Consider the following 144179-nt stretch of genomic DNA (forward strand, 5'->3'; position numbering starts at 1 on the left):
CATGTAGAGTATCTTGTCTAGTAATACATTGGATGAGGGTAGTCTACTCCTTGGAGAAACCATTGATATCTACACACACCATTTCTACTTCTTATGGTGTCTCACCTATGGCATACAACTCATTCAAGATGTCGCGAATCCTGATAAGATATGGAGTAACTCTTCCCTTATGTGTCTTGGTGGTTCTCAGCTTCTCCTTCATGAACAACTTCCAATTCTCAAAAGGATTTTGATATAGTGATGCAAGTCCATCGCACATTTCTTTGGTTGTACTCTTGGCCTCTAAGTGTGAGACTATATGATCCTGAACTCCATCAAGGATCAACCTCTTCATCTTGGCCATTTCCTTTATGTAATTCTCTAGATGATGTGGGTATGTAGGTATGGATCTAGCTCTCTCTGTGTAATCCTTCATACCATGCTCGTCTAGCAAAAAGGACATCTTGGCCTTCTAAATAACGTAGTTGGAAGCACCATCCAATCTATCCTAATCACAGATTCCTACTGAGGCCATCTCTACAAATTCACAACTGGGATATAAATAGGAATCTCCTCCTCTCCTCCTTGGATACCTACTCTACAATTCGCACTCCCTTCTGGAATGTGCGGTCCTGCTAACTGGTTTTTCCTCTGCCACTAAAAATTTTAGATTCCCTCCAATGACTTGGATCTGGAAACCCTCTGAGAAAATCCCTCAGTGTGTGCAAATTCTCTTCCACCCAACACTAATCTTCTACTACAATCATTTCTGCAAATTAACTATGCCCAAATCAATACACTGCTCTATGAAAAATATTGAGCTACTCACCTTCGTTTGCTAGAATCACTTCCCAGACAAATTGACCCTTCCCACACTTTGCAACTGGAAATTCGACCCTCTATCCAACAATTTGAACTACCTAGATATGCACTATGTAGCCCCTAAATAAATCGTGTTGATGCTCCCTCTAACTTGTGAATTTCTCCCTCATTGTCTTTGAGCCTCTGATTTGTCAAACTTTCTTTGATACCATGTGAAAAAATTAATCTATTGCAGCAACTAAAAATTATTCTTCTAACTGATTAATTACTAAGTATTTTATTTTATACGAAAAATAACGAATAAAATCACAATTGCAATTTTCACCATAAAAATGTTGCGGAAAATAAACAGGAAAATGAGAAATAATATGAAAACACAATAAAATTTGACAAGCTTATTTTTGGAAATTTCCCCCGGAAAAACCTAATGCGAGAAAACTGGTGCAACAACTAATGGTTTTATTATTATGCAACAGAAAAATTTTGAGTACAACTGGATTCCCAAAACTAGGAATCCTCTACACAATAAACTAGCCATAAAATTAGTAAGATAAATCTTGCCTCACCCGACATTGATCCAGCTCCAAATGCTGGCACAAACTCAATTACTCGAACCCCTACATAAGCCTTTTGTGCAGATGTTGTGCAGGCTCTCACAGACATTGCCTGGAAGTTTCTCTTACCAAGACGACCTGCCTAGCTCAACATCTGATAATGACTCGCTAGCCCCTCTGGAAATTCTCATGCCCTCCAATAATTGAATCGACCCTCACTTCAGCTAAATCAAACTATGCCTCTGAAGTTACCTGTGCAGTCTATGTGCAACCTCACTGAGGAAAATTAGCCCTCCTCCACTTGACTCTTTGGAATTGGAAAAATTCTTATGGACTCACTGTCTATGCATCCCCTCTCTGGCTCGAACTTCTCTCTGCTAAATCACTGCAGCTAGGAAACTCGATCTTTGCCAATGAACTCAACCCTCAAGTGTGTTCTTCTCCAACCTCATTGACCTCCTATTATAATCTCCATTTGGATTACCAACGGCCACGATTAAGTCCTTATCAATGGTTGATATCATCTCTAAGTCGATCCATGTGAGTTTCTAGAGAATTCTCACCTTTCTCAATTAATTCCCATTAATTAATCGATTTCCCTAAGTTATACTTAGGCGTTTTTTAATTATTGATCAATTAGTTTAATTGAGTTGTCTCTAGGTGGAATTTCTAGAAATGATTTTTGGGTTATGGAGATCTCATGTTTTTTAGCCTCCCCACAAAGTTTGAAACTATAATTCCATCTGATACCACAAAAACTAACATAGTTTTTCATGCATGATTGTCTTCTCCATTGCTAGATCATTCACCATTATTGTGATCTTTCTTTTGTTGATCCCCCAATGTGTTATTGGCTAATTTCCCCATCAGCTCCATCGTCACCTTCTTTCCCTTGTCCAAATTATCATTTAGGATGCAAACAAAAGTATTATATTCTTGGTTCTCCTTATCTCCCATGTCTGCCTTACCCTTCTCAAACGATTCTTCTTCTTATTTTGCTTCAAGAGTTTCTTCTTCCTTTGAAATCAGAGTGGGTTCTTTGACCTTGTAGTGTCTCTTATAGGTGATTCATGTATTGATTGTCTTCATAACTCATTAACTATTGTTATAAACTGGCCCTCAAACCACATGAATGTCTAAGACCATACTCTGGCATCATTGTAAGATACCCCCCTAGGAATATCTTGAAAATCCCAATAAAAATTTTTAGTTTTGCTGAGTTTTTCACTGAGGTATTTTTTCAAACACTTTATATACATATGATTGTAGGTGCACTTTTTGTAATTTATCTCAAACAATAAAATGTAATACCAAATAGATGCGTAAAAGATAATATAAACAACAATATCTAACTTGTATTAAATTCAAAATGGGTACATACCATTGATAGATAATTACACCATCACTATGACAGAGAAATACAGAAGAAAATGGAAGTACCTTTCATCAAACACTTAGGTTGTAGGTGTTTAATACATAGAGAATGCCCAGTGTTGGGACTCAAAAATGTCATATTTTCATCCACCTTTTTCTTCACTATTCCTTACATTTCATCATCCCATTAACCTTTTATCATATCATTTTCATAAATACATTTGGGTTTCACCTTCTTATTTTCCATTTTATTCATTTTTGTATTACAAGTGAATTTATGATTAAATATTAGAAAATATACATATTTATATATATATATATCTCAAGAATATGTGAGTTTTGTGATGTGTAGGAAATGTGAAGAATTAATATCTCCTCCACCATATTAAGGAGATAATTATGCAAGCCTTTTCCTAAGGAGAAAATCATGGAGGATTTGGTTGGCATATCTTATCCAATTCCTAAGGAGAAAATCATGGAGGATTTGGTTGGCATATCTTATCCAATTCCTAAGGAGAAGATCATGGAGGATTTGGTTGGCATATCTTATCCAAGATATGTGAGAGATTTATGGAGGATTCAAAGGGATCATATTTTGCAATAATGAGAAAGTAGTTAAAAATGCTTGAGAGATTTGTGGGATCATATCTTGTAATAATGGGAAATTAGTTGAGAGTGCTTGAGAGAATATTGGATATGTAATTATGAGAAGGTTATCTTCCTCATGTATGTAAGAGGGTGCTCTCTCTTCATTTAAAAAAATGAAGAATGAATAATGGAAAGGAATTCTTAGTTTTTCATTTTTATGCTTTCATGATTTGTAACTTGATTCTTGTAATATAATATGACATAGTTTTATTGTTGTGAGCTCACATATGTCGTTTGTCATTCAATTCTTCACATGTTGTATTGCTTTTCCTTTATGCAATTTCTTGCTTTCATAGTTAATGTTTCAATGCCTTCTTCGATTAATTTGATTCCAGTAATCTAGATTAAATTAGTTCCACTTCAGTCCTGCATATATAGTGCATGTGCCTCATAAGTCTACGAACCTCGGATTGATAAATTAAATAGTTGGGCAAGTACTACAACAGAATTAAACGGTAATATTTTCACCCAACATTTTGGCGCCGTTGCCGGGGAGGCACAATGGATTGAAGTTTAGTTTGATTTTTCATGCAAGTGTGTTTAGACATGTTCCTAACTCCGAGGTGTTAAGGCGGTAAGACGTGGGGAATAGCCTACGCATCGCATTCGAGATACCGTAATGGGATTGACCTCTTATGGATCATGGCATGTAGGGTGTGTTTACATTTATGCAAGTGTGAATTTTGATTTCTCCAAGTGTGTTTGATTTTCGCAACTGTGAAGAGTGTTTGATGAGTTCATGGTTCATGGTTGTAGTTGAAGAATTTGATTACTCAATTACTGAGCAGTCCTTGTAAGAGGGTTTAATTGAGTATTGAATTCAAGATTATTTCTGTGGTCCTTTTGTTTTTAATTCAATTTTTTTTTAGTGTGCTGATTTTTTTTGTTTTTAGAATCTCTTTCAACATGATTTAACAATGAGTTTCAGCTTGGAACTACTCACTCAAATCCTAGCAGAAGTCGCGATCTCTTCTTCCTTGGAAGAGGAGATCTTGACAAGAATTAAAGTTTCAACTACTCCCCAAGAAATAAACGAAGATTCAACATCTGAAGAATCCTGTGTATCTGATGGCGAACAATCATTCAAACAGGAGATCGAGGAAGAAGAATAGCAGATCGGAGAAGAAGAACAAGAGTTACAACATGATCTGAGTGAGAGAAATTGTGCTTATCAAAGCTTTATCGAACAATGGTTCCAGGTAAGTACTAGATTAGATTCATCTTTTTATTTTTTAGTTGATTTGCAGTTACAGCAACTAGACTCATCCACTCTCGAATATTTTCATTTTTCATTTGAAAAATTGCTACTAGATATATTGTTGTTACTGCTACGTGAATGGCTTCATTGGAAGTTTAATTACATGTAACTAATTTGTAAATTCTAATTAGTATAGAGTAGCTAGGCTTTCATTTTCAGCGTTTGCTTTCATTTTCAGTTTTGCTTTTACCTAGAATAAGTATGCTCTCCTCCGCGCTTAGTGAGATCGCGAGGATCAAAAAATAGGGATGATTTAGACTAATTTCAAGAATAAATAAATGTTTTGCAATATGCTTGATCAAAAACATCTTTCAATATGAAAATCATTGTGTCCATTTGTTAAAAAAATAAAACAAAATAAAACACTGTGAGGGGCATCAAGCCCACTGCTTTGAATCCCCGTGACCACTATGCCGAGAACCTAACCGGGGCCACTCACAGTTCAACGTTGGAAAACACCCCTCGAGCCATCAGACTGGCTACTTTGCGCATACAAGCATTGCAGCTGGCATTCCCAGCCTCTCACTCAGCCAACTCGTGGGCCGATCGATCCTCTTCGCACCAAGCCCAACTCAACTCTGTCTCCACTGTGCACAAAACCGTGGCCCGATTCACTATATCTAGTTCACTTAAAAATCCGTAGACATCAATCCCTTTGAAACCCCCGCGGTCAAATCATGGGAGGTATCTCTTGTCGTAAAAAAAAGAAAAAAAAAAAAAAAAATTCCACTCTCAGTACAGCAGCTCGCACAATCTGACCCGACCCACAGCAAAATGTTTCCCTCCGTGGATTCATCATCGATCCAGCCTCTCCAAAGTCTTCTTACATTAGCGATGCCATCTCTTGTCTCCGTCTATTCATTTATCACTGAGCCGTAGCGTAGCGATGCCATAAATCTGCAATTCTCTTGTCTTCGTCTATTCATTTATCGTTGAGCCGTAGCATAGTGATGCATCACCATGGAAGAATATTCTTGTCCAGGTGGGAATGAAATCGATGGTGGTTTGACTCCAAAAAAATAATTGTACTCCTGATACGAATTGGCACTGTTACAGCATAGACAGTTCCAAGATCTGGGTCGGTTGAAACATTTAACTGTACTTTATCCTCCGAGTCAATCTCCACAAAATCTGAGAGTGCAACCACAATATTGTTGACGATTTTTCGTTTTGCATCATCAGTTACAGCACATCTGTCAGAAAAGAGGATCATTTTCAGTCTCTTCTTTGCTATCTCCGCATTTGAAGTTCTCTTGAGTTTTCTAGGAAACAATATGTTCCATGCCCAATTTATTCATTCAAAAAAAAAACTCATATTTACAGCTTTACAGATAAAGTCATCAATGTCCTGTGTTATAGAAACGCTGGAGAGACCATCATCCCCAACTCCATAACATTGATAAGACTTTCCTAGGTGATATCTTCCTGATGACAAATGTCATTGCATGGGTGCTTGCAGTGGAAGCATGGAGTGACAGTCACGAACAAATGAAGTGCTATATTTGCATCCATCCACCTTAGAGAATAAAGCAGGATTTCGGGGAAGCAATGCAGAAGGTTGAATATCCAGCCTGCTGGATGTCGTTGTGGGTGGAAAGGCCATCATTTTCACTGAAATTGGAGAGTGTAATCCCGCAGAAATATATCACCAAGCGATGGTATGTTATGTTATGGGATTTAAACCCTGTACACGTCATTGCTGCTGTATATTGTAACTATTAAGCGGACCATGCCGTTTCTTACTTGTTAAATTGATTGAGGAATTAGGGTTGGCGAGTAATGAGAATCCGAGCTTGAATTCATCTTATCCTGATGAGAGTGTTAAGGGGATTAAATCGTGGGTTAGTAGTCGACACTTCTTGTCTCACTCTGTCATTTGTATATGTTTACGTCATTTTCAAAAAAAAAAATTGCCCTCATTCATTCATAAACTAACTACTTGTTCCCTAAGAAATACAAAAGCCTTTTCAAATTTTTTCAATCAATTTTCCTGCAAACCACTAAAAACATTTTGAAAAAGTATTGCACAATCAATGAGTACATTGCATGGGGACATGCAATATTTCTAGTTGGGGGGAAATAAAAGTATGTTGGATTTTTTGTGAATTTGTGGGCAAAAGTTAGGATGCATATACTAACAAGTGAAATGAGAGTAGGACAACGAGAAGCTTATGCAGAAAGCTCAACATTACGATGTGACACCTTTTTCATCCACAATTAGAGTTATTTCGGAAAATAATTAAAAAATGGACATTTCATAAACTCTTAAAAATGAGCTAATTTGTTTTTGAGTCACTTCATACAGGAATGATCGATGGAGATGGCACACAAAGGTGACAATTTTTATGCAGGAATGGTGCTAAGAGTTGAAGACAATATAATGCAAAAGTGATTTTTCTAAATCACAATGAAACATGCATCTTTGGATGCTTGAAGGAACTAATTCTTCACTGCACATATCATGACATTTTCCACTACACAAAAATCCTTTTGCATCATGACTATTCACCTTTTTCCTTCCAAACGCCTAGACCATCCTTATGTTGTAGCCCATCTTCCATTTCCTTATCTTTCACGACTTCATGCACACCTATTTTTCTGAATCGCATACATCCCTTTATCATTTTCAGTTTATTTTTTCCTTCTAGTTTGCCTTCTGAATAAAACTCATTCCCTTTCCATGATTACATTGCCTTGATTTCCTAGCCATGCTGATCCACACTGCTTGTCCATGAGTTCTTTCCATTTATAGTCCTACCAAATCTTTTTGTCCAAACTCGCGTTGACTGATGTGGGATTCTTTAAGGCCCACCTTTCAACAAGTCTTGCCCCATCGACATCAGCACCTTATCTGGGAAATAGACTAGAGTTCCTTTTGAGTACCTAGAGGCTTGCATGCCTTAATGGCAAGTTCTCTCGCTGGCGATCATGGGAATACATCAATGTCCCTTGATCTTCAGATCTTACAAGTGGCTCGACCTCGACACATCCATTCGCACTTCGCAAGATGTACTCCGATACCTTGGCACTCATTGACATCAATGGTGAGTTGCCTCGCATTGGTTAACGGCATACATAAATGGCTGGTAATCCAATGATTTCTATTCATGCTCGACATCGACACATTCATTCGCATGTTTAGAATTGTACCATCGAGTTTGTAGCGGGTGAAGACTATACACTTTTTCACGACTCCCTCAGCAGTTACAGCAATATGCATTCTGATCTATGAGAGTACCACAGTTCCACTTTCAGCATTTATCTTTTCCATGATTCAGCATCAACAGTTCAGATTCCTTTATTTCCCAGGATCCAGTAACCACAACATCAGTCACATTTTCCTGATCCAGCAGCAGCAGTAGCTACATTCCTATTGCATCATTCATCATTCTTGGGTAAGTAGAGGTATGTTGTTTTCTAATCTTTAATCATGTAATTCCTTATATGCTAACTTGAATATTTTGGAAAATTCCCTCACCATGCTACATTTCCTTTCATGAGCCATGTCAAGTTGCATGCGGACATGCAACCAATTCAGTTGAGGGGGGGAGAACTATATTCACTACATATTCACTACCATGATTCCATTTTCACTCCATTTTTCTCATTTACCATTCACCAACATTTATTTCCCAATGATACTTTGTTGCACTTTGTTTCATACGCAATATTGGCATGCTTCATTAATATTACAAAAGGGCTTTCTTATGCACATTATGATTTCCAGTGAGTGTTTACATTATTATTGAAGAAAAGAGAACAGACAATGAAATGAATGTTGTTAACACAAGAACCAACATTCTTTGTATTCATGGTTGTCACACGAACCAACCATAAGAAAATGTAAATTGTTACTCATGTCTTTCACATATCCTGGAAACATTCATTATTAAAATACATCATCATGTAAAGCCAAAGTTCAAAATTCCAAATGTTCTTAAAGAGACCCATGCATGGTTGCATGAGGACATGCAACAAGTTCAGTTGGGGAGGATGTTGGGACTCAAAAATGTCATATTTTCATCCACATTTTTCTTCACTATTCCTTACATTTCATCATCCCATTAACCTTTTATCATATCATTTTCATAAATACATTTGGGTTTCACCTTCTTATTTTCCATTTTATTCATTTTTGTACTACAAGTGAATTTATGATTAAATATTAGAAAATATACATATTTTTATATATATCTCAAGAATATGTGAGTTTTGTGATGTGTAGGAAATGTGAAGAATTAATATCTCCTCCACCATATTAAGGAGATAATTATGCAAGCCTTTTCCTAAGGAGAAAATCATGGAGGATTTGGTTGGCATATCTTATCCAATTCCTAAGGAGAAAATCATGGAGGATTTGGTTGGCATATCTTATCCAATTCCTAAGGAGAAGATCATGGAGGATTTGGTTGGCATATCTTATCCAAGATATGTGAGAGATTTATGGAGGATTCAAAGGGATCATGTTTTGTAATAATGAGAAAGTAGTTAAAAATGCTTGAGAGATTTGTGGGATCATATCTCGTAATAATGGGAAATTAGTTGAGAGTGCTTGAGAGAATATTGGATATGTAATTATGAGAAGGTTATCTTCCTCATGTATATAAGAGAGTGCTCTCTCTTCATTTAAAAAAATGAAGAATGAATAATGGAAAGGAATTCTTAGTTTTTCATTTTTATGCTTTCATGATTTGTAACTTGATTCTTGTAATATAATCTGACATAGTTTTATTGTTGTGAGCTCACATATGTTGTTTGTCATTCAATTCTTCACATGTTGTATTGTTTTTCCTTTATGCAATTTCTTGCTTTCATAGTTAATGTTTCAATGCCTTCTTAGATTAATTTGATTCCAGTAATCTAGATTAAATTAGTTCCACTTCAGTCCTGCATATATAGTGCATGTGCCTCGTAAGTCTACGAACCTCGGATTGATAAATTAAATAGTTGGGCAAGTATTACAACAGAATTAAACGGTAATATTTTCACCCAACACCCAGCTTCAAGTCTGATATATAATCTTCCCAACAATAGTCCAACTCAACCTTTGGGTACAAAAACAAGCCACCAAGTATGATAATATTTTGCCCCTGAAAAAATGGCATGCATCCCTCTAATATGATGTGAATAACTCATAAATTGATATTCAAATAGTAGTCAAGACACAAAACCAAAAGAGGGATCTCAACCCCAAATCTAATATTCATAACCTAGCCAATATTTCACCAAATTGAGACAGACGCCTCCAACTATGCTATTAGTGTAGTCACTCACCTAGCAAGGGCATCAAGTGGCCTATCACAGTAAGACACTTTCTGATACAATCCAAAAATACCCCACCTACGATAAAAATGTGTATTCCACCATGCAGACTTGCCGAAAGTGGAAACATTACATTCTGGGGAAGGAGACATTCATCCACACAAATCACTAACTTGTTCAGTTCATACAGACACAAGGGAAGTTGCAAAATAATCACCATCAGAAGTGGTCCACATATATGCAACAATTTCATTTGAACATTAAATACACGAAGGGAAACACCATTCATGTTGCAAATTTCCTTAGGAGGCCCCTAGTTGCATCACTGACCATTGTTCTCAACTATTTAAGCCACGAGACCTCTGGATGGTCACAACTATACAAAAATAATCCAGAGTTCACCACCACATACTAGATGCTAGTGGATGGAAAATAAGTACTAGACTTCCACCTTTAGAACACATCATATGCTACCTGGGCCACCTTTGTGTTCCTTCAAGCGAGCATGCCAAGCTAATTTTGGAGGTGCACTACAGTCAAGTCACAGGACACATTGGTGTTGAGAAAACCATGCCAATATTACAAAAGTATTTTTATTGACCAAATCTCTGATAGGATGTTGGAAAATATATCAGATCTTGCACTACTTGTGCCATCGCCAAGCCAACCTTCAAGAATAAAAGGCATGTACACTCCTATGCCCACTCCTAGCCAACCCTGGGAATCCATCTCGATGGACTATCTGTCTAGCCTCTCTTCCACCAAGCACAGTAATAAATGTGTATTTGTGGTTGTGGTAATATTTTATAAGATGGTTATATTGGCAGCCTACAAGAAGAGTATCACAACAGAGGACATTATTAAACTCTTCTTTGAACAAGTGTGGGTACATTTTGGGATCTCCCATATCATTATATCAGATCAGGATAGCAAGTTCCTCAACACATTCGAGTCAAGCCTCTGGTCATTATTGGATACCAAGCTCAGCAAGTCGACTGCATTCCATCCCCAAACTAATTTCCAGGTAGAGGTTGTCAATAGGAACATTGGGATTGTTCCCTGGAACAATAATTTGGTAACTATTCATTGAGAGAAAAAGTAGTGTAACGATTTTGGTGTTGGACATTGTAGGAATACTTTGATCTTAACAGTTGATTTTGGACTTCCTGGGAAGGAGGTGAATCTTAATACTACTTTAAGGGTGGAGGTGTGAGCCTCTAGATTCCCTTGTTGCTGATGGAGGTATCGCATCCTTTTATTTGCTGGTTAGAGTAAATGTGCATATGTATATGTGTATATTATTGTAAACATTGTATCGAGCTATGTTTATAAATTTTCATGGGAAATATGTTTGTTTTTTGGTTGAAGCAAATGTGTATAGGAATATATGTATATAATTAAAAATACCGCATTGAGTTGGATTTATAAAGCTCCATAATAGGTATGTTGTTTTGTTTCAGCAGTTTGTCATTGTAAATACTGCAACGAGCTATATTATAAATCTCCATAAGAAGTATGGTTTGTTGGTCATAAGCGTCATCGAACACCAATGACGGTGTTCCCCCAAAGGGGAGGGGTTTTCATAAGCCCTTGGTTGATTTTCCATGTAAATCAAATAAGACCAAGGTCATGGGACATGTATTCCAAGTAGAATGGTAAGCAGATATTATAGTCGGCATCACTTGTGGTTTATTAATGGCTATGGAAATTGGAAAAGGAAAAGAGGCAAAAAATGACATTTAATTAAGGAAATAAAGGAAAATAGGAGAAAAGGAAGGTGAAGTGACATAAATTTTCATGCAAGGGAAATTAGAGGAAAAATGAAGAAAAATGGAGATCAATGATAAAAGGCATCAGAGAATCAATTCATAACTTTTGTTAGTTTATTTTTGGCTCTCTCCTTTCATTCTCCCTCTCTCATACATTCTTGCACACTTAGAGCATTCTTGGAGCACTTTGGTATTCACTTGGATTTAGAGAAAGGTAAGCAGGCAAGTAAAGGAAAGCAAGGAGAAGGGCGTATCAGCAACTTTAGCAAGAAGATTTTGCAGGTAACAGGTTGCATGTGTTATTTCCTTGTTGGGATGTGAATTCATGGTACATGAATTTGTTTATTGGGTTAATTTGTTTTCATTGGAATGGATTTTTCCTAGTTTGACAATGGTTTAAGCCTTGTCTTGCCATTTCCTATATATCCATGGTGTGATAGGATTCATTCTTGGTTGAGCTTTGGATTGTTGGAAGGTTTTGGAACCCGACACGTTGGTCTCAGGAAAATCCCAAGGGTTGGGGGTGGATATGGTTTTCTCTGGGAAGCCCTCAACAGGTGGGTGGAGATAGGAAATTCCTCAAGGTATGGTGAAGGAATTCTAAGGCATCCAAGCTTGGTTTGGTTTTTTTACCTTGGGACTAGTTTAGGTGAGATCACAGTAGCTTGAGGGTGGAGGTGGTTTAACCTTTGGATTCCCTGGCTTATTATGTCTTCGTTTATCCCATGAGATCCCACATTCAAGATTGGAATATTGAACGAGGGTGGTTGGTTGAAAGAAAGATTTGGTTCAGCCCAATCTATGATCAGGTGGTACATGAAGTCCCTAACTTGGTTGGATTTTGCATAAGTTAATATGATTTATTCTTCTAATGTAATTAATGAGCACATGTATTGGTTATATTATGGATTTGATGATTGGTTTGAAATGGTTTCTATTATGGTTATAAGCATGGTTCTATGATGTGATCTAGTTATGGGTCTTGTTCATGATTTTATAGTTTATTGAATGGTTGATGAATGCATGGGCTAACAAGTGTTGCTGTCGCTAGATTGAGAGGGAATTGAGCCTTCTTGGTGATTCTCAGATGAAGTTCAAAATTTTATGATCAGAGATGCATTCATAACCTGTACCATTCATGTTTACCATATGTTTGACAAAATGTCTATGTACTAGGCATGTTTTGGTCAATATCTTGCTCAAGTATTGATTGTTTAGCATTATTATCAGCATTGTCATAATTTTGGAAAGTACAAGCAGAGTTGGGTAGTGATCTTGAGGATTTCTTGAAAAAGTGGCATAGATCTCGCGACTGCATGCACAGAACAAGGGATTTTTGGTTATAACCACTGGGAGACAATCTTGTGGGTGCAGTTATAACCTCATAATGGCATGCATGAAGTGTCAAGGGTGCGGTTGTGGAGTTAGGTCAGTGAAAAAGAGCTTCAACTCAAGGATTGATCACCTGGGGCGGTTGTTAGGCTCCCGAGTGATTTGCAGTCCCTGAGGGATGCCAGAAATTTTTTGATTTGTAAGCCCCACTTCCATCACTGGAACTTGGAGGTCGTGTCATGTCATAGTAGCACTCAACTCATGTTTACCCTGGAGAGGTTGAAAAGGCGGGTAAATGTGGGAGTGGATGTTACAAAGAGTTTCTTCTTCCTCTGAAATTGGAGTGGGTTCTTTGACCTTGTAGTGTCTCTTATAGGTGAGTCACGTATGGATGGTATTCATAACTCATTAACTGTTTTTATAAACTGCCCCTCAAACCACACAATTGTCTAAGACCATGTTATGAAACCACTGTAGTATACACTCCTAGGAATTCTTGAAAATTCCACTAACATTTATGAGTTTTGTTGAGTTTGTCACTGAGGTATTTTGTTAAACAATTTGTATATATATGATTGTAGGTGTACTTTTTGTAATTTATTTCAAACAAGAAAACATAGTACCAAATAGATGCCCAAAATATAATATAAACATCAATACCTAACATGTATTAAACTCAAAATGGGTACATACCATTGATAGAATATCGCACCAGCAATATGATAGAGAAATATAGAAGTAAATGTAGCACCTTTCGTCAAACGCTTAGGTTTTAGTTGTTTAATACACACAGAATCCCAGACTTCAAATCTGATATATATAATTTTCCCAATGATAATTCAACTTGACCTCTGGGTATAGAACTCGGCCACCAAGTATGATAATATTGTGCCCCTAAAACAATGGCATGCATCCCCTCTAATATGATGTGAATAAGTCATAAATCAAACAACAGGCAAGGCACAACACCAAAAGAGGGATATCAACCCCAGATTTGATATGCATAACCTAGCCAATATTTCACCAGACACACAACAGGCTAACTAAACCAAAAAGGTAAGGTAGCTCAACCTCCAGAACTAGTTGAACTCGACCCACAAAGATATGGTAACTCAGCCCACAAAGATAAAACAACTTGACCCATAGAGAGGGATAACCTAACTTGGCCATTTTACACTGATAGAACTCAACCAGTTAATAGAGATGAGGCTCTTGGCCTCTTAAATGGTTTAGATTCGGACCCCCAACATAATATTAACTCAACTCCATTTTACTAGTGAAACATGGCCCCAACTTCAGCAAATAATAGTAACTTAGCCCTCCAAATGTAGCTTAGAAACTTGACCTACAAAGAGAATATGGAATATCAAACATGAAGTTATAAAATCACCTGATAACACCTTTAAAACTTACTCTAATACTATTACTACCTTTATCTTCATCAACAATGAATCCCAATGTCAAAATTTGAGTGATTATGCTCCAATATCGGCTAGGATGTATAATTTCAACACTAAAACCAGCAACTAGGATGAAGGTTTCCAAAAACCCTAGACTCTTTCTCAATACCCCTCTAAAATTCTATTGTTCAAGTTAACAAATGCAAGAATGAGGAGAGACGACTCCTTTTCCCTTTTTCTATAACACACTTGACTCTTTTGTTGCCCTTTTACCTTTTAATTTAATAAATTTATTTTCGTGGGTTTTCCCATTTTATAATTTAAAAGTGATTTCTCGTTAACCTAGGATCCATGTCCCCGTTTTCCCCCTTTATATTTTATAAAGTTTTCTCGTAGGTGAATATGTTTCCTTGATTAATTTTCCCATCCTAGCTTACAAAAACTTAATTAAGCTAGCATAATCATCCCCTTTTGTCTCTTAAGCGGATGGGGACATTACAATCCCATACTTATATTCTATGCAACCTTGCAATGCACTTGCTCCTGCGCTTTCTTTGGATCTAAGAGTGATTGATTAGGGATTTTTATTCCTATTCTACCCAATTCTCTGAATTATGATCTTTCAAGTCACTAGTATTAGACTCTTGAGTTTCTTAACACTTCTAACACTCCCAACAAACTTTTTTCTTTGCCTAAATTTTGAAGCATGAGAAATCACCATACTACAAATTTTCTTGAAAATTTTCCATTAGCTAGCTTTCTAAATTAAAAGCTTCAATCAACCTATCTCATAACACTTAGAGCCACCTACAACCTCGAAACATGTGTTCATCATCATCTATATATTCCCCACAAAAGAGGCAAGTTGTGTGCTTTAGTCGGGCCACCTTTAAGGGGGTTTGAGTCGAAGCATAATATGGATGTCTTCTTGATATTTATAGGTGTAAGAAGATATGTAGTGATCCTTTTGTTGATGGTGCTAGACCCACCAACATTCAGGGGATCTCCCCAATATGAAGCCCCAACTAGACCTCACATCGTTTGGAGTAGGAGTCCTGGCAGTGGGTGGTAATGTTATGCCTTAACTGCGAAAACACGAAAAGTGTACAGTAACTTTGGGTGAGAGAAAGTGTGTGACCTTGCGGAAATTTAAGTGTGATGCATGAAGGTTCAAACACACGAAGGGAAAAGGGAGTGATCCACTTGGAATCCTATAATAGTACGCAACTTGAAAGGAACACACGAGTGTAATGACATCACAATCTAAGGTGCGAAATAGTCCACAAGTTAAAGTGATGAATTAATGCAACAACATGCATTCAAAAATATTCATACAAATGCAAACGAAATAGTTCATAAGCATAAGTGTAAGTTAAATAACATATATTGCAAATACAACAAGAATAGTCCTACTATATTCACAACATATGTGTGAAAGTGTGTTGGATCTGATTTTTTTATTATAAGTGAAAGTTCTATTCATACATACACCATTGACAGACCACTAGCCCCAATATTAGAACATTAAAGTCAAGAACACCTGATCCTCCAAAGAATTATACTCGCTCTACGATATGGAGAAGCCAAGGCTCTTCACAATACTCCCAAGCTCCTTCTAATCCTAAGCCTAACCAAAATCTTGGCTCCCAAAAGCCCCTTACATGCATTATGGGGTTTTATTTATAACAAAAGGGGGTGACTCTTCAACTCCCCTTTGTGACCTTTGGACTACCCTCATGACACTTCAACTTCTTTACAAAAGACTCATTACATTACATCATGACTCTTCATATTCCAATATTGACATTTGGAATTTCACTTACAACATAATTACAAATAATATTACATTTTACATGTGTACCCATATAAGACAAAATAGGGTAGAGACAACTTGACAGCCTAACAAGACACAACACTATGATGCTTGAGTTTTGGAGAACTCTAGCTTAGCAACCTCCGCTTGTTTCTTCTCAGTCACATATTGGTGTCAAGCTCGGTACTGTGTGATGATGTCCCCAAACTGCGTGATGTTGTCTGGCTGGAAGCAAATTCTAGCTTCCGTGGCTTCTGGGTACAATGTCTTGGAACTAGTTTCAAGTTCGTTCTGAAGCATGAGCAACATTGTTCTAATTTGGACAGGACCATCATTGTAATTTTCCATGTTCTATTTATTCAACTCCAATTTTTTCTGGTGGCGATCTGTCTCAGCTGCTCCAAGTACTCTTCAATCTCTTGTCAGACTTGGTTCTTGGGTTCAGCTTTGGTGAGTGAACTGACTGATGGGATCTTGTGGGTTTTCACCAAGACATCCAAACTACTGAACAACCATACATATGAGGCCTGAATGCTACCAAAAAATGAGGCGAGTTTCTTATGTTCTGAGTCAACATCTAAACTCTCGCTTTCTCCAACTTTGCCTATGGCTTCATTCTCTTCACTAAGTCAAGCGGTGCCTCTTTGTATCACATTGTCCATTCTTGCACATAGGTGACGTAATATTATATATTCTTGAGAGTTTTAATAAAATCTTTGCTCTATTGTTGTAAGTCATGCAAACGGGCAACTTCTTTATGTACAGTCACAAACCCCTTCTAGATATTCTACATGGTTTCTCCAAATGTTTATACTTCAACAAGTATCGTTGTTCTCATCTCCTCCAAGTAAACCTATGCAGAAACTACACTTTGTGTTGTTGCGCGGAGTTTTTCTACCTCTTTCCTGGCAGCCTGCAAGTTTTGTGCCAATTTCTCATTCTCAGTCGTCAAATACTGAATGTTTGATCTTGTTGCTCCTGCAAAGGCCAAGTTGGCTTCGGCAATGGCATTTGGATGCTTCCTGGTGTCTGCCACTATCACCCTTTCTCTAATGAATGTAGGTGATGCGTGATCATCCAAAAAATAAAAATAATAATAATAATAATAATTAATTAAAAATTAACAATAAAATAAAAATAAATATATATATATATATATATATAATAAAAATAAATAAATCTTGGTGCTTGTACAATCCTTTTTTGAAACTCATCGAATGACAGATTGTACACATCCATTACTGGATCATCATCAAGAGGAACAACATCCCCTTCCTCGCTCGGGGTTGGTTCTACTGCTGGAGGTGGTGGAGACTGAATGGTGACCTATGGTGCGCTTGGCATCAGATCAACATCTTCATTATGCAACTCTTGTTCCATCTCCATGTCTGTTACTTTAATCAAGTGCTCAATCTGTTGAGAAAGCTCCCGATCCTGCATCTGTTCAACTTCCTCCTCAGTTGTTGGCTGGTTCTATTCCTGCTCTTCAACCTATATCAGTGTTGTTTCTTTTCTCATTGTGAATTCCTTTTTCCTTCCTCCTGCTTCCGCTTCTCTTCTTATTCTCTCCTCCTCAATTCTTGTTCTTCCTTTTGTTTCTGTTCTGCCTCCTGCAGGTTTAGTTTTGCTTCCTGCAACCTCTGATTTTCTCTCTTCCTCTGCTCTACTCTCTATATCCTCGGCTTCCTCTTTTCTTTTGCTACTAAAGTTTCTTTCATGATAATAGGATCTACTTTCATCTTGCATCTTTGTTCTCCCTCTAGACTGTCAGCAATCTTCCTCTTCCCCTTGTCCTACATGGGATTGCTGCCTTCTGCTATCATTTCTTTCGAAATTGCTGACGTCTGTGGAGTAGCCTGTGAAGTCCCTACTAAACTAACTGACTCACAGAGTCTAGAGGCATTGTAGAAATTCCTCCATGGATCCTCCTCTGGCTAATGAAATTCCCCACTGATCCACTGAAAGTAAATTCTCGCACAGTGGTCTCTATAAGTACCACAGGGATCATACGAAATAAATTCTAGTGTACCAAATGCAAATTTGACTATCTCTTTTTCCTTAGTATCCACGACTTTCAAGTTCTTTATCTCATATAATCCAATTTGCAAAGGCAGAGTGTGCCATGGAGATTTCTTCTTCCTATGCAAATTCGCTGACAACCCTATGGTGAGATGATATGACACTTTTTGCATGACAATCTTATCGATGGAATACCTTAGTAAAACATGCAGAGACTTCTCTTCGTTGAAAACTCTAAGGAAGGTGCCACCTGGTGAGGCATACGAATTTGTGATGTCTTCTATCGCCTCCATTTCTCCTCGCAACATGTAAGGCAGATCCTCTTTAAAGATAAGCTTGTAAACCAAGATGATGAAGTGGTCAGTTATGTGTTCCATTACCCCTCGATGACTACAATTAGAAAGAAACTTGCAATAGATATGCACAGCAGATTCGCGTGGTGTCCATGTCCAGTTCATGCCAGGGAACTGTTGTTGTGCACAAAGTGTATCCATTAAATATGCATACATATATAACCTTTCTTGCTCACTATCGGGAGGACTTCGAGCCTATGCTACATGAGCCCTCAACTATTGAGCCAAAATATCTGACCAGTTAAACGGATTCCCTTCATTCACAACTTGGTTCAATAAGATTGCCCGCCCTTCAGGAAAGGTCTTTGTGCTCTACTAACCATGGATCCTGCAAGCTAATATAAACAAGAACTAATAGGCCTTCCTGAGGGACTTTGTCTTGTATAAATGGGTGGATGTCTATCGAAACTTTGATGGCTATTTCACCCAACCTTTGACAACGTCCTTTGTGTTCACAAAGTTGTTGGTGGCATAGAAGAATGAGTCCATGAGCTTCACTGGCTCGGGAAAGTGATACATGCGCTGATAATATTTTTCCTGAAAGGTGGCAAGCTTTTGTCCATTGGCACAAAAAAAATATAATAAATTAAATAAATAAATAAATCTTTGTTCTTGTATAATCCTCTTTTGAAATTCATTGAATGACAGATTGTACACATCCATTACTGGATCATCATCAAGAAGAACAACATCTGCTTCCTCGCTCGACGTTGGCTCTGCTGCTGGAGATGGTGGATACTATATGGTAACCTGTGCTACGCTCGACATCAGATCAACATCTTCATTATGCGACTCTTATTCCATCTCCATGTCTGTTACTTTAATCAAGTGCTCAATCTGTTGAGCAAGCTCCCGATCCTGCATCTGTTCACCTTCCTCCTCAGTTGTTGGTTGGTTTTGTTCCTGCTCTTCAACCTATATCGATGTTGTTTCTTCTGTCATTTTGAATTCCCTTTTTCCTTCCTCCTGCTTCTTCTTCTCTTCTTATTCTTTCCTCCTCAACTCTTGTTCTTCCTTTTGTTTCTATTCTGCCTCCTATCGATCCAGTTCTGCTTCCTGCAACCTCTGATTTTCTCTCTTCCTCTACTCTGCTCTCTATATCCTCAGCTTCCTCTTTTCTTCTGCTACTAAAGTTTCTTTCATGATAATAGGATCTACTTTCATCTTGCATCTTTGTTTTCCCTCTGGATTTTCGACAATCTTCCTCTTCCCCTTGTCCTGCATGGGATTGTTGCCTTCTGCTTTTGTTTCTTTCGAAATTGCTGACATCTGTGGAGTAGCCTGTGAAGCCCCTACTAAACTAACCGACTCACAGAGTCTGGAGGCATTGTAGTAGTTCCTCCACAGATCCCCCTCTGGCCAATGAAATGCCCCATTGATCCACTAAAAGTAAATTCTCACACAGTGGTCTCTATAAATACCACGGGGATCATACAAATTAAAGTCTAGTGTACCGAATGTAAATTTCACTATCTCCTTTTCCTTATTATCCACGACTTTCAAGTTCTTTATCTCATATAATCCAATTTGCAAAGGCTGAGTGCGCCATGGAGCTTTGTTCTTCCTGTGCAAAGCTATTGACAACCCTGTGGTGAGATGATATGACACTTTTTGCATGACAATCTTATCGGTGGCATGCCTTGGTAAAACATGCAGATGCTTCTCTTCGTCGAAAACTCTAAGGAAGGTGCCACCTGGTGAGGCATACGAATTTGTGATGTCTTCTATCGCCTCTATTCCTCCTCGCGACATGTAAGGTGGATACTCTTTAAAGATAAGATTGTAAACCAGGATGATGAAGTGGTTAGTTATTTGTTCCATTACCCCTCGATGACTGCAATCATAAAGAAACTTGCAATAGATATGCACGATAGATTCTCGTGGTGTCCATGTCCAGTTCATACCAGGGAACCGTTGTTGTGCACAAATTGCATCCAGTAAATATGTATACATATATAACCTTTCTTACTCACCATCAGGAGGACTCTGAGCCTATGCTACATGGGCCCTCAACTGTCGAGCCAAAAGATCTGACCAGTTAAACGGCTTCCCTTCATTCACAACCTGGTTCAATAAGACTGCCCACCCTTCAAGAAAGGTCTTTGTGCTTTGTTGGCCATGGATCCTGCAAGCTAAGATAACCAAGAACTAATAGGCCTTCCTGAGGGACTTTGCCTTGTATAAATGGGTGGGTGTCTATCGAAACTTTGATGGCTCTTTCACCGAGCCTTTGACAATGTCCCTTGTGTTCACAAATTTGTTGGTGGCATAGAAGAATGAGTCCATGAGCTTCACTGGCTCGAGAACGTGATACATGTGTTGATAATCTTTTGCCTGGAAGGTGGCAAGCTTTTGTCCATTGGCACTCCTCAATGTCATGGTCTTCTCATCAATGTGCAAGACTATCCATCTGATGGATTTTGCACATGGGAAGGTTGGATATCTACATGGAACCTTGTGTAGTCCTGATTTCCAGATACTGAGATACACCTGTCAGTCCTCTAGATCTACCTCAAGGCTCTTTGCTGAAATTGCTTCATTAACTTGCTTCCATGTTAGTGTTTACCCATTTTCTATAAACAACTGAGTCTCTGCATACACTAGCAAGTCTACTGATGTTTTCTCAACTACTTCCCCAATACTTCTTTTAGTGGTCTCTTTTGAAGCAACTATCTTTGGTGTTGTGGTAACAATGACTATTGGAGAGAAGTGCTTCACAAGTGTGGTACATGTGGGACAAAAAGGACACTCATGGCAAGCAAACATTAACTTCAGAAAATCTACCTTCAAAGCATGATTAAGCAGCAAACTAGGCAACTGGAGAGAAGGATTACGCAAATTTTATCAACAATTGCGCAGTCCCAGCAGCCAAGGATGAATCTTGAGGCTTGGGACTATGCAATGCGCAGTCCCATTCTAGGCAAAGATTGGGAGACTCCGCTTTGTGGCCAAGGTGACAAGCTAAGCCCTGGAACCATGCAGTTTGCAGTTGGAGCCAGCCTGTATTGTGCACTGTGCAGTTCCATAGGCCAAGCTTGTGGCTTGAGCCTTAGGATTGCGCAGTGCCCAGCTGGGCAAGGCAAGATCTAACCAGAGCAATTGCAAATATGCCCGGTGGAAGTGTGAAAAACGAGCAGAAGTGAGTAATGATGTGAGTTTGAGTGAAAAACTAAGTAAGTATGAGTAAATCCATGTAGATCAAGTGTAGCAACTAATCAAACATAAGGAAAATCAAGTTTGTGAGGAGTCGCCGCAATGGGGACCATCGGTGCAAAACATGAAAACTGATGCGACACTTGCTAAAGGCAAATGAAAACTTAAAACAACACTTCTATAATTTGAAATGCTAGCAACTATGAATAGAAATAAGTAAAACAACACTCGCACAAGTGAAATGAAAAAAAGCAACAGAAAAAATGGCAAAAGAGGACAAAAGCGAAACTCACCCAGAAAAGAAACAACAAGTGCACCGAAGGTTCCTTGATCTCCTCGGGAATGCTAGAACTCCAGATCAAATGTGTAAATGATCTCTAGAGGAATCGATTAAATAGATTTGAGTGAATTAGGGTTTATGACATGCATGTCTAATATCAAGGAAAAAGCGACACTTGGTGGAATTTTCTAAAAATAGTGAAAGTGACTCCTTCGGGATACTAAAAAATAGATCCCTATTTTTTAGGGATGTTTTTTTGTTTTTTACCTTTTTGTTTTTTTTCTTTTTTCAAGGAAACTTGTCATGCACTCTGTTGGGAAAGACTACATAATTCTAGGGAACTGGACAACTTTTCAGCTTAGTGCACTGCGCAGTTTCTGAGCTTAGTGAGGGATTGTGTTGTTTCTGAGCTTAGTGTTTGGTTTCCTTCCATGACTGTGCAATTTATGAACTCAAGGTTGACTCTCAGTCAGAACTGCGCAATTCCCATCATCAAGGCTACTTTCCCTTAAGGATTCTGCAATTTCTGGAAGCAAGCCCATAACTGTTGTGAAACCAAGTCGGGAGATCAGCTTGTGAGTTAGAAAGTTTAGTTAGGTGTGGAAAAAAGCTAACAAAAGCACAAAATGAAAAAGATAAGTCTCAATCGAAGTATGAATACCTTAATCATTGAAATATTAGCTCCTATGGATAGGAAGGAAGGCTCCAAAATTGAAGCATAGGAAAAAATTTAAAGGGTGGTTGTAGTCGCTACAACACTAGCGACACATTGGTAGAACTCCAGCTCTCTATATGGATCTTGTTTCATGCAAACAATTCTAACTCTTCTAGAAGTATTATTCATTTCATTGATTTTCATGGATTCTTCACTTAACTTGAGTTAAAGATATAGTCCTTACCACTCTCTTCATCATCAGCACACATACCAAGCCAAGTCAAACTGATTTGTTTCGATTGAGGATGAGGAGTATATAAATGCACAAGTAAAAGAAAATTTCAAAGTGTTATTTTTCATATCTAATATTGCCCCACTGCCAGCAGGCCTGGACGGTACTCGAGCAGAGTCACTTCAGGAACACAAACATTTCTCAGCTTCCTGCAAGCCTAGACAATACCCCGACGGAGTTACTTGCTTCACCTCTCTGCACAGGAAGCCTTTCTATTCTTTCACCCTTTTATTTCATTTTTCATTTTTTTCAAAGAACTGTACATAGGCACTTATTTATTTCATGGGAGCAGAAGAGGGATCCCAACTTATTGAGAGCATAAGAGTTTTTCCCTTTAGAGAAGGATGTTTATATACACATCTGACATACTTGTTAAGGTTTTCCTCCCCTCCTTACTCTACTTGACTTAGTTGACAAGGATTAACCAAAAATAGAAGACCAATTAGAGTAGGTGGTACTAGTTAAAAGTGCAAGCATTGTGATTTCACTTGTGACTTTCTCCGAAAGGAACGTATTTTCCATCAGAGTATCATCAACTAAAAGAAATGAAAGATTCACATAAAGAGAGGGAATAAACAGATAACCAAGCATTGATAGCAGTACAACTTCCTCTTGGACTTCACCTTGCTTGTCTAAGAAGCCAAACACAGTCTCATGTAGAAGTTATCATATCACTGAAAAGAAAACAAACAAAAGGAAAAAAGTGGAGCGGAAAGTAACAGAAATAAAATCAAAGAAACAAACAATAAAATCAAACAACTACTCTTACTCATAACCTAACATTGAATATGCCACACTCACGTGAAGTGATACTTCCAATGCAACCATCGGCGCATTGGTTGGCCTATGTACGCAAGGGAATACATGTCAAGAAAGACATACAAACATAACAACAAACAAAAAATATAAGACACTACAAACCAAGACGTTCGAAGTTTGAAAGAACACGCAAAAAAGAAAGAAAGAAACGTGCATGGGATAAATTATGCAGGTGCATGATGGTGTGTAGACAAACTGTGACCTGAAGACATGCAAGCACAAAATTTCGAACTGCGAAAATGGACGAACATAAAGAAAGAAGAAAATTTTTGCTTTGCAACCGTGCTCGCCATGTAAGACTCCTCCAATGACTGAGCAATAGGATTGTGTGACACAAGTGGAGGATGTGAAAATTATAAAACGGATTGATTTTCATTGTGTATGGCAGAGTGATGAGAAGCCTGGAAAGGTTCAACACATTTCAGATTGGAAGTGGAACTGACCTCAACACTACGAGAACCTAACATAACCGTCAGCTCAAGCTGAAGTGCTTCCGCAGCTTGGGGGGGTTCCAATTCACCAGAAGATGGATCATCGAATATCATTGGCTTAGAAAGATTGACAGTGGATAAATAAGAATCGTGATCAAATGAATCAATGAAAAGATCACGACAACCACGATCAAAAGGTTCAAGATTACAAACAGAGGCATCCTCATGATCTAACGAATTGTAAAGAGGGGATGATGGAGAATGAGAAATTTCACCCTCTATATTTCTAGAAATATGAGATGAGAGATTAGGAGGATCAAGAACAAAATATTTGTCCTCTCCGCATTCAGATGAAAAATTGGCATTCCACGTGTTCTGAGAATGATTGAAAGTAGTAACATCAACAGAAACTAAATTTTCACAAGATTCAACAGGAATGACAGAATTGTGGAAAATGTCAGGATAATGTGGAAGAGGTACGGGAGGAAGGAAGTCATCGTTCATTGCAGATTCTTATTCAGATTTAGACTCCCACACATACTCATTGAAAATGAGATCGCAGGTTGGTTGTTCAACACCAACTCCATCCAAAACTTGATGCTCATGAACATCAAAAAAGAGATTCAAAACAAGTGAACAAAACATATCACAATCTGGAGAATCAAAGGGACCAAAGGATGGAGGACGAGGAGATAACACTTCATCACAACCATCGGACTCAGTCCAAACCTGCACTGAAATTCTTAGAATGTGAGGTGGAAAAAGATGGTGGTAAATCAACAAATGAAATCTCAACTTCTCCCACCTCAACCTGCGGAACTTGAGTTGTTTTATGAAAAGGGGACGGAGGGTCACTTAGAACATCAACCTCATCCGTCGTAGATTTAGAAGCTCTAATATCGAGGTACGTTGGGAGAGGATAGAAAATCAAGCTCGTGTGGATTTTCTGAAATGTGAACAAGATATAGGAATATATCTACCAAGAAATACCAATCAACGTCATTTTCTGGAAATTCAAAGCATTAATGAATAAAACAATCGTCAAAATCCTAAACATATTTAACAAGTTCCTTTCACAAATTTAAAATTTTCTTACTCAGAGTTTTACGATCATAGAAATCAAAACCACGACACAACTCTATGAAAAGTTGTTCGAAAGAGTGTATGGAGTCATTAGGCAATGTGTTACACCATTCTCATATGTGCCCTTCAAACATAATAATGAACAACCTGCAACCAACATCCTCACAGTGGATGTTGTGCTTTGTGCAGAAATCAAGAAAATGGGTGGTGTGCTCAAGTAAGTTTGTTTCACCCTCTCCATTGAATTTCAAATTTGACAAGTCATCGATAATTCTCTCCGACACTGTCATAGTTGTGTGTCTAGAAAAACATGTTGAGGTTATGATTTGGGGAGAAGTCATTAAATGAATTCAGAAATTCAAAGCAGACTTCAAGGGCTCCGCTTGTCAATTGGCCCTCCTTCCAACGCCAAAAATGTTAACAGTGTTGGACTCACCAACATTCAGGGTACCTCCCCGATATGAAGTCCCAATTAGACCTCACACCGTTTGGAGTCGGAGTCCCAACAGTGGGTGGTAATGTTATGCCTTGACTGCGAAAACGCGCAGAGTGAAGTACAGTAACGTTGGGTGACAGCAAGTGTGTGACCATATGAAAATTTAAGTGCGATGCATGAAGGTTCCAACATACAAAAGAAAAAGAAGTGTGCCCCTTGGAAGCCTGTAATAATGTGCAGCTTGAAAGGAACACACGAACTTAATTATATCACAAGCTAAGATGCAGAATAGCCCACAAGTTAAAGTGTTGAATTAACACAACAACACACATTCAACAAGATTCATACAAATGAAAACGAAATATTTCATAAGCATAAGTGTAAGTTAAATAACATGCATTGCAAATACAACAAGAATAGTCCTACTATATTACAAGATATGCATGAAAGTGTGTCGGCTCTGATTTTATTATTATAAGTGAAAGTTACATTCATACATACACCATTGACGAACCACTAACCCAATAGTGGAACATTAAATTCAAGAACAAATACTCCTCCAAAGAAGTATATTCGCTCTACGCTATGGAGAAGTCAAGGCTCTTCATGATACTAACAAGCTCCTTCTAAGACTAAGCCTAGCCAAAAGCTTGGCTCCCAAAATCCCCTTACATGTTTATGAGGTGTTATTTATAACAAAAGGGGGTGACTCTTCACCTCCCCTTTGTGACCTTTGGACTACCCTCATGACTCTTCAACTTCTTTACAAAATGACTCATTACATTACATCATGACTCTTCATATTCCAATATTGAGACTTGGAATTTCACTTACAACATAATTACAAATGATGTTACATTTTACACTTGTACCCATATAAGACAAAATAGGGTCGAGACAACTTGACAGCCTAACAAGACACAACACTTTGATGCTTGAGTTTAGGAGAACTCTAGCTCAACAACCTCCACTTGCTACTTTTGGTCACATATTGGTGTCGAGCTAGGTACTAGGTGATGATGTCCCCAAATTGCGTGATGGTGTCTGGCTGGAAGCGGACTCTAGCTTCCAAGGAATTCAGGTACAATGTCTTGGAACCAGTTTCAAGTTCGTTCTAAAACATGAGCAACATTGTTCTAATTTGGACAGGACCACCGATGTAATTTTGCATGTTCTGTCTGTTCAGCTCCAAATCTTCCTTGGTAGTGATATGTCTCAGCTACTCCAAGTACTCTTTAATCTCCTGTTGGACTTGGTTCCTGGGTTTGGCTTTGGTGAGTGAACCGACTGATGGGATCTTGTGTGCTTTCACCAAGACATCCAAACTATTAAACAATCGTACATATGAGGCTTGAATGCTACCAATAAATTAAGCGAGTTGCTTGTTGTTATGAATCAACATTCGAACTCTCGCTTTCTCCAGAACTGCCTGTGGCTTCATTTTCTTCACTAAGTCAAGCGGTGACCCTTTGTGTCGCATTGATGGAAACTTTTATATTCTTGAGAGTTTTAACAAAATATTTGCTCTTTTGTTGTAGGCGATGCAAACAGAAAACTTATTTATGTATGGTCACAAACCCCTCATAGAGATTTTGCATGGTTTCTCCAAGTGTTGATACTTCAGCAAGTATCACTGCTCTCATCTCCTCCAAGTAAACCTATGCGGAAAAGGCACTCTGTGCTACTGCGTGGATTTGTTCTGCCTCTTGCCTAGCAGCCTGCAAGTTCTGTGCCAATTGCTCATTCTCGGCCATCAAATACCAAATGTTTGATCTTGTTGCTCTTGCAAATGCCAAGTTGGCTTCGGCAATGGCATTTGGATGCTTCATAGTGTCCGCCACTATCACCCTTTCTCTAACGAATGCAGGTGATGCGTGATCATCCGGAAAATTCTTTCTTCATGCTTGTGCAATCCTCTTTTAGAACTTGTCGAATGGCAGATTGTACACATCCATTATTGGATCATCATCAAGAGGAACAACATCCCCTTCCTCTCCCTGGGCTTGCTCTGTCGCTGGAGGTGGTGGAGACTGGATCGTGACCCGTGGTGCGCTCAAAATTAGATCAACATCCAACATGCAGCTTTTGTTCCATCTCCATGTCTGTTACTTCAATCAAGTGCTCAATTTGTTGAGAAAGTTTTCGGCCCTGCATTTGTTCACCTTCCTCCTCAGTTGTTGGTTGGTTTTGTTCCTTCTCTTCAACCTGTATTGGCTTTGTTTCTTCTGTCATTGCACCTTGCCTTTGTCCTTCCTCTTGCTTCTGCTTCTCTTCTTGCTCTCTCCTCCCCAACTCATGTTCTTCCTTTAGTTTTTGTTCTGCCTCTTGCAGCTTCAGGTTTGCTTCCTACTACCTCTGCTTTTCTCTCTTCCACCACTCCTCTTTGTATCCTCTGCTTCCTATTTTCTTCTGCTGCTAAAGTTGCTTTAATGATAATAGGATATGCTTGCATCTTGCAAATTTGTTCTCCCTTTGGACAGTCAGCAATCTTCCTCGTTCCCTTGTCCTGCATTGGATTATCGCCTTATGTTGTTGTTTCTTCCAGAATTGATGTCATCTGTGGAGTAACCTGTGAAGTCCCTACTAAACTGACCGACTCATGGAGTCTGGAGGCATTCCAGTGGTTCCTCCATGGATCCTCCTCTAACCAATGAAATGCCCGGCTGATCCACTGAAAGTAAATTCTCGCACAATGGTCTCTACAAATACCACGGGGATCATATGGGTTAAAGTCTCATGTACCGAATGAAAACTTCACTATCTCCTTTCCCTCGGTATCCATAATTTTTAAGTTCTTTATCTCGTATAGTCCAATTTGCAAAGGAAGAGTGGGCCATAGAGCTTTCTTATTCCCATGCAAAGTTGTTGACAACCATGTGGCAAGATGATATGACACTTCTTGCATGACAAGTTTTTCGGTGGCATACCTTGGTAAAACATGCGGAGGCTTCTCTCCGCCGAACACTCTAAGGAAGGTGCCACCTGGTGACGCATACCAATCTGCGATGCCTGTTATCACCTCCATTGCTCCCTGCAACATGCAAGGTGGATCCCCTTCAAAATTAAGCTTGTAAAGTAGGATGATGAAGTGGTTAGTTAGTTGCTTCATTACCCCTCGATGGCTGCAATCCGAAAGCAACTTGAAATACATATGCACATCAAATTCTCGTGGTGTTCACAATAGATTTTCATGGTGTTCATGTCCAGATCATACCAGAGAACTGCTCTTGTGCACAGATTGCATCCAGTAAATATGCAGGCATATAGAACCTTGGTTGCTCACCATCGGTAGGACTCTGAGCCTGTGCTACATGGGCCCTCAACTATCGAGCCAACAAATCTGACCAGTTGAACAGCTTCCCTTTGTTCACTACTTGGTTCAATAAGACTACCCACCCTTCAGGAAATGTCTCCATGCTCTGCTGACCATGGATCCTACAAGCTAAGATAACCAAGAGCTGGTAGGCCTTCTTGAGGGACTTTGTCTTGTATAAATGGGTGGATGTCTGTTGAAACTCTGATGGCTCTTTCACCCAGCCTTTAACAATTCCACTTGTGTTCACATAGTTGTTGGTGGCATAGAAGAATGAGTCCATGAGCTTCACTAGCTCGGGAAAGTGATACATGCGTTGATAATATTCTACCTGAAAGGTGGCAAGCTTTTGTCCGTTGGCACCGCTCAATGTCATGGTCTTCTCATCAATGTGTTAGATTATCCAGCTGATGACATTTGCACATGGGAAGGTTGGATATCTGCATGCAACCTTACGTAGACCTAACTGCCAGATACTGAGATACACCTGTCGGTCATCTAGATCTGCCTCAAAGCTCTTTGCTGAAAGAGCTTCATTAACTTATTGCCATATTAGTGTTGACCCATTTTCTATAAACAACTGAGTGTCTACATACACTGGCAAGTCTATTGATGTTTGCTCAATTGCTTCCCCAATATTGCTTTCAGTGGTCTCTTTTGAAGCAACTCCCTTTGGTGCCATGGTAACAATGACTGCTAGAGAGAAGTGCTTCACAAGTGTGGTACCTATGGGACAAAAAAGACACTCATGGCAAGCAAACATTAGCTTCAGCAAATCTGCCTTCGAAGCATGATTAAGCAGCAAACTGGGCAATTAGAGAGAAGAATTGTGCAATTTTGATCAACAAGGGAGACTGACTGACTGTGGGAATTACACACTGTGCAAGCCTAGTAGTCAAGGATGAAGCTTGAGGCTTGGGACTACGTAATGCGCAGTCCCAGCCTAGGCAAACACTGGGAGAGATTGTGCATTGCGCAGTCCCAGTGGCCAAGGTGACAGGTTGAGCCCTGGAACTGCGCAGTGCGTAGTTGGAGCCAACATGTACAACACACTGTGCAGTTCCATAGGCCAAGCATGTGGCTTGAGCCTTAGGATTGCATAGTGCCCAACTGGGCAAGGCAAGATCTGGCCAAAGCAAGTGTATATTTTCCCGGTGTAAGTGTGAAAAACGTGGAGAAGTGAGTATTGATGTGAGGTTGAGCACAAAACTAACTAAGTATGAGTAAATCCATGTAGATCAAGTGCAACAACTAATCAAACAAAAGGAAAATCAAGTATGTGAGGAGAGTCGCCACAATGGCGACCATCGGTGCAAAGACAAGAAAACCAATGCGAGACTTGTGAAAAACAAATGAAAACTTAAACAACACTTCTACAAGTTAAAACAAGTTGAAACGCCAGCGACTATGAAGAGAAATAAGCAAAATAGCACTCACACAAGTGAAATGACAAAAAGCGGCAAAATACGACAAAAGCGAAACTCACTCAAAAAAGCGATGACAACCACACCGAAGGTTCCTTGATCTCCTCGGGAATGCTAGAGATCCAAGATCGAATGTGAAAATGAGCTCTAGAGGCGTCGATTAAATAGATTTTAGCGAATTAGGGTTTATGACATGCATGCCTAAAATCAAGGAAAAAGCGACACTTGGCAGAAGTTTCTAAAAATAGCGAAAGTGTCTCTTTCGAGATACTAAAAAATAGATCTCTATTTTTTAGGGATGCTTTTTGCTTCTTCTTTTTTTCTTTTTTCAAGGAAACTTGCCATGCACTCTGCCAGGAAAGACCACAATTCTAGGTAACTTGGCAACTTTTTGGCTCAGTTCACTGCACAATTTCTGAGCTTAGTGAGGGATTGCGCAGTTTCTAAGCTTATTGTTGGGTTGCCTTCCATGACTGCGCAATTTCTGAGCTCAAGGCTAACTGTTAGTCAAAACTATGCAATTCTCATCATCAAGGTTGCTTGCCCTCAAGGATTGCGCAGTTTCTAGAGGCAAGCCCACCACTGTTGTGAAACCAAGTCGGGAGATCAACTTGTGAGTTAGAAATATCAGTTAGGTGTGGAAACAAGCCAATACAAGCACAAATGAAAAAGATAACTCTCAATCGTAGCATGAATACCTGAATCAGTATAAGGTTAGCTCTTGTGGATAGGAAGGAAGGCTCCAAAATCGAAGCACAGACGAAATTTTGGAGGGTGGTTGTAGGTGCTACAACACCTTCCACTATAGGCGAAATTTTGGAGGGTGGTTGTAGCTGCTACAACACCTTCCACTATAGTTTTTATTGTGAACATAAAGGGGGTCCATTGTCTAAGCAAGGTTAATGATAGGAGATATGATTGATCAAAGAAAGTATCATTCATATTTCACCTATTTGTATAAATTATGGCAAAACGTGTATCTTAAAAGCCTTACTTTTTCCTTTACTAATTTTTGGTCCATTTTTAAAAAACAGTTGGGAAATTTATATTCTCAAAATATTATTGTTTCATAAGTCACATTGTCATTGCATTGGTGGTAATGTTATATTATCACGTTTTGAAAAGAGGACTTCACCTTATTTATTTAAAGATATGTTTAACCACACCTTGAACAATTAATTAACACACAATGACACATTACACAATTCTTAAGCACAATATTATTTTCCTTTTTGTGTTTCTAGTCTAGGTTAATATAGCAAACAAAAGCAACTCATTGTCCCATTCAAAAATTAAAGAATAAATACAATATATAAGTGTTGCAAATTAATTATGGTTCACTTCCAAGAGAAATGGATGAGATCTAAAAAGCCACAAAATGGAAATTATGTGATAAGATAGTAGGAGCTTAAATAAATTTAGTTAAATTTAATAAAAAAAATGTACATAACATCGCTAAACCAATGCAACCTTACATCATTTAGACATATTTGGCCCTCAAAAATATAAATAACTTTTTAAGAAAAATTAATATTGAAACATTTATTGTTCTTGTGAGCAATTTACCTTAATCTCAATGTGAAATATAGTAAATTTTAACCCCTAAATTTGAGGATATGTACCTCATTTGATGATATATATATAGTAATTCAAGTTCAATTATCTCTAAATGTTTGAAGGGTAACTTAAAATTATTTTTTCATAATTGTAAACTATACCTCTTTGGGCACATGAATATTACTAGTATAGAAGTGCATTTTAACTATAGATAAAATGCAAAACATCATTACCGTGGATATTAACTAACATAGTGTTTCCCCACATTAAGGCACATACAACATTAAGACGCATATTAAAGTTTTATCCTTTGTATACTTTTAACTCGTTGGTGGTAGTGGTCATCAAAACCAAGTTTATTTATCATTCAAATATTGTGCTTATGAATACAAATTTATCCCACCAAAATGTGAAACTTGTGTAATTATGCTGATGCAAGCAATATGTAACCATGCTAATGCTAACCATAAGAGACCTATTTTACTTGCACCGATTACCCAAATTGTTCAAATAATATAGCATCCAATGAGAATATGTTAACTATTTCTAAGAACTTTGGCCATATGACATGAATAACAATGAATATTTTGTCTCAATCAATGCTAATATGATGTGGAACGAGCAATTTGTAATAGAAAAATCCAAAAAGGGTTTGGGATGGTGAGATTGATAAAAGTGGTAATGATATATGTGGTCCAATGGTTGCATGTGGTAGTTTGGTCTTTACAAATTTCAGGTCTATTCCCGATAAAAGTGGTAATGATATATGTGGTCCAATGGTTGTGTGTGGTAGTTTGGTCCCCACAAGTCCCGGGTCCATTCCCGATGAGGACTATGCACTGACTCTTCCTTGATTCCTACAAATAACAAGAAGAGTACATAAGAGTGAAAAAAAATGTATTTGCATGTTTCCAATATCTAAATTTTGATTCAAAGAGACTCAAGGACCAAGAATTATAAACCTTTCAACAAGAACAAAGATGACCTCTTTGACACCCTTGTCCACTTCTTTGTTCTAGCTCAAGTGGTTGGAAATATGCTTTGTTCTCCCCTCCACCCAGGTTCAATTCCTACAAAGGGACATACCGGTCCATTGTGATAAAGCTAGAAGGGTAGGAACCCCCACTATGAAAGATGTCATTGTTAAGTCATAAGTTCCATGTTAGGCACTAGCTTGCACATTGCTAGCACTAGCCTAGGGGTTATCGAGGCAGCGGCCAGCTTCGAACCTAGGTTGTGCCCAGGTAATACCAACGAGTTACAAATTCCACTTTATCTTATTAAAAAAGAGAGAGAAAATAGCTCAAGGGAAACTACCCAAGCACTTTCCCTCATTCAAGGATGGTACCTATGGTAATCCCTAGACTTTTCAGGGCAAAAGGCCAGATCAACAACTTATAAATATAGCATATATACATCATGAACAATCAACTCACTAAGAACAAACATGTTTCAAAGTAAAATTATACCCAGGTGGGGAGGATAACAACTTCTTCACAACAACTCAAGCTACACCCAATTCACCCCCCTTTCACTTATCATTTTGAACCACTAAAAAGGTCACTGCTTCGACGCATTTCCAGTGAATTGGCTTCGATATTGTTAAAACAAATGGGTGTGCATGCAATGAAAAATGATTTGAATATCCAAAGCTAAGAGCTAGCACTAGCTGAAATAATTTTGAAGCTTAATAACAAAACTAAAGCAGAATACGCAGTTGATGGTCTAGGATTAATCAACCCAGCCGGAGGAATTTCTTTAAACAACTTAAGATTAAGAGAAAAAGAGAGACGCAGTTGATAGTCTAGGATTAATCAACCCAGCCGGAGGAATTTCTTTAAACAACTTAAGATTAAGAGAAAAAGAGAGAGAGAGACAGTACGCTACAGAGTAGATTATACGGAATTGGGGCTACAAGAAAAAATTCATAAAATTTATAATAAAAGATTCATTGTTAATAACTGAAAGTAACATATCAAATCATTCCGCATTAGAATATCAATTTTAACATGCGCTGATATATCAACCCAATGTACTACATTTTTCAAAATTTATGGAGAAAAGCCGAAGTCCTTGAAGCTTTCCCCATAATTATCTTGAATACAAGAATGTGCAAGCCCAGTGGAGTTATTGCTCCCTTGGCAATTTACATTGACATACACTGCAATTTGAACTCATCTTCTGATGGGAGAGGGATCGACGATGGTGTAATCACACCATAAATTTAAAAAAACAAATGAAATAAGAAAATAAGATTATCTTTGAGCTGAAACCCACATGGTTAGCACTTGCCTCTTCTCAAATGGGCATTTGCCTTTTATCGTTCATCTTCTGCCTACGAATGACCTACGTCACCAGGACAATATCCTTGCTACACATGCACGTAGTGCAGAGCTCCCAAGCCACGGAAAGAATGTGGGCGGCTGATAAGTGCAAAGTGCAGAGTCACATTTGAACCCTGAGTCCAACTTAAAATAAAAAAATTAAATAAAATCAAATATGAACCCTTCCCAGTTTACCGCAAATTAATAGCATTGCTCTTAATGAGCACAGAGGACCTTTCCCAAGAAGTCCTGCTAACGTGGACCATGAATGACTCAATTTTCTCAAAAACCCTACATGATTTAAGATTTCTTAGTTCGTCTCTTTGATCTTCCTCCATGGGAAACATCTTGCACGATTGCAGGTGGCTCTGTTGTCAAGGCATACATTTTGACTGGAAACAAATCCTGGGGAAAGCCTTTCTGTGCCTGCAAAAGGACATCAAGTCAAACAAAGCGGTACCCCAAGCTCTGGTGGCTTTGCCAAAATTACTTTGCAGTGCAAGAAAAATTATAGGATACAATCACCTTTGTCTGAATGTGAGGTTGCTAGAAATAAATATGAACATTTGTGTACCTTTGTTTTGTATATATATAATCCCGCCTGTTTGAAAAGCTCCCGGAAGTAAGAATCAGATCTAGTGACACTGTGATCTTCTTTATCTAATACAAACCCTGCAGGCATGATCTTCATATCAGATCTCCATAACATCCAAGGTTTTAAAATGTATGGAAAATATGTCTCAAGAGTTCTTGTAAAATACTTACCATCCCTTGCAACATTCTCCTTTAAGAAAAAGAAACCCTCAGGTTTAAGACCTACCTGGAGATGCACCTTACATGTCAGACTTCAAACAAAGTGTCCATACTAAACACTACTACTGGCTAGAGTCTGCCCTCTTCAATAAAGGTACTAAAAATAATCTATATGATATTATTTGAAATGAGATGCCCAATACCTTGGCTCGATTGAAAAATGCAACAAAATCAGCATCTGTAAGATGACCAATACACCATTGAATCCATATAACATCATATCTGCCTTCCTCTGGGGTGAATTCCTAACAGGAAATGTAGCATGTCAGGTTTTCGATACTGTAGCTTCCACACAAGCTTCAAAGGCTTTCAGTTCAATTATTTTCACTTCTGCAATTTAAATGCGAAGAAAAAAAAATGCACAGCTATGTACTGAAATAATAATGTACCTGCAGAGGAATACAGTAAAAATTCACAGCATGATTTGCCACTGATTTGGACTGACTGCCAACCTTCAGCTTTTCACGGGCACTTTCCAGAAAATGTGAAACAGGTTCTAACAGATCCACCTAGAGCACAAAAATGGTATGGGCATTATCATCCCCCAGTTTCAAAATTGTAATATACAATAAAAGGCAAGAAATGTGAGAAAGAGATATGTAAAGACATAAACAAGGTAGGAAGTTGGAAGTAAACTATTTTTCTGTGATTTGCTCTCTTTGCATGAAGCCTACCCAGAGGCTGTAACCAAAGGAGAAACATAACTTCACAATATGGAACATCAAATAAAAAGAAGTATGCAAAAACAACAGTAAGATGTCTCCTTAAAGACAGAGGCCAGCTATAACTTGCAAGTTGCAACAATAATCAAACAGTTCAAACCTAAACTTGAAACAACTTGCAACAATATTCAGTCAATTGAAAATTGAACTTGAAACACAACTTGCAACATTAAACAGGAAGAACAAATGAAATTATACACCCTAATGTTACCATGAACATACAAGCATCAGAGGACCAGGAGAATTGAGGGCAGTGTCGGAACAAGCAAGCAAATGCCCTCATTTGTGTCTTTTGAAGCAAAAGAAAAATAACTTAAATTTGAGGAAAATGTAATTTCAAGATAAATAAAGCATGCAGCAGCAATTTTCATAAGTTCCGGGCTCAGCTAAAAAAGCTCACAACACTGCTGATCAGAATATGTCTAAAAAAAACTCCAAACCCAAATCCCCCAAATCCAAACCGTTTACAGGCCTCTGAAAAAACTTCAATACATATAGAGAACTTAAAAGCCTACCAACGTCCGTTAGACTCACTCAGCAATGACTTTCAAACATCCTATTAAAAAAAACACAAAAAATACAACCCAATTCAAAAACTTCAGGTCAAGCCTAGTGTACATTAAAAATTATAATTAATAACCATGTAAATCCTCCAGTAAATTCAAAGTACAACACTTGTCTGTTTCAATATTTTGCAAATTATAAGGACTAACCATTTTCACAGGATGTGAAGAATGACTTCGTGGGATTTACCGCTTAATGAAAATTACTACAAGCCATAATGCTTACCTCATGAAAATGCTTTAGAAGTAAGTTCTTTGTGACCCTCCCAACGCCAGCTCCACAATCTGTCAAAAAGATTAAACAGAATGTATTTTGAATACCAGAGGAAAGAGATGCCGGGAACACCAAAACAACTTGTTTTGCCCACTTCTATTGTATTTAACATGTCTAGCGGTGAGAATCCATAACTAAATCACATTTAGGGCAACCTTTGAGGAATCAAGAAATAAATCATACCTAAAGCAACCAAATGCCGATTCTGTGTTAAGCGTTCCCCAAGAATGTCAACAAGGAATTCATTGCTGTCTTTCACGTCTCGGCCATTGACATGCCCATAACCACCCAACACGCCATCCACTGATGCCTCTACTTTCTGCAATCCCTCACCATCCACATATGCAAAGATTTTGAACTAGATAAGCGTGTGTCAAGATGTTAAGAACCCTTTTTCCCAAACACATGTATCCTACTATCTACAGTATTTATATAGGGATTCTTCGTTTCTTCTTTTCTTTGAAAAATACGTCTGAGTTTCCATTATTGAAGCAATAATGTATGAAAAATATTTCTACAAACAAAAGCTGTGCGCCCTCAGGAGGTGACGTGAAGGCAACATCAGGGGTGCATCAAAGACTCATCAAAACTGGACCTTCACAAACCTATTGTTAGTGCTACGTATAAAATCAGCCCACAGCCATAAGACTACTAATGCCATAAAATCCAAATCTTAAGGCTCATAAGACTACTAATGCCATAAAATCCAAAACTTAAGGCTCCGGAAGGTGAACTGAAACAATAAATGACCATGAACAAGGAGTAACCAAGGCAATAGATCTGCCAGCTCAAGCACCATCCAGGGATTCTTTCGCTGATAACTGCTGGAAAGTATGAAATTTCCTGCTGTTCAGATAATGAACGAAATGTAATTAACAAAGAACCAAAGAAGCCACATCTCCAAGCCATCTCTTTTCAATGGAATCCAAGAAAAGCTTTGAGAAGAATTATATCCTCTATCTCACATAATAATGTAATAACCCAGACTTGGTCTCTAAATTGTAAAATTGTAAATATATGGTACATATGATACTTGTCTTGGTGAGCCAATTATGTTGCGGCTTAAGTGCCTATAATACGTGCCTATGTGTAAATATGTTTTGAGACCACAGTGTCTGTGTGGTTTTAGGCCAAACAGCCTATGTGCTAATCACTCATATTAATAAAAATAACACCACAGTTGTAGACCAAGGGATGAAAAGGGTATGGGGAGATAGGAATCCGCTGGAGGGAAAAGTGGGCGGTTAGAAGGCTTAGCAAAGGGGGCTAAGCTCAAAAAATATTATTTTATTCCTAGCCCAAGTTATAAACCCATGAAATATATTTCTAAGGGAAGAATATATGATAAACCCAAAAAGGTAGAGGGGGTAATATTAGAATTTAGAACACATTAAAATATAATCCCCTAAACCATATGAATGTTTTATTCTAAAGTTTAAATATTGGGAAAGGAGGGCTGCATGTGTTCCATGTGACAAAGGGCACCATGCATATAAAACCATCATTCTACCATTTAGTGTGACTATTCTGCTTGCTCTGAGGAGAGCTAGAGAATAACCTTGCTATTGTTACCCTGAGGATCCTAGGTGGATCTAGGTGTTGAGTGCACTTTTCCTTGGGTTGCCTTGGAAGGTTTGAGCCATGGAGGGAGAAATGTAGGGATAGGTATTCCTGTGTGGGGTCTAGAGGGTACTTGGAGACCCTTGAGGACAGCTTGAGCTCATGGAACCATAGGGCCTTGAGACTTCCGAATCGGCCTATGCTAGAGCCCTGGAAGGGAAAGGCACAACTTGAGAGATGCAGAGACAAAGAAGGGGGTGCATTGTGTAGGATGACAGGGAAGGAGGGGCTGTAGGTTGGAGCATTGCTTGAAATTGGTACCTTGGCCCTAACAATGTTTGGTAATGAATGTAGATCATCGTTGTCTTTAGGTGAGCCTTTGCCCAGTAGAGTCATAGCCGCAGCCCTGGGGTGACCCATTGCTACAGAGCTAGAGCAGTGGAATCTAGGGCTGAGAAGAGCATCTAAGGCCTGCAGCCAGATAGTGCTTCTTATTAGATAGGTATTCTTATTATGTGTTCAACTGCTTTTTGCTGCATTCATTCTTGCATATGTATGCTGCATATGGTTTATGTGTGTTTTCTGCATGCTAAAGTACTGTTACAATCATGTACATGCTACATTGCATGGTAGTGCATATTAGACAGTTATGCCACGGTTTAATTAAGGTGCCAAGGGTACCTAATGGCAGAGTTAAACCCAGTAGGATGATCAAGATGCTCAATGCAGAGTTGTTATCAGAGGAAAATTAAGTGATACACTGTAGCTGGGTAATTTACATATGGTGTCAAAGGATTCTTATCTGTCAGGTTAATGAAGTGTTAAATTATGGTATCAAAGGCAGAGTTCCATGGTAATGCCCCTCAACTGGGTGGCTGGGGGCTGTTATCAAGTGGTATCAGAACACCGGTTTCAACACTGGACCTGCATGGGCCAAAGACAGTGCAGAAGTGAAATTTGCAAGGAAAGCATGCAAACTATTTGACAAAATCTCAACACTAAATGAGTAATCTTGGACTATGATGTTTGGTGAGTAGTGCTGTTGTGGGGTATGTGAGTTAAATATTGAACGTCAAAACAGATCTGAAATACTACTGGACCAGTAGTCCTACTTTGATGGGAAACAAAACAAAACAAAATCTTACACACTGCAAGCTATCAGAGTTCCTAGCTTCTTTATGTGGAAAAATAAAAGCTATTAATTTGCATAAATGACACATAAGAAGTTGCATGTACACAATTAAGATGATTTCAGAACTGACTTAAATGTTTTATGGCATGGACTCTGGAGTGTTAAATTATGAAACTAGGGTTAATTCCACTTTGGACAGCTCATTTGATGAAGATAATTGTTGCATTAAATTCCTCTCTTCGAGAGGACTAAAATCAAACTAAAGATCACCCATTTTGGACAAGCAGAAGCTGGAATTTAATTTATTCTAACTCATGTAAAATTGTTAAAGTCGGCCTCACATTTATGTAGGCTGAAGATGCCCATTCGACTTGTCTTTTCACCCACTCGGATTGCTATAAATACAAGAGACATCACATCTCATTTCGAGCATCAATCAACACAACATATCTTCTCTCTCTCCTCTTATTATTGGTTCGTACAGCTCAGAATTGGAAGGACTACTCTCACACGTGCGAAGGACAGAAGACACCTTTGACTGGGCCGAATTGCAGGGTTGTTTCAGGGCATTGACCTGTGTTGACTTGGTCACATTTGACATGCTTTGACTGTGTTTTCTTTGGGACTGTTTCTGTTTCAAGAGGCCGCATTGGAGGGCACAGAATCCAAGGAGATCTGGGCACTTTGACCACAGACTTATCTCAGACATTTGACTACAGACTTCCCCTCTGCGTTGACCGAGTTTGACTGTTCAGATTGGCACTGTTTTGACAGATTTTTTATCTGCTAAGGAGGCCGAATTGAAAGCCCTTTGACCAAGCTGCTGGAGGACAGTTTTGACCCTTGACCATTGACTGGTTAGGGTTGACTCTAATGCTGTTGACCAAATCAGATTACAGAACGTTCAGATTTGACCATTGCTAGTTACATCTCTTTACTTTTGTCTCTGCTTTGGATAATAGTTTGATATTGAATATTGACATTGGATGTTAGCTAAGTCAAAGTTTGACTTTGACTCTTGGATGATGTACTCTTTCTGCTCAACATTTGAAAACAATCTAATAAGAAGAAGATTTGCAAGGGTTTTCCCCACAGTGGGTTTTCGCCTGGTCTTTGACCAAATTTGTATCTCTTATCTTTTGGCTGTCTTTCTATGTGCATTTGTTTATTTGTTCTATCTACTATTGCTCTACTGTCATTGGAAAATTGAAGAAGTGAAATTGAGAAATTGAATGTTATTAAATATTGTTGAAGTAATAGTTGCAGCATAGAACAAGTGATGAAAAATTAACATGGTATCAGAGCTGAGGTGAAGACAAGCCCAAGAGACATAGAGCAAGAGCATCCATCTCTCAAGAAGTTGATTGAAAAGGGAAAAAATGTTGGTAAAAATGTCTTCCTCTTTCTTCAAGGAGCATGAAAAGCTGGGTGATTCAATCAATTCGCTGGATGGAAATTCAGGTTGGAGATCATGGCTGACAACAATGATGTGTTGGACTTCATTCAAGGAAGAGTACCTGAGCCTCCAGAAAATGCTTCCACTGTTGTCAAAAACAAGCATAAGAAAGGTGAGTTAAAGGCAAAGCAAATTATAGTTGATGGTTTACAAGATAATCTACTTGCTTATGTTGGAAATTTGAGAAGGTCCAAGGACATGTATGACAAGATTGCTGGCATGTATGAAGTCAACAATTTGAATGAAATCATCTCTTTGAAAGATCAACTCAAAGACACGAAGATGAACAAAGGAGAATTTGTGCAATCATACATAATGAGGATATCTCGTATTAGATATCAATTGCTAAGAGTTGGGGAAATCACACTTGACAGAGAATTGGTGATTGTAACTCTTAGAGGCCTCGCTTCCATTTGGGAAACTTTCATTACTACTATAAGAAACAACAACAGCATCCCGACATTCAATGAGCTTGTTGGAAAACTCACACAAGAAGAATCAAGGATGATATCTAGAGGAAGAATTCAAGGATCAAACGAAGGAGAGCCCTCTGCCTATGTTGCTCAAGGAAAGAAGAAGAATGCAAAGAAAGGGAAGGGAAAGCCATCTAAATCAAGAAATCCTCCTCAATCCAATCAAGATTCCAAGGAATCAAGAAGACGAAATAGAGATGTTGAGTGCTACAATTGTCATCGAAAGGGTCACTATGCTCGAGATTGTCCCGAAAAGAGAGATGCTCCAAGAAGGAACTCTTCAAGGTCCTATAACAATAATTGTGGCTTCAACAACAATAGGTCATATGAAAGAAGAGATGATAGAAGAAGGAATGAAAGAAGAAGAGGCTCCCCCGATGATTGTGATGATAGCTATTGTCCTCCAAAAAGGCCAAGAAACTCCAGGTATGAAGGCAATGTTACTAAACAATTTGAATATATTCTTATTTCTGCATTAGCTAGTTCATCTCCTCCAGACTCTTGGGATAGTTGGCTGGTTGATAGCAAGGCTTCTCATCACTTTTCTAAATAATCTGGTAGAGAGGGAGACAAATCTGAACATTATCCTTGGTGACAATACCATTCATCCCATAAAGGGCTTTGATTCTGTCAAATTTCACTTGAATTTTGGGGAATCTGTTTTGCTTCATGATGTATTATATGTGTCGGGATTGAAGAAGAATTTGGTTTCAATATCTGCCTTGGAGGATAAAGGAATGAGGGTTGCATTTATTAAAGGAAAAGTACTTACTTGGCCTGTTGAATCCTACATGAGAAATGCCTTCACATTGGGAACTAGGTTTGAAGGACTCTATAGAGTCACTAGAAGACCCCTTCTAGCCATGGTCCATAATACAAATCTTCAAAGCGAGTTGTGGCACCGAAGGCTAGCCCATCTACACTATGATGCACTTCCTAAGTTGAAGAAGCTAGTCTCTAGGGTCCCCAATGTTCAAGCTCAACATGATGGAGTATGCCCTAGGTGTGCAAGTGGAAAGAAGACAAGGGGACCATTCCCCTCTAGCGAAAACAAGACGGAAGAAATCCTTCATCTCGTTCATTTTGATATATGTGGTCCAACACCCGTGCATTCACTTGGGGGTCATCTTTATTACATCACCTTCATTGACGATTTCTCAAGGAAGACATGGATCTACTATTTGAAGCACAAGGATGAGGCATTCGAAATATTCAAGGAATTCAAGGCTTTGGTGGAAAATCATACAGGGAAGAAAATAAAGATCTTTAGGTCTGACAACGGCAGGGAATACATCTCAAATGAATTCATAGACTTTTGCAAGAAGGAAGGAATCAAGAAGGAGACCATTGTGCCTTACACTCCCGAACAAAATGGAGTGGTTGAGAGAAAGAACAGGTCCATTGTGGAAGTTGCCCGAGCCATGCTCCATGATCAAAAGCTGCCAAAGTTCCTCTGGGTTGAAGCAACAAACACAGTGGTATATGTTCAAAATAGGTTGCCTCATCAAGCTTTGGACAACAAGACTCCCAAGGAAGTATTCACAGGTGTCAAGCCCAATATTGGTCATCTCCGAATTTTTGGCTGCCCTATGTACTTCCATGTGCTGAAGGACAAAAGAAACAAGCTAGAAGCTACAAGAAGGAAAGGTACGTTTGTTGGATATAGTGAAGATTCTAAAGCATTTAGAATATATATTTTTGGTCAAAGGAAGGTTGAAGTTAGCAGGGATGTGACATTCGATGAAGATGTTGCCCTTAGAAAAGCAAGGGACCTCCCTCCACCTACTCCTCCTGAAGACAATAGTGATGAGATGGATATCCTAGAAGGTCCTTTTGTGCTTGAATCTGAGAAGGAGATCGTTGATGATCCCATGGAGCCTATGGACCCTTTGGATCCTCCTCCATGCGATCCCCCTACAAGGAAAAGACCATTGTGGCTCAAGGACACATTACAAGATGCTGAGAAACATGTTGCTGCTCAGGGAACTTTCAGGGAAAGCAAGAAGCCATGCAGGTACCAAGCCTATGTTGTAGCCATGAGCAAGATAATTCAAGCCAAACCTAGTACCTTTGAAGAAGCTGTGAAGGAACAAGTCTGGAAGGATGCAATGATCGACGAATATGAGTCCATTATGAAAAATGGTGTATGGGATATTGTGCCGAGACCAAAGGGAAAATCTTGTAACCTCCAAATGGCTCTACAAGATCAAGCATGGGGCTGACGGAAGCATCAAAAAATACAAGGCAAGGTTTGTAGCCCACGGTTTCACTCAAAAAGAGGGAGAAGATTACGACGATATATTTGCTCTTGTGGCCCAATACACAACCATTCGTTCAATAGTAGCCCTTGCTGCAAGTCAAGGATGGACTCTCCACCAAATGGATGTGAAGACCACCTTCTTACATGGTTTGCTTCAAGAAGTGTACGTTGAACAACCTCCAAGATTTGAAGTTCATGACAGGAAGACCCATGTATGCCAATTGAAGAAATCTCTCTATGGATTGAAGCAAGCCCCCCGTGCTTGGTATGCTCGTATCGATAGTTACTTGATAAAGTTGGGATTCACAAGGAGCAATGTTGATCCAAACTTGTACTTCAAAACGATCCAAGGTATGCCTCTCATTTTGGTATTATATGTTGATGACTTATTCATGACAGGTTCAAACCCTTTCATCATTCTAGAATGTAAGAGGAAATTGGCTTCCGAATTTGAGATGAAAGACCTTGGTCTGATGCACTATTTCCTGGGATTAGAAGTATGGCAAAAGTCGGGCGAGATTTTCCTTTCACAAGGAAAATATGTTGTGAAACTCCTAGAGAGATTTGGCATGGTTGAATGCAAGTCCTTGCCTACTCCTATGGAAATGAATTTCAAGAAGTTGTGTGGAGAAGTTGTTGGACTAGACCTAGCAAACCCTTCTGAGTATAGACAATTGGTTGGTGCTTTGATGTTTCTTGTGAATACTCACTCCGACATATGCTTCGCAGTTAACACTTTGAGTCATTTTATGACCGAGCCTCACCATGTACATTGGGTCGTTGCCAAGCATGTTCTAAAATATCTACATGGGACTATTAACCTTGGACTAAGATATGTTGTTGGAGATGTTAGACTACATGGATATACAGATGCAGATTAGGTTGGTAATGTTGTCGACAAGAAGAGTACTTCCGGATGTTGTTTTAGTCTAGGATCTGCCATGATATCATGGATGAGCAGGAAGAATAAATCTGTAGCCCTTAGCACTATTGAGGCCGAGTATATTGCAAATAGCCTTGCGATTTGCGAAGCAATTTCGTTGAGGAAGCTCTTTGGAGAGCTATTTGAGTAGGTTTTGGACACGACAGTCATCTATTGCGACAACAAAAGTGGGATCTGTTTGTCCGAGAATCATGTGTTTCACGACAAGTCCAAGCATATCGAGATCAGATATCATTACATCTGTGACATGATGCAGAGAAGAGTTATGAGACTCCATCACATTTCAACAGATGAGCAAATAGCCGACATCCTCACCAAGTCTTTGCCGAAAGGGAAGTTCTTGGTGTTCAGAGAGCAACTTGGACTAGTTGAGATGACCCTTTCGAATAAGGGTCCAAATTGATCAAGAACACTAAGCAGTGCTCTCCCCTTTGGTTGAGCTCCCAAGGTGTGGAATGGAGCTATAGGGTTGCTGGGGATGAGATACCTTTGACCGATAGGATGTTGACACTTAAGATCTCCCCTAGTGAGAGTATGCCCCAGTTAGCGTCCTACACACTCTGCGGGATAACCTCTCCCATCTAGCCAATGGGTTGAGGGACTTGGGATAGAGTGTGATCCCTACCCCTTGCAATAGGTGGATCTCGCCCAAGTTGGTGGATTCATGTGTTCTACCATTTGACTCTTTAAGGTTAAGATGGATGATCAGGGACAACAGGGTAGAGTGTGATCCTCGTGTTGATCTCACCTATTGTCAGGGACTTTGGGATAAAGTGTGATCCCTACGCTTGGGGTAGGTTGGTCTCGCCCATTGTCTTTGGATCCGGGTGTTAGCTATGGCTCCCCGATGATGATGATGATTTTGGGTGGTAGCATAATCTCCCCGATGGTGATGATGATGATTTCAAGTGGTAGCAGAATCTCCCCGATGTTTATAGAGGTAGGGTAGTAGCTGGAGCTCCCCTTCAGCATCTCTTCTTCTTTAGATTCGAGAATGTTCAACATGAGATGAGCTGAGATAGTACATCATGACAAAAGTATATGATGATCGATGGACAAATATTGACAAGTGGAATTCTCCCTAGTTGAGAGGGAGTGTTAAATTATGCAACTAGGGTTAAATTCCACTTTGGACAGCGCGTTTGATGAATATAATTGTTGCATTAAATTCCTCACTTCGAGAGGACCAAAATCAACCTAAACATCACCCATTTTGGACCAGCAAAAGTCGGAATTTTAATTTATTCTCACTCATGTAAAATTGTTAAGGTCGACCTCACATTTATGTAGGCTCAAGATGCCCATTCGACTTGTCTTTTCACTCACTCGGATTGGCATAAATACAAGAGACATCACACCTCATTTGGAGCATCAATCAACACAACATATCTTCTCTCTCTCCTCTTATTATTGGTTTGTACAACTAAGAATTGGAAGGAATCCTCTCACATGTGCGAAGGTCAAATGACACCTTTGACTGGGCCGAATTGCAAGGTTGTTTCATGGCATTGACATGCGTTGACTTGGGCACATTTGACATGCTTTGACTGTGTTTTCTTTGGGGTTGCTTCTGTTTCAAAAGGACGCATTGGAGGGCACAGAACCTGAGGAGATCTGGGCACTTTGACCACAGACTTATCTCAGACATTTGACCATAGATTTCACCTCTGCGTTGACCGAGTTTGACTATTCAGATTGGCATTGTCTTGACAGCTTTTTGATCTACTAAGGAGGCCGAATTGAAAGCCCTTTGACCGAGCTGCTGGAGGACAATTTTGACCCTTGACCATTGACTGATTATGGTTGACTAATGTTGTTAACCGAATCAGATTACAGAAGGTTAAGCTTTAACCATTGCTAGTTACATCTCTTTACTTTGTCTCTGCTTTGGATAATGGCTTTGATATTGAATATTGACATTGGATGTTGGCTAAGTCAAAGTTTGACTTTGACTCTTGGATGATGTACTCTTTCTGCTGATCATTTGAAGAAATCTAATAAGAAGAAGATTTGCAAGGGTTTCCCCACAGTGGGTTTTGCCTTGGCCTTTGACCAAATTTCTGTCTCTTGTCTCTTGGTTGTCTTTCTATGTGCATTTGTTTATTTGTTCTATCTACTATTGCTCTACTATTATTGGAAAATTGAAGAAGTGAAATTGAGAAATTGAATGTTATTAAATATTGCTAAAGTAATAGTTGTAGCATAGAACAAGCGATGAAAAATTAACATGGAGTTGCATGTACACGATTAAGATGATTTCAGAACTGACTTAAACGTTCTATGGCATGGTTTCGCGTAGCTTTGGTATCTTATGGAGAAGTACTTCACCACCCACATAGTTGTTGACAAGATATTAAATTCATAAAAACATTTCCCAGCCCTGTAACTTTTGAACAAGCAGCGTTTATCTATTGGTTTTGGGACCAGAATCAGTGGTTTCTGTGCTTAAGCCACCATTAGAGACTACAATCACAGTGGTTCGAAAATAAGCACAACATGCAGAGGACAGTTGAAAGAACCTCTGGAAATATTCTGACATGAAACAAAAAGGACATTCCTATAGATTATGTTACCTATACTTGTCTTTTGCAAGGATGCATAAGTTGGATGGCATCGGAAAAAAGCACAGGTGGATCCATGTTAATATTGCCAGAGTTGTATTCGAACCAGATATCTTTCAAAAAGAACAGCCTTAATAACATGTACGATAAATGTAGAGATTTGGAAGATGCACACAAAGCATTCGACAAAATGGATGAATGAAACATAGTTTCATGGAGTGCAACCATCAACAGGTATGTCCAACATAGTTGTGGGACGAAAGCCCTTGAGCGACATTGTCAACTGGAAACAAGAAGTGAGAAGTCAATCCACTTCACCTTTGGTAGTGCGATTAGAGCCTGCATGATGTTAGGACTAGGAGCTCTCGAATGGGAAAAGCAAGTCCATAGTGACATTGTGAAATTGGGACTCAAGTCACACGATGTCCTAGACAACATTCTCATTGATACGTGTGCAAAATGTGGGGCCATGGTTTATGCAAGCCAGGTTTTTTGTCAAAAATTAAAATGCCTGAATGGAAATCTATTTCATGGAACGCAATGCTCTTGGTTTGTGTCTAACATGGTTATGACAATGATGCCCTATAGGTTTTTTTTTCTTGGTTTTTTTTTTCATAGGGTATGAAGCCGAGCCAGTTTACATTTGCTTTTGTCATTATTGCATGTGCAAACCTATTGGCCAAGTAACAAAGATCTTTCTGACACATCTACAGAGAGGATGTTATTCAACTATATAATGAAATGCAACTAGAAGCAGTGTTGCACACTACTTCGGAAACAAAGTCGGTTACGAAACAAATCTGAAACGGCAATGAAACATTTCCAAACCATTTTCATACGGATCCAAGAAAATCGCAATTCATATCTAGATCCATGCTAAAAAGCCACGTTGGGAACAGATTTTGGTTTTAAATTTTTTTGCTTGGGTAAATCGCCAATCAGCCGCCACGTTTTAACTTTTAACATTTAGGCTTTTAACCTATTCATGCCGCCTCTTCATTTCGTCATTAGACGAGTCGATGATGCCATCGTTGGAGTCATCGGAGACCATCCGACGTCACAGTTCACTACTTGAGGCTTGGACAATGGAGAGGTCATTTTCTATACATTATTGATGTTAAGAAATCTAGGGCTTCATATAATTTGATTTTTTAACTTGATTTCTCTTTTATTATGACATTATCTTATTAGATCTTCTTTCAATTTGTTATATTCTTATAATTAAGACTAATGACAAACCATGAAAATCACAAACAAAAAGGGAACACACAATATAGGCACACAGCCAAGGCAAAACCCCTAGGTAGGGGAAAACCCATTCAAGAACTCTTCCTTCAGTAGATTCAAATCACAGTGACAATCAAGATTCTTGACACCTCGACTAAGGAAACCTTCCATCCATCAAATCAACCTTGAGCAAAAACAACACACCTGCTAGTCCATTTCTTCATAGTTCATCAAGATGCTTACTCATGTAACCTTGGCTTCCTTATCCTGTAGAAATATGAAACCTTGTTCTAGTAGTCACCTCATCCTTCAATCTTGTAGTCACATGAAGGCTCAGTCCTGTAATTCAAATGGAGCCTCGATCTTGTAGTCACATAAAGTCTTGATCCTACAATTACTTAGATTCTCGATCCTCTAGTCCCATAATGTCTTGGCCCTGTATTCTTGTAGAGTCTCGTCCCTGTAATTTGATGTGTCTTGGTCCTATAGTTTCTTCATAGAGACTTGGCCCTGTAATAGAATCTTGGTCCTGTAATTGCCTCATGTAGACTCAGCGCTGTAGTCTGTAGATGATCTGAATTGATAGCCCATTCCTTTCTGTCTGCAATTGTTATCCGAACCTTTCTCATCCGAGCTACTTAATCATTGAGCCGGGTACAATTGGCTATAAATAGTAGTTCCTGCTTGTAATTGAGCTGACATGAATAATCTGTAGAAGCCGACTTGTAGAGGATCAATCTAGAGGTAGATTTGCAAGGTGACTTGATGGAGGAGACAAAAATAAATTTTTATCTTTGACCCGAGAAGGATTTCTTACATTTTGACCTTGACTTAACAAGAAAATCCTAAATGCCTTCAATGGAGGCTTGACCTATTGATCAATGACCCAAGCATGAAATCCATGCTTTAATAAGTCAATTTCATTTATAATAATATTTTTTTTCTTTGTCTTGACAATTACATCATGACTCAAATACAATTGTGAAGACCGACACTAGTTACATTTCTCAACACTCCCTCTTAACTAGGGAGGTATTCATAATTACATATACAGAGGTACATGGAAGATCTCAAAACGATATGAACTACGAAGAGTTCTAGCACACTCAGTGCTACAGACTAGATACCTAACTAGGGTATTCTATCCGGGTGGGACTAAGGGAACTCAAGCTTTAGCCAACTCTAGGTAACATTGGGCTTTCAAGCTCTACCACCAACCCAGGGATCTAGGTGTGTATCCAAGGTCGAAGCTCCATGACCAACACCACCTTCCCTCTTCAAGATCTAGACATCAACACATAGGCTGGCCAAATGTCCTCCCAAGCATCTTGCCATTAGACGCTTCATCTCTCCCTGTAAACTAAACCAGATATATCTTTGTCCAAGCATGCTTCCAAGGTGTTCATCCTTCTTGTGGAGAGATTTACCTGTACAAACACAACCCCAATTAGTAATAAACTTTCAAATATATACAAGTAAATACAAACTTTCGAGGTCTTCAATCATCATGAAGCCACTTATATCAAGTTATTCATATTCAACTATTCGGAAGATTTTGTTCTTTCATTTCTTCAACAACACCGAGACATCCTCAATACTTTGCAAATCTATTTGTAGTACTTTCATTCATTCTCTGATTTTATTCTTTCTTCAAGATGCTCATCAAGACTATCATGGTATGCCCTCCCTCTCAACTGGGGAGATGTACCCTCTCTTTTATCCAGGCTCCTCTCAACTTATGAATATCAACCACTTCCTCTTTTTATAACATCGAAGAATCTTTCATGGCTTCATTGCTCCTTACAGCATCAAGGACATCTTCCTTCATCATGCTTACCAATATTATCAAGTCATCTTTACTTACAAACATCTTCAACATCTTTGAAGATTATGTACCTACAAAATTTTAATAGCAAGTACAACCAAAAACAACTATACAAAAGCATGAAGTTAACTATGTCATTACAATGGAAACATCAATTCATTCATGATTTTAGACATTAAATACCTAAACCTAGTTAGGTTCATAATCAGCAAGGCATATATCTTTTATATTCTAGACTTCAACTTCTTGCTAGGATTTTATCATAAACCGTAGACTTCATCTTCAAGATACAAGGCCTTAGATATCAGCAATTCAATAACAATTTTACTATACATCTAAGGTTTCAACAATATGCTTTTACCTGTCAGACTTCTATTAGGGCGTGTAGCAAAACCTAGATTTTATCAAAGCTATATTATATCGAAAACAATACCATCATATCCTAGAATATTAATCTTCTACTAGGGTTTTACAGACCTAGGTTTCACAAACTAAAACATGAACATCAATAATTAAGTCAGGATACTCGAATATACATATCTAAGATTTCATTATCATGTATCAGTGTTTTATATCAATATTCATATGTACTAGGTAAACCCAAGATACAAACATCAATACATCAAATTTAGACAACAATTTTTCTCCAGGCTAGGGTTTCGATCGAATGAATATACACCTAGGATTCCATTCCTAGGATCTTACTATAAATATTATAGGGGTTTTGCTCATAAACCCTAAAGATCTAGGGTTTCAATACACAACTTTGACATTAACAGCAAACCCTAAATGGCTAGGGTTTCTATCATAATAATACCAAAACATAAACTTCAAAATAATAGGATTTCTAGACTTCATTAACAACCCCCAAGTATATTAGGGTTTTATTGACATACCCTTAGCAACAAGAGGCTAGGGTTTCACAGTGAACCCTAATTCTATTAGGGTTTCACAAATAAATAACAAGATAGTATAATATAACATTGGTAGATTCAATCTAACGATTAATCACCCGAACAAGAATTTTTTAGATTCAAAACCCTAAACATAAGATAGTAATACAAGACAAATTTAGAAGTTTTACAAATCTTATAGTTAAAGACATACATGAAGTTGCTCCTTCTACAAACCTTGTAGTGTTTCTTTTAAAGTGCTTTCTCTTAATCTGTATGCACGCAATACTTATTGACAAGTACACACAAAATATAATAACATAAAGTCTAACTAAGGTTTCAATTGCCTTGAGTGGATTACAAACTTTCATTTGCTCTAGGGACATTGTCCTACTTACAAGCCCTAGATATCATGAATTAGAAACAAGAGTATAAGCCCATCCTAAGAACATAAAAGTAACCTAAACATTTTTATGCCAAACCTTATAACAAATGATACTTCAATTTCACATACTTCTTTGTTCTCTATTGAATTTATTGTTCTCCTTGCTTAATTGAAGACATATTGCCAGAGGTTAGAGACATACAAAACAGGATAATACTTACTTGACCGTTGGTGAAATCTTCATGATCTTTTCCACATGTTGGGGCAAGACATCAATTTCTTCATCATTCAATAGTCAGCTTTCTTTGATGTAACTTGCCTTTCTTCAAATATAGTGACTGTAACGTACCTTGATTTGGTCCTCGAAGTTTGTGGTGATTGTAACTTTATAACAGGCTTATAATGTCCTTTGGTTCATTCTCTTCCAATACCTTTGATACAAATTTGATTGATCACTGAACTCAATTTTGATTTGCCTTGAGTTCATTATGTGCTCAAATCTTCGGCTCTTGTTTACTTATATTTAGCCTTACCGATGTATACTTATGCTTCAAAGCTTTGAGGGAGGCTCGGCTCCTTTCCAGGGTGACAGAGATTGCAAGATACGCTTATAACCCCAAACTTGCATTGATATTTGTCCTTTATGTGATACTCAAAACATAAATTTGGTCCCTCCACAAGTGCACACACTCCTAGACTTTAAGTTCTAAGATGACACAACAAGTTCAGATCTTCTAATGGAGAACCCAGAGCTTTTCTCTAAGACACTCTGTCTCTGCTATTTATGTTTAGATTTGCGGTATGTTGGAAATAGTACCAAGGGGAGGTGTTACTAGGCATTTATCCCTTCTAGTAGACACATTAATAACTTTTGTCTTGGTGACATTTATGAGTTATATTAATGTCATTCGTGTAAAAAATACTTAAAAGCATCGTACAATGTACTTTTTTCTAATATTAAAGTCCCTTGTACTTTATAAAGTGACTTTATGTGTAAAATACATAGTGTACTTTTCTAATATTAAAGTGAGGTGAAAAATCACTTTATGAGAAAAATAGAAAAAGGTACACAACTTGAAAAAGGTACTAGGAGGCTTTTAAGTAATGGAGCCAATGTGTGAGGGGGGTCAATTGAGAGAGTTAATCTCAACCACACATCTTGAGATTTGGAGATTAAATCTCATCCATTGGATCCTAGGTTTAGGGATTCAATTTTTTCTAAAAGAGAAAAGGAGAAAAGGGAGGCTCATTCTTAACTTCACACTTGAGAGCATGAGAAGAGGAGAGGAGAATTTGCAGCAAGAGGAGGGCTCGAACTTCTAGGAGGAGGGAAATCATAGGAGGCATGATTTTCAAGGAGAGAGAGGCACGAAAATCGAGGAGACAAACAACATGATTTTCGAGGCACTTGGACACGAATTTTGAGGCACCTAGACACAAATTTCGAGGGTTGTTCCAACGTTGACCTGGCCAGAAATTCGAGGTAGAAATTTCGGGTTTGCTGCTGCATGCAGTGCAAATTTCAAGACTCTTGGCACGAAAATCGAGGTACAACGATCACCTTCAAAGAAAAAAATGAGCAGCTTTTGGCATAGATTTCGAGGCCGAACTTTGGGCACAAATTTCAAGGATCTGAGCTGTGAGAGTGCAAAAAAATTTGGGCAAGAGATTTTGTGAAAATCAAAAAAAATTCAGTGGGCACAAATTTCTAGATTTGCATTTAATGCTTCAGCTACTAAGGGAGATAAGTACTATGATTATTTTATGTACTTCAACTAATTTTCTCAAGCAATAAAATCCTCCTTTGAAGACCGGTTTTCCCTAAGACATTGTGGGGTTTTTCCGAGGTCACCTTGACCAAAAACAAGTGTCTCACATGTGCGAATGCTTACAAAAATTATGTGTTAATTTTCAGCTGATAAGAAAGTGAAAATAGTAGAAGTACTCTTTGAATGTTTACAATTAATGCATACTAAAATTTATATCAGCATGACAAAACATGTGGGTTGGGCCTAAACAACACAGGCAAACTTGTAAACTGGGTTAAGGGTGCAGATCATAATTTTTCTACATAGTATCGGAGCGATGTTGGGCAAGAGATTTTGTGAAAATCGAAAAACAAAATCAGTGGGCACAAATTTCCAGATTTGCATTTAATGTTTCAGCTACTAAGGGAGATAAGTATTGTGATTATTTTATGTACTTCGACTAATTTTCTCAAGCAATAAAATCCTCCTTTGAAGACCGGTTTTCCCTAAGAGGCTGTGGAGTTTTTCCGGGGTCACCTTGACCAAAAACAAGTGTCTCACATGTGTGAATGCTTACAAAAATTGTGTTAATTTTCAACTGATAAGAAAGTGAAAATAGTAGAAGTACTCTTTGAATGTTTACAATTAATGCATACTGAAATTTATATCAGCATGACAAAACGTGTGGGTTGGGCCTAAACAACATAGGCAAACTTGTAAATTGGGTTAAGGGTGCAGATCATAATTTTTCTACATGGTATCGGAGCCAAGTTGAGCCAAGTTGACGCTTAAATCTTCAATTTTAGTCAGTTGATAAAGAGGGTAGCAAGCTACTAAAGTCTTCAAACAGTGAACCATACCTTCGAAACTTTGGCAAAAACCCAAGGACTTCAGCAGTTTAGAGGGAGGAAGGGTCTAGCTTCTAGATTTGTTTCATTTTGTTGGTTGTGGGGTCATGGCTACTAGGTTGAGAGTAGAGGACAGATTGATGGGGGTTAAAAACTTTGGCCCATGGAAGGAGAGGATCATGCTTTTACTGGAGGAGGTGGAAGTGTGGGATGTTGTTGAAGCAGTTGTGCAAGCACCCACTGATCCAGCTCAGTTGGTGGAGTTCAACAAGAAGAATGTGAAGGCAAAGAGGATCCTTCTAGATGCCATCAAGGACCATTTATTCCCTCATGTTTCAGGGATGAGATATGCATATCAGATGTGGGAGTCCTTGGTCTCTTTGCACCAAAGTTCTAATGAGAACAGGAAGATGGTGTTGAGACAAAAACTATGCAACACCAAGATGACCAAGACCAACAGTGTGACATCTTTCCTCACCAGAGTCTCATAGGTGAAGGATGAGTTAGCTATCATTGTAGTTGGTTAGGATTGCCTTAGATGGGTTCACCGAGAAGTGGGATGGTTTTATCCACGGCTTGGTGGCCAGAGAGCACTTTCTTGGTTAGAGGAGGATGTGGGACGATTTCATCCAGGAGGAGTGTGAGAGGTGGCAACAAGAGTGGTGGGGGAGGTGAAGAGGAGAATGTTGCTCTTGCAGCAAAGGGCAAGAAGGGAAAGAAGATCAAGAAGGGGTCTTCTAGTGGAGCAAAGCAGGAGAAGGGGAAGCAAAAGGCTAAGGAGAAGGACATGAGCAAAGTGAAATGCTTTGCTTGTGGGAAGATGGGTCACTATGTTGTTCAGTGTCCCAACAAGAAGGGTAAGAAGAAACAGGGAGTTGCAACTTTAGTAGATGTGGATGATTTTGCGGCTATGTTTGATTCAGAGTGTGCTTTGGTGGTGAGTTTAACCACTCATGCCACTTCTTCTCGTGCTTGGTTCATAGACATTGGAGCATCCTGCCATATGACCGGAGTTAGAGAGCACTTTATAAGCCTTTTGGAGGATGACATTGACTTGGAGGTTGTGCTTAGCGACAACTCTAAAGTCAAGGCGGCAGGTATGGGGACAATTTCATTTCAGAGGGAGTCATCACCTCCTCTGAAGGTGACAGATGTTCTTTATGTTCCAAGGTTGAAGAAGAGTTTGATATCAGTCTCTAGCTTGGAGGACAGGGGGTATGAGGTATTGTTTCGAAAGGGACAAGTGTTGATATATCCTAAAGGATCCAGTATCGAGTCTACTCGTGTGATTGGAGCTCGCAGTGGGAGACTATACAGACTTTTATTTCAGCCTCTTCGAGCTATGGTAGCGTAGACTAGTAGCAGTGATTTATGTGAGTTGTGGCACAGGAGGATGGCCCACTTGCACCATGGAGCTTTCAAGATGTTGAGGGAGATGGTTATAGGGTTGCCTAACTTCAACACAAAGCATCATGATGTGTGCAGGGGGTGTGCTTTGAGAAAGTACACTAAGACGCCTTTCCAGAGCAGTGACAGCAGAGCTGCGGTATCCTTGACTTTATTCATTTTGACGTATGTGGTCCTATGCCCCATGTTTCATTGAGTGGATATGAGTACTATGTGACATTCATTAATGACCACTCCAAGAGGACCTGGATTTACTTCCTGAAGACCAAGGATGAGGTCTTCCAGCGATTCCAAGAGTTTAAGGCACTTGTAGAGAACCAGATAGGGAAGCAGATCAGGGTGTTGAGATCAAACAATGGGGGTGAGTACACTTTTGTGGAGATGAGGGATTTTTGTGGGAGTGTTAGCATTAAGAGGGAGCTCATTGTGCCTTATAACTCTCAGCAAAATGGGGTAGCAGAGAGGAAGAACAAGACCATTGTGGGTGTCGCTAGAGCTATGTTGCATGATTAGAGTTTGCCTTTCTTCTTGTGGGCAGAGGCGTGTAACACTGTTGTTTATTTACATAATAGGAGCCCACACAGAATCTTAGGGAGCAAGACTCCTGAGGAGATATATATCGGCAAGAAGCAGGAAGTTGGGCACATCATGATATTTGGGTGACTTACATATTCACACGTTCCTAAGGAGAAAAGGACAAAGTTGGAACCTTCCCCAAAGCAGTTGAAGGCAGCACACTTAGAGGTCTCATTCGAATATATAACTAGGCCTACAAGGTCTCCTAAGGAAAGCTAAGAAGGTTCTCTCTATAGCGAAGTAAAGAAGCCCTAATGTTCTAGCGTTTCTCCTAAGAAGAAAAGAAGTCTGACTTAGACAAGCAGCAGAAGAAGGATGAAGTACTAAGGAGCAAAGTGCCGAAAGAAAGAGGTCCATGTGCCGGAAGTTATAGTGCAGAAAGAAGAAGGATTTGACTTATGCTTGGAGGATAACCTAGTCAAGGGTCTAGGGTTTGGCAATTGTTCAAATAAGAGAAAACTTACCAAGGGTTTTCCTCTCAAGAGTGGAGAGGTTTTGTCCCTGGCAGAGAGCCAAACTTTGTGTTCTTGTTATTTTGTTTTGGTAGCAGTTTGATGAAACACACACACTAATAAGAAGAAGATAAATTGTCAAACTGCATCACAAATTGTTATCAAGTAACAAAGAATCACACTACACTACTTTGCGCTAGATTCTTCAACAATCTGAACCTATACTTTATCCTGGTAAGTGAGGATCCACTCATTCTGGTACTATATGTGGATGACTTGTTTATTATAGGGGAGGACAGTCTCATCCAGCACTGCAAGAGAGATCTTGGCTCAGAATTTGATATGTGACTAATATGGGGCTGATGCATTACTTTTTGGGGTTGGAGATCTGGCAGGAGGATGGGCACATCTTTGTGGGCCAGGCCAGGTATGCAGGAGATATCTCAAGGAGATTTTGTATGGATGGTTGCAGGCCTATGGCTACTCCTATGATCACCAACTGGAAGAAGTTGCCCCGATGTTGATTCTGAGTTGGTGGATCCCACTTTGTATCGTCAACTGATTGGTTCATTGATAGCTTTGGTCAACACTCAATCGGATATTTGTTTTGCAGTCAACACATTGAATTAGTTTATGATGGAGCCCAGGAGAGTACACTGGGTGGCTACAAAACATGTGTTGAGGTACTTACAAGGCACAATGGATTATGGTTTGGACTATGTCAGATGTGATGGAGTCAGATTGATTGGTTGCACAAGCTCAGATAGGGTTGGTAGTGTCAATGATCAGAAGAGTACTTCTGAATGTTGTTTCTCATTGGGCTCGGCAGTTGTGTCATGGTTCAGCAGGAAACAGAAGTCAGTCTCAGAGGCAGAGTATATGGCAGCTAGTCAGGCAGGGTGCAAGGCATTATGGCTTCGCAAGATACTTCATGGATCAGAGTTGTATTAAACTCTTTGAGAACCCAGTATTTCATGATCGGTCAAAGCCTAAGTTACCGGATCCGGCACAGGCAGGTGGAGTATTGCCGGATCCACGGATCTGAACCGGATCCGGATACGGATACTCCAAAATACGGTGAAAATACATATTTTTTAAATACACAGATTTTGGAAACCGCTAGCCTTTACAGGATACGGATCCCGCCGGTTTAAGCGTTAACCAGGGAATTAAATTTTTAATACATTATTCAATTATTGTTATCAGTTATATATAATATAGCGTAGCGTAGTGCGGGGTGCGGGGTTAATATATGCACGGTTATATTAATATATTCATATTGTAATATGACAGTTATATAATATATTTGTATGTTAATATAACATTTATATATCGGGGTGCGGGGTTAATATATGCACGGTTATATTAATATATTCATATTGTAATATTACAGTTATATAATATATTTGTATGTTAATATAACAGTTATATGATATATTCGTATATTTATTATTTAATATTTATATATATATGTTATATAACATTATAATAGCAGTTATATTAATATTTATTATTTAATATATGTTATTTACTGTTTAATGTTTAAGGTTTAATATATTAATGTTTAATAACAGTTATATATATTATATTCGTATATTTATTATTTAATATTTATATATATATATATATGTTATATAACATAATAATAACAGTTATATTAATATTTAATATATGTTATTTAAAATTTTAAGCCATCATGTTATTTAAATTTTTAAAATGTATTTAAAATTTAAATTTAATTTTTTTTTAATGTATTTACAATTTAATTTTTAATTGTTTATGGATAATATTAATATATTATGATTTGACCTTTAAATATATTATAATTTATCCTTGGACCTTTTTGTTACTTTGTATGAGGGACGATGCACCATTTCAATGTTTTAATCTTCATATTTATGATTTTATCATTCAATGTTCTAAAAACTAAAAATGTTTGATGGTTTCATGGAGTATTTGATTTTTTAGCTTTAAGGTATTTTTTAAAAGTTATAATATATATATATATATATATTGTACGTGACGTATCCTTGCCGTATCTGGATCTTAGATTTTCAAAAAACTAGCGGATCCGGATCCGGATCCGTATCCGTATCCGTATCCGTATCCGAATCCTGGTAACTTAGGTCAAAGCATATAGAGATCATATACCACTTAATCAGAGATTGGGTTCAGCGAGGAGCAGTGAAGCTTGAGTATATATCTACTGATGAGTAGGTAGCAAACATTCTCACCAAGTCTTTGCCAAGAGACAAGCATGTTTTCTTCAAAGACAAGATGGGAGTGGTGAACAACACCTTCCTCGGTAAGAGGGAGTGTTGGAAATAGTACCAAGAAGAGGTGTTACTAGGCATTTATCCCTTTTAGCCTAGTAGACACATTAATAACTTTTGTTTTGGTGACATTTATGAGTTATATTAATGTCATGGGTGGAAAAGATACTTAAAAGTGTTTTAACATGTGCTTTTTCCTACTATTAAAGTCACTTGTACTGTATAAAGTGACTTTATGCGTAAAGTACGTAGTGTACTTTTCTAATATTAAAGTGAGATGAAAATTAACTTTATGAGAAAACTAGAAAAAGGTACACAACTTGAAAAAGGTACTAGGAGGATTTTAAGCAATGGGGTCGATGTGTGAGGAGGGGCAATTGAGGGAGTTAATATCAACCACACATCTTGAGATTTGGAGATTAAATCTCATCCATTAGATCCTAGGTTTAGCGATTCAATCTTTTCTAAGAGACAAAAGGAGAAAAAGGAGGTTCATTCTTCACTTCACACTTGAGAGAGCATAAGAAGCAGAGGAGAGGAAAACTTCTAGGAGAATTTGCAGCAAGAGAAGGAGGGCTCAAATTTCTAGGAGGAAGGCAGCCATAGGAGGCACGATTTTCAAGGAGAGATGCACAAAAATCAAGAAGACAGTCAGCATGATTTTCGAGGCAAACAGCAAACACAAAAATCAAGGGCAACAACATGATTCTCCAAGCATCTGTGCACGAATTTCGAGGATTGTTCTAGAGTTGACCTGGCCCAAAATTCGAGGCAAAATTTTCAGGTTTGCCGCTACATGCAGCACAAATTTTGAGGAGCCTCCTGGCATGAAAATCGAGGTACAGCAATCACCTTTAGTGCAGAAATCATGGCAGCTTTTGGCATAGATTTCGAGGCATAATTCTGGGCACAAATTTCAAAGAGTTGAGAGGTGAGAAAGTGTAGAAAATTTTGGGCAAGAGATTTTGTGAAAATTTGAAGAAAAAAATCAGTGGGCACAAATTTCCAGATTTGCATTTAATGCTTCAGCGGCTAAGAGAGATAAGTACTGTGTTTATTTTATGCACTTAGACTAATTTTCTCAAGCAATAAAATCCTCCTTTGAAGATCGGTTTCCCCAAGAGGTTGTGGGGTTTTCCCAAGGTCATCTTGACCAAAAATAAGTGTCTCACATGTGTGAATGCTTGCAAAAATTGTGCGTTAATTTCCATCTAATTGAATGTTTACAATTAATGCATACTAAAATTTATATCATCAAGACTAAACACATGGGTTGGGCCTAAACAACACATGCAAACTTGTAAATTGGGTTAAGGGTGCACATCATAATTTTTCTACACGGTATAGTCACTGTGGAGAGAGCTAGAATATGTGCCCAGATTTTAGTCCTTCTTGTCCTTAGTAATTCAGTCACTGTGGAGAGAGCTAGAATATGTGCCCAGATTTTAGTCCTTCTTGTCCTTAGGTATACCTTGGACTGAATTACTAAGGACAAAAAGGACTAAAATCTGGGCACATATTCTAGCTCTCTCCACAGTGACTGAATTACTAAGGACAAGAAGGACTAAAATCTGGGCACATATTCTAGCTCTCTCCACAGTGACTATACCGTGTAGAAAAATTATTGATCTGCACCCTTAACCCAATTTACAAGTTTGCATGTGTTGTTTAGGCCCAACCCACATGTTTTGTCTTGATGATATAAATTTTAGCTTATGAGAATGCATCTTTGTCACGCTGTATACATGTGTGTATCTCTGTAGCTTAAACATTTTACCTTGCAGTATATATTTATCAGTTCTGCAGTTTAAATGATTTTTAATAATATTTGATCAATACATAGGTTTCTAGTACAAAGAATATCTGAAATCGGTGCCATTATTATCTTCTGAAAGGCATTCTGCCACCAATACATAACAAACAGGGCTACCTTTGTCAACTTTGTCATTTTTAACGCCATCGGTTAATTAATCATCAATTAACAGGCCTTTGGTTACCAACACGATCATATAAAACATAAATTAAATATTGAAGAGGCATTATGATTACAGGAGTAAGTTATTCCTTTAGTACCTTGTGATTCATATAATCTCCAGCGAAAGTAAATGAGAGATATTTAAATATTGAAAGAGGCTTATAAAGCTAAAGGAATTTTAATTGAAGTGTTATTTAATTCACCATAAAAAGAAGGAAGAATCGTTTAATAAATAGACGTGAACGGGTATTTGATTTTATTGAAAAAATAGATTAATTAATAAAAGGTTTTTTTTACAAAATCTGGGCAATTTATGATGATGTTTTAAACTTTTGAACAATGATTATTGAATACCATAATATGTCATATGATAGTAGACTATCACTGGTCAGTCATAGTTCATTTTGTACTTTGTACTATGTAGTGTGCATTATTAATTTTGGTGATGATGTTGATGATTGAAATTTGAAACAGAAACTTGATGATATGTTGAATGTTATAATAATCATTGATGATGATGACAATGTTTATGCTAAATTGATGATGATGATTTGTTTATGTTGAATTTATGATGATGATTATCTATTTTTAAATATAGAATCTAGATTCTAAAAAATGAATGGTAATATATATGTGTGTGTGTGTGTGTCGTTTCCTTGTCGTATCGTATCTGGATTTTTTGAAAATTTGTCATATCTATCCCATTTCCCGTATCTATGTCAGTGCAACTTAGGGATTGAAATGTGAGGATATTCTTCCTATTTCCATCAAGGAAACAAGGAGAAATCTATTGTTTTCATTTCCCAAAATTCATCTCATGAGATACATACCCTAATAGTTAATGGTAATATTAAATTCTTAAAGTAAAAGTGACATTTTCATTTATCTTTCATTTTCATCCTTTTACTTAAAAGCTTTTTAACATTACCATTAATTGACTCAGAATGTTTGAGGGTTGGTTCCGACCTCATTGGATTTCATATAGAGAAAGTATGTTAATTTTAAATAACAATGGTATGTTCTATACTTAAGAGCAATTTACTTCATTTTTTCTTATTAGCCCAATATCAATTTCCAGATTAGCAATCACATTAACATGACAGTAAACACAGATAAAACATAAATGAAAACAATAGAAGACAAGCCAAGACAAGAGGAGACAAGATGTGACGCATGTCAAGGGACAAACCCCAATGTGGGGAAACCCTTTGATCAATTCTTCTTATTATTCTTCAAAAAGTTCAGCAAAGAGAGAGAGTACAATATATAAAATTCACTCGCCCAATCAAAGTCAAATTTGTCCAGTTAAATAGCAGTCACAAGAAGCCCTAACTAGAAAGTCAACATTGGTCAATGTGGCAGAATTTCTCCTCCAAATCAGTTCGGTCAAACCCAGTCAACTCGGCCTCCAACAACAGTCCAAATGAACCCAAAACAGTCCCGAAAATATCAATCCAACTTGGTCAACGCACAGTCAAACCTGCGATCAACACTGGTCAAACAGTGCTAAATGCCTCGATCTCTATGCCCAGAAATGCGACATGCCCAAACAAAATATTCCCCAAGAAAAATACAGTCAAACTCGATCAACTGCGGCTCGGTCAACGTTGGTCAAACCCTCCTGCAATTCAGTCAACGCCCAAAACAGAAAATGCAGTCTTGTCCTTCGTACGTGTGGAGAGAGAGGTTGCCCATAAATGTGTACGACTCAATCAGATGAGAGAGATGTGTGAGTGATGAGTGTCCAAATGAGGTAGATGCTCCTTCTATTTATGTGCAACGTTGAGGATGAATAGACATGTCTTTTGGGCTTCTGAGCCTACATTAGATTGTTGGCCGACCTTGACAATTTGTCCATAAACGAATAAATTCATAATTTCATTTATGTCAGAATGAGATGATCTTTAGATCAATCCTACACCTCTCAGAAAGAGGAATCCAATAAAAATATCAGCTCCATCATATGAGTTGTCCAAGGTGGAGTTGGCCCTAGTTGCCAAATTTAACACTCCCTCTCAACTAGGAAGAACTCCACCTGCCAACCCATCTGACAATTTGTACCATTAATGTCATCCCTACTCTACACTATTGAACCATCAAAAAATAATGAAGAAGAAATGATCGAGAATGTATCATACCATTTTTCACTGACCCGAAGTTAGTCTCCAATAATCGAGAGTGTCTCATACTACTCTCCATTGATCCCAGATCAATATTAAACATCCTAGCATAAGGAGTATGATAGTACACGATGCGTCCACCGATACTACTATGGTCCCTATCCTCATTTCCTTACTCATTGGCTAGATGAGAGGTACTTCCCATGAGTCCCAAACTGCATGGGTAGGATGTATCGGCAGGAGAAGGTGAACCACTCATTCTATACATATCTCAACCATCATGGGGTATCACAGGGGAAGGTGAATCACTCACTCTGTACATCATGCACCACTAGGGGAAGGTGAACCACTCACCTTGTACATCACGCATGTAAAGTTTTGTAGATGTTCTATGCTAAGAGCAATTTCACTTTTCTCACAGCAATCATACAAGTAGATAAGCAAAATGCAGATAGAACATATAAGCAGATCTTACAGAAGACAAATCAGAAACAAGAAAAATGTATGTGTTTGTTTCGGCGGTCAACAGGATGCTTCAACCAGCAAAGTCTCCTTTGGTCAGCCAGCCCAGCATGTGTCACAACAACCCTCCAACCAGTAGATGAGTCAACCCAAGTCAGTTCTACAAAAGTCAACGCTGTCCTGAAAAGTCAACGCAGGGGCAGCAAGCTAAAAGTCAACGCAGCAGCAAAACAGTCAACCCTTTGACCTCGATTTTTGTGCCAGGTAGTATGGCCTTCAAAAATCGAACCTCCCACAAGTTTTCAGCTTGTTTGGACCAAGCGTTGACCAAAGTCAACGCTGGTCAAACTTCTGCGAAACCCTAGCAGCAGAAAAATCCTCTTCGTCCTTCCCACGTGTGGCTGAAATTCGTCCTCCAGGTAGCTCGTACTTTTAAGGATGAGAGAGGAAGATGTGAGTTGTGTTGTGATCAAATTCTCTCCAACTTTTCCTATATATATATATCCATCAATGAGGGTGTGTGACACATCTGTTGGGCATGTGAGCCTACATTACAAAACTGGCTGACCTTTGCACATATAATTTATTAAGAATAATAAATTCAAAATATAAGTTCTGCTCATTGGATTAAGACTATTTTTATATGGATTTTACACCTCTCAGAAAGAGGAATCCAACAAAAATATTAGCCTCTTAATTTGAGCATCAGAACATGGAGTTTGGACCTAGTTGTCCAAATTTAACACTCCCTCTCAACTAGGGAGAACTCCATCTATTAGTGCAATTAACATCGTGAGTCATCCCGCCGAAACTTGCTTTGCTGGCTTCTTTATTTCAGAACAGAAGCGGGTCAGTCACAAAGACATCATTCCCCGACTGACATAATCAGTCCAGAGGTCCCAGACCTCACAAATCTTGATCCCAGATCAAGTGGTTGGACCATGCCATCCTAGATAGAGAGTACGGCAATTTCTGATGCGTCCATCAGTCTTTGCTAATAGTCTCTAGCTTTTCCACACCTCATTGGCCAAATGAGAGGTACTTCCCATGAGCCCTGAACTCAATGGGTAGGATGCATACGGGGCACAGATTAAATGAGTGGCAAACCAGCTCAATAATCACAAGGGTGGGGCAGAAGCATTATGAGTGCTTATAGCTCCGAGAAGCTATCCCCAAAGCCCCCCAGAGCTCCTAGAGCTCATCGTCCAACAGGACCCACATCATAGGGTCTTTCCACGACACCAAGACTCTCACGGAAGGTTAGGAACTTGACCTTCCCCAGGGGCTTAGTGAGAATATCCGCGACCTGCTCATCAGTTCCTATATGATCGAGCCTTACGGCGCCTCGCTGTACCATATCCCGGATAAAGTGGTACCTGATATCAATATGCTTGGATCTGTCGTGGAACACAGGATTCTCAGTCATACGAATCCCACTCTGATTATCACAGAGTATTACAGTGGTATCTAGCACATGTTGGAACAGCTCACTAAAGAGCTTCCTCAACCAAACTGCTTCACAACAGGCCATACTAGCAGCAATGTATTCGGCCTCCGCGGTGCTCAAAGCCACCGACTTTTGCTTCCTGCTCATCCATGAGATCGAAGCAGAACCAAGATTGAAACAGCATCCAGATGTGCTCTTACGATCCACCACACTGCCAGCCCAATCGGCATCAGTATATCCCCGGAGTATCACACTCCCGGCAGTGTATCTCAGCCCATGGTTTATCGTGCCCCGAAGATATCTCAAAAGATTCTTGGCACCAACCCAGTGAAAATGATGAGGCTCAACCATCTGTTGACTCAAAGTATTCACTGCAAAACATATGTCCGGACGGGTGTTCACTAAGAACATCAAAGCTCCTATGAGTTGACGATACTCAGTAGGATTGGCCAAGATAGGCCCTGCAGCGCTGCCACTCAACTTCTTAAAGTTGAGTTCCATTGGTGTCGACACGGACTTACAGTCCACCATCCCAAATCTTTCCAGAAGCTTCACAATATACTTTCCTTGAGAAAGGAAAATCTCTCCAGGTCTCTGCCAGACCTCCAGGCCTAGGAAATAGTGCATCAGTCCTAGGTCTTTCATCTCGAACTCAGCAGCAAGCTCCCTCTTACATTGATGAATGAGAGGGTCATCACCTGTCAGGAAGAGGTCGTCCACATACAGCACTAGAATGAGAGGCTTTCCTTCCTCAACCTAGTAAAGGTTTGGATCGGCATTGCTTCGAGTGAAGCCCAGCTTCATCAAGTAACTATCCATCCTCTCATACCAAGCTCTGGGTGCTTGCTTTAACCCATAGAGGGCTTTCTTCAACCTGCAGACATAAGTGTCTCGATCTTGAACTTCAAATCCCAGAGGTTGTTCTACATACACCTCTTCCTTTATTGCACCATGCAGAAAAGCAGTCTTGACATCCATCTGATGAAGACTCCATCCTTGCGTAGCAGCAAGGGCTATGATGGATCGGATGGTGGTATATCGAGCCACAGGTGCAAATATATCGTCATAGTCAATTCCTTCCTTTTGAGAGAAGCCACGGGCAACAAATCTTGCCTTAAACTTTTCAGCACTCCCATCAGATCCATGTTTAATCTTGTAGAGCCATTTAGCGGTGACAACAGATTTGTCCTTCGGTCTCGGGACCACATCCCAGACATCATTCTTCATAATAGCCTCATATTCTTCATGCATAGAATCCTTCCAGACTTGATGCTTGATGGCTTCTTCAAAAGATCCAGGTTCAGATTGTATAATAGTACTCATGGCAGCTAGATACCCTTGGTATCTACACGGCTTCTTGCTTTCTCGGAATGTTCCCCTTGGGGCAGCATGACCCTCAGCATCTTCGAGGGTGTCCCTGAGCCATGATGGCCTCTTTCCTAGAGAAGGGGAAGGATCAATAGGGTCCATTGGCTCTTCAACATCAGGCATAGTCTCATCCTGGGGTTCTTCCAGATTTCCAGGTCTTTCTTCATGGTTTTCTTCAGATCTAGGAAGATCTACTACTTTCTTCAGGGAAGCATCTTCGTCAAAAGTGACATCATGGCTTATCTCTACTTCCCTTTGACCAGGTACATAGACTCTATATGCCTTAGAAGTCTCACTGTAGCCCACAAACATTCCTTTCTTCCCAGTAGCATCCAGCTTACTTCTCTTTTCTTTCGGCACATGAAAATAGACAGGACATCCAAAAATTCTAAAATGTGAGACATCAGGTTTCTTACCAGAGAAAACCTCTTCGGGAGTTTTGGAGTCCAAAGCGGAATGAGGGCATCGGTTTTGAATGTACACAGCAGTATTTGCAGCTTCTCCCCACAAAAACTTTGGAAGACCCTGGTCACATAGCATGGCACGGGCAGCTTCCACAATAGTCCTATTCTTGCGTTCAACAACACCATTCTGCTCAGGAGTATATGCAGTGGTAGTCTCCCTCTTAATGCCAGCTTCTCTGCAAAAGTCTTTGAACTCATTTGACTCATATTCAGTGCCATTGTCAGTCCTCAAAATCTTGATCTTCTTTCCGGTCATATTTTCCACCAAGGCTTTGAAGGTACGGAACCACATGAAAGCCTCATCCTTCTTCTTCAAGAAGTATATCCAGGTTTTGCGAGAGAAGTCATCAGTAAATGTCATATAGTAAGAACATCCCCCCAGGGATGTTACAGGCAACATACCGGAAAGATCATAATGGACCAGTTGCAATATCTCAGATGTCTTTGTGACACTTGAGGGGAAAGGTCCCCTTGAATGTTTTCCTTCAGCACAACCCTTACATACACCTTTATGATTATTTCCAAAATCATGCATCCCTGTCACCACCTTCCTTGCTTCGGGAAGAGCCTTGTAATGAAGGTGTCCAAATCTTTGGTGCCATAGTTCGGTTTGACGGATAGTATCACAAGTCATAGCTCCCAACGGACTCCCTCCAACCTGGTAGAGTGTACCAACTCTAAAACCAATTGAGATAGCTTCCTTGAAGCTCTTCTTCCACATGAGTACCTTTCCATCAGAGAAAGTTACATTGAATCCTTTGTCTTCCATGGCAGATACAGACACAAGGTTCTTCTTCAATTTGGGTACATAGAGTACATCTTGTAGATGGAGGACTTGTCCTTGAGACAAGTGGAGGGTCACAGTCCCGATCCCTTTCACAGGATAAGTGGCATTATCCCCAAGGGTAATTTCTAGATTAGTATCCCTTTCAACCATGTCAGAAAGTGCTTCCTTGAATCCGGTGATGTGTCTTGAGGCACCACTATCGATTAGCCAGACATCCATAGTGTCGGGCGGAGATGCAGCTGAGAGAGCAGATATTAGAATATACTCATTTCTTTTATCAACAACATTAGACTCCTCATACCTGGTATTTCTGGTCCTTTTAGAAGGTGGATGGTTTCCTTCAAAGTGAGCCTTCCTCTTTCCTTTGGATTTGTCATTTCTTTGATTCCCATTCCTTCGGTTGTTGTTGTTGTCGTCACTATCGGGAGAATTCTTCTGGAAGGGGCATTCTCTAGCATAGTGTCCAGTCCTATGGCAGGTGAAACATTTTCCCTTCTTCTTTTGAGTCTTAGTCCTTCCTTTGTCCTTGGAACCACCAGAGTTCTTCTTTCGGGAATGAGCAACATAGGCAACATTTCTTTCATTATCAAATTCCTTCATCCTTGTTTCTTCTTGCATACATCTAGACAGAAGCTCATCAAAGTTAGGGATGGTATTATTGTTGAGAATGGTAGTTGTGAATACTTGCCATTCATATGGAAGTCCTCCAAGTGCGGTGAGAACCATCTCACGATCAGCTATTGTCTCCCCAATAGCTAGCAGATTGTTCCTGGTTTCGGTCAACTTCATAAAGAAAGTTTGAATAGACTCGTCTCGGCCCTTCTTCATATTCTTCAACTTGTTCTTGAGGAATAGCACTTGGTTCACATTGTTTACTTGGAACATAAGTATCAGCTTGTCATACATCTCCTTGGATGTGCCTAGTTCAGCTATGTAGGCAACCAGACTCTTATTTATGGATTCCCTGATCAGCAGTTTTGCTCTGATTTCTCCCTTCTTATATTTGTGTTTAACAGCAGCAGAGGCATTTGATGGAGGTTCTTGAATCTTCCCTGTCACATGATCTAGGAGATCATGATCTTCTAATTTGAGATCTAATAACGTCTTCCAGGCATGGAAGTCATCACTTCCAGTCAGCTTGTCATTCTCCCTGAATTCAAGCTTAGAGGAATCCATTTCCTTCGATGATGATTGCTATAGATAGAGTTTGTCTTCACCTCAGCTCTGATACCATGTAAAGTTTTGTAGATGTTCTATGCTAAGAGCAATTTCACTTTTCTCACAGCAATCATACAAGTAGATAAGCAAAATGCAGATAGAACATATAAGCAGATCTTACAGAAGACAAATCAGAAACAAGAAAAATGTATGTGTTTGTTTCGGCGGTCAACAGGATGCTTCAACCAGCAAAGTCTCCTTTGGTCAGCCAGCCCAGCATGTGTCACAACAACCCTCCAACCAGTAGATGAGTCAACCCAAGTCAGTTCTACAAAAGTCAACGCTGTCCTGAAAAGTCAACGCAGGGGCAGCAAGCTAAAAGTCAACGCAGCAGCAAAACGGTCAACCCTTTGACCTCGATTTTTGTGCCAGGTAGTATGGCCTTCAAAAATCGAACCTCCCACAAGTTTTCAGCTTGTTTGGACCAAGCGTTGACCAAAGTCAACGCTGGTCAAACTTCTGCGAAACCCTAGCAGCAGAAACCCTAGCAGCAGAAAAATCCTCTTCGTCCTTCCCACGTGTGGCTGAAATTCGTCCTCCAGGTAGCTCGTACTTTTAAGGATGAGAGAGGAAGATGTGAGTTGAGTTGTGATCAAATTCTCTCCAACTTTTCCTATATATATATATCCATCAATGAGGGTGTGTGACACATCTGTTGGGCATGTGAGCCTACATTACAAAACTGGCTGACCTTTGCACATATAATTTATTAAGAATAATAAATTCAAAATATAAGTTCTGCTCATTGGATTAAGACTATTTTTATATGGATTTTACACCTCTCAGAAAGAGGAATCCAACAAAAATATTAGCCTCTTAATTTGAGCATCAGAACATGGAGTTTGGACCTAGTTGTCCAAATTTAACAACGCACCACTAGGGGAAGGTGAACAAATCACCCTACAGTCGCACATCGCTCCAAAAAGTACCCCAAGCCCCCCGGAGCTCCCAGAGCTCACTATCCAAATCAAATGGAACCCTCATAAGAGGGTCTCTCCACGACTCCAAGTCGTTCACAGAAGGTTAAGAATTTGACCTTCCCCAGGGGCTTCATAAGAATATTTGCGACCTGATCATCAATCCCAATATGACGAAGCCTTATTGCTCCCCGTTGTACCATATCCCGGATAAAGTGGTACCTGATATCAATATGCTTGGAGCGGTCATGAAACACAGGATTCTTAGAAAGACAAATCACACTTTGGTTGTCGCAGAAGATTACAGTGGTATCTAGCACATGTCCAAACAGCTCATTAAAGAGCTTCCTCAACCAAACAGCTTCACAAGAGGCCATACTAGCAACAATATATTCGACCTCAGCAGTGCTCAAAGCAACCGACTTCTGCTTCCTGCTCATCCAGGATATCGAAGCAGAACCTAGAGAGAAGCAACATCCCGATGTGCTTTTACAATCCACCACACTGCCAGCCCAGTCAGCATCAGAATAACCATGGAGCCTCACATTCCTGGCAGCGTATTTCAATCCATAGGTGATTGTGCCCCGAAGATATCTGAAGTGATTCTTGGCAGCATATCTTACCCAACTGTCGAATTGACTCCTCTAGTCACTGCTTAGCACTACTCAGTTGCTCAGCAAGTGAGAAATTCGAACTTTCTGGCGGAAAGTTCTCTGAGGAGAAAATTCCCCTTCTACGTGTCTTTGTTCTTTTCCAGTGGATTTCTGCCCCGGCAGAAACTGCGCCCTTCAAGCATTGCGTTGAGGCTCTGCGTCACTCCCTCTACCTCTGCAAACTCACGAACTAGAAATCGTTCCTCGGATCTGCTTCCCGGCAAGGACTGCGCAAAGGGATTCGAATTGCTGCCAAGTGCAGCTTTCGGCCTCACTGCTCAGCATTGGATCTACTCTTCCTGTTTCAAAATCAATGCTCTGATACCATGTGAAAATTCCTACACTCAAAGGAACCCCTACTGCAGAAAATCTGAATCTACTTCACCTACTTGATTTTTAGAATTCATCAAGTTATTCTTCTGAATACAAAAGCAAATTATTTCTACAGCCTACACTAATTAAATATTTGATCTCATGAAACAGAAAACATAGCAAAAAACAAGATACATAGGACACACTTGTTTTTGGACACAATAGTCCCCGGAAAAACCGAACACGAGAAAATCGATGCAATAGTTCTAAGGGTTTATTATTATGAAGGAGAAATATCTGAATACAAATCTAGGATGCTCATCTAGCAATTCTTTATAGAGAAAATACTAGCGGAATATCTAAGTGAGTTTTAGCTCACTTCATCCGATAAAATTTTGGTTGATCCGACACAAGACTGGCTAACCCCAACTATTTCTGTGTTGGCTATGCGTCAACCCTGCGTCACCTTCTCTGCCCTCTGTGTCAGCTCTCCCAGCTGTTCCAGCAGTTTCAGTTTTCTGGCAGCTCCCGTCAGTTTTGGTTGTTCCAGCAGTTCTGGATTCTGCGTGACAGGCATCTTTTTTGTGTAAGCTCTCCTGACCTCTGCAAGCTCTCTCCACTTCTCTGTCAGTATTCTCCGGAGAGTCCTTCTAGATTCTCACTGCCCCTCAACAGCAATATCTCCCCAATCGATTTTCCTCCTGAGAACTTCTCACCTCAGAAAATCGATTTCCTCAATCTCTCTGTATGTGTTTCCAAATGAACCCCAAGCCTCTATTTTATACTTTTCCTGTTGAGTCTTCAACGGCCGAAATTAAGTCTCTAATCAACAGCTAAGATTAAAACATGACTTGACCCGCCTTCTAGATCATTCTCACCCATATTTTGATTAATACCCATTAATATTTTAATTTCCCTAAGTTTAGACTTAAGAACTCCATTAAAAATATTAATCATTTTAATAAAATACAATCCCAGTGGAATTTCACCAAACGGTTTCTGGGTTCTTTAGAACTCATGCGCCTTAGCCTCTCCACCAATTTTCAAGACTAGAGCACTTTTGATGCTACCATAAACTAACAGACTTATCTCCACTTCTCTTTGGCAAGGCACATAGATTTTATATGCCTTAGAGGTTTCACTATAGCCCACAAATGTTCCTTTCTTCCCAGATGCATCCAATTTGCTTCTCTTTTCTTTCGGCACATGAAAATACATTGGGCTACCAAAAATTCTAAAGTGAGAAACATCACGTTTCTTACCGGTGAAAACTTCTTCCGGAGTTTTGGAGTCCAACGTTTGATGAGGGCATCTATTGTGAACGTACACGGCAGCGTTGGCAACTTTCGCCCATAAGAACTTCACAATTATTTGATCATGAAACATGGCACGAGTGGCTTCTATAATAAAACGGTTTTTCCTTTCAGCAACACCATTTTGCTCAGGAGTATATGCAGTAGTAGTCTCCCTCTTAATGTCAGCGTCTCTACAATAGTCATTGAACTCATTTGATTCATATTCGGTTCCATTATCGGTCCTCAATATTTTGATCTTCTTCCCTGTTTGATTTTCGACCAAAGCTTTGAAAGAACGGAACCATGAGAATAACTCATCCTTCTTCTTCAAGAAATACATCCAGTTTTGCGAGAAAAATCATCCACAAAGATAGCATAATATAAATATCCTCCCAAATATGTCACGAGCATCATACCAGATAGATTAGAATGAACCAATTGCAATATGTCAGTAGTCTTGCTATCACTTGAGGGGAATGGTCCCATTGTATGTTTTCCTTCGGCACATCCCTGACAAACACCTTCACATTCTACTTTAAATTCGGGCATACTTGTCACCATCTTCCTCACATCAGGTAGAGCCTTATAATGTAGATGAGCAAACCTCTGGTGTCATAATTCGGATTGAAGAGATGTGTCGCAAGACATAGCTCCTAATGGGCTTCCTCCAACTTGATATAGGCTATCAACTCTAAAACCAAGTGTAAATGCTTCTTTGCAATTTCTATTCAAAACATGTACATTTCCATCGATGAATGCCACCTTGAATCCTTTGTCTTCCATCGCTGAGATAGATACCAGGTTCTTCTTTAGATCATGTACATATAGTACTTCTTGTAGATGAATGGTGTTGCCTTGATTCAATTGAAGAGTAACATTACCAACTCCCTTCACGGGATAGGTGGCATTGTCCCCAATAATGATTTCCAAATTTGTATCATCTTCTATCAGATTTGAAAGAGCTTTCTTATACCCAGTGAAGTGCCTTGAGGCACCACTATCAATCAACCAATTTCCCAAGGTATCTAGAGGAGAGGTAGTAGAGAGGGTAGATATAAAAAAAAAACTTTTTGCTTGTTATCAACAACATTAGATTCATCATACTTGGAGTTTCTTGATCTTTTGGGAGGTCGACCATTTCCATGTTGAGTAGCGGTAGCATTCATTTTTCCTTTGTTGTTGAACCTACCATTCCTTTGATTGTTGTTGCCCCTGAAATTGTTGTGGTTGTGGTTTTCATCATCATGAGGTGCATCCCTTCTATTAGGACACTCCCTAACATAGTGGCCAAATTTGTTGCAAATGAATCATCTTCCCTTCCTTCCATCTTTGAATCCCGGTCTTCCTTGACATTGCATCTTTGAACCTGCATTGTTCTTTTTAGCATGAGCGGAGATTTCAGCAGGATCATTCCTATTTGAAGGCATGTCCATTTCTATCATCCTTGTCCCTTCTTGAGAACATATAGTCAGCAATTCTTCAAAACCTGGAATCCTGTCGTTTTTGAGGATAGTAGTGTTGAACACATGCCATTCACGAGGGAGACCTCCAAGGGCAATGAGAGTGAACTCTTGTCAACAATAACTTCTCCAATTGAAAGAAGATCATTTTTTTGTTGGGTTGTGTTATATTCTTTCCACGGCTAGCCTATGTAGTGAACCGGGGAGCTTCATTGTGCTGATTGCGCAGTGGGGTGGTCACGGGGGGGCGACAGCCCCCCCTATCTGGAGGATTTGAGGGGAGCAGGGAGTCCCCCTCTACGGGGTCCGGGACGGCACCCCTGGAAAAAAAAATTTGGACCCTATATTAGGTTGGCGGACCTACCTATGGTTTTCGGTCCATGATTTTGGACGCGATGGTTTTTGGTCCATGGTATTGGATGCTTTGGCATGTATAAATATGAATTGTAACATTGAAAGGAATATAATGAAAAATCAAGCTAGTAGTCCCGGTTTTGGGATCCAAGGGAAAATCTCTGTGTATATTTGTTTTATGTGTTATGCTCTCACATTGTTTATTTTCTACGTTTTAGAATTTCGTATGCAGGTAATTTCTGTACGGGGTTAAAACCTACATTTTTATCTCGGTAATCCTCATGAAGTAAGATTGGATATCTTCACCTCTTCCCTTCTTTATGTCCTTCAGCTTGTTCTTGAGGAAGAGAACATGGTTTGCATTGCTAATCTTGAACATGCCAACCAACCTATCATACATCTCCTTAGATGTGTTCAAATCAGAGATGTATGCAACCAAATGCTTGTTAATAGAATCCCTGATGATTTTCTTCGCTTTGACTTCACCTTTCTTGTACTTTGTCTTAGCGACAGCCGGTGCATTCGAAGGAGGTTCAATGATCTTTCCCTGCACATAATCCATAACATCTTGCTCTTCCAAAGTCAAATCAAGAGACATCTTCCATGCATGATAATCATACTTATCATTGAGCTTGTCATCAGGCTTGAAGTAAGATGCGGAGGCCATTGACTCTTGTCCTTGTCCAACAAATCTCAGTGATTGCTCTTTTCACTCTTGCTTGGGCTTTGTTTTCACCTCAACTCCGATACCATGTTAAATAGCAATAGTATGTTCTATGCTTGAGAGCAATTTACTTCAATTTTTCTTATTAGCCCAATATCAATTTCCAAATTAGTAATCACATTAACATGACAGTAAATGCAGATAGAGCATAAATGAAAACAGTAGAAGATAAGCCAAGACAAGAGGACACAAGATGTGGCACATCCCAGGGACAAACCCCAATGTGGGGAAACCCTTTGATCAATTCTTCTTATTATTCTTCAAAAAGTTCAGCAAAGAGAGAGAGTACAATACATAAAATTCACTTGCCCAATCAAAGTCAAATATGTCCAGTTAAACAGCAGTCACAGGAAGCCCTAACCAGAAAGTCAACATTGGTCAATGTGGCAGAATTTCTCCTTCAAATCAGCTCAGTCAAACCCAGTCAACTCGGCCTCCAACAACAGTCCAAATCAGCCTAAAACAGTCCCAAAAATATCAGTCCAACTTGGTCAATGCACAGTCAAACATGCAGTCAACGTTGGTCAAACAGCTTTGAATGCTTCGATTTCTGTGCCCAAAAATGCGGCTTTCCCAAACAAAATATTCCCCAAGAACAATGCAGTCAAACTCAGTCAATTGCAGCTCAGTCAACGCTGGTCAAACCCTCCTGCAATTCAGTCAACGCCCAAAACAAAAAATGCAGTGTTGTCCTTCGCACGTGTGGAGAGAGAGGCTACCCAGAAATGTGTACGACCCAATCAGATGAGAGAGAGATGTGTAAGTGATGAGTGTCCAAATGAGGGTGACGCTCTTTCTATTTATATGCAACATTGAGGATGACAATTTGTCCATAAACGAAATAAATTCATAATTTCATTTGTACATGTCAGAATGAGATGATCTTTAGATCAATCCTACAGCTCTCGGAAAAAGGAATCCAATAAAAATATCAGCTCCATCATATGAGCTGTCCAAGGTGGAGTTCGGCCCTAGTTGCCAAATTTAACAAAGTAGAATTTTAGATCCCACTCAAATCCAACAGACTTAATAGTCTTTAGGATTTCAGGATTGACAGGATTACAATGTTTCCACTGGATTTTGTGGTGTATGAGGGTATGGAACTAACAATTAATCAAGATCACCATGCCCTCTATGTACCTCGATGTTTATGGAGTTGACTGTTGAGCTCCTGCTTCATGACCCTAGTAAAAATGTACACTTCATTCAAGCAAAATTACCGATTAGGACGTTAAGTTTTTTCTATCTTAATTTAATGTTTAGTGGGTGATCTTGATGAATATGATCCCAATATTGGCAATGATTTTGATGTTACGCAGCTATTTGTTGTAGCATGCTTTTCTTTGGATTTCAGAGGCCATTTAGACCCTCTCTATTGATCTATTTCGATTCAGAGATGGATTGCACTCGGTGATATTTTGGTTATATACACCCTTGTTATTTACATGAGAAAGTTTGCATATTTGTGTATACTAATTTGGGTTCATATGGATGCACATCAAAATTTGAATATTTATGTATTTTCTTGTCAACCAATCTTTTGGTCTAGTTCTGATAACATTGTTGAGGATGAATTGACCATTTTCCATCAAGCAAACAAGGGGAAAGCCATTGTTTTCATTGCCATGATTCATCTCATGAGATACATTTATTTTTGTTTTAATATGATTTCTTATCATTCTATTAGATCTTATGAATCAGGACAAATATCATATTTCAAAATCGATATCTAACGTATCTACTATCACTTGACATCTTGTACATCTTATATATCAATTTTATTTTCATATTTAAGTAGCAATGTGTTTGTTTGATGTTAATGTTGTTTAAGAAGTTAAAAAATTGAAAGAAAAAAATGATAATTTTTGTATTTTTTTAAAGTTTCCCGATAATTTCCCTGATATTGCTGATAATTAAATTTTTGGACCTCCGGCAATAAATTGCCGATAACGATAAATGTAACATTGACTAGAAGGCATAAATTCGAATCAAGACTCATTTTCCATTGTCCTCAGTGCTTGTGTCAATAATAAATCACTTGACCTGGGCACACGAATCCATGCACATACTGCTAAAACTGGATATAAGCCAGATATTTCTGTGGGTAATGACCTTGTCAACACTTGAAACCTGGTTGCAAAATGTCTGAACGAGATGATGGACTGTGGAGTGTCAGAGTGTCATGATAAACAGGTATGCCCTGCATGGGCAGGGCAAGGAAGCTCTGAGTCTCTTTTCTGAAATTCTGAGATCATGTATGAAGCCTAACCAGTTCATTTTTTCAGGCATTCTGAGCAATGTGCCAATCTTTCAGCAACAAAATGGAGTAATAGTCTACATGGTTACATTGTAAAAGTTGGATTTTAAGTCTGCTTTATGTGAGGTAAGTATTCCAAATTTGAAGTCTGCTATATGGGATAAAACAGGGATCTGCTACATAAAGGTGAAGCATATGACAATTACATGAGAGGTGCATTTTATTTTGAATGAGACGTCTTTGACGCCAAAAGAAGTTCTGGCTGTATATGTCCAATCTCCTAGTTCTGAGTTCAACTGTTATGGTGCTGTATATCATGCTTTCGCTTCAGCTATCTTTTTTTTTCCCTGGCCAGAGCAGGTATCAGATGTAGCTCATTTGTGATTCTGTTCCTCTTACAATGACGATTGGCATATTCATTAAATACCTGAGTGATTTTCCTGTTTTAATGTCAGACACCAGTAGCACATAATAAAACTAGCAATGAAGGTGGGGAAATCTATTCAATTTCATGCAATCTTTTTGTACTGTAGACAGTGATAAATTGGTGGTTCCTATCGATATTCTAGATTGGTCGAAGAATGTTACATAAGCATGGTAGCTGCCAGAGAAGGTGTAGCAGATATAGGTCAGACAGTTTAAATATTAGTAATTGTGAGGAAGAAAGGTTGTCTGGAAAGAAGAATAGTAGAAGTGAGAACCCATATTCTGGAAGTAGTAGCCTAGAATCAAGTTATGGGTCGGACAGTCCCTTTTGGATGAAGTCTAATTTCATGTTCAGGTGCCCTTTTGGGGAAAACACAAGAACAAATACATGAGGAAAATGATAAGACGCACAAGGGCGCAAAAGGCACCTGGATGCAGTTGGATCGAGATCAATAAACAGGTACGTGTTTTCCTTGTAGGAAACAGGCCATATCCAGAATCAGAAAATTTGCGTCTTGTTGGCAAGGTTGTCCAGGAAAAAGAAGATTGCAGAGTATCTTCCCACTACAAGATTATTTAGTAATGTGGACATTATTCAAGCATTCATTTCTACATTCAAATTCCTGTATAGGTTTTCTCACGCTACATATAAATGGTTGTAGGGTGTACATTCACAATTGATTGGTCAGAAAGATCCAAATAACATTTTTTGTGAAGGAATTCTGCTATTGTGATGCTTCTCAGTCCTGTAGCTGATGCAACTGTCATGTAGACAACATGGAAGTAGCACAAAATATCTAGTCCAATCAGAATATGTAAACATTTTCTAATGGTTTTGTCATTTAGATGACTCTGCAAAGACAAGATGATGAATTGAGTCCTTGCAAGAACATAATTTTTCAGTCTCTTGGCATTGGTAAATATATAGATTTGTTAGAGATTTAAGATGCTGACTGATGATGAGATGAATCAAAAAACAGAAGCATCAGCCTTTTGCACTAAAAATGATAGGGTGTGCTTTGTTCTCTATTGAATGTTGTTGAGGTGACTGATAAGTATCAGCTTTTGGTATTTTGAATGCAGGGGTTGTTTATATTTGAATTTTTGGGTTGGTTGAAGATTTGCCCAACACGGTTGAGAGGTGCAAATGTGTGATAATATTTACTAGCATATAAAGCAAATGGAAGAGCTTGTCCAAATTGAAGACTTGACATTTGTGATTTACAAAGGATAAGAGGTCGTATTGGGCTTATTCAGATAATAAAAAGAAAAGTTGTGTTTCTAAACATGTTCTTCTTCCAAATTGGAGGGATGGAAAACTCCACAGTCACACCAGGATTCCTGTCATTGGCAATGAGGAACTTATGGGTGCGCATATTAGAGATTCACATATTAAAGCCTTTAGCATATCTGGCACTGCTGATTATAGTAGTTTTAATGATCATTCTTTCCACTTTCTGCAAAGATTAAAGCCTTGACAGATTTAAAATTATTATTGATGATTCTGAAGATGAAAGGTCTATAAAAGAACACATCAGGTTGTTGGCCATGGCAACATAATGTTGTTGGGACCTGTAAAAATAAAAATAAAAAGTCCAGTGCCACAAGAGATTCAGATAATCCAGCAACTTCAATTCTTGCTCATGGTAGAAATGTGGAAGGCCCTTTAAGTGCAGAAAATGGAACAGAGGACAGAGTAGAGAGAAATATTGATTTGAGGTGGCCTTTTATGTTCAGTCCACAGAAAATTTAGTTACTTTTTTCACAAGTTTTCCATTAACACAAAGGTGCAGCATGGGCTAAAACTGGGTCTTGATTATTGAGATGCAACATGGGAAGACAGTTGCAATGAAGAGTTATTAGTTACGGCTGATAAGCTTGTTGAAAACCGTCAACAAGCTAATGAGCAGGTTGAAATTGGTTCTGGGCATCTTGTTGGACTCTGCCTGAAGCAACCAATAAGTTTTGAGTGGGTCAGCTTAATGATCAAGCCTATGGCCCTAGTATTGATATGCGATTCATGGTAATGTTAAATTCTTAAAGTAAAAGGATGAACATCCTTTTACTTAAATTTTTAACATTACCATGAAATGACTCAGGATGTTTGAGAGTGGTTCCGACCTCATTGGATTTCATATGGAGAAAGTAGAATTTTAGATTTCATTGAAAATCCAGCAGACTATCAGTTTTTCAGGATTGGGGGATTGCAATGTTTCCATTTAACTTTGTCATGTATTAAGGTATGGAACTCGTATTTAATCAAGAGCACCAATCCCTCTATGCTTTTTCTATCTTATGTTAATGCTCAGAGGGTGATATTAATGACAAAGATCCCTATACAGATACAGAGGTAATGACAAAGATACCTCTGGATATTAATGCTTAGAGGGTGATATTAATGACAAAGATCCTGATTTTCCAACAAGACTAAAAAATTAGACATTTCTCGTGGTGGCAAGAGGCCCAAGCATAAGCAATAGATAATAGATTTACTTGTCTTTTCTAGTTTCTAGTAGTTTTTATAGTTATTGACTCTTTCATATTTATTAAGATTTTTTTTTAAACATTATATGACAATTTAATTTTGAAATTGGCAATTATAACTCATTAGTAATGAATTATGAATATGATGCTTCATGAAAGTTGAAAGTTGTTTCATTTCATTACATTCTATAACATTTCATTTCATGTTAGATATTATTTGTTGTAATGGTTACACTTAGCTTACAAGTACAACTTTGGTGATCAATGATGATAAATGTTATATATTGAATTTTGAAAGCTTGAAACTTTAAGACTGATGAATCATGAGACTCAATATGTTGTATGTTACTATGTTACTAACTTGTGGACGTGGTTGATGAAGATTATAACTTCTAGATGATTGTTGTTATATGGTTCAATCTATGTTTTTTTATGTTTTTTATATCTAATTCATCATTCTACATGTTTTTGTTGACATATATGTATCAAAATAAATAAAATAAAAATAAAATATAAATATATATATATATATAAAAAACACTCCGGGATTCGCTCCCAAACCGGGAGCTTCTGAAAATGTCGCTTCTGCACCCGTTTTCGCTCCCGCTCCCAAGTAACACTGGCTTGAAGCAACAATCACACTGTTGGAATGGTGGGATTCTTCATGGTTACCAACTACAAGGAATTAAATGGCTATGGAACATTTTTGAGCAAAGGAGAAATGTGATTCTTGCAAGTATTTGCAACCATCTGTTGTGGAAATGCAGGTTTCCATGTTAAAGACACAAAACCACCGCAGCTCAAAGACACAGAGACATAGAAGAAAAAAGTCATGCAGAGTTACACAATGTTGCAGATGCAAAGAACATCCTTTTTCCAAATGCAACAGCAATTAGAACTTGTCGAGGTTGCAGGGGGCATTAAATCCGACCAAAAGTAGTACTTATAGCTGTTTATAACATTTCGATTGTACATGTGTGTAAAGATGTAGAAGACAATGCATAAATAAGGATGAAAATATAATGATGATGACGATGATTAACGTCCACTAAGACCAATGTGGTCTATCGGACCTTACAAAAATAAGAAATTAATTGCGACTCTTTAAAAATTTATTTCTGTGATCAAAAAGAAGGGAAAGAAGCGCTCCAAGATCACTATATTTAGGCTGACTTAAAGTCAAGAAGATTGGAAGTGTGGCAAATGTTTTGGAAATGAGAGTGGATGTGAGTAAGAGTTGAGCAATCTAAGAGAAAGTGTTTTTCATCTTCCACCTTCTTAGTATCGTAAATGTGACAGATTCTTTCGTCCCAAGGAATTTTGGGAATAGACCACCGCCCGGTTTCACTTCGAAGCTCATGAGAGTTAGTTCTTATCCTTGCAATGTTCATTTTTTTCTTAGTACTAGTCAAGACAAAGAGATAATTCTGGTTAGCAAGGGTGGGGTTGATCACCTCCTTATAATACCTTAGCTTCCTTTTTCCCTCCAACTCCTTATCATCCCACAATTTATCCTTAAATTTGGAGGTAATAGTATTTTTGACACTATCCTTATTTCCCAGGATGATCTCCTCCTTTATCCCCCAATGGTCGAGCCAAGACTGGGCATCCTTATGCCATCCATGCTTGAGACGGAGGTGGGGGTTTTGGCTAGAGTTAGAAGCAATTTTGGGAAGTCTCTTTGTTAATTTTAAATAACAATGGTATGTTCTATGCTTAGAGCAATTTTACTTCAATTTATTTATTAGCCCAATATCAATATCCAGTTTAGCAATCACATCAACATGATAGTAAAATGTAGATAAAACATAAACAATAATAGTAGAAGACAAGCCAATACAAGAGGACACAAGATATGGCACCAGCCAGGGACAAACCCCAATGTGGGGAAACCCTTGATCAATTATTCTTATAATTCTTCAAAAGTTCAGCAGAGAGAGAGTACAAAATATTCACTTGCCCAATTGCAGTGAAAATCTGATCAGTCAAATAGCAGAAACAGAAAGCCCTAAACAGAAAGTCAACACTAGTCAACAAGGCAGACTTTGACCTCTAAAACAGCTCAGTCAAACTCGATCAACTCAGCTTCCAACAGCAAGTTAAATCAGCGCAAAAACAATCCGGAAAAAGTCCAGCCAAATCTAGTCAACAAAAGTCAACGCTACGGCAAACCCTCGCACAGTCAACGCAGGTCAAACAGAGGTCAGATTGCCTCGATTTTTGTGCCCAAAACTGTGGCCTGCTAAGACAGAATTCCTCCACCCAAAACCGCACCAAAACAAGTCAACACAAGTCAAAACAGCTTCTGCAATTTTTGGTCAAATCTGGTCAACTGCTAGAACAATAAAACCCTTCCTTTCCTTCGCACGTGTGGAGAGCAGCTTCTGATTTTCGTACCCAATCAATGAAGGAGAGAGAAGATGTGAGTGAGTGAAGTGTGTCCAAATGAGGAGGAGGCATCATGTATTTATAGGCAAACGTTGAGGATGAATAGACATGACTGTTGGGCTTCTGAGCCTACATGAGTTTGTTGGCCGACCTTGACAATTTGTCCATAATCAAAATAAATTCATAATTTCATTTGTGCATGTCAGAATGGGATGATCTTTAGATCAATCCTACACCTCTCGGAGAGAGGAATCCAAGAAAATATGAGCTGCCTCATATGAGTTGTCCAATGTGAAGTTTGGCCCTAGTTGCCAAATTTAACACTCTTGGATTCCATGTTGTAAAGCTTCTTCTTATACATCAAATACCTAAACATAGCCAAGCTTTCAATGGGGGAAAGGCCAGCTTTGATCAGGAGGATAGGATAGGGAATATTCCCTTTGACCTTGAGGTTGTAGGTTATAACTTGCTTTTGAATCATCTTGATCTTTCTCCACGACTCTTTGGATATACTGCAACCCCAAACTTCACATCCATATAAAATAATAGGGGTGACGAGAGTCTCAAAGAGGAATCTTTTTTGACTCCAAATCCAAATATCAGTCGGCTTACAATTGTTTTCAAGCTCATAATAAGCTTTCCAGCCTCCAAAAATCATTTTCTCAATGCTATATTTCCAGTTGAGTTGTTGGTGAATGTCAATATATAAATATTTGTAAGAAGAAACTTGCTCCAAGTAATTGTTATCATAGACAAAATTACCATGGTTGATCTTTTTGGATTTAATTATCGTGACTTTAGGCTTGTCGGTATTAACTGTCATACCCATCTTGAAGCAGTAGTCATGAAGAGTCTTAAGCTGCCTGTCGAGGTCATCATGGCTTTTGGCAAGAAGAACGATATCATCGACATAAAGGAGAAGAGTAATGACTATACCAGCAAGCTTAAGGCCATTGCAACCCACAGTTTCCAAAAACTCCTCTAACTTACCAATGTAAATGCCAAAAAGGGTAGGGGATAGGGGACACCCTTGGTTAACCCCTGTTATGCACTTAACCTGCAAAGTAATACCCAAACATAGAATTTGCGAAGAAAAGATACCGAGAACACAAAATATGCGAAGAAAATATACCCAGAGCACAGAATAGCAATGATTTTATTATTCAGAGAGAAATGTTCACAGGCCTCTTCGAGGGGGCAACCTCCAATAGAGCAGAGCTCGATTACAAAACAAGACACGACGCTCCTCGCAAGGAGTCTCTATCCTTTATATATGACTCATACATGCAATACCAAGGGCCAATATCGTGGGTTTTATTAATACCATCTATCTAATACTACCGCCCATTTACCATCTATCTAATACTTCCGCCCATTTGCAACTAACTGTGGTCCCGTCATTAATTGCGGGTTAACCACTTACAAATATTAATATGGGCTTTATTGACTCTTGACTATGACGTGATCCCAAGACATAAATAAGGGGGTTAGGGTGGGACCCTAACATGCCCTCCCCCTTAAGACTAGCCTTGTCCTCAAGGCTGAAGCTGCGGAAACTGCTGAAGAATAGTGGCTGGTTCCCAAGTTGCATCTTCCGGAGAGGTGTCTTTCCATTTGACGAGGACCTCCTTAATCATGCGGCCGCGCAGGTGCTTGTCGCGTGTGTCTAGAACCTGTTCAGGTTGAAGCCAGATTGACCCTTCTTCGTCCAATTCAGGTAGACTGGTTTGAACTCGGCAATTGTTCCCAATCACTTTCTTGAGGCACGATACATGGAAAACTGGGTGGATTTTTGCTGTAGGTGGCAAAGCCAACTTGTAAGCCACTTCTCCAATGCGCTGAAGTACTTGGTATGGTCCGTAGAATTTTGGGGAGAGCTTTTGACAACCCTTGTCTTTGAGTGATGTTTGCTTATATGGTTGCAGCCTCAAAAAGACTTGATCCCCTTCTTGAAATTGGCGCTCTGAGCGATGTTGGTCAGCCTGTTGCTTCATACGGTTCTGAGCTTGATGAAGATTCTCGCGCAGATGGGCAAGCATGGTTGCGCGGTGTTGTAGGAGTTGATCCACGGCTTGTACTTTGGAGCACCCCGTGAGATAAGAAGTAGGGGAAGGCGGAAGTTGTCCATAGACTGCTTCATAGGGAGTCATTTTGGTGGTGGCATGATAGTTGGTGTTATACCACCACTCCGCCAGAGGTAACCACTGTACCCAAAGGTGTTGCTTTTCTGAAGTGAAACACCTAAGGTAGGTTTCTAGACATTTGTTGACGGCTTCGGTTTGACCATCTGTTTGCGGATGATATGAAGTACTGAGTTTGAGTTGAGTGCCTTGTATTCTGAAGAGCTCCTGCCAAAAATTACTGGTGAAGATTGGGTCACGGTCGGACACAATAGAAGTGGGCATGCCATGCAATTTGAAGATCTGATCCATGAAAGTTTGAGCAACCAAGGTTGGTGTAAATGGGTGGGGTAGGGCGCAGAAATGAGCATACTTCGACAGTCGGTCCACAACCACCATGATGACTGACTTGTTCCCAGACTTTGGAAGACCTGTAATGAAATCCATGGAGACCTCTGTCCAAATTGACGCCGGAATGGGCAATGGTTGTAATGTGCCTGGTGTGTTGACGGTTTCCCCTTTGTGGCGTTGACAGACGTCACATTCTGCTACGAAAGTAAGGATGTCCTGTTTCATGCCGGCCCAAAAAAATGATCTTCTGGTGCGAGCATACGTCTTCTGAAAGCCCGAATGTCCTGCAATGGGAGATGAGTGCAATTCGGCCAAAATGCGACTTTTGAGGGTGGATGTTGGCGATATTACAACTCTGTCCTTGTAGCGAAGAATATCATTCTGCCACGAGTAGCCCTTGCTGGAATTAGGATCTACCTGCAATTGAGAAATGAGTTGGGAGAGCTCGGGATGTGAAAACCATTCCCTGCGAGCCTCTTCAATCCAGTCGGGAATGGGGAGGGAAATTGCGAGCAGAGTACTTTCCTCCTCAAATTGGCGCGACAATGCATTTGCTACCCTGTTGTCTTTCCCTTTCTTGTAAATGATCTCATAATCATATCCCAGCATTTTGGCTAACCATTTATTTTGTTGTGGGGAAGATAGGCGTTGCTCCAAAAAATATTTAAGACTGTGATGATCTGTGCGGATTTGGAAACGTCGCCCCAACAAGTAAGGTCGCCAGGTCTCGACTGCATGTAAGATGGCCATCATTTCCTTCTCGTAGGTAGATTGGCCCAGATTCTTCCCACTTAGTTGTTGGCTGGTGAAGGCCAATGGTCGCCCTTCCTGCATTAAGACCGCTCCAATACCTGTTCCCGAAGCATCACATTCAATGACAAATGATTTGGTGAAGTCCGGTAGTGCTAAGACAGGAGTGGAACACATGGCGGTTTTGAGAGCGGTAAATGCCTGTTGTGCTTCCTTGTTCCAGAAGAAGGAATTTTTCTTTAGGAGTTGCGTTAGGGGCTTCGCTATGCGGCCATAGTTGCGGACAAATTTACGATAATAGCCTGTGAGACCCAAAAATCCTCTCAAGTTTTTCAAGGTCTTAGGTTGAGGCCATTCTTGCATTGCCTGGATCTTTTTGGGGTCCACCTTGACACCTTCACGCCCCACAATGTGGCCCAAATACTCAACTTCTTCCATGCCAAACGAACACTTAGACATCTTGACAAATAATTTATGCGTTCGGAGCAGTTGCAAGAGTAGATCTACATGCTGAAGATGTGCCGCCCAAGTGCCACTATAGATGAGGATGTCATCGAAGAAGACCAGGACAAATTTTCTGAGATATGGTTTGAGGAGGTGATTCATAAGGCTCTGAAAAGTAGAGGGGGCATTACAGAGACCAAATGGCATGACGAGGAACTCATAATGGCCTTCATGAGTTCTGAAAGCTGTCTTGGGAATGTCGACTTCCTTCATGCGAATTTGGTGATAGCCTGAGCGAAGATCCAACTTAGTGAAGAATTGAGCCCCATTGAGTTCGTCCAGCAAATCGTCAACCACTGGGATGGGAAATTTATCTTTGACTGTTAACTTATTGAGGGCCCTGAAGTCGGGACACATCCGCCACTCCCCATCTTTCTTGAGGACCATGACCACTGGGGATGAATAAGGACTAATGCTGGGACGAATGACACCTGCTTCCAACAATTCCTTGATGATTTTTTCTATTTCATTCTTTTGGGTGAACGGATATCTGTATGGCCGCACATTTGGGGGTTGGGCCCCTGGAACCAATGTGATGCTATGATCATGTTCCCCTCGCGAGGGTGGAAGCTCATGAGGCTTGTCAAAGACCGTCCGATGTTTATTTAAAATTTGTTGCATCTCAGGATGAATTGGCGGAGACATGGTGTCTACTACCTGGATGGCATTAAATTGAGCTACCACTCCATGATGGCCCTTTTTTAACAATTTTTCCATCCTATGCGAGCTAATGATAGAGGGGGCTCCCGCCTATAGTCCACGGAGGGTATGTGTGGAGTTGTTCTGCTTAAAACTCATATATAACTCCTGGAAATCCATTGTGATTGGCCCAAGAGTGCGGAGCCATTCTGCGCCTAGGACAATGTCGCAACCCCCCATGTGTATTGCAAACATGTGGGTTTTCAATTGATAATCCCCCATTTGAATTTTGACATTTTCACAGCGACCTTCACATTTCATTGTGCCCCCATCTGCAATCTGGACTTGGAAGTTAGAAACTGCCCGGACGAAACAATGTGCTGCTTCAGCGATCTTTTGATGGATGAAATTATGGGTACTTCCACTATCAATCAAGACTACTACTGGGCGATGTTTAAGAAAACCCCTGATTTTGAGAGTTTGAGGGGAAGAAATTCCTGCCAATGCATTTAGCGAAATAATTGGTTCATCAGATACAATTTCCTTTTGGTTATCTTCTTCGATCTCCTCCGGTTCCTCAAGTGGTGGATCTTCCTCGGTGGAGCTGTAGTCAGTGGCATCTATTTGAAAAAACTTGTGCTCTTTGCATTTATGACCCGGGGAATATTTTTCATCACAGTAGTAACATAGTCCTTGCTTCCTTCTTTCGGCCATTTCCGCAGGTGACACCTTTTGAATCTTAAGTGTCTGAGTCGTGTTGGGAGCCTGTGAGGGACGACCTTTAGCGGGGAAGTTGGGGCGGCTGGATTGGGCTGTTAATGCACGTTCCACCTTACGGGCTACCTGGCAAGCCTCTGTCCATGTGGGAGGGTGGTGGAGTAGAACCTGAGCTTTGATGGCTTCTTTAAGACCGCTGATAAAGCATTCCATGTAGAACTCATCTGTGAGACCCCTAGTGCGGAAGGCTAAGGCTTCAAAAGCAGTAATATATTCCTCCACTGTACCCGTCTGTCGGAGCTTAGTGAGACGCCCCAAGAAAGAGTCTTCCTGTTCAAAGCGACTGCGAAGAGTTTTGGCAAATTGGGCCCAATCCCGAAACTGTCCATTGCAACGCTGATGCCATTCCTTCCATTGCCATCGTTCATTGTCCAAGTACATGGTGCCCACCATAAGCTTAGTCCCCTCATCTATGATATGATTCAATTGGAAATACTGCTCCATTTGTGCTAGCCATGCGGACGTGTGAGAACCGTCAAATTTATGCATATCCAACTTGGGAGGTCGCTGACTAGGTGGTGGATGGGTGTGCCAGACTTGATGAGAGTGGCTAGACTCACCCTCATGGTATTCATGGCCATTATACGCCTCCTCGTGGGCTGGCTCCTTGCCCTTTGGGAGTGCATCATGTATCTGGTTACTTATTCCTTTAAGCTCAAGTTCGATAAGCTTCACCGCCGATTGGAGGGAGTGCACATGCTCTTCAATTTTGTCGATCCTTTCATTGGCCATCGCTTGGGCGCGAGTTTCTACCATACACGAACCTGAGGACAAAAATTGGAACCGCCTAAAAAAAATTTACTAAGAAATTGAATGGTACCACTTTGCTCAGCTCGTCGTCCTGATTCTGATGGGCTAGGTCACCAATAAGTGCCCCGGAAGATCTCAGACTCTTTTATTCTTTTTTGGAAAACTCCTAACGGAGTTTTACTCCTTCCTGATCAATACTGCAGTCGCCAATTCCTCAGAATGTCAATGCCGCCAAAAGTCCTGCGAAAATTATATCCAGGGACAGGAACCCTTCACAACTACTCCGATCTGGTGGATCTGAGAGATCTGAATGGTGGAACAACTGCTGCTGCTGATCTGATGGAGCTGCGGGACTGATGTCTGCTGCTGCTGCCCTTGCTGATCTGGAATAGGTGATGTGTGATCCCCCGATAGAAAGGGAACTATGGTCTTGAGGAGTGTCAGGTGCTACAGATCGCAATATACATAAGGGTCTGACAGTAGTACTCGGCCCAATGTTTCAGGGCTCTAACTAAGGAGGATCGACCGTACCCTTAGCCGTACAACCCGACTACCCTATCGTACGGGTGAGTAATCTCTCCGAGTGCTGTTCTCGGTGTACTGTAGCCACAAGACGGCCGAAGGTTTATCTATGGCGAGGTTTCAAGGGAGCTAGGGGGCTTCCTATATACCCAGAGGGTACGTGGAAGACAGTCCGTGCGCGGTTCTGTCTAATGCGCTACTACTCGAAGGGGTACCCACAGGGGTTACAAGGGAGTCCAACAGACGTGACCACCTCTTGTATTTCCTGCGTGCATGCCTCCCCAAATCCGCAGGTTTATGCGCTTAACGACAGATCCCGTGGTTTAAAGACGTCGGAACACGTCTCTAGCCAAAAAAAAATTTGCTAAAATTTGGAGATCCCACCGAGCCTTGGAAAGTGCTCTGATACCACTTGTTATGCACTTAACCTGCAAAGTAATACCCAAACATAGAATTTGCGAAGAAAAGATACCGAGAACACAAAATATGCGAAGAAAATATACCCAGAGCACAGAATAGCAATGATTTTATTATTCAGAGAGAAATGTTCACAGGCCTCTTCGAGGGGGCAACCTCCAATAGAGCAGAGCTCGATTACAAAACAAGACACAACGCTCCTCGCAGGGAGTCTCTATCCTTTATATATGACTCATACATGCAATACCACGGGCCAATATCGTGGGTTTTATTAATACCATCTATCTAATACTACCGCCCATTTACCATCTATCTAATACTTCCGCCCATTTGCAACTAACTGTGGTCCCGTCATTAATTGCGGGTTAACCACTTACAAATATTAATATGGGCTTTATTGACTCTTGACTATGACGTGATCCCAAGACATAAATAAGGGGGTTAGGGTGGGACCCTAACAACCCCGATATTGCATTTAATTTCTTTCAACCACTCTTCGTTGGTCTTAATCTTGGCAACAACAGTCTCGTTCGTAAAGACGAATCACAAGAATCCTCAACTCAGGAGGAACCATTATCTCTTCAACTCTTTTCCATAGCTTATCCAGAGGAACAATGTCAAAAGTTTTTCTAAAGTCAACAAAACAACATAAGAGATCAGTTTTACTATTGCAACACTCCTCAGGAATGATCTTGAGAGTGACAAGATGGTTGATAGTCAAACGATCTTTCAACCACTCTTCGTTGGTCTTAATCTTGGCAACAACAGTCTCGTTCGTAAAGACGAATCACAAGAATCCTCAACTCAGGAGGAACCATTATCTCTTCAACTCTTTTCCATAGCTTATCCAGAGGAACAATGTCAAAAGTTTTTCTAAAGTCAACAAAACAACATAAGAGATCAGTTTTACTATTGCAACACTCCTCGGGAATGATCCTGAGAGTGACAAGATGGTTGATAGTCAAACGATGTCTCCTAAAACCAGCTTTCCCTTTAGCTCTTTTACCATGACTTTCAAGCCATAGGCTAATCTTCTTTTCCCCAACTTGATCCCCGAATTGTAAATGCATGTCTAGATATGATACTTAGGTTGGTTATGTGGTACATGACATTTAGGCTAGTGAGCATGTTATGTTGGGGACTACATGCTTGTGTAAATATGTTTCAAGGCCAGAGTGCCAGTGAGCTTAACAGATGTAATACGTAATCACTCATATTAATAAAAATAACACTAAAGTTGCATACCAAGGGAAGAAAAGAGTATGGGGAGTTAGGACTCCACAAAGGGAAAGGTGGGGGGGCTAGAGGACTTAGTAAGGGGGCTAGGCTAGGAAAATATAGCCTAAGTTATAAACCCATGAAATATATTTCTAAGGGAAAAATATATCCTAAGCCAAAAAAGGTAAAAGGGATAATATTAAAATACATTATAATATAATCCCCTAAACCATATGGATGTTTTATTCTAAGTTTAAATAAGGGGAAAGAGATGTTACATGGGTGCTATGTGTCAAAGGGCACCATGCATATAAAACCACCATTCTACCATTCAGTGTGCCATTATTCTACCAGTGTGGCTACTATGCTTGCACTGAGGAGAGCCATAAAGTAATCTTGCCATTATTTCCCTAGGATCCTAGGTGGATCTGGGTATGAACGCACTTCTCCTCGAGTTGTCTTGGAGAAGGTTGGAGCCCTAGATGGAGAAGTGTAAGGACAGGTATCCCTATGTGTGGCCTGGAGGGTAACTGCAAACCCTTGAGGGCAGCTAGAGCTCTTGGAGTCATAGGGCCATGCTACCTCCTAGCTAGCCTATGCCAGAGCCCTGGAAGAGGAGTGGCACAGCCTGAGGGGCTACAAAGGCAGAGAAGAGGGTGCACTGCCTTGGGTTGTGTAGGTTGATGGGGAAGAAAGGATTGTAGGTTGGAGTACTGTTAGGGTTTAGTACATTGGCCCTGACCATGTTTGGTCTTGACTATGGACCACAATTGGCTTTAGGTGAGCATTTGCCCTAGTGGAGTCATAACCCCAACTTGAAAGTGACCCACTACTAAGAGAGCTGGAGCAGTGGAGTCTACAGCAGAGAGGACCCTCTGAGATCTGCGGCCAGTCAGTGCTTCTTATCCAATAAGTGTTCTTATTATATGTTTAACTACTTTCTACTGTTCTTCATTCTTGTATATGGATGCTGCATATGGTTTATATGTGTTTTCTGCATGTTAAAATACTGTTACAGTCTTGTATATATCCAGAGTTGGTATCAGAGGAAAATTAAGTGATACCATAGTGGTTTGGAGTCCAGGCTAGATTTACATATGTTGTCAACGGATTTTTATATGTCAGGTTAAAGAAATGTTAAATTTATGGTATTGGAGGCAGAGTTCAGCAGTAATGCCCCTCAACTGGGTGACTGGGGGTGTTACAAATAAAGTGTTTGCCCTAACATTTATCTCAAAAATTATTTTTCAATATTGGTCTGAAAACAAAGTTAAATACTTAAATGTGAAAACCAGAGGTGCGTTGATTCCAAGGGAGATGATATGGGGGCATTAGAGAGGAAAACCACCACACCAAGCCAAGTTTGCATCATTCGTTCACACCAAAGCTACTACAAAAGAAAACCAATAATAATACCGTGGACAGGTTCTTCATTAGAGTAGTTGGTACAGAGAGACGGTTTCATATCCCACCACGGTTCAAATCCCCTGGATACACATTCTTAGCATATGGAAAGAGTGTGTTTGTTAGGGCGACTCCTTAGTAAAGCCAAAGTTTGTATTATGCATTCACACCAAAGCTACTACAAAAGAAAAACAATCATAATACCATGGACAGGTTCTTTATTAGTTTAGTTGGTACAGTGGGGACAGTTTCATGTTCCCACCAAGGTTCAAATCCACTGGATACATATTCTTAGCATATGGAAAAAAACGTGGAAAAAACGTGTTTGTTAGGACAGTTCCTTAACAATGGGAAAGAACATATTTACCTCTTGGTGATAATAGGAAGCATTTTTTTTTTTAAAAAAACCACCATTCAAGAGAAGTGAAACGTATTCTACGTCCTCAATGAGGTGGGGTGAAGTATGTGTAAGGATGTAATGAATCTCAATAATGAAAAACTAGGTATAAGGGTGCAATGAATCTTAATATTGAATATGAAGACCAGCATAGACTGACGTAATACCAGAGTCTGCTAGGCACATGAATGCTGCAACGTACAAAAATATAATAGATATCACAAAAATGGCAAACGTCTAAATATTGGAACTGATGCGACTTCAAGGTGCATATAAGACGCCAGTTTAGCTGGCTCCATGTCCTACTGAACAAATTTTTTTCGCATATTTACAGTTGAAATGAAGAATGAAAGAATCAAAACAAAACCAACCTCCCAATAGCCAACTCCTTTATTGTACCATTCCTTTGTTCTTTGTTGAGCGTCGGCTGCTTCTCCTCCTATTTCTTCTTCCCACATTTCCTTTGTGCTAGAGTATATTTTACCTTCTGAATCGTGTCCTTCACACTCCATTTTCGGCCCTATCACTAGATTTTCAGCCCTGGTTGATGCGATTTCTTTCTAGAAGCAAGTTGTTTCTGAATAAATAAATCCCCAATAGTTCTTCCGATCCTGTAATGCTCGGGATGCCTGTGTTAATAGCGTTAGGGCAACGCCCAGTTCTATTCATCCATAAGACGCTTGACGTGATGAAAATTATCGACAGTTAATGTAACATATCCCACGAGACATTCATTGATGAAAATTATCGACAGTTAATGTAAGATATCCCACAAGACATTCATTAACTGTAGGATATATTCTCATCCCTTGGAAGTCAATTTACTTGACTTTTATTAAGTTTATTTTCTTTATTAAAATTTTTATAATGCTTTTGTATATGTGTACTAAATCAATTTCTGAAATAAGTTTTTTTTTTTTTCTAAATTTTTAAATTAGATATAGCCAGTTATATTGATTTTACAAATATTATGTGGTTTGAAAATGCACCTGTTACCCCATATAATTTAATTTTAAAAAAAATAGGGTATTTAATGTTATGATGTATATTATATTGATCTCTATTTTCATAAGATAAGATAAGATAATTATATTTATGTTTAATGATTGACCATAAAGTAGGTCAGAGGGACGATTGAGTATAATGATGTCCATACAAAGCAAGAGAACCAAACGGTCTCCTATAAAGGATACAATGCATGAAATAAACTAACATCTGGTCCTAGCGGAGAAGATCCAAGAGTTAATATGTGTAAGGATCAAACTCATCTTTCCTAGCATCCAAAGTTGAATGAAGAACACTGAAGAAACTCGACAAACTATGTTGGCCCGATGAAGAGTCAGTGGAAAGTGCGGACTGTCCATTAAATCATTGCTTGGGGGAGTTCGCTCGTCGTTGAGCTCTAGAGGACCTAGTCTGTCTCTCAAGAACGGAGACGTATATACTGCTGAGATCTCGTGTGGCAGGGTGAGGTCCAACGGATCTTCATTGATCTAGAGTCTGGATGTGTATTGGTATCCATCAGTCTCTTGGTGCCCCTATCTGAAAGAGTCTGGTCTAATGGGAGGCAGAAGAATATGCACCCGGAACCTGAGAGCCTCCTGCATATATAGGGCCAAACATCTCTTATCGAGATACCTGAAAAAGTCGATGAGGGTCTAAGAATATTTGAACAAGCAATGGAACCTTCCTCTAATCTTGTAGTAGACAGGGCATCCAAAAATGAAGTGCACTTTGGTCTCCACTTCTTGTAAATGGCATGCCTAGCAAATTTTGTTCGGTCTATCAATTTGGTGGTCTGTCTCTACCCAAAGTTTATGAGAACCTATCTGAACTGGACTAGAGTAATGCGAAGAGTATGGATCCAGTAGCGAAGCATATACTAGGATCGAACAATGAGCTCGTCTCTCAACTCTAATAAGTGCTCAGCATAGAAGGCCATCTTTAGGCACAACCCAATTGGAGGATTGACCCAAATAGCCTAGACGAACTGCCTGTAGATGTCCTCCCTAGTGATCTTGTTCAACTCTTGTCTAGTAGGTAAGAGGTGACCAGGTGCATCTAAGGAATATCAAAAAGGAGGGAGATGATCCAACTGAATGCCCATTGACTCTAAGAGATAAGAAACTCCTATAAACCAACATTTGGCCCACCCCAAAGGAGTAGAACGGGCAATAGTCTCATAAGAGAAATATGCCAAGTAAGGATATCGATCCCTACTATATATCGAGTTTGCAAAGCTTCAGACACGATGCAAGAATGCAACCAATCTGAAGATTATCTCAAGCCAAAAGGGTTTAGCCCCAAACTCTGCAAGGATGATGTGCTGAGGTATTATCTGTTTGCATCTAATGATGCGACAGATAAGAAGAATCTAGACTCTCTCAGTTGAACCTAAATCCGACTCAAGTAAAGACAGTTCCCAAATCTCTTAGCCATATAGAACAGTGGGACGGATCAAAGTGTCCAAGATGAGCCTCATGGACAAGATGTCCTAGAAGTGGTGTCAAATGCATTGCCTCTCAAGAAGGGCCAAGGATCCATATCCTTTGTTGATCTGAGGTTGAAGCGTTGGTCACAAACTGAAGCGAGGACCTGAGAATTTCACCCCCAAGTAAGTATACGTGTTGGTGATCTTAACCTCCTCCCCTTTGAATAGGAAGTGAAGGTTCAAATTTTTCTTCACCCCATTGAAGATCATAACCTTGGTTTTACCCCAAGTTGACTGTCAACTATCGAAGATCACAAAATAGAGCTAAGACATCCAACTACCTCTGTAATCCTTCTGGGGATGAGGAGAGGAGGATCACGTCGTCAGTAAAGAGTAGAATAGATATCAGAACCTAGTGAAGAAGGCAGCCATCGATGTCTTGGATATGCTTATGTAGGAATGCCTCTAACTTATCAATATAGATCCCAAACAGGGTAGGGGACAATGGACAACCCTGTTTAACCCCAATGGTGCTTCGAATGAAATCAAACATCCCATGAGTCGCGCGAATACGACTGAGGACAGACTCATATAGGTGCATAATAGTTGTCAATATGGTCGCAGAGATGCCAATATATCTAAGTCTCTGGAGTAAGGCTTCCCTCGGAACAGAGTCAAAATCTTTCCGAAAATCTACGAAACAACAATAGACTTTCGAAGAGTGGTGTCGTGCCTCCTCAATCACAGTGCAGAGGGTGAAGATGTGGTCAATGCTCTGATGAGTCGGTCGAAAACCTACCTGTCCCCTAGCTCTGAGTTGTCTTTGCTCAAGGTCACTATAGAGCTTCTTATGTAGAACAATAGCGTACAACTTCAAGAATGTGTGGCCCACCATGATCGTTTTGTAGTTATTGGGATTTGAGTTGGAACCTGATTTGTGTATCGGGTGGATAATGTTGTGTGACCATGTTGGTGGAAAACCTTCACGAACTACATGGTTTCAAAGATTAGCCAAGGAGATAACGAAAGCACGGAAACCGTGCTTAAAGAACTCTTCTTAGTAGCCTTCCTCATCAACTTCTTTGTTTTTGTTCATCACCCAAATGGCCTCTCTAATATCTTTATCTAAGAATAGGTAACAGGAAGAGGGTGGGGAGGTAACATGAATTTGGGCTTGCCCGAGACTATCATAAAGGTTGGAAGTGTGAGAGAACATGGATGTAGGGTCGAGGTCAGATGGAAGAGGGGAGCATTGGGAAGGATGGTATGCTATAATTATTTAGGGGAGTGAGCAAGGAGAGCATAAAAGTTCTCGTCTCCTATGAGAGACAAAGAGTCGTTTCTTGCGATGGAGGAGACAACGATAAGAAGCTTTGAGGTCAGAGTAGAAGGGTTGAGGGTGGGTGAAAGCATATCAAAGTTCTCGATGTAAAGCCTTGCACTCTCCATCGTACCATTTGTTCATGGGGCAAGATCCAACTTTTGGGGAGGTGGAAGTGGAATGAGTGGAGTGGGGGGGAGGATTTGAGTGTTGCTTCCCAAATGGCAGATGAAAGACAAGTGTATTTAGCGGAAGCGTAATCAAGCAAGGAGAAATGGGTCTCTGATGGGAGCATCTTGCGTAGGGTAGAGGAGAAGATGTCAGGGTCGCATTCGTCAAGTCAAAAGGTGGTTCGGGGTGGGCCCCAAGGAGAAGGATGGGGTGGAATGGGATAGTCAAACCGGAGAGAGAAGGAAAGAAGTGTGTGATCAACAAGGGTGGTGGGGGAGACCAAGACATGGCAAATAAAAGGGAACAAGTTCTAGCTAGGAAGGACATAATCAACTACACTTGCACCCCCACCATATGGCCGGCATGTGAAAAAGCGGGAGTCTAGGAAATAGGGGAGACCATTTAAAATCAACAACTCCTGTGATTCCCCCAACTGCAGTAGATGCTTACCATAAACAGTAGTGGGCCCCAAAGCATCATCTGACATCTGGTGAAGCTCTACTAAATCTGAATTTATCCCCTAGGTATAAAACAATTATCTCTCGCAGTTATCTATCATCTGACATCATAGTATTTCTCTCACAATTGAACTATGGAGAAAACAAATATCTCAAATTCCCATTTTGAATTGAATATGACCCTCATCCCAAGGCTTTTATAATGGCTATTTGTTATGGTTATTTGGAAAGAAAGAAATTTTATGATTTTATTATTTTTTGTGGAAGGGGTAGTCTAATTTATAGATAAAATGACTTTTTTCAAAGTTTTTTTTTGTTGGTTAATTTTAACTAAAATCCAACAGATATTTTTACAAACTTGAGTTTAAGTTGTTTAATTTGTAGAATTCAAGTGCCTCAGGTTTTTCAAGGCGTTGAATCTATTTATGTATTCGAAAATGCATTTTAAACAACGAAAAATCACAATCTTGCTTGAAATTGTATTGTTGGATTCCATTGAAAAGGGTTATTTCATCTATAATTGAGACTACACCTTTTGTGAAATCTTATTACAAATAAACAAAGTTACAAACTTAATGAGAACTGTAACCTCAAAAGGAGAACTCTAGCTAAAAAAACCCAAAAAGCTTAAACAACCTTTTTTTGATTAGGTTAAATTTTCAACAATTTTTTTTTATAAGCTTGGCAGGACTACATCTTCAATTTGTCCAATATATCACCCTGATCACAACAGGGAATTCAACTGGTGACTTCACATCAAGGAGTGCCTTAACAGAGCACCCGATCACTGTTTATCCAAGACCCCGTGGACAATTTTCAACATTTTTTTAAAATGACAATAAAAACCATTTTTTTTTCCGCAAAAAAACACGATAAAACAACCTAAAGATGAAAAGTGTTTATGCTAGAATAACATTTTTCCGGGGATAAATTTTCAAAAAAATTTAGCAATGACGTTAAAAATAAAATATCATGACTCCGAAAAACCTTAAAATTCCAACAATTTTTAGGCATGACGTTAAAGATAAAATGTCACGTCTCTTAAAAGCCTTAAATTCCAACAATTTTCAACAATGGCATTGAAAATAAATATGATGACTCCGAAAAGCCTTAAATTTTGACATTTTTTGACATGTGTTAAAGGTAAAATATCTTGACTCCAGAAAACCATAAAAATTCGAAAATTTTCAGCCATTGAATTAAAACCAAATATCATGACTAAAAAAATCCTTAAAAATGAATAAATAAATCAAAGAATCATTATACCAAGAATATTTTTTAACGCTAAAAGTATAGCTCTTTAAAAATCTTAACTTAAAACAACGTGACACATTGCAAGCAAAATTTAAAAATCAACTATCAAATTGACATGCAGTGGGGGTGGACTTGACCCATTGTAATGAAAATTTAAAAATCAACCATGAAATTGACACACAGTGGGGATGGACTTGATCCATTGTAACGAAAACTCAAAAAACAACTAGCAAATTAGTACATAGTGGGGTCAGTTTGCTAATATAACAAAAAAGGAGTAAAAAAAGAAAAACTAAATAAATAACAAAATAATAATAATAATAAAATATGTAACAACTTTTTTTTTTAAATTTCAAAAAAAAAAAAAGGGTTAAAAAGTTTAAAAACCACAAAATAACATAAATAATAACCAAAAATAAAATAAAACTTATATAGGAAAAAAATAAAACAAAACAAAGAAAAACAATTAAAAATTAAAAAACAAAAAAATATCCCACTAAAAATATGTAATTAAAAAATTTTAACAAATAAAAAAATAGATAATAAAAAATCAAATTAAAAAATAATAAAATAAATTTTAAATATAAAAAAATTAGATATCATTTTTTTTTGGATTCAACTACATTAAGTAAGTCATTCATGTATGACCATTTCCATGAGAGGTAGTCGTAACTCACTAATTTCTCATGATTTTTGTATAGTCCACTTAAGTCATTCATATATGACCATTTCCATGAGAGGTAGTCGTAACTAACTAATTTCTCATGATTTTTGAATAGTCCACTTAGTAAGTCATTCATGTATGACCATTTCCATGAGAAATAGTTGTAACTGAATAATTTCTCGTGATTTTTGAATAATTCGCTTAGCACTCATTGCTAATATTCATGTATGACCATTTCCATGAGAGGTAATTGACTAATTTCTCATGATTTTTGAATAGTCCACTTAGCAGTCATTGCTAACGTTCATGTATGACCATTTCCATGAGAGGTAGTCGTAACTCACTAATTTCTCATGATTTTTGAATAGTCGACTTAAGTCATTCATGTATGACCATTTCCATGAGAGGTAGTCATAATTGACTAATTTCTCATGATTTTTTAATAGTCCACTTAGTAAGTCATTCATGTGTGACCATTTCCATGAGAGATAGTTGTAACTCACTAATTTCTCATGATTTTTGAATAGTCCACTTCAGTCATTCATGTATGACCATTTCCATGAGAGGTAGTCGTAACTAACTAATTTCTCATGATTTTTTAATACTCCACTTAGCACTCATTGCATCGGGTGATGCTCATAGGGGTGAAGAAGCAGGATTGAAACTAGTAAAATGAATCGCATAGCATCAATCATCACTTATGGGGCTTGCACCTGGCAAACAAGACTTCCCGAGAGGTCACCCATCCCAGATCACCTCTAGCTCAAGCGCGCTTACCTATGGAGTTTTCCCCATAATCAAGTCCACTTAGCTTGCTACCCCATTTGCAAAACCTTAGCAAGTATTGTGCCTCATGAGCCATTCAAGGAGAGTTCCCTTCACTCTTTTGAATTTAAGTATTAACGGGTTTTTGCAGTGCATTATATTAGATATCATTTTTTTTGGGATTCAACTGCGTTAAGTAAGTCATTCATGTATGACCATTTCCATGAGAGGTAGTCATAACTGACTAATTTTTCATGATTTTTGAATAGTCCACTTAGCACTCATTTCATCGGTTGATGCTCACAGGGGTGAAGAAGTGGGATTGAAACTAGTGAAATAATCACATAGCATCAATCGTCACTTCCGGGGCTTGCACCTGGTAAGCAAGACTTCCCAAGAGGTCACCCATCCCAGATCACCTCTGGCTCAAGTGCGCTTAACTGTGGACTTTTCCCCACAATCAAGCCCACTTAGCTTGCTACCCCATTTGCAAACCTTAGCAAGTATTATGCCTCATGAACCATTCAAGTAGAGTTCCCTTCACTCTTTTGAATCTAAGTATTAAGGGGTTTTCGCAGTGCGTTATATTAGATATCATTTTTTTTTGGATTCAACTGCGTTAAGTAAGTCATTCATGTATGACCATTTCCATGAGAGGTAGTCGTAATTGGCTAATTTGTCATGATTTTTGAATACTCCACTTAGCAGTCATTGCATCGGGTGATGCTCACAGGGGTGAAGAAGTGGGATTAAAACTAGTAAAATGAATCACATAGCATCAATCATCACTTTCACGGCTTACACCCGGTAACCAGAACTTCCCAGGAGGTCACCCATCCCAGATCACCTTTGGCTCAAACATGCTTAATTGTGGAGTTTTCCCCACAATCAAGCCCACTTAGCTTGCTACCCCCTCTGCAAAATCTTAGCAAGTATTGTGCCTCATGAACCATTCAAGTAGAGTTCCCTTCACCCTTTTGAATTTAAATATTACTGGGTTTTCGCAGTGCATTATATTAGATATATCAAGTGATGCTCACAGGGGTGAAGAAGTGGGATTGAAACTAGTGAAATGAATCACATAGCATCAATCATCACTTCCGGGGCATGCACCCAGTAACCAGGACTTCCCCAGAGGTCACCCATCATAGATTTCCTATGGCTCAAGCGTGCTTAACTGTGGAGTTTTCCCCACAATCAAGCCCACTTAGCTTGCTACCCCATTTGCTAAACCTTAGCAAGTATTGTGCCTCATGAACCATTCAAGTAGAGTTCCCTTCACTCTTTTGAATTTAAGTATTAAGGGTTTTCGCATTGCATTATATTAGATATGATTTTTTTGGGATTCAACTACGTCAAGTAAGTCATTCATGTATGACCATTTCCATGAGAGGTAGTTGTAACTGACTAATATCTCATTATTTTTTAATATTCCACTTAGCACTCATTGCATCGGGTGATGCTCACAGGGGTGAAGAAGTGGGATTGAAACTAGTGAAATGAATCACATAGCATCAATCATCACTTCCAGGGTTTGCACCTGGTAAACCAGGACTTCCCGGGAGGTCACCCATCCCAAATCGCCTCTGGCTCAAGCGCGCTTAACTGTGGAGTTTTCCCCACATTTAAGCCCACTTAGCTTGCTACCCCATTTGCAAAACCTTAGCAAGTATTATGCCTCATGAACCATTCAAGTAGAGTTCCCTTCATTCTTTTGAATTTAAGTATTAAGGGGTTTTCACAGTGCATTATATTAGATATCATTTTTTTTGGATTCAACTGCGTTAAGTAAGTCATTCATGTCTGACCATTTCCATGAGAGGTAGTCATAACTGACTAATTTCTCATGATTTTTTGAATAGTCCATTTAACACTCATTGCTTCGAGCGATGCTCACAAGGGTGAAGAAGTGGGATTGAAACTAGTGAAATGAATCACATAGCATCAATCATCACTTCTAGGGCTTGCACCTGGTAACCAGGACTTCCAAGGAGGTCACACATCCCAGATCACCTCTACCTCAAACACGCTTAAATGTGGAGTTTTCCCCACAATCAAGCCCACTTAGCTTGTTACCCCATTTGCAAAACCTTAGCAATAATTGTGCCTCATGAACCAATCAAGTAGAGTTCCCTTCACTCTTTTGAATTTAAGTATTAAGAGGTTTTCGCAGTGCATTATATTAGATATCATTTTTTTTGGGATTCAACTGCGTTAAGTAAGTCATTCATGGGGGAAAACTTCACAGTTAAGCGTGCTTGGGCCAGAGGCAATCTGGGATGGGTGACCTCCCGGGAAATCCTAGTTACCGGGTGCAAGCCCCGTAAGTGATGATTGATGCTATGTGATTCATTTCACTAGTTTCAATCTCACTTCTTCACCTGTGTGAGCATCACTCGATGCAATGAGTGCTAAGTGGACTACTCAAAAATCAGACAAATTAGTCAGTTACGACTACGTCTCATGGAAATGGTCATACATGAATGACTTACTTAACGCAGTTGAATCCCAAAAAAAAATGATATCTAATATAATGCATTGCAAAAACCCCTTAATACTTAAATTCAAAAGAGTGAAGGGAACTCTGCTTGAATGGTTCATGAGGCACAATACTTGCTAAGGTTTTGCAAATGGGGTAGCAAGCTAAGTGGGCTTGATTGTGCGAAAAACTCCACAGTTAAGCGCGCTTGAGCCAGAGGCGATCTGGGATGGGTGACCTCCTGGGAAGTCCTAGTTATTGGGTGCAAGCCCCGGAAGTGATGATTGATGCTATGTGATTCATTTCAATAGTTTCAATCCCACTTCTCACCCCTGTGAGCATCACCCGATGCAATGAGTGCTAAGTGGAGTATTGAAAATCATGAGAAATTAGTTAGTTACGACTACCTCTCATGGAAATGGTCATACATGAATGACTTACGTAACACAGTTGAATCCCAAAAAAAATGATATCTAATATAATGCACTGCGAAAACCCCTTAATACTTAAATTCAAAAGAGTAAACCCCTTAACACTTAAATTCAAAAGAGTGAAGGGAACTCTACTTGAATGGTTCACGAGGCACAATACTTGCTAAATTTTTGCAAATGGGGTAGCAAGCTAAGTGGGCTTTATTGTGGGGAAAACTCCACAGTTAAGCACGCTTGAGCTAGAGGCGATCTGGGATGGGCGACCTCCCGGTAAGTCCTGGTTACTGGATGCAAACCCCGGAAGTGATGATTGATGCTATGTGATTCATTTCAATAGTTTCGATCCCACTTCTTCACCCTGTGAGCATCACCCAATGCAATGAGTGCTAAGTGGAGTATTCAAAAAACATGAGAAATTAGCCAATTACGACTACCTCTCATGAAAATGGTTATACATGAATGACTTACTTAACGTAGTTGAATCCAAAAAAAATGATATCTAATATAATGCAATGTGAAAACCCCTGAATACTTAAATTCAAAAGAGTACGCCCCTTAACACTTAAATTCAAAAGAGTGAAGGGAACTCTACTTGAATGGTTCATGAGGCACAATACTTGCTAAGGTTTTGCAAATGGGGTAGCAAGCTAAGTGGGCTTGATTGTGGGGAAAATTCCACAGATAAGCATGCATGAGGCATAGGCGATCTGGGATGGGTGACCTCCCAGGAAGTCCTGGTTACTGGGTGCAAGCCCCAAAAGTGATGATTGATGTTATGTGATTCATTTCACTAGTTTCAATCCCACTTCTTCACCCCTGTGAGCATCACCCGATGCAATGAGTGCTAAGTGGACTATTCAAAAATCATGAGAAATTAGTCAGTTACGACTACCTCTCATGGAAATGGTCATACATGAATGACTTACTTAACACATTTGAATCCCAAAAAATGATATCTAATATAATGCACTGCGAAAACCCCTTAATACTTAAAATCAAAAGAGTGAAGGGAACTCTACTTGAATGGTTCATGAGGCACAATACTTGCTAAGGTTTTGTAAATGGGGTAGCAAGCTAAGTGGGCTTGATTGTGGGAAAAACTCCACACTTAAGCGCTCTTGAGCCAGAGGCAATCTGGAATGGGTGACCTCCCGAGAAGTCCTGGTTACTAGGTGCAAGCCCCGGAAGTGATGATTGATGTTATGTGATTCATTTCACTAGTTTAAATCCCACTTCTTCACCCCTGTGAGCATCACCCGATGCAATGAGTGCTAAATGGACTATTCAAAAATCATGAGAAATTAGTCAGTTACAACTACCTCTCATGGAAATGGTCATACATGAATGACTTACTTAACGCAGTTGAATCCCAAAAAAAAATGATATATAATATAATGCATTGCGAAAACCCCTTAGTACTTAAATTCAAAAGAGTGAAGGGAACTTTTCTTGAATGGTTCTTGAGGCACAATACTTGCTAATGTTGTGCAAATGGGGTAGCAAGCTAAGTGGGCTTGATTGTGGGGAAAACTCCGCAGTTAAGCATGGTTGAGCCAGAGGCGATCTGGGATGGGTGACCTCCCAGGAAGTCCTGGTTACTGGGTGCAAACCCCGGAAGTGATGATTGATGTTATGTGATTCATTTCAGTAGTTTCAATCCCACTTCTTCACCCTTGTGAGCATCACCTGATGCAATGAGTGCTAAGTGGACTATTAAAAAATCATGATAAATTAGTGAGTTACGACTACCTCTCATGGAAATGGTCATATATGAATGACTTACTTAACGCAGTTGAATCCCAAAAAAAATGATATCTAATATAATGCACCGCGAAAACCCCTTAATACTTAAATTCAAAAGAGTGAAGGGAACTCTACTTGAATGGTTTGTGAGGTACAATACTTGCTAAGGTTTTGCAAATGGGGTAGCAAGCTAAGGGTCTTGATTGTGGGAAAACTCCACAGTTAAGTGGGCTTGATTGTGGGGAAAACTCCACAGTTAAGCACGCTTGAGCCAAAGGCGATCTAGGATGGGTGATCTCCCGGGAAGTCCTGGTTACCAGGTGCAAGCCCCGAATGTGATGATTGATGCTATGTGATTCATTTCACTAGTTTCAATCCCACTTCTTCACCCCTGTGAGCATCACCCAATGCAATGAGTGCTAAGTGGACTATTGAAATTTCATGAGAAATTAGTCAGTTACAACTACCTCTCATGGAAATGGTCATACATGAATGACTTACTTAATGCAGTTGAATTCCAAAAAAAATGATATCTAATATAATGCACTGCGAAAACCCCTTAATACTTAAAAAAACAAAAAAAAATTAAGATTGAAAACATGAAAAAATAAATATAAAATAAAATAAATTATTTTTTTGGGCTCTGGAGTGGCCGGTTGATTCCCGGAATCAACGAGGCATTGTACAACACAACATCTCATCAATTTTGGGAATCGACTATGTGCCCCTGCACTAGGGGTGCATAGTCAACTCGCGGAGTCAACAAGGCTGTGTGTTGTACAGTGCCTTGTCGACTCTAAGAGTCGATAATGCACCCTTGCCTAGGTGGCAATGGTCGTAAAAAAGGTTGGTAGAGCAGTGCGCCGCTCCACTAACCCTGCCCATGACCCTTGCCACCCAAGGGGGGGCACACCAAGCCAAAGAAGTCATTTATTTTTATTTTTATTTATTTATTATTATTTATCTATTTATTTTTATTATTATTATTTTTCTTAATATATATATATATATATATATATTTTTTTTTAATTTATAGTTATTTATTTTATTTTATTATTATTATTATTATTATATATTTTTAACTTAACAACCAATTTTTAATCTCTATATATAGTTAATCATACGTTTTATTACATTATTTATATTTTCTATGTATTCGTTAAATTAGTTAGTAACTCTATAAATAGTTAATTATACGTTTTATTCTAATATTTTTCTATGTATTTATTAAATAGTTAATAACCAATTAAATTAAATTATTTTAATATATTTATTTAGAGGTAAGGTTCCTAGTCCAATTTAGCCGTTGGAGGCTCTGCTCAAGCTATCTATCATGCAAAGCTGGATCTGGTTCTTCAACTTGTTTTGACGATGAACCACACTAGTTAATTCGAAACGCGTCGACAAATGATAGATCTTGTGATTTATGCCAAAAAATCTTTCATAAAAGTCATTCTTAAAAGAAAAAATCAATACATTTTATTTGTTATTGTTTGTTTAGTATATATATGTTGTGTGTGTTTTTAGGTTGTTTTTAAATGTATTTTTTTTAATATGTAATTTTAAATTTAAATTTATTTTGAAAGTTGTTCTTTTTTAGTTAATTTGTTTTGTAAATTGTAATTTTTTTTGTTTGTTTGTTTTTAAATTGTATTTATTTTTAAATTTTTACTAATGTTTTTTTTTTTTCAAAAAAATTTTATTTAACGTTTTTATTTATTCAATATTTGGAAATTAAATTCATAAAAATTGTCTTTTTTCCACATTTTTTCATCAATTTTTTTTATAAAAATCATTTGTTTAACATGTTATTTATAGCCAAAAAAGTCGTGGAATACATATTTTTTTAATTATATCTATATGCAAAATGTATATTTTTTGTCAAATATTTAAAATTATTTGTTAGTAACAATTATTTTATGTGTATTGAAGTACTAATTAATGATATATAAATATATATATAAAACTCTAACTTAAAAATATTAATTTTATTATTATTTTTTTAACTTTGCAAAAAAATTGAAATTTTATAAAAAAATTGTAAAGAAAAACAAAATACACAGCCTTGAGAACCCTTAGAAAACAAACATCTTTAAACGAAAAACAAGAAAAGGAATAAAACAACTTGAAAAATGGTTATATAACCAACATTTTAGAAAAATTGTGCAAAAGAAAATTTAAATTGTCCAAAATATGTCTCCCGCAAAAAAAAAAAAAAAAAAAAATATATATATATATATATATATATATATATATATCATCAAGGCTTTTCAAAATTTCCATGAAAATCACCTACATTTTAAAAAATGTACCCATACTTAATACATAAGAAAATTTAAAGTGTAAAAAATAAACCCAAAAAAGAAGGTTTATGTTGCATCAACACTTTTCAAAATTGGCATGAAAATCACTAACATTTAAAAACAAATGTACATACTTAATATATAAGAAAATTTAAAGTGTCAAAAATATGCTAAAAAAAAGTTGGTGTTACATCAACACTTTTCAAAATCGTATGATTTTTTGCAACCTCTAAACAAATGAGAGCTCAGTACAGTTCTCGTTAAGTTGGTAACTTTGTTAACAACATTCGAGAATCGTTGGCAACTCAACAAGTGCAAGATTGGTAAGCTCATAGTGACAAAGTTTCTATCTTTATGGATCTCAAATCTCCTCGCTCCATCCTCCTTCTAGCAACCCAACAAGTCTAGAGTCTTGGCTTCCTCGCCTAAAGGATTTTCTTAAGTTAAATTTTGACAAAGCCTCCAAAGGCAACCTTGGTTTTGTAGGATTTGGAGGAGTCTTTTGAGACCATCATGGTTTGATTTGCTTTATCTTCTCCAACCCCATGGGTTTCAATAGTAATAACGCTGCAAAACTCAAAGCCTTAGAAGAGGTCCGCTCAATCACTCCTAGCACTAATTCCCCGACTCTCATCTAAAACAAGAGTGCTCTAACCTAGCCCAGAAGGACATTTCTTCCCCATATGGGGTGCTTGATGAGCGACAAGTGGGGGGAAACATTGCCATTGTCCCGTCAAGCATTCAAGAGAAAGGATGTGGAAATGCATCTCCCCCAAGTTAATTATGGCTCATTTACTCCCCTCACATATTGTTGCATGGCAATCAATGGTCTTCTAATGAAGGATTATGTGAGTTCTTATACAATTCTAATGGATGAATTCAAGTGGTGAATCTACATATCTCTGTTGCAAATGTTTGGTTATCCTTGGTCGTTGAATGATCCAATCTGGGTCGGCCTCCCCATGCACCATTGTCTTTTTAAGCACGGGTGAACATTCATGTTGCAATGTGGTAATTCTCAGCATGCAAATAGATCCATGCACAGTTTCAAGGTGATTTGAGAGGGACATTATGGTTTATTATGACTTGGTTACACTCTGTTTAGTTGGCTCTGCTTCAAGTATCTCCCTTGGCTTTATATTTTAATCTCTTAGTGTTAAACTTTTTACTCAGTTGTTTCCCTTGTTCTTTGATGCATCCTAGTGTTTCTCTGAACTTTTATGGCTTTTTGTCGACTCTTGTTGTTGGGAATTGTTGTGGCTTCTCTCTTCTCTGTTAATGCCTCACCTAACCCACCACCTTGATCTCCTTTCTCAATCACAATATCTTATGTTTTTCCTTGCATCCTCACCTCACATTGGGTCCCCTACTCTGTTCCTTCTTCCTGTGCCCAACTCAATTGTGACCACCACCTAGCCCTCTCCTTCGGGGATCTCCACCTCTCCTTTAGTCTATCACCCTCTAGTTGGTTCATCAACATTATGCCACATCAATGAGTTCAAAGCCAATGAGGCACAATTTAGTACAAAGAGCAAGGTGGCTATATGCAGCAAAGGGTAAAGAGCTCAACTTAGAGATATTAGGAGAATACTCCTTAGTTGATTCAAGTGGAAATTGAGTGAGTGGAAAGGGAAATTACAGAGAAGTGATGTTGTTTGACTAATATAGAGGTGCTTGCTAAGATAAGAATTGGGTAACTGATATGGGTCACACCATGGGTCATTATGGCTAGTGTATGTATGTTGTGAACATTTACTAACACATAAAGCTCTTGTGGGGCAACTGCTGCTAAATAGGAATGAAGAAAAAAAAAAGAAATTATCTTAACATTGGATGAGATGCATCTCACTACGAGAACCATGTATCGAAGGCTCAAACATGTGGAGGCACATTTGGGCACCACCCGACCTTGAATACTCTCCTAGCAATAGCAAGGAGCCCAATCCAGTGGAAGCCTCCAATTTTGATAAGTCTAAGTGATGCTTCTTGTGCAATTCAATCTTTGAATTTCCTTTCTATGTTTTTTATTTTCCAAGTTAGATAGTGGCCCTAGTGGCCTAGCACTCTATACTAGTTTTTTGGCATTGTTGTTATACTTAAGTAAACTTTTCATATGGTTGTTGTAAAAACTTCAATTCTTCCTCTAGTCTAGTTTCTCAAGTGGCAGAACAACATGAACACTTCCTTGTTTTATTTTCTTTAAAAAAAATATGAAATAGAAAATTTTATTTTACAAAAAATGTTAAGATGTACATTAAATGACTAGGGTTGTTGAGGGACAAGTTGCGTTGCATGTATGTCAGAAAGATGGAAGAAGTAATTGCGCCAAGCCACTAAGCAATGCAATATTTATTACCTTGTAAAGTAATTCATTTCAAGGGCTATGTGATGGGCATGTTGATGTGGGATCATGTTAAGCTTTGGGTGTCATTTACCTTTTTTTCTCTTCAAATCTCTAAGTGTAGTAGTCCCTAACAACTATATAATCCCCTTGCAAATTTTGTGTAGTTTGTTTGTTGTAGTTTGGGTGTTTTTTGTCTGCAGACCTAAAGTCCTTGAATTAAGGTTATTTGGTATCATGTCTTGCAAGTTTACTGTGAATTCTATGTTTGATTCTTGTCGTGTGTTGGTGTTGCATGAGCATTTCATTGTCTCCAAATTTGAATCCTTTGAGCTTTAACTCTTTTGGAATATCTAGATGAGGTGGGCAAATCAAATAGATCTTGAAAACCCAATTAAGAATTCAATCTCTATTTAGCATATTCAAATTCAATTAAGCAGTCACTTATGTTGGCATTATGGCTAATGTGTTGTCTTTGATGGCAACCTACTTGATAGAGATGTCAACACGATGGTTATGCAAAGGCTACAAGTGATAAGAACAAAGGAATATCAGCTCAGAGATAGATGGATGGAAAATATAAAGTATGAGAAAGTATACATGGGTCATCTGAAGCAAGATCGTGTACATACGCAGGTATGGTGAAGAGAAGTCGCGTACAGAATCCACACAATGGTATTATGAATACCAGGGGTCTTTACCATGGTATTGGCCCATAGTAATGAGTGCGACAACGATTATTTGATCCCATCAAAGAATACCAATGGAATTACTAAGGGATTAGCCTAAGGTATTGGATAAGGCTAAAGTTATATAAGGAGATGGAGATCAAAGTGTTATGTGTGCAAGTTATGGGTTATTAGTGTGTAATCTGATTTGAAATAGATGTGCACCAAGGATCATGGAAGAGGATCATATCTGATAGATCTGAAAGAATAGTAATGAATATGCTTGCATGATATGTTTGTGATTATATCTAACAATGATAGATTTACGATAATAATAATGCTCTGATGTGGATATGTGATGGTGAAGTATGCATAGTATATGTTGTGCTTGCAACGAAGGTATGATTTAGTGAATTCATATCTATACGTTGGTTTTCCTTTAAAGGGTCACGTACATACGCGGATCATCTTCTAAGTAGTCGCATATATATTTTGCAAAAGTTCAAAATCTGTACGTAGGAGTTGAGAATGGGAAGTGTGTACATAAGGGAATATCCTGTGTAAAAATCATGTATACCTGTTAGGGTTTTATAGTATGGGTTGCTGATGATGTTTGATCAATTATGTTATGTTTGTTGTTATCTGTTGATGATGTCTCTCTCATAATAATCTGTGTTTGACAGTACTGGTTGGATTGAATTTTGATTAGTGATGATGCTACTATGTGATGATCTGTATTTTAATCTGTGATGGATTCAACATGAGTTTCAACGATTAGTTTAGTGTGACAATGATTCAGATTCAGGTGTCAATTATTTGAGATCTGTATGTAGACCGTCTTCAAGGGAAGCACGTACATACACAGATATGATTCATAACAGTAGCATATACATTCTAACATAAGTTTAATCAGGGATTGCAATGACAACATTTGGTTTATGTGATGAACAGTATATGGTTTGGTATACTTATGAGTTGTTGTGCATTGATATAATCTTATATGAATTGGTTTGATTTGGTTGCTTGAGATTTAGTGATTGGTTTGTTGATGGTATAGTGTTTCAGTTGGTTTATTGATTGGATGAGTTATTCAGTGATTGGTTTCAGAATTGCTACTTGATTTGATCTTAATGATGGAAGTGGGTCTAGTATGAAAATATGATGAAATGTGGCATACAAGTTTGATGTTTTGAGTCATGTGGATCCAGTATGAAATATTATGAAACATGGTCCACAAGAGGTGTTGAGGATTGGGGCCTTCAGTGATGGAATTGAAGCTTCCTTCCAGTAGTAGGTGGAGAATTTGTGCAGTGGGTAGGAGCTCTCTTCCGATAGGAGCCAATAAATGAGATCAAGGGTTTGGAGCTCCCTTCTAGTGGGTGTTGGAGAATGAGAAAGGGTTGTAGCCTTTTGCAGGTGGGTGCCAGCGTATTGGTATGAGTTTGTGTCAGTACAAGATTGTAAGATGTTTTCCTTTATAATAAAATAAGAAGACATAGATGATGACAAGGGTGGTTTTCTCCCATATTGGGTTCTGCCTAAAAATCCCAGTGTTTTATGTGTTGTGTTATCTACTCTTTATTGCTTATGGTATGTGCTTAATGAATGAATAATGAAGTAATGATGCACTAGCTAGGGATTAACATTTAATGAAATAAATGATAAATTATTTATCTGTATATACATAGTTTGCAGTTACCACAGTCGCGTACATACGCGAGTTTCCTGAATGAAAGTAGCGTACAAAAATCAGAATAAGAAATAAAAAGTTGAAATTAGTTTAAAATAATGATTCACCCCCCCTCCCCCCCCCCCCCCCAAGTATTTTTCCTAACAATTGGTATCAGAGCAGGTCCCTCAGTAGAAGCTTGATCACTTAAAGGGAGATCCATCAAGATGAGTAGTCAAGAAGGAGTATTTTCTATCAAACCACCTTTATCTAATGGAACTAACTTTGTCTTTTGGAAAGTCAGAATGAGGGCATTTTTGCAGGCACTTGGAGCAGATGTATGGGCAATTGTTGAAGGTGGATATCAATATCCAACCTCTATTCCCATAGATATTGCAGGGAAGAAACAATATGAAACCAATGCAAAGGTTGTAAATGCCATCTTGGGAAGTTTGGCTGAGTCTAAATTCATGAAAGTCATGCAATTGAACACCGCAAAGGAAATGTGGGATAAGCTTATCCAAAGTTATGAAGGTGACACCAAGGTAAAAAGTGCTAAACTTCAAACGTTTAGAATTCAGTATGAGACACTTAAAATGCGAGATGATGAAAGCATTGTAGATTTTTTCCTTAGAGTGGACGAGATTGTTAACTCAATGAGAAATCTTGGAGATGAAATAAAAGATGCTACTATTGTTGAAAATATTTTGAGATCACTAACTCCAAAGTTCGATTCCAAAGTCTTTGCTATTGAAGAAATGCAGGATTTGAAGAGTCTCACTATTGAACAACTCCATGGGATCCTAACAACCTTTGAAATGAGAAAAGGGGGTCCATCAGATATGAGAGAAGAAGCTTTCAAAGCCACATATAAAGGGAAGGAGAAGGAATCACCCAAATATGCAAGCTACATATCATATGAGGAAGAAGCAAACTTCGTGAGGAAATTTTTTTTTTCGGAGAAAAAATCTGTAACCTTTTATTAAAAAATGAAAAGTTACAATTGCAGATGCATTGAGCATTTCCATAAGCTGCCCATTGGGCTCAAGTGCTTTCGCACTCTTCACAACAATACACAACTAGCGTGCAAAAATGAAAAAAGGAAAAAGAAGAAGAAGAAGAGGGAAGAAGGAAAACTGAATTTGGTCAGGTTTTCCTTCCCTTTTTCTTTTCGACCTTGCGCCACTCTCCTTGAGTAGGCTCGATCGATGCTATGACTAACTGTGTTTCTACTCTCTGCGAGCCTGGTTCCTTGTCTGAATCTGAGGTGTCTGATTGATGAAATCGTTTGGTCCCTCCCATGCTCTGATCTTCGATTGTCCTCTCTGCCTGATTTGAATAGGACTGTGGGGTCTTGTTTTCTGATGTATTTTCCTTCTGGGTTCCCGTTGCTTGGGGTACTTCAGCATTCTCTGTGGGGATGTCGTCTTCTTCTGCTTCAGATTCTTCATCCTCTGAGTTAGGGGGGGAGAATTTCCATCCTTTCCTTTGCTTTCCTTTCTGCTTCCTTTTACTGTTAACTTTCTTGGCCTCTGGACACGTGCTTTGCAAGTGTCCTGTTTGTCTGCACAACCTACATCTGAAGGCGGTATTTTTGTAGTCTAGTACTTGCAGCCAATCTTGTTGTTTGTAGATCAACCTTATGTTATCTGGGAGCCCTTTACTTAGGTCTACTTCCACACAGATGCGTGCGAAAGTGAAAATCCTTTCATCAATCCTTTCCAGATCTGTTTTGATGTATTTCCCTATGCTGTTCCTGATTCCTTCCAGAACTCTTTCGCTCCAAAAGTGAAGGGGAAGGTTATGTAGGCGTACCCAAACCGGCACTTTTGATACAGTCATTTTGTTTGGATCAAAATCTTTGAACCATGGGGTTATGAACAGCCCCGTCGTTCCCCAGAACCAGGGCCCAGCACTGATGATAGTATCTCTTATCTCCTTAGATGTAAATTTGACTATGAAAAACCCTTTGGAACATAGATGTATGTCGCATTCCATGGTCCAATTGGTAAAAATCCAATGAAAGAGGTCCGTTGGTTTTGGCCAGAAGCTGTTGAAGCGACATATTAGAGCTTGTGTTTCATAAGACTTAACATATTCGTCAAGCCCTGTGGCATCAACATTAAAGGCTGGAGTTTGTTCTAGCTGGTCAACTATATAAGGCCGGGGTGTATATGCACCTTGATCTGGGGGAGATCCTGATTCTCTGTTGCCTTGGAGAATGTTTTTGTAGGATGAAGCTCCCTTAGGATTGTGCTGGGGTGCTGTTTTCCCCTTGTTCCCTCCTGAACTGCTTGGTTGTCCCTGAGATGGGGCCCCTCCTCTCAGCCTGAGATTCAAACCAATGGTTTCTCCTGGACTGATCTCGTAACTTCCCAGGGTTCTGTTGTCCTGGAGGGACCACCTGCCACTGACTAAGTGTTGGATCTGGCCAGGATAGCCAGTCAATGCACAAATTTGCTGCTTTAGCTGCAAAACAGAGCTATCTGCACTTACCCATACTAAGAGAGATTTCATCTCCGGGATTTTAATAAAGATCTGAAATCGATTTTTAGTTACCTGATGTCTGCATTTTGGCTGAGCTCTGTCTAAACTGGTGTCTTTGCTGGTTGCCAGATGGTCCAGGTGTGTGCATTCTTCCAGATCTTGCCTCCTATTGGGTCGATCTGCTACTTGCCTTCTACTCAATCGATGCCCGTTCCCGCCGATCTGCTGCCTGGGTTTTGTATAATCTTGGAACTTGCTCCAAACAGTTAGATCCGGCCTGGATCTATAGTATTTGGGGCTCAGATCGAGTAGATCCGGCCCAGATCTGCAGAGATTGGCCCATGCAATTATGTGATGGGGCAGATCTGCAACTTGTAGTCCCCTATCTTTGCATGCAGAAGTCATGAGAGAAAGACCAATGTTGGCGTTAACGATCAATCCAAACCTTGGCGATTTCCGGCCTTCGAATTGGGTTCTGATCCCAAGAGCGATTTTTGTGTGCAGGTCTCTGGTCTCGTGCTTCTTCTCGAGCTTCATTTCCAGATCCGTCTCTGATACGGATGGCCCATCAAGCAAATGTGGTTTTGGGCGTATGGTTTCTGCTGTGCCAGGACCGTCGTATATTTTCCAGTCTTTTATCCGCATAACAAAACCCCTGCCGGCATCTCGGAAAGAGTCAGAGCGCTCCAGCACTATGCTCTTGAGACCGATCTTGTGGAGGACCGTGGCCGTGATCAGCCCTGCAACCCCACCTCCAGCGACCGCGATGTCTGTGGTTCCATTATCAGCGCCGAAAAAAACCTCGACGATGGCCATCTCTCTTCCGGATCTCACCTGTCTCTTCTTGCTGCGCTGTGCACTGCCCCAACTTCATGAGTAAATTGCATGTAGGAAATGGAAAATTCATAGGTAAGCTTCCCTTTAAATGTTTTGCCTGTGGAAGAGTAGGTCACTATGCATCCAAATGTCCATATAAAGAAAATCATAAATAGAATGGAAAGAATGTTGCTAAAAATAAGTTTTCTAATAAGAAAAGCTTCTGCTCTAATGAAGAGAGCCATAACACATCTGATGACCGGAAAAATCAGATTCAAATTCCAATAGTCATTATCAAGTACTTATGGATCTTGAAGATTAGTTAATTAATGAATCAAATAGATGTGAAGTAGATGACTTAATGAGAGCACTGAAGAGAATGATAAACTCAGGAATGTAAACAAATATTTGGAAACAAAAGAAAGTAGTATGATTATGGAAATAAACATGTTAAGGATGGAGTTGGAAGCATCGAATAGAAGAACACAAGTCTTAGAAAAACAACTTCAAGAAAAGGAAGTGCATTGTGAAAAAATAGAATATGAAGTTATGACTCTAAGGGAAGAATATGAGAAAATCAACAAATGGGTAAAGGCATCTGAGTCACTAAAGAGGATTATCAATGAACAAATATCTCCTCTAATCAAGATAGACATTGGTTAATAGCTTCAGATCCTCCGTGCAATAGCAATAACAACCATCATGTGGTGGTTCAAAAGAAAATTGAATTAAGTCACTCATCTGAAAAGGAATCTTCTAGATCAAAGTCAAGATCAGTCCCTAGGCATAAAGTTTGGTTTCATGGATATTGTTTCTCTTGTAACTCATTTGGGCATAAGGCCATTGATTGTAGGTCAAGCACTTGGAATAGAAACAAAAGATGGGATATGCTCCAACACTTAATTAAATGTTGTAAGCATATTTGGAGGAAGGATGATCATGTGCATCAAAATAGTGCTCAAAATTGAGAGTGTATGATAGAGCTCAAAACTTAAACGAATGGATAGATCTCAACGACCTGAATCCAACACAACTTGTTTCACTCGAATTCGACATCAGATGCTCCCGGAATCACGTTCTGATCAATTTGGAAAACAACTAAAATTTTTGGAAAAGGGTTGCAGGTACACCCAGTAAATAGTCGATACGCTGACTAGGCATTTGACTGGGTTGATTGTGTATTCTGATGGGCCTATTAATGACTGCCAGTTGTCATTGTTTAATTGGTTATGGCATGGTGAATGTTTATTTGTTAATGGTTTTGTTTGGGTTGACCAATTAGGAGGAGCCACATGGGCCAGTCCCTGGCTTCCATGTGGCCTCCTAATGGCCAATTAAAATTTTATTGGAGGCCGAGCAGCCCCTGTGAGATTCGAACTCGAGACCAAGTACGAAGAAACCAAGGGTTATACCATCACGCCATCGCTTTGTCACTTGATATATATTGAATGCGAAATATATTTAATTTTTAAGATTGTCATGGTTGGGGGTAGAACCAAGGCTAAGCCCTGGCCCTAGTCATCGCGCCCAAGAGGACCAAGGGGCAGGACCATGGGCCAGGTCTTAGCCCCAACCCCATGGTCATGACACCCACCACAACTTATATATCAGATCTAACTCTGGAATCGTCGCCGGATGAAAAGGGGGCCAGCCCCAGGCCATATGGGATTCCATACGATCACTAGTGGAAGCGTAGGAGGAGCCAGCGGAAAGGTGCTTGTAGCGGGCGCCAACCCTGAGCCATATCACCTCCACGTAACCTCATCGCAACAGATAGAGTGCTTAGTCTTGTGCACAGAATTAAGCGTTAAACTTAGGTTTCATGGAGTGATAGGACTGTGTGTCAAGCAGTTGGGGGCCCATCAAGTGGAGGCAGGCAGTTAGCCCCCATGTGGCCTAATTTTTCGGAACTAGGGACTTAATGGCACCCTTAATGGTCCTACAAATTCGCCTTCCAAGCGAGAATTGTGTCAGTTTTAGTGCATTGGTTCCTCATTTGGGGGGCTCAAGCGCCCTTAATGGTCCTACAAATTCACCTGTCGAACGAGAATTGTGTTAGGTTTAGTGCATTGGTTTCGCGTTCAGGGCGCTCAAGCTAGGTCGAGGCCAAATTAGAGGATTGTTAGCTGGAGAAATTTGGGAAAATGCAGAAACAAGCATACATTTCTTAGTTTTTGGCCAAATGAGGTGCATAATGAACCAATATGGTGGTTTTTTACTATTCTAGAGCCATTAGAGCCATTGTTTTAACATTATGAGCACTATAACTTGATGTAAACACATATTTTTTAGCATAATGGAAGAGGCTTAACATTGTAAGTTGGACCAAGAGATGTAGCCCAGGAGGGGTGAACTCCTTTATCATTTGTTGTCTTGTGTTTGTTGTTATGGTACTTGTGTCTTCTTTATTTTCTCAAAACTAAGATAAAATCATCTTTTATGTGTTTAGTAAATTGATCCTCTACCCAAAAAACATATAATTTACACTTGCAAAATTGTTTTAAAATCTTCAAATTTACATTTAGATCAAAGGAGGAACACCACTTAGAAACATAGGGAATATTGAGCCTACTGCAGTCCATTGCTCTTAAAGCTTACTTCTCACAGTGATTGCATAAGTGATGTGAGGTATATGACCTCATGAAGAGCTAATGGTGATTTTCAGGTCCTCAGAATCATTGGTGTATAATATGAGGGGGAGCTATACATATGTATATCTTGATAATGATTCTCATGTTGTTTTGATATTCATTTGGTGATGCTTATATTATTGACTTTGCATCTGATGTAGTAATAGTGAACAAGAACATACAATACAGGCTCAGGGGGAGTTGTGGTTATGAAATTTCAGCATTTTACTTTCTCTACGTGGATATTACGAAGGACATTCACGTATATACGTGAGTTTGAATTTAGACAGTCGTGCATGTTTCTCTGAGATGAATAAACAATGGGACAGACTCCGAGAAAGTTTCCAACATGCTTCAATCAATTATTATTTGGCTTTCTAGTTTTAACATTGATTGGTTACAGTTTGTTGATGCTCAGATGTTACTTAGAAATGATATTGGTTTATGAGTTGCTACATATGTCATTGGTGCTTTGGTTCTTTTGATGGCTTTGCTGATTGATGAAGTTAGATATGATCAGACCTAAAAGTGAATAGTTGGCACAGGTTCAGGGGGGGCATTTGTTATGCTTCTAATAGTGCATTGTTGGCATTATGATTTCTTGAGCATCCCTTGTTGCATGATGATCATGATAAGTATATATCATTGGTGATGTATACTTGTTTTTGTTGTTATTAAGTCATGGATGATGCTTGAATTGCACTTAGTAAAGTTGTTAATCCTGCTCGATGCTCTTGACAAAGAAGATATAATGATTAGTTTTATGGCTTGTGATGTTTGAGGAATTCTTGGTTCTCCCATATATTATTGTTACATGGAAATAATATGTATATGATGTTGTAGATTGATATTTCTTTGGTATTTGATGATTGTAGTTCTTCCTACAAATGGAAAGAGAAAGTTGACCTTGATGAGGTCAAGGGGATGAGTTGATAATAGATCTTCATGGAGCAACCTTATGTTGTTTCTACAATTGATTGGTGATGTTGCATACTTGGTCACAGGTTGAAGATATTGAAGCTACATTGTCTTATCTTGCATATTGATGATGAGGATGTGCATGTTGTTATTCATGTTGATGCTATCAAAAGCTTATATTGCACATTCCTATATGGTGTATGACGGTTGTCAATGACTATCATGGTCTTTCTACCTCACTATTGAGGTCTCTGGTTTCGGTCAAAAATGTCATATATGTCTCTTGATGTAAAGGTCATGTAAATACTCATGTTGTAAATCATTGTAAAATTCAGTCAAGTATGGACTATTGGTGTCAAGTCATTTATGTATGTAATCCCATTATTTTGGGCATTTGATACAAAGGTGATTAAAATGTACAACCCCACTGTGTTGGGTGATTGATGTAATCATGAGTCATTGGGAAGATCATATTTGATTGAGTCATAAAGTATTGTGCTTTTACTATATATCTTAAAAAATTTCAGCATATGCTCAGGGGGACATGGTCAGTAAACATTCTTCATCTTTAGTAGATAAGCCCTACAATGATCCTCACTACATAGGAGAAGAGAAGTCTTCATTCAACATTGGTCAACCATTTTCCCTTGATGTCAAAGGGGGGGAGAAGCTTGGAAAGATGTCTTGGAAGATTGGTGTATTTACAGATGTGTTTGTAGGTCTTTACAGGTGGTGGTGAACAAACACCAAAGTGGTTTCCATCAATTCCAAAGGGGAATATTGTTTGCATTATGGTTAATGTGTTGTACTTGATGGCAACCTACTTGATAAATATGTCAACACGGTGGTCATGTAGAGGCTACAGGTGATAAGAACAAAGGAATATCAGTTTAGAGATAGATGGATGGAAAATATAAAGTATGAGAAAGTATATGCGGGTCTTGTGAAGCAAGATCGTGTACATACGCAGGTATGGTGAAAAGAAGTCGCGTACAAAATCCGCACCATGGTATTATGAATACTAGGGGTCTTTACCATGGTATTTTCCCATAATAATGAGTGCAACAATGGTTATTTAATCCCTTCAAAGAATATTGATGGCATTACTAAGGGATTGGCCTAAGGTATTGGCTAAGGCTAAAGCTATATCAGGAGATGGAGATCAAAGTGTTATGTACGCAAGTTATGGGTTATTAGTGTGTAGTCTGATCTGAAACATGTGTGCGCCAAGGAGCATGGAAGAGGCTCATATATGATAGATCTGAAATAATAGTAATGAATATGATTGCTTGATCTGTTTGTGATTATAGCTAACAATGATAGATCTGTGTAATAATAATGCTCCGATGTGGATATGTGATGGTGAAGTATGCACAATATGTGTTGTGGTTGTAGCAAAAGTATGATTCAGTGATTTTTGATTTGTACCTTGGTTTGCCTCTCAAGGGTCGCGTACATACACGGATCATCTTCTAAGTAGTCATGTATATATTATGCAAAAGTTCAGAATTTGTACGTATGTGTTGAGGATGGGAAGTGCATACATATGTAGATATCTTATGTAAAAGTCGCGTATACATGTTAGGGTTTTAATGTATGGGTTGTTGATGATGTTTGATCAGTCATGTTATGTTTTTCGTTGTTTTTCGATGATGCCTCTCTCATAATAATCTATGTTTAACAATATTGGTTGGGTTGAGTGTTGATTGGTGATGATGCTACTATGTGGTGATCTGTATTTTAATCTGTGATGGATTCATCATGAGTTTCAGTGATTGGTTCAGTGTGACAATGATTCAGATTCAAGTGTCAATTATTTGAGATATGTACGCAGATATTCTTCAAGGGAAGCACGTACATACGCGGGTATGATTCATGATAGTAGCATATACATTCTGGCATATGTTTACTCATGTATTGCAGTGACAACATTTCATTTCTGTGGTGAACAATATATGGTCTGGTATACTTATGAGTGGTTGTGCATTGATATAATCTTATATGAACTTGTTTGATTTGGTTGCTTGAGATTCAATGATTAGTTTGCTGATGGTACAATGTTTCAGTTGGTTTAATGATTAGATGAGTTATTCAATGATTGATTTCAAAATTGTTACTTAATTTGAGCTTAATGATGGAAGTGGGTCTAATATGAAAATATGATGAAATGTGGCCTACAAGTTTGATGTTTTGAGCTAGGTGGATCCAGTATGAAATATTAAGAAACGTGGTCCACAAGAGGTGTTGAGGTTTGGAGGTGTTAATGTTTTGTGCCAGGTGGATCCTTCTAGTAGTAGCTAGAGAATTTGTGTAGTGGGTAGGAGCTCCCTTCGGGTAGGAGCTAGTAAACGAGATCAGGGGGTTGGAGCTCCCTTTTAGTGGGTGTTGGAGAACGAGAGAAGATTGTATCCTTCTGCAGGTGGGTGCCTGCATACTGGTATGAGTTTGCACCACTACAAGATTGTAAGATGTTTTCCTTTATAATAAAATAAGAAGGCATAGACGACAACAATGGTTTTTTTCTCCCACATTGCTTTTCCACCCAAAACTCCTAGTGTTTTATGTGTTGTGTTATCTACTCTTTATTGGTTATGGTTTCTATTTAATGAATGAATAATGAAGTATTGATGCATTGGCTAAGAGTGAACATTTAATGAAATAAATGATAAATTAGTTATCTATATATATGCAGTTTGCGGTAACCACGGTCACGTACATACGCAATTTTTCTGAATGACAATAGCGTACAGAAATGAGAACAAGAAATTGAAAAGTTAAAGTGAGTTTAAAATATTGGTTTAACCCACACAACTTAACCCTTCATTGTTTGAGCTCTAGTTTTATAAGTACACAGGGTGAAGAATTGGAGGAAAATAATGCTCAAGTAAAAATGACTAATATTAGTGAGCTTGTAGAATCTCTTCATGAGAACCATCCGTTAATGATGGGAAAGAAAGAGGATTATAAATATTCAACTCTAGAACTTGGTCCAAATGGATTTCCATTGTTTTGCATTGCAAGAGGATGCAGAGTTGCCCATGTGTCTAAGAGTTAATATATAAAGGAAGGATCTAATGTTTAAAGAAAAGGAGGAAACTGTGAAGCAAAAAATAATGATATTCCAAGAGAAATAGGGATATGTATTAAACAATGTTGGAAGTAAATATTTTCAATTCACTTCTCAACAACCATGCCATGTTTCTCCATGGGGTAATTGATTCAAATAGATTCTATGTTTTTGACTTTGTGAACTAGATATGAAATTGTATTTTTATGATTGTAGGATATTGATTTTCTAGTGGGTTCTAGGATATTGGATTTGATGTGTTTAAGAGTGTCATTTATTATGTTGATTAGGTACAATATTATATTAAAAAAGCACAGGAATACTACGAAAGGTAAATATTGGCAAGCTCAGAGGATGTAAAGGTATTGTAACTATATGCCAAATTCACATGGGGAACAAATAACGATGCAACTTGGGCTTAGGCTTACTTTGGTTGAGAAATGAACGTTTCCCCCCCTTGATTGGTGGGATATTACATATCAACCCTACTATATTAATTGTGTGTAAGCCTACTTTTTCCATGGGTGGTATTAGATCATGGTGAGGTTGCAAGTCATAAATTATATTCATGTTAACATGATGGGTTTTTATTTTTATAGCTATGTTATTTCAACTTATACCCATTTCTTACAAAATTTCAAAGAGAAAGAGGAGGACCATATTGATAACTTTGATCCCGTTGATCTATAAAATGTCGCATTTGTAACTTGTATTAGATTTGTGACTGATGTCAATCAAAGTTAGAATATTTATAAATAAAGAATCATTTCTTGAAATTAAGAATGGGTTTCATATTTTGCATTCTTAAGATATTACCTAGGAAATCAATTATAATGTTGATTTGTCATGTAGACTAGATAGTTTAGTTATAAATTTGGAATGTTTATGTAGTTTTTTTCCTTCATTTTCCTCCTCATATGCAACTTGTGACCTTTCACCTTCCTTTTCTCCTAATTTCAATTATTTCCATAAATAAAATGTCAATTAATTTCTCTTGCTTTTTCAAAGCCTTTGCCATTGCCTTTGCCAATTTCCCCTTAGCCATAATAAACCAAACAAACACCTGTTAGGATGTTTTTCCTAACATTCAACTTGGAATATGTGTCCCATGACCTTGGTCTTATTTTTCCTTTATTAATTTTATTACATGGATTTTTAACCCTGGGTTGTTACAAACCCTTCCTCCTTAGGGGAATATCGTCCTTAGTGTTCAATGAAACCTATAACAAGCAAAACCGTTGATAACCATAACATATTGCCCATGGAGATTTATAACTTAGCTTAATGTAGTATTTACAATGAACAACCCGTTGAAAAGAAATGGCAACATGAAAAACATAACATCATGGCAACTATACCACTTATCGGAGCTTTATAACACAACTCATTGTTGTATTTACATACATATACATATATACATATACCAAAATTATTTTTCCTCAACTGGAAAATAATGAAGGATACATAGCCTACATCTGATCATCCATCTCCCATGTAGCTTCATCGGGCCCAAAGTGCTTCCACTGCACTTTAACTTGTTCGATTTCTCAGTTCTGGAGCATGAACATATTTCTCTAGAAAATGCACTGAGGCCCCAGTTGGAATTCTCCTTCTTGTTCCGCCTGCAATATAGACTAATCAATCACATGATCAACATCATTTACATGTATTTTAAGCAATGAAACATCGAAAACATCGTGGAATTTCACTGTCAGAGGTAGTGCAAGTTTGTAAGCCACTGGTCCAATCCTCTCAAGGATCTAGAAATGCCCACAATAGCGTTGTGCTAGCTTCACACATGACCCAATCCTCAATGAGATCTTGGGATTGATGTGCAAATATACATGTTCCCCAACTTGAAAATCCTTAAACATCATGTGCTCATCTGCATAACTCTTCTGTCCGTCATGTTTTGCCTTTAGATTCTTCTTGATAACCTGCATTTCTTGTTCCATGTTTGCCAACATGTCCAGCCTTATTAATACCTTGTTCACTCGATCACTCTAACTAATAGGAATATTACAACTCCGCTTGTATAGTGCCTCAAACGGACTCATCCTCATTGACTCCTAATATCTATTGTTGTAAGCAAACTCTACTAGTGGTAGACACTCTTCCCACTTCCGTTGTTGTTGCATAACATACGTTCTCAACATCTCCTCCAAAACCATATTGGACCTCTTTATCTGTCCATCTGTTTATGGATGATAAGCTATGTTGAAGGCCAACTCTGTACCCAATCCTGCAAGCAAATAACTCTTTCTGTAACCTAGAAGTGAACTTAGCATATCTGTCTGACATAATCTTCTTCAGAACACCATGCAATCTCACTATATCTCTAATGAATACATGTGCTATGCCACTAGCTGAATAAGTAGACTTCACTCAAATGAAGTGCGCTATCTTTTTCAACCTATCAACCACAACCATAATGGAATCATGTTACCTAGATGTCCTTGGTAAACTTGTGATGAAACCCATAGAAATGACCTCGCATTTCTACTATGGAATTGGAACCAATTGTAGTAAACCACCTAGATGCTTACACTTTTCTTTTACATGTTGACAATCCAAACATTTAGCCACAAACTCTACCACTTCCTTCTTCATATTCGGCCAATAGTAGAACTTATTCACTGCTATCAATGTCTTCCAATATCCTGGGTGACTTGCATATGACTTAGCGTGAAATTCACTCAAGATGAGCTTCTTGAGTTCACTGTTGTCTGGCACATAGATCCTATCCCAAAATCTAATCAAACCATCTACTGTGAGATGATAGTCCACATCCTGTTCACCTGTACCCTGTTGATGTAACTTGTGCCTAAGCTCCTTATACCTATCATCTTGTTGTCCTACTTGTAAGATCTAATCCTGTAAATTTGTCCTATAAGAACTCATAGTTTCTATATGATTCACTTGCCTCTTCCGCTAAGAGCATTTGCAACCTTGTTTTCCTTCCTTTAATGTACATGATCTGGAAATCAGACTCACTGATCGTGGCCAACCATCTAGATTACCTAACATTTAGAGTCGATTTTTCAAACAAGTATCTCAATCCAGTATGATCGTTCATCAAGATGAACCACCTGCCAAGAAGATAATGTCTCCACATCTTCAAAGCATGGATGATTGCTGCCAACTCAAGATCATGTGTCACATAGTTTTGCTCATGCTCATTCAGTTTCCTTGATTCATAACATACCACCTATCCCTCTTGCATAAGGACTCCACCAAGTCCTCTCTTGCAAGCATCTGTACACACCAAAAATTCTTTGTTCGGATCTGAAATCTTTAGAGCTAGAGCATTTGTCAATTTTTTAACTGCTCAAAACTTGCCACACATCCCTCTCTCCATTCAAATTTCTTTCCTTTTCACTGCAATGATGTGATAGGATATGCAATTTGTGAGAAGTTCCTAATGAACCTCCTGTATTAACCTACTAACCCCATAAATGACCTCACCTCATCCACATTCCTAGGAGTTTCCCATTCTATGATAACCCTTATCTTTTACGGATCCACTGTTATGCCTTTCTTGGAAACCACATGCCCCAAGTAATGTACCTTTGTCCAAAAGAATTTGCATTTACTAAGCTTGGCATACAATTGATACTCTCTTAGCAATCTCAATACTACTGCTAAGTGTTCAACATGCTCTTCCCCATTCGTAGAATATATCAATATGTCATCAATGAATACAATAACAAAGTTTCCCAGATAAGGAGACAACACGATATTCATCAAGCACATAAAAGTAGTTGGAGCATTAGTCAAACCAAATGGAACTACAACAAACTCATAATTCCCATAGATGGTCCGGAAAGTAGTCTTGTAGATGTCCTCTTCTTTGATGTGTACTTGATGATATCCCGATCTCAAATCAATCTTTGAGAACACCGCTGCTCCCTTCAACTAGTCAAACAAGTCATCAATCCTCGACAATAAATACATGTTCTTGATGGTTACCTTGTTCAACTGCCTGTAATCAATGCATGACCTGAGAATACCATACTTCTTCTTCACAAACAACACTCGTGCACCCCATGGTGATACACTTGGCCTAATGTATCCCTTTTCAAGCATCTCCTTCAACTGCAACTTCAATCCCACTAACTTGGGAGTGCTAATCCTCTAAGGTACCTTAGATGTTGGTGCTGCCCCTGGTACCAACTCAATAGTTAGTCCACTTCCTTATGAGGTGGCAACTCTGAAATATCTGTGGGAAATACATCCTAAAACTACTGTAGAGTCGAGTGTTTGTTCAATACTTCTCCATCCTCAACATCCTTACCTTTGTCACTAGAAATATGTACTCCAAATAACACACACCCTTTCCTACGACTGCGTTTTTCCTGCATAGTTGTAACCATTATGACTGATGTTGCCTTTTTCTTACCCTACAAGATTCTCTGTTCTCGATTGTCATCCAAGCATTCAATAGTATTGTCACAACAATATACTTGGTCGTATGAAGGTACAACCAATCCATACCTAAAAACATATTATATGATCCCAATGAAAATACATTCAGATGCACTAATGTAGGCACACCATTCAGCTCAAATGCACAAGATCTTACCCAATGATGTACTCTTTTCTTTGTACCTATATCTAACTACATTAACCAAGATTTTGCATGTAATTCTTTATTCAAACCACATTTATCCACCAGGTCAGGATTAAAATAACTATAGTTAGATCCAGGGTCAATTAAAATAGATACAACTTGATCACAAAGCTTATCATACATCTCGATAATAGATGCATGTTGGTCCACCTGCCTGTTATCCAATGTTGCATAGATCCAAGGAATGCTCTGCCCAACATTCCCAACTATCTGCGCCTCTCGAGCACTGTAGATTGTAGACCTACCACCCTGATTCTGTGGAAAATCCTTCATAAGATGCTCCTTACCACATGTCCAACACTGCAACTATCTCCTACCATCACCTTTGTTCTGTTGTTCTCCCAGCTAAGGTCCATTAAACTTCTTGTAAGGTACAACATTCTCTTTTTCACCTGCATCCTGGAGTCTTGTTCTTTTCAGCTACCATTTACCTTTAGTCTTGTCTTTCCCTTTCCAACCTTGCTGAGTTTTTGTCTTACGCCTTGATTTCTCATTAAGGTGTTTCAACTTTCCAATGACTTCTTCAAGTGGCTGAGGCTCATCATACTTAATCTAATCTCTAAATGCTAATGGAAATCCCATATTTAGCTCAGAGAATTCCTTGGATTTATTGTCATGGTACCTTTCTGACAAGTACTTCTTCCTAAAAAGTCTCTTGAATTCATGCCAACTCAACTCCTCTATCTTGATGTCTCTAACCTACTTCACCTATTCCCACTAGATGTATGCTTTCCCTTTGAGGCTGAAGATAGTTATTCTGGCCTTCATATTCTCTGTGTAATCATGCATCTCAAAGAACTTATTCATCCCGTGTAACCATGCCTTTGCATCTTTCGGCTTCTTCAAATCTCCAACAAATGTAGGTCGCTTGGCTTTCTTAAACTGATATGGAAAATATCCCCTGCCACTCCTCCTATAAGGATGACAGTGATGATGACCATGGTACCTGTCAAAACCCAAACTAGAATAGAAACTATGTCCATTGCCTCTCCTATCTAGCGTATCCAAGGACTTGCCATCTTTGCTCGTGTTATCCCTATCTGACTTGTGCCCACCATGAGACCTACTACCATATGCCCCATTAGTCATGTCCTCATGTCCATGATTGTTTCTAAGCAATCCTTGTCTCTATAAGTCTGACAAACTCTGAAGGATAACTACATTGCCCTTTGCTTGTTTCTCCTGTGCCTGAATGATGTTGTCATTATTTTCTTTGCAACTTCTTATTTCTACCTTCAAACTTCTCAAAGTGTCTACTATGTAAGGAGAGTACCCATCACCATGTTGCTCATATAATCTATATGGAGGATCTCGTGAACTGTAATCCAAATCTTGCTAGTCATCTTTGATCTTCTTCTTCTTCCTACAAGAAAACCTGTTAGCTAAACCAAAATATAAACATAATCAACATACCTCAATATAGTTCAGGGGAGGATATCTCATTTGCAAGATTAACAAGATTAGCACAATACATGTATAATCTTAATCATAACGATAATAGACATCATCTCAATCATCATCCCAATTACCATGCATGATGCCACAAACCATAACACCAACTGGACACAACACATGCATAACAACATGTAAACACCAACATGCATTCACGAAAAACACATACCAACAACAACGCCTTCAACTTTTACATGACAACACAACTGCAATAATGACCATCATCATGCATACACCTCAAGCACATATACAATCTACATGCATGCAAGACAACCACATTCCGCCCATCCAGTCCAAGGGGTGAACCATGCACTGATACAACTTTGTGGTATCAAATATCACCCAAAGAGAACATAAACTAATCATCACCCAAAGAGAATGGAACATGCTATGATACTACTCTGTAACACCCTCCTCCCACATTTACCCAAGCTAACCATCCTACCGGGGTAAAGATGTGATGAAGAGTTACTATGATATGATTCAACTCCCAAAGTATAGTTAAGAAAGTGGAATCGACAAACCAAAACCAAATTGATCTTCCTCAGGAGCCCCGGAGGCTAACCAACCACTCCATGTGCCCAACCCTTGAGTTAACTTTCTTTTTAACTGAACTAAACCCCCATTCACTACCATGACAAGCCCTCCATGTGGCTGCAAACTTTTTAAGCCAGTTCTGTGCCAGTGACCTCAGGATTTAAGCCACTTTTTTCCAGGCTAGGACCCAGGCCTCTACCCAAAACTTGATGAAACACTCACAAGTGATAAATAACAAGAAGACAAGGCCTCTAATGCAAAACTTGAACAAGGACCTAACCTGACTAATCCTAACCATGACAAACATTCCGTCAACACACATCATCAACATGCAATGTCCAGATCCTAAATACACATCTGAACATATGGATTTCATACTTATCTGAGAAACGTCAAGAGGGTTAGATGCTTTCTCACAATAGTTGCATTATCATCTATTAGGTCATACATTCATTAACATTTCATTTACTAATCAAAACATGATGAAATCCATAAGCAAAGTCTGTTATAAAACCATGCTTATAACCAACAAATTAACAATGATAGAACAACCCTTAAAATCACATAATAACAAGCACATTTACTCATAAAATATAAGATGAAAAGAGTTCTTATTAACATATGCAAATCCAACCAATTCAGGGACTTCCATGTACCACCCGTCCATAGATTGGGATGAACCAAATCTTTCTTTCAACCAATCACCCCCATGCCATATTCCAAGCATGAGTGTGGGACTCACAACAAAACAACCAGAGCTTCCTCATGCTTTACCACAATCCCACCATATATTGGTAAAGGATTCCTAGGCCCAAGCCCTCATCTATACAACTAGGCTTTACCACAATCCCGCCATATATCATTCAAGGATTCCTAGGCCCAAATAAGAAACATACACTACCATGATTTACCACAATCCCACCATATACCAGTCCAAGGATCATTAGGCCTCTACAAGAATGGATGTCTTTGGATCTCTCCACATAAATTGTGAGAAATTTCCTGTCTCCACCCTCGGGTTTTACTGCATATCCCACCTTTACTGGTCCAGGGATTTCTAGGCCTTTGGGATTTTTCTTGAGACCACCCCACTCAGTTTTGAAACCATTCAACAATCCAGCTAGACCAAGCAAAAGAACCCCATTACACCATAACTATCTGGAAACGGCAAGGCAAGTTTTAAAACCACTGTCACACCTAGCAAAACCCATTCAAATGACAACAAGAGAACCAAATACACACATGCATGTACCATGCATGCCAAAACTAGCAAGGAAATCATACATGCAACTTGATACCTGCAAGTAATCTCGTTGTAGCTGCTTGATCCAACTCTTCCTTGCTTGATATTTGCTTCCCTTTGCTTTCTTGCGCTTCCTTTGCATTCCTTCCTCTAATGCTAGAGTGCTCCAAGAATGTTCTAAGTGTGCAAGGGTATCAAATAATAGAGAGAATAGAGAGAGCTCCAAGCTAAAACTGACAATTGGTTGTGAACTGATCCTCAGAAGCCTTTTTATTAATGAGGCCTCTATTTTCTTCAATTTCCATTATTTTCCCTTCATTTCCCTCCTCACATGCAACATGTGTCCTTTCACCTTCCTTTTCTCCTAATTTCTATTATTTCCACAAATAAAATGCCAGTTAATGCCTCTTACCTTTTCAAAGCCTTTACCATTGCCTTTGATAATTTCCCCTTAGCCATAATAAACCAAATGAACACCCACTAGGATGTTTTACCCAACATTTAGCTTGGAATATGTGTCCCATGTCCTTGGTTTTATTTTTCCTTTATTAACTTTATTACATGGATTTTTAACCTGTGGTTGTTATAGGTTGAGGCTTGAGTCAAGTCAACGATTTGTACCATGTATATAGTTAGAATTGTTGAATTTCCACAATGAGCACTCAATAGCCAGCATGGGGCCATTGTAGGAGGACCCAAATTGCTAGGGAACCCAATTCATACAAGTGTTACTGACCGATGAGGTAGTGACTTGATCGTTACTTATGCATATAAAGCTTCCTGTGTAGGACAGAGGTACCTAAAGAGCATGAAACATATTCATTATTGTCGTCTTAAACGAATATTTTGACTAGCTAGGAGCACTAATTTTTTTATCAACCTAGAGTGGGGTCTTGTCTAGTCGAGGTAAGTTGATTGTTTGGGTTGTTTTGACTGATCTTGTCTAGTTGAGGTAAGTCGATAGGTTGGCTTGTTTCGAATGGTCTTGTCTAGTCGAGGTAAGTCGAATGGTTGAGATATTTTGATTGATCTTGTCTAGTCGAGGTAAGTCAATTGGTCTTGTCTAGTCAAGGTAGGTCAATTGGTTGGGTCATTTTTTATTGATCCTATCTAGTTGTGCTATGTTGATTGTTTGTGGTAATTCAGCTAGTGTGCTAAGTCAACGGGTTGGGGATTATCTCAACTAGTCTTGTCATGATGATTGATCGTGTCTGGTCAACCAGTTGGGTTGTGTCAAAAAACACTTGAACAACTAAGTACGATGGTGTAATCTAAAGCTAACTCTACAATCTTTGGAGAAGTAGGAATTTTGCAACCCAATTTCCATAATGAGACCATGGAGTTTGACTTAAATGAAAGTAACACCTTAATCTGAGTTGGTTTAGTTTAGGTGGTGGAAGGGATCATTACATAGTGGTACTAGAGTTGAAGATTTAAGATTGGACCTTTGGGGATAAAATCTTGCTGCTCTGTTACAGAGTGTGGTAATCAATTTGATTGATTATTGTACGCTGGTGTAGTATTTGATTGTAGATTACACGTTGTATGCAAGTATAGATATTGATACAATCATTATTTTCTAACAGACATGCTCACTTGAGGTGTGATGTTTTAGATGGCTTGCACCAACAAAACTGAAAGTAACAAGCCAAGGTGATGATTGAGATTATTTATTTATGTTTTGGGTTGGCTAAAAGTTGTATGTGTATGAAAATAAATAAGAAGACACCAAGAGACAAGGGATGAGCAACAAAATGGTGCAATATAGTACTGGCATATCACAACATGGACATGGGGATGAGTTAGTTGAGAGAGAGGAGAGGCAAGCTCTCTTGACTAGTTGGTTACATTGAGAACCTTAAGGGTTGAGCTAAGGAGTTGCAAGGTTGACAATGAAAGGATTTTCAGAGCTCAGAAGAAACAAACTGAAACCAATGCAGTCATATTGCAAATCTTATCGGATTTGCATAGACAGAAGCAGTAGGATCTAGGTTCCAACTACAAGTATAGGCAAGGCTCATCAAGACTGTGGAGACAAGAATTAAAGACTGATGGTGCAAAGGGAAGTTGATCCAAGAAGAGACATAGATAATCAAGTAAAGATATAGTGATAAGGGGTACCCCATTGAGTACTCTTGAAAGAAGGACAAGTATGAGAAGATGTTCGGTGTTGCTACAAGAAGACATCATTGACGAAGAAGGGAAGGAGAAGACTTTATGTCAGAGGAATTTAAGAAGGCCAAGCCTCCTACATTTGATGGAGAGGTAAAGAAGTTTGAGGATGCAGAAGTAAGACTTCTTGGAATAAAGAAGTATTTCAAGGTCCATAATTACTTTGACAATATGACAGAAAGGGTGGCCATCTTCAGCCTAAAAGGCAAGCTTGATATTTGGTGGGAAGATTTAATGAATGTCAAGGATATAAAGAGGAATATTTATCTTAGAGAAGATTTGAAAGATACTTAAGGGAAATTACTTAGTCAAAGAGATACTATGACAATAAGGAAAAAGCATTTTTATGAACATAAGCCAGGGAAGTTGTCAACTAATGAGTACATAACAATAATTTTAGAATTGTTGAGTTATGTGCCCTATATCAAGGATGATAAAAACAAAGATACAAAGGTTCCTTATTGAATTGCCACAAGCATTTAGGGAGAGGATAGAGTTCGATGAGCCACAAAATCTAGAGGATGCTATTAGAAACATGAAGTACTTCTACGACTAATCCAAGCACCAATTTGAATACAAGGCTGATTGGAAGTCAAAGGGAAAATATAGCTTTAAGGTAACATGGTAGAAAACCATTGGAAACCAATAAGATGGAGGCATGAGGTTCACCATTATTGCTAGATGTATCCAACCCTCTAAACCTGCTAGATAATAAGCTCATGGGTCCAAGAGAAAACACATAGAATGTTGGACATGTGGGGAAAACCATCTATGGAAGGATTGGATTCAGTTAAAGAGGAGAAATCCAAGGTGATATAATGTACAAGAGGTAGAGACATTAAGGGAGATGGCCTATAACATGCAATGGATAATAGACAAGTTGATCATCAAGCATCAATTGTTGAAATGTAAGGTGTGATCAACAACCAAACTATTTCAATTTTAATAGACCATGGTTCAAACTTTAGTTATGTGAATCTTTCAGTAGTCAAGAAATGTGCATTACAAAAGGAATTGCAAAAGGAACCGTGGCTAGTTCAGTTGGCCACAAGGACAAAGAGATGAGTGGAGCATGTGGTAAGATCATGCCCAATCATGTTAAGTGGGATGCCCACAACGAGAGATTTTTTATTTTGTCATTGGGTACCTATGACGTCCTCATCAAGATGGATTGGTTGGCTAGGCACAAAACAAAAGTCGACTGCTTTGGTAAGTCGATTGAATGCCCCAACGAGGACAATGAAAAGATGGAGTTGCAAGGAAAGTCTAAATCAATATCGGTCATGTTAGTAACATTGTTGCAATTGAAAAGATGTAGCCAAAAAGCGTGTAGATTGTTTTTTGTCTTAAGAGTCAATGATCTTGAAGGGAATAACAATAGCTCAATAGAACACCCAATTTTAAAACAAATTGAAGATGTGTTTCTTGAGGAAATCCCTAGACTTCCACCACATAGAGAAGTAGATTTCTCCATAGAAGTGTTACCTAGGATAATGTTGACATCTAAAGCTCCTTATCGAATGAACGCTCTAGAGTTGATAGAGCTAAAGCTACAACTTAAATAAATGTTAGAAAAAGGTTATATTAGACCGAGTTTATCACCTTCGGGAGCACCGATTTTATTCGTGAGAAAGAAATATGGCACATTGAGACTATGCATAGATTACAGAGAGCTCAATAAAGCCACCATAAAGAATAGATAAGCCTTTCGCAAATTAATGATTTATTTGATTAATGAGGGGAGTGACAGTCTTTTTGAAAATTGATTTAATATTTGGATATCACCAAGTATGCATCAAGGATGAACATATTCACAAAACAACATTTAGGACCAAGTATGGGTGTTATGGATTTGTGGTTGTGCCTTTTGGGCTTACAAATGCTCATGCTACTTTTGAGTGTTTAATGAACAATTTCCTCAGTGCTCACCTGGACAAATTTGTATTAGTTTTCGTTGATGACATATTGGTCTATTAAAAAACCATAAAAGAGCACGAAGAGCACCTAGCAAAAATGCTACAACTGTTAAGAGAACATAATGTTTATGCAAACCTCAAGAAGTGTGAGTTCTTCTAGTCCCGAATTTAATACTTGGGGAATATAGTCCCAAAGGAGGGAGAGGTTGTTGACCCATAGAAGGTTAAGGAAAATATGGAATGACCAACTCCACAGAATGTAGCTAAATTCATATCATTCATGGGGTTGGAAGGATACTACAAGAGATTCATTAAGAACTTATCTAAGATCAGTTATCCAATCACTGCCTTGCAAAGAAAAGAAATCAAATTTCGGTGGACACCAGAATGTCAAGAAAATTTTAAACAATTGAAATACTTGCTCACACATGCATCAATTCTAAGGATAAATGACCTGGATAAAGAATTTGTGGTGTGCACAGACACCTGCAAGGAAGGGCTCAGCGGAGTCCTCATGTAAGAGGGATAAGTAGTTTTCTACAAATCCAAGAAATTGAACGCGCATGAACAAAACTATGTGACTCATGATATGGAATTGGTAATGATAGTCCACACACTAAAGGTGTGGAAACATTATCTCGTTGGAAGAAAGTTCATATTAATGATAGATCATGGACGGATGGAGTACTTGTTTGATCAACCTAAGTTTAATGCTAGGAAGTCAAGATGGTTGGACTTGATTAGTGAATTTGATTTCGAAATTAATTACATCAAAGGCAAAGAGAACAAGGTAGTTGATGCACTCAACAAAAGACTACAAAAGACTGAGGTAGTTGTCATGAATTCATGTGAAATCAACATGCAAGACAATATTAAATAGTCTACGCAGGAAGATGTGCATTATCGGCACATAAAGGAACACTTACAACAAGAACCTGAAGGTGTGTTGAGAAAAAAATTATCTCTTACAAACGATGGAATGCTAAAGTTCATAGCAAGGCGATATGTGCCTTATGGGGTTGACTTGAAGAAACTCGTATTGGATGAATTACCTAAAACACCATATTCTGGTCATCCTAGTTATTAGAAATGATAACAACCATGAAGAAGTCATACTATTGACCAAGCATGAAGAAGGATGTGGCTGAGTATATTGCAGGATGCTTGGAATTCCAACAATTAAAGGTTGAATGCAGACATCCAATGGGATTGTTACAACCAATCCCCATTCTAGAATAGAAATGGGAATTCATTTCCATGGATTTCATCACAGGTTTGTAGAAGACAACCACAGAGCATGATGATATCACGATTGTGGTGGATAAGATGAGCAAGACAACTCACTTTGTGGTTGTCAAATCTACCCATACAACAAGTGATATTTCCTAAATAATCCTAAAAGAGACAGTGAGGTTACATGGAGTACCTATGAAAATTATCTTGGGTAGGGATGTAAAGTTTACTTCTAAATTTTGGAAGGAATTGTTCACTGGTTTGGGAACCAAATTGGCTTCCAGTACAACATAACATCCTTATACAGATGGGTAGATGAAAAGGGTAAATAGAGTACCAGAGGACATGCTCAAAATGTATGTTATGCACTAGCTAGGGAAGTGGGAAGAGTTTATTCCACTGGTGGAGTTTCCTTATAACAATGGGTACCAAGAATCACTAAAGATGAGTCCATTCGAGGCTATTTATGGTAGGAAATGAAACACTTTTATTAGCTTGAATGATCAAGTGAATAGGGTGCACATTGAGCTAGTTATGCTAAAGGAGATGGATCAGGAAACCAACACCATCAGGCAACAATTAAAGATAGCTCAAGATATGCAAAAGAGCTACGCAGTCCAACATAGAGTGCAAGGGGAATTTAAAGTGGGAGATCATGTGTACCTCTATATTACACCAAAGAAAATCTCATTAAGAATTGGCTCTTGTGTCAAGTTGGCACCATGGGTTTGTGAGCCATTCCAAATTTTTGAAAGCCTTGGGGTTGGTGGCCTATAGATTGGCATTGTCACCCACAGTGAAGGAACATGATTTCTTCCATATTTTTTTCTTAAAAAGTATGTACATGATGCTAATCATGTTGTTGATTGGTCTGTGATATAGGTGGAATCTGAGGGAGAGTTCCACCTAGAGCCATTATGCATCCTAGATTGGAGGCAAATCATGCTCTAGAATAAAGTCATCAAACAATTCATGGTGCAGTGGAGGCACTTTGGACCAGATAATCCACCTGGGATATTGTTGAATAAATGACAGTATCATACCCATTTTTATTTGTTGGATAAGAAACTATAAATGTAAATGTGAATGAATGTAAAGAGATGTGTATGTAAATCTCTTGTAAACTCTGTGTTCAAGTATAGAACATCGACGATGGTGTTCCTCTAAGGGCACAAGGATTGTGATAGCCCCTGTAGCTAACCCTCTTGTAAATATCATTATGAATTGTAATTCATGTAAATTATGCGAAATTGTAACACATTAACTAGCTGAGATGGGACATGGATTCAAAGGTCTGCAGGAGAAGGAGATTGCTTGTAAACCCAAACCTTGAATTTTTCCATCACCTAAATCTGTGTTGGTTTAATGACATTGTTGTGCAATCATTGAATGGAGGATATGGGCCACTTGAGTGGAGGATGAGTCAACATACTTTTTCTCGTAGCTCGTGTTGACATGGCCAACATGCAAAAATAAGGTCAAGAGAAAAATCATGGGGAAGACGTTACCAAGTGCTATTGAAAGAGAGAGTCCTCATTCTGCGGGATTGGGGGACAAAGTGTGAAGAGAGTGTAGGGGATGCATAGTGGAGTATGGAAATTGTTGTGCTTTGCCTGGAAAGCTTGATTTCTCTCAGAAACTGTGTTTTTAACTCATGGGACGAATTCCCTGTGTTTTTGCTATGACCTTTGTTGTGCCTTTGTGTTTTTTACTGATACCTGGGCATATGTCATGTGTTGTTTTGCCAGAGAGAGTTTGGTGAAGTTGTGATACTCGGGTGCTTGCTGAGTTGATAAACCCGTAAAGGCTTGCTAGCTAAAAAAACACCTGGACATTGGCTTGCCTTAGGAATGATAAACCATTGGAAACTTGTTGGGTTGATAAACTACTGTTAGGTTGAGACACCTAGGTGCTTGCAGAAAGGAGTTGAGAAACCACAAAGTGCTTGCCTTGGGGCTGATAAACCACTTGTGTGTTTACTTAGTAGGCTAATAAACTACTTAGACAATGGGCTTTTGAATCCTACGGTAGCTAAGCCAACTGATAAACCTTCCATTGTGTTATGATCCTTCTTTGGAACTAAGTTGAGACTCTCTTTGCAATGGTCAAACCCTTTTGTTTTTATTTCACTGAGTTGAGAGTTCCTGTGGTGTTACAACTAGTGGTTGTTGAGAGATAACTTGAGAAATAAACTCTGCCTTTTACTTGTCTGACTGGTTGTTGGTGAGAGAACTCTTGAGCAATTACCTCCTCAGACTCTGAATTCGACTCAAGCGTGGTTGGCTGAAAGAAATATTGCAGTGCAATTGTACTATGCTTTGGTGGAGAGTTGAAGTCCTACTCTCAGTTTCCATTTATTTGAAGATAACAAGATAAGTTGCTTACTTGTATACTTGATGCATTGAAAATATGAACATTGTTGCTAAGTGTAAATGAAGGAATATGTTATTCATGCGTGTCTATGATGAGATGCATTATGCATTATGCAATATATATATATATATATATATATATATATATATATATATATATATATATATATATATATATATATATATATATATAGATATATAATTTTCATGCTCATAAGGGGCCTGAAGTCCCTTGTGTTAATCTAATACATTCATGAAGCGTGGCATTATTCACATGGTCTCGTGTGACTGTGGAATGTGGTCAACTAAGTTGTTACAATGAGTGAATTCCATCAACTGGCGATCTAGTGATCAATTTTAAGCTAAAAAATGAAAGTGGCCAAAACTTCTTGAGGCTGGCGCCAAATCGAAGATCTCGCGCGATCTGAATCCAACACAACTTGAATCGCTCAAAACCGATATATATGCTCCCAATATCGTGTTTGATCATTTTCCCAAACATGCAAAAATTTTACAGGTACACTGATTGGGCAAGGTGATTGTACAATGTGGGCCAATGACAGGCTGCCACTTGACCTCTTTGGATTGGTTACATTTTCTGTGTTTTGATTGGTTGTTGGTGTTTTTATGAGGCCCAATAATTGGGAGCCATGTGGCCTCCCAACAATGGTAAACATTTTGTTATGGGCCAAACTACCCCCCACAGGGATCGAACATGGGACCAGTCGAGCACAAGTCAAGCGCCTTACCACTAGTGCACACGGTGGTTCTTATAAGTCATAGTGACTAACCACTATAAAAAGTATACATTGGTGCTATATGGGGGAAGGGGTCAGGGCTAAGCCCTAGCCCCTAACCACACCACACACCACAAAACCATGGTAGAGGGAGCTAAGGGCTCGGGTCTTAGCCCTAGCCCAAGGCTATAACACCTTACCATTGTACCGCTACCATATAACCCACGGAGGCACTAAGTAGTGGGGGCGAAGGAAAGAGCTCTAACCTGTGGTAATACCACAACTCATATGCCAGTAATGGAGGCTACAAGGTAGGTGCTAAAGCAAGGGGGCCAACCCTTGATCATTTGACAATGCACGTGCCCAAGGTGGAATGCAAAAGGCACTCGGGTTAAGGTGCTAAGGTAAGGAGGCCAGCCCCAGGGCTTATGCGACCCAATGTGACCCGATAGGAAGGGCGGGCAGTTAGCCTGACCCTTGGTCCCGTGGCGCCCATATAACTACATGCCCGGTGCTAAGGGCTTAACCGATGGGGGCGGGCGTTAAGGTCCAGCCCTTGGCCCTATGTTCCCACATGACTTTGATTTTCAGTCTCAAGGGGTTAGAGGTTGAATTAAAGTTCAAAAAAATGCACCGACGGAGGGCATAATTGTCTCTCCATTAGCAATTTTTGCGTCAGATTTGTAGGACAGTTAGCTAGAAGGGCGAATTTGTAGGATGGTTAACAATCAAGTTCAAGAGAGAGCTTGGAAGCTCATAACTTTTTGAGTTTTTATCCAAATGGAGCTCAAAAAGAGGCCACTTAGGGGTTTTTGGATGTTTTGAATCTATTGATAACCTATAATTTCTTATTTGAGCATGTCTATAGAGTCTTTTAACAGGTTTGAGACTAAAGGTGTATGGATCAGTCAGGGTTTGGAAGCAGTTCTGGGAGGTATTTGGGCATGGAGAAGATCTTATATGGGTATTCTCACTTCCAGAAGGCTACTGCAGCATCTGTAACCAGTAAGGTTTAGCTCATGTTCAACTTCTTTTAACATGAAGTTTTGTTTATGTGATTCAATGTGGAATTGAAGGGTTCACATGTTGTTTTTAGCTCATTCAGTTGAACTATGTCATCTTTGTAGGAGATGTTTTGAGTCGTTGTTGTTATGAAATTTGTTTGTAGGATAACATTACCTTGTAGGGGTAATAGCCACATATTTGCCTGCAACAAATATTTATGTACTTCATTTTGATACAGAATATATGAGTGATCTAGTCATGTTGGCAAGCCAGGAGATGTAGCCTAGGAGGGGTGAACTCCGTCAACAAACCTTTGTTTTTCTCTCCTTTATGCCTGCATGGATTATGTGTTGTTATGTTCATTATGTTAAATTACATATGAATACTAATTCATGACGAGAAGAGACATTTGAAAAACCTGTTGTTTCAAGACCCATTTTTAATCTTGCAAAGCATTGACACGGTCCTAAATTTTTGTTTTATTTGATTTTGGAAAAGAGGAGGAAATCACCTAATCCAATTTTAGATCAGTTTGGTATCAGAGCACTAGTTGACCCAATTACAAGAATGGGTAGTAAAAATATTCTTCAAGAGCTAGAGCAGTAGAATTTGACTCTTCAGATGGTGAACATATAATTGAGAAGGATGTTAGAGATAGTTGAAGAGGAGAAGAGACACATGCACTTTGTATTGCAACAAGTTCTTGATGAGAAAGTTGCAGAAAGTTCTACTCCTGCACCAACAAGGGAAACCTCCAGAATGAGGCCAGTATGTGGTCATGGTTCAAATAGTGGTTTTGGACCATATGTGGAATATGTTGCATGTGCATTTTGAAAACATCTTCAAGAAGCACACCATATGCCAGTGGATAAGAGTGGGTAGCTAGAGTCATCTACACATTGGCCATCATCGTCATCATCAAAAGCTGAAAGGATGAATGACAAGTTTAAAGAGGTAATTAGCATCTCAAGTTCCACTCCTTCCGTTTATATGCATAACAACACTTTTTCAGCGTTTGAGCAACATACCAAGGGCATAGGAATGAAGTTGCTTTTGAAGATGGGATATGAAGGTGGAGGTCTTGACAAAAATGGTCAAGGTATTACTAATCTAATTATGGTTGAGAAGAGATTGAAGTATATGGGATTGGGATATGATCGAAAGGAGTTTGGAGAATTATCTAAACAACTTGAGGTACATAAAAAATGTGAGCATGAGATGTCACTACCTTGTGACAACTGTCGAAGTTGCAGCTCTAGAGACAAGTATAACTCTCAAGAGCGTTTTCCAATGCAAGGAAATTTTGGATACTTGGGGAATCAATACCCTTGTACATTTTTTGATGCTTTTGACCATTGCGTGGTTATATGTGAGTAGCGTATGATAATGGTTAAACGAATGAACCAAATTCTGGGCATTAAGCATAATGAATTTATTTCTCCTGAGAAAACTTCTACGTCAGCAAATAAGAAGAAGTTTTTCTGTGCTCATTTCAAAGTGCATGGACATGACACCAAACAATGTTGGAAGTTGCATTCCGAAACTTTGTTTAGAGAAAGGTAAAGAGATTATGATGCATAAGGCAAGGGAAACAAAATGTGGAAAATATGACTCTCCACAATCTTAAGTGACCTTCAAGACAAGATGGTGCAAGAAGAGAATCCACAAGCCTAGGAGAGGCAATGTTTGGGTACACTTATTGTGAAGTTGTTTTGTAAAACTTTGTAAATACTCGTTGTCATTACCTGTTTAGGTACTTTTGTAAAGTGAACATTCATTGTCACTATGTTCAACAAGTAGATGTTTTCATTGATGTGTGCATTGACTTGTTATAGTCCACATGTTAAGGACTTTTGTGAATGTGCAAGATTGTCGTTCAAAGTTGTCTACTAGTTGTCATATGTTCGCTGATACAAGTAATCGATTTGAAACTTGTGTGAATCTAATCTTTATTTTCAAGATTGTATAAGATGACTATGTATTGTAGGCAAGGTCAATCATATCATGGAAAATTTTGCAACAATGTACTTTTTATGTACAAGCTCAGCTTGAAGACGTTAAAGCAAGTTTATTTTGTTTCTAATTTCCAAGATGGGGTCAAGTTTATCTTCAACAATGTAAGTTTAAGATGAAGTGTTTTTGGAGTAGTGCAAATATGAGAGTAGAGATAATGTTCAGATTCCACTCATCAATATTTTGTTCCCGCAACAATGATAAGAATGATGGCTCAATTCTTAACAGGACAACATGTCTTCATGAAGATGATAAGTGAAGTGCCTTGATTGGGTCTTGAAGGGCACCAATTGAAAATTTTGCAATTTGGAGTGATTTTTTTGGATATTTTTGAGTTCTAGCTTCTTCATATTGACTAGGGAAGTAAACTTTTGGAGTCCAAAAGTTCCTAGTGGGAAGGTGTGATAAGGTGATCAATTTTAAGCTCAAAAATGGAAGTTCCCAGAACTTCTTGAAACAGACGCCAAATTGAAGAGCTTGCCGATCTGAATCCAATGCAACTTGAATCGCTCAAAACCGATATTGTATGCTCCTAATATTGCTTTCTGATTTGTTTCCCAAACAGGTAAAAATTTTGCAGGCACGCTGACTTGGCAGGCTGACTGTACAATGTGGGCCAATGAAAGACTACCACTTGTCTTCTTTGGATTGGTTGATTTTTTCTGTGTTTTGATTGGTTGTTGGTGTTTTTATGTGGTCCAATAACTGGGAGCGACGTGGGCTAATGGGTGGCTGCCACGTGGCCTCCCAACAATGGTAAATTTTTTTGTTATGGGCTAAACGCCCCCCCATAAGGATCAAACATGGGACCGGTCCAACACAAGTCAAGTGCCTTACCACTAGGGCACACAGTGGTTCTTATAAGTCATAGTGGCTAACCATTATATAAAGTGTGCGTTGGCGCTATATGGGGGAAGCGACCAGGGCTAAGCCCTAGCCCCTGGCCACACCACAAAACCATGGTATAGGGAGCCAAGGGCTCGGGGCTTATCCCTAGCCCAAGGACATAACACCTTACCATTGGACCGCTACCATATAACCTACACAGGTGCTAAGGAGTGGGGGCGAAGGAAAGAGCTCTGGCCCGTGGTCATACCACACCTCATATGCCCGCAATAGAGACTACAAGGTAGGCGCTAAAGCAAGGGGGCCAACCCTTGGTCATTTGACAATGCAAGTGCCCAAGGTAGAATGAAAAAGGCGCTCGGGTTAAGGTGCTAAGGTAAGGGGGCCAACCCTAGGACTTATGCGACCTGATGTGACCCGACGCAAAGTGTAAAGGGGCCCGGAGGGAAGGGCAGGCGGTTAGCTCGGCCCTCAACCCTATGGTGCCCATACAACCGCATGCCCATTGCTAAGGGCTTAACCAGCGGGGGCAGGGGTTAAGGCCCAGCCCTCGGCCCTATGTGCCCACACGACCCTGATTTTCAGTCTTAAGGGGTTAGAGGCTGAATTAAAGTTCCAACAAAATGCACCATGGAGGATGGAATTGTCGTTCTGTTAGCAACTTTTGGGGCAGATTTGTAGGAAAATTAGCCAGAAGGGAAAATTTGTAGGATGGTTAACAATCAAGTTCAAGAGAGAGCTTGGAAGCTCATAAATTTTTGAGTTTTTATCCAAATGGAGCTCAGAAAGAGAATACTTAATGGTTTTTGGATGTTCTAAATCCATTGGTAACCTCTAATTTTGATTTGAGCACATCTACATAGTCTTTTTTAGGTTTGAGGCTAAAGGTGTATGGATCAGTCAGGGTTTGGAAGCAGTTCTGAGAGGTATTTTGGCATGGAGAAGACCTTGTAGGGATATTCTCACTTCCAAAAGGCTATTGCAGTAGTTGTAACAAACATGGTTTAGCTCAGGTTGAAATTCTCTTAACATGAAGTTTTGTTTATGTGCTTCAATGTGGAATTGAAGGGTTCACATGTTGTTTTTAGCTCATTCCAGTTGAAGTATGTCATCTTTGTAGGAGATGTTTTAGGTTGCTACTATTGTGAGAGTTCTTTGTAGGATAACATTACCTTGTAGGGGTAATAGCCACATATTTACCTGCAGAAAATGTTTATGTACTTCATTTGATACTAAATAAATGAGTGGTCTAGTAATGTTGACATGCCTAGAGATGTAGCCCAGGAGGGGTGAACTCCATCAAATAACCTTTGTTTTTCTCTCCTTTATGCCTACATGGACTATGTGTTGTTATGTTTGTTATGTTAAATTACATATGAAGACTAATTCATGACGAAAAGAGACGTTTGAAAAACACGTTGTTTCAAAACCCATTTTTAATCTTGCAAAGCGTTGACACGGTTCTAAAATCTTGTTTTATTTGATTTTGGAAAAGTGGAAGAAATCAGCTAATCCAATTTCAGATCAGCTTGTAATGTAGGTTTTAACCCCGTACATAAATTACCTGCATACGAATTCTAAAACACAGAAAATAAACAATGCGAGAGAATAACACATAAAACACATATACACAGAGATTTTCCCCTGGATCCCAAGACCAGAACTACCAGCTTGATTTTTCATTATTGTCCTTTCAATGCTATAATACATATTTATACATGCCGAAGCATCCAATACCATGGACCAAAAACCATCGCGTCCAATACCATGGACCAAAAAACCATCGCGTCCAAAAAACATGTGCGAAAATCATGCACAAAACCATAGGTGGGTCCGCCCAACCTAACATAGGGTCCAAAACCAAAATTTTCCGGGGCGCTGCCCCAGACCCCATAAAGTGGGGTTATGAGTACACCTCAAATCCCCTGTGACCCCCCCTCACTACACAATTGGCGTAACGAAAGGGGGCTCCGCCCCCTCTCTAACCCCCCGTTAACTACGTGGGCTAGTCGTGGAAAGAATATAACACAACCCAACATTCTCCCACTTGTTGTTTTCTTTCCACAGGGGGCCACAAGAGATCTTAGTCATTTTTCCAGCCCTGAAACGCCCATTGTCTCTCTACACCAAGAGAACTTCTCAGAGCTCACAGATTTTGTCAATGCATCTGCAGTATTCTTAAAAGTGTCTACCTTTACCAGCAACACCTTTTTGTCTTCTATCATATCCCTCACAAAGTGATACTGAACATCAATGTGCTTTGCATTTGAATGATATGCGGGGTTCTTTGCCAAGAAAATTGCACTTTGGCTGTCACAGTTTATCTTTATAGCTTCCTGTACTAACCCCATACTTAAACACAATCTCTGCAACCAAAATGCTTCGTTTCTTGCATGAGTGGCTGCCATGTATTCTGCCTCTGTAGTTGATAGTTCCACTACAAATTGTTTCTTACTCATCCAACTGACTGCACCTCCAAATAGGTTAAACACATACCCACTTGTAGACCTTCTCTAATCCAGATCTCCAGCCCAATCTGCATCAACAAAGCCACGAATATCCAACACTCTGTCCAATCCTGGTCTTCCATTGTAGCACAAACCATAATCACTAGTGCCACGCAAATACCTGAAAAACCACTTCATTGTTGTCCAATGCTCCTTCCCTGGGTTTGACATAAACTTGCTCAATACTCCCACTGCATGTGCAATTTCTGGTCTAGTACATACCATTGCATACATCAGGCTACCAATTGCACTTGCATATGGAACACGGGACATGTCCTCTTCCTCTTCTTGTGTCTTGGGACACTGTTCAACAGATAACCTCATACCTACAGGAATAGGAACTTTCACCAGTTTACTATCCTGCATATTAAACCTCTGCAGTATTGTCTTGACATACTTCCTCTGGTTTAACCAGAGCTTCCTCTTTGCACGATCTCTTTTAATTTCCATTCCCAAAATATAGTTTGCAGCACCAAGATCTTTCATGTCAAATTTGGAGAAAAATTCGGTCTTCAAATCCTGGATAATTTCATTGTCATTTCCAACCAACAACATATCATCCACATACAAGACCAGATAAATAACACGGTCACCAATTAATTTAAAATACACATAGTGATCTGCTTTGCTTTTGGTGAAGCCAAGTCCTCGTATAAATGTATCAAATTTCTGATACCACATCCTTGGTGATTGTTTTAACCCATACAAAGACTTCTTTAACTTGCATACTAGTTCTTTCTTACCCTTCACTGCAAAGCCTTCAGGTTGCTTCATGTAGATTTCCTCTTCCAGATCCTCGTGAAGAAATGTTGTCTTCACATCCATCTGTTCTACCTCAAAATCAAAAGTAGCAGCAACAGATAAAAGTAATCTAATAGAAGTTACCTTGGCAACAGGAGAAAAAAATATCACCAAAATCAATTCCTGACACCTGGGAATAACCTTTTGCTACGAACTGAGCTTTGTATTTCTCCACTTTTCCTTCTGCATTTGTCTTCTTTTTGAACACCCATTTGCTGCCAATGGGTTTCCTTCTAGCCGGCAACTCCACCAGATCCCAAGCCTCATTTTTGTGCAAAGATACCATTTCATCAACCATGGCCTCTTTCCAGAGTTTTCCATCCTCTGAATCCACTGCTTCCTTCACAGTTCTAGGATCATCATCAGTAACAGACAAAGCAAAATTTGAACAGAAAGCA

General features: G+C 38.9%; 1 protein-coding gene and 2 pseudogenes across 1 annotated transcript; 1 reads left to right on the forward strand and 2 right to left on the reverse strand.

The window, feature by feature from the left end:
* Positions 1-5590: 5590 nt before the first annotated feature.
* On the reverse strand, positions 5591-6273 carry LOC149192307 (cell division topological specificity factor homolog, chloroplastic pseudogene; annotated as a pseudogene).
* Positions 6274-34044: 27771 nt separating this feature from the next.
* Positions 34045-92483, reverse strand: LOC149192308 (alpha amino-terminal protein methyltransferase). The gene is made up of 9 exons (XM_089404537.1): positions 92382-92483; positions 92073-92330; positions 36906-37041; positions 36675-36733; positions 35553-35672; positions 35307-35408; positions 35116-35170; positions 34925-35022; positions 34045-34776 (listed from the first exon to the last, which is right to left on the reverse strand). The coding sequence occupies exons 2-9, from the start codon at positions 92211-92213 to the stop codon at positions 34651-34653; spliced, it is 837 nt and encodes a 278-aa protein (XP_089260663.1). The 5' UTR covers positions 92214-92330; positions 92382-92483; the 3' UTR covers positions 34045-34650.
* On the forward strand, positions 56822-77146 carry LOC149192309 (uncharacterized; annotated as a pseudogene).
* Positions 92484-144179: the final 51696 nt, after the last annotated feature.

This window comes from Pinus tabuliformis, chromosome 2_2, assembly GCF_031772625.1.
Source record: "Pinus tabuliformis cultivar Carrire ecotype Pingquan chromosome 2_2, CPIR1, whole genome shotgun sequence".
In the NCBI taxonomy this organism is placed as follows: Eukaryota; Viridiplantae; Streptophyta; class Pinopsida; order Pinales; family Pinaceae; genus Pinus; species Pinus tabuliformis.

Bases quoted from the DNA above. Each gene is read 5' to 3' on its own strand.
- LOC149192308 (XM_089404537.1), bottom strand. From the start codon at position 92,213: ATGGAGTGTGAAGGACACGATTCAGAAGGTAAAATATACTCTAGCACA. The intron at 36,734-36,905 runs GTATGATTTATT...TCTTTTTGACAG, and splicing joins TCGGCATTTGGTTGCTTTAG to ATTGTGGAGCTGGCGTTGGG. The intron at 35,171-35,306 runs GTATTGGGCATC...GTGCATCTCCAG, and splicing joins CATTTTTCAATCGAGCCAAG to GTAGGTCTTAAACCTGAGGG.